This window comes from Megalobrama amblycephala, linkage group LG10, assembly GCF_018812025.1.
Source record: "Megalobrama amblycephala isolate DHTTF-2021 linkage group LG10, ASM1881202v1, whole genome shotgun sequence".
Taxonomy (NCBI): Eukaryota; Metazoa; Chordata; class Actinopteri; order Cypriniformes; family Xenocyprididae; genus Megalobrama; species Megalobrama amblycephala.
Window position 1 is genome coordinate 188,236 of NC_063053.1, and position 144,179 is coordinate 332,414.

At 39.9% G+C, this 144,179-nt stretch overlaps 3 protein-coding genes across 4 annotated transcripts in view; all 3 read left to right on the plus strand.

The window, feature by feature from the left end:
* The first annotated feature begins 3,528 nt into the window (after window positions 1-3,528).
* On the plus strand, window positions 3,529-4,539 carry LOC125277518 (paraneoplastic antigen Ma1 homolog). The gene has a single exon (XM_048205931.1). The coding sequence runs from the start codon at window positions 3,529-3,531 to the stop codon at window positions 4,537-4,539; it is 1,011 nt and encodes a 336-aa protein (XP_048061888.1).
* A 21,159-nt stretch (window positions 4,540-25,698) lies between these two features.
* LOC125276405 (collagen alpha-6(VI) chain-like) lies at window positions 25,699-85,892 on the plus strand. Of its 2 annotated transcripts, XM_048203833.1 has the most exons (42): window positions 25,699-25,731; window positions 29,852-29,945; window positions 30,038-30,646; window positions 32,457-33,029; window positions 33,239-33,808; window positions 37,726-37,836; window positions 37,995-38,609; window positions 38,721-39,293; window positions 39,475-40,026; window positions 40,438-41,013; window positions 42,008-42,592; window positions 43,300-43,640; window positions 44,076-44,154; window positions 44,663-44,799; window positions 53,769-53,861; window positions 54,105-54,158; window positions 60,467-60,538; window positions 61,301-61,327; window positions 61,733-61,777; window positions 68,796-68,849; window positions 68,971-69,033; window positions 69,127-69,192; window positions 69,704-69,757; window positions 72,292-72,327; window positions 77,444-77,509; window positions 77,619-77,681; window positions 77,808-77,870; window positions 78,326-78,388; window positions 78,502-78,552; window positions 79,162-79,197; window positions 79,309-79,371; window positions 79,567-79,629; window positions 79,733-79,768; window positions 79,875-79,911; window positions 80,089-80,100; window positions 80,232-80,728; window positions 81,079-81,154; window positions 81,954-82,595; window positions 83,364-83,454; window positions 84,419-84,600; window positions 84,779-84,952; window positions 85,544-85,892. In XM_048203833.1, exons 2-42 carry the CDS (start codon window positions 29,870-29,872, stop codon window positions 85,741-85,743), a joined length of 8,376 nt encoding a protein of 2,791 aa, XP_048059790.1. In that variant the 5' UTR covers window positions 25,699-25,731; window positions 29,852-29,869; the 3' UTR covers window positions 85,744-85,892. The 2 variants fall into 2 exon arrangements, with proteins under 2 accessions (XP_048059790.1, XP_048059791.1); XM_048203834.1 differs by lacking the exon at window positions 25,699-25,731 and having other exon boundaries at window positions 29,705-29,945; window positions 84,782-84,952.
* A 51,211-nt stretch (window positions 85,893-137,103) lies between these two features.
* The window catches only part of LOC125277595 (collagen alpha-4(VI) chain-like), an 18,777-nt gene continuing 11,701 nt past the window's right edge, over window positions 137,104-144,179 (plus strand). Inside the window, exons 1-4 of the mRNA XM_048206082.1 lie at window positions 137,104-137,275; window positions 137,367-137,455; window positions 138,792-138,885; window positions 138,980-139,588. Of these exons, the coding sequence (XP_048062039.1) occupies window positions 137,104-137,275; window positions 137,367-137,455; window positions 138,792-138,885; window positions 138,980-139,588 (964 nt within the window). The remainder of the gene's footprint in view (window positions 137,276-137,366; window positions 137,456-138,791; window positions 138,886-138,979; window positions 139,589-144,179) is intronic.

Genomic DNA, 144,179 nt, shown 5'->3' on the forward strand with positions numbered 1-144,179 from the left:
AAAATAGGACAGAACATGCAACAAAAACTAACAAAAACTCCCAGCAGGCCGTTAGGTCCATTGGCAGCACACACAGTACATCAATGAATGACATTCACCATGATTATAAAACACAAATACTGTACATACGTCCTGGGATGTAACACTCTGTTGTGTTATTGCTGATGAGAAGCATGTTCAGGCCTTGTTTAGAGAGGAGGATAGTCTCCATCAGAGACGACGTTGAGAAAGCACAGGGAATGTGCTTTAGAGAAACATCATATTAGCACAAAACAGAAGTTCTCTGGCGCTCCACAGAAAATGTTCTGTCATTCATCAAAGGGGCCATTCACACAGAACACATTTTTACATTCCACTGTGCTATTTTTTTCCATAGTTTTTCAATGTAAACGTGCTAGACAGATGTCATTAACCTTTGCGCTTGTGTCTTTTACAGTGTCACGTGATGCTCGTTTTCAACTTTTAAAAAAAAATGTGTCTAGACTTTCTTTTGTTGCACTGATCTCTGTCTTTAGTTTCAAAAATGCGTTCTGTGTGGAACCGGCCCTTTGGAATGTTTAAATTACGTTTATGTCTTTTATTAAAGAATAAACACTAGATATAGCCTAAAGAAATATACAGAACCAAACTAAAGGATGAGCATAGCATTGTAATATTAAGCAGTAAAGGGGTACTTTTTTGTCAAATCATCTTTTTTTCAGTACCAGCTCATCTGGTTTCAATAGTGTAGTTTTTCCAAACACAAGTTATTTGTACAACAAGTAGCAAGCCAGTGTAACAACCCCCCCCACTCTGTTTTTTATGCCACATTATATCACCCATAATAAAACACACTCTCCTAACATTTGAGTGTATTTAGTGAATTAATTTACTGAATTATTTCAGATTAAAATAAGCAACCCACTCATTTGAGTCCCGGCATCTGCATGGTGCATTGGTTATGTAAATTAGGTTATTCTAGTTTGTTGTTGTATTTAGTGTAAATTTATCTATCCATGTTTAGTTTAGACACTCTAATTGAGACTGTTTATTAATTTTAATCCCTTTATTTTGTGCCAGAACAAAAGCAGATCTTAATTAATTATTTTATGCTTAAGAAGCTTAAAATAACCTATTTTAAATTGAGTGGCTTATGTGCTTATGCTTTCGTCCTTATTTGTTTATTGATTAAATTCCATGTTCTCCAGCATGATTTGAGAATATTGTGTTATTTTAGTATTATATATAGTATTAATATTTTGAACTAGCTTTTATTTATATATACAGTGGCATGAAAAAGTATGTGATCCCCTAGCAGAATCTGTGAAAATGAGAATTATTTGAATAAAATAAGAGGGATAATAAAAAATGCATGTTATTTTTTGTTTAGTACTGTCCTGAGTAAGATATTTTACATAAAAGATGTTTGCATTTAGTTCACAAGACAAAACAATAGCTGAATTTATTAAAATAACTCTGTTTATAAGTATGTGAACCATTGATTCTCAATACTGTGTGTGGTTACCTGATGATCCACGACTGTTTGTGTGTTTTGTGATGGTTGTTCATGAGTCTCTTGTTTGTCCTGAGCATTTAAACTGAGCTCTGTTCTTAAGAAAAATCCTCCAGCTCCTGCAGATCATCAGTTTTCAAGCATTTTTGCATATTTGAACCCTTTCCAGCAGTGGCTGTATGATTTTGAGATCCATCTTTTCACACTGAGGACAACTGAGGGACTCAAACTCAACTATTAAAAAAGGTTCAAACATTCACTGATGCTCCAGAAGGAAACACGATGCATTAAGAGCCGAGGGGTGAAAACTTATGAATTCAAATATCAAGGTAAATTGTACTTAATTTTTCTGCCGGGAAACATGCAAGTATCTTCTGTTGCTTCCGAAGGGCAGTACTAAATGAAAAACAATGATATTTAAACAAAATAAGAAAAATTGTGACATCTTCATCCTTTTCAAAAGTTTTCACCCCCCGACTCTTAATGCGTCGTGTTTCCTTCTGGAGCATCAGTGAATGTTTGAACCTTTTTTAATGTAGCCCAGCTAAGGTTATTTATAATCTCCTAAATGCATATTTCTGAATATGTAAATGTTTCTGATATTCTTGGGTCAAAATCATATAAATGCCATGGGCTCATATAATGGTATATCATTTCACTTGTACGAGTGTTACATTGATTATGGTAAAAGTTTATGTGAGATGTACTGGTTAAAAACGTGGGTTTGACAAGCATGCATGTTCTTTTATTTGTGATTGGTCTTTATTTTATTTAGTCCCACCCTTGTTCGGGCACTGAGAGTTCTGATTGGAAGCAGGGCTAGTGCGAGAGGAGAGAGATGATGGAGGCAGATTGGAAAGTGATGTCGCATTTTATTTTTCTCCTGATTTAGAGAAAAATAGTAACATAACCGCTAAATAAGTGGTCAAAGATTATAATCAGTGAATGTAGGAAGTGTTAAAGAACATTTCTTTAATTTGTTTACTTTGTTTTACCCTGATTAAGAGTTTAAACGGACTCTTAATTGGTAACTGCAGCTGTGCGCGCTGTACTCTCCCTTTCTCTTACGGAGAGTTAGAGACTATTATATGACGACTGGCCAAAGATTATTAATCGTTCCGACGAAGACGACTACTAAGATGGAGGAACCAGATAGCGTTCTAAATCCCCACGCGGTTTAGAATTCTCTGGCATCGCAGGATTCATTGTCATTCGGCGGACAGCTGGTGAGACTGCAGACGCATATGTAATTCATAACGCGATTCGGTGGACAGCGCGAGTCTCATCCCACGGAGACACAGGTACATTCGTTTGTTTATTTAGCTCTCTGGAGCGAAGAGGCCATTTGTTGGTTTTAACGGCCACACCGTTCTCAAGCGACGTCACAGGCCTGCAACAGGTTGGGGATTTTGAAACTGTGAGAGTGTGTGTGGGCCCACATTACATATTTGGTTTATTCACGTGATTTATACCGTGTATATCACACCTTGATTTTGTTGTTATATTACTATATCTCAAAAGAGAATTGTATTATTTTTTCTTACTGGTAAATTTTGAACATTGATATTTGAGTACCAGATTTTGGATTTTCTGAGCTGAAAAGTTCAAACAGTGATTTTATGGGAAAGAAAATACACAACAGACGTTTGAAATTTATTTGAATTCATTTCATTCTTGATTTACAGTATTTCATTCTTATTTTCTGTTAAATAAAATTACTTGGTAATTGATAAGAACTTACCTTTTTGTGATTTACATTAACAGTACATCAGACAGACTATCATATAACATTTTAGTTTATGTAAAGTGATCAGAAGGGAGAAAGGGTAAAGAAGTAGATTAATTAAGTCGAGAGACACATCATTAGAACCCGGTGCTCCACCCATTACAAGAAGAGGGTAGGGGGCGCTACACATTTATGGGGGCTCGTCCGGGATTTCTTCTTTCCTGTCATTAGCTGACCCTAGTAAACAAGAGTTGAATTAAATATTGAGATTATTTGAGTGAACTGACAATAATTTTCCAGAACTCCAAGCATGGCTTTTGCACGGGATCCAATTCTGCTTGCTGAGTTGTCCAAATGGTGTAAGGAAGTGGACATTGAGGAGAATCATGGCATACTGTTAATAGGAGTGCCTGCTAAAACTGATGTGGCGTTTATAGAAGAGACAGTGCAGACTGTAAAAGCTTTTGGCAGGGTTCGTGTGAAAGACTCAAGATCAGGACCAAGTCCTAATACTACCTTGGTGCTCTGTGAATGCAAAGAAGTCATTGATCCAGCTCGCATCCCACCAGAATTACTGCCCGCTGAAGGAGAGGAAGCTTGGAAGGTAGTAGTGGCTTTAGCTGAGGTGCCCATTTCAGAATTCTCACAGAAACTATCCAAGTTCTTAAGTGAAGAGGGAAAATCTATGTCTGACTTGCAAGCTCTATTCACTCAGTCTACCTCTACTGCTAGTTCTCCTGAATCTATCATACGTGCCGTGGGTGAACTATTGGAGAAAACCTCCAAACCATCGACTGATGCTAGTGCTTATCGCAGATTACGTACCTTTTCGGGTACTGTTCCCACGCCAACAGGAGAGGAAAGTTTGGAAAACTGGATGGAACAAGCCAGATTGATGACTGTAGAGTGTGAATGTTCCGAAAAGGAGAAAAGAAGAAGAATAATGGAGTGTTTAAAAGGCCCAGCACTGGATATTGTTAAGGCTTTGAGATTTTCAAGTCCAGATGCTAGTGCTTTGCAGTATCTGGATGCCTTGGAGAATACTTTTGGAACATTTGAATCTGGAGAGGATCTCTACTTTGCTTTCCGTCTTCTTCGACAATCACCAGGAGAGGCATTGTCTGATTTTCTGAGGCGAATAGAGAAATCTTTAACTAAAGTGGTTCAGAGAGGAGGATTGGCACCACAGTTAATGGACAGAGTGAGGATTGAACAACTGATCCGAGGAGCTGTTGAAGCAGATCTTATGCTGCTGCAGTTGAGACTAAGGGCAAAGGAAAGCAAACCCTCCCAATTTCCTAGCATTATTGAACGAAATTAAGGAAGCAGAGGAAAATGAGTCTGCCCGTCATAAGATCAAAACATCGGTAAAGCCCATACATTCTGAAACATGATGACAAAATGAACTCTTCTGAGGCGAAACAACTACGAGAGGAAATGCAGGAGTTAAGATTGAGATTGGGAGATGATTCTGGGAAAAATCCGGTTGCATCATTGAGAGTGGAGTCTAGAGACCAACAAGTTAAGAAAAAGGCTGAAACTCAGGAAGAGTCGGAGGTGCAACTGTTAAAAAAACAGGTTCAGAAGTTACAAGAGCAATTGTCAGTGATGAATGTGAGCTCTACTAAGCAATCACCACAGGACATTTTGAATCCAAAGCCAGTTCAGTCTCAAACTCAGAGAAGATCATCAAGGAATCGAGAAGATTTCTTTTGCTACCGTTGCGGAGAGGATGGGCACATTGCCACTAAGTGTAAAGCTCCAGAAAATACCACGCTAGTGATACAGAAACTAGTGCGCTCTCTTCGACAAGCCAAATCTGAGAGAAGCAGATCAGCTGGAGACAATGCTTCTGCTAATAGTCTTAATTGTTCCTTTGATCAGAGTCAAATGGCAAACAATAAAGCTAATTCTCTCCCCAGTGGACTAGTGGGTCCTGTTTCTACCATTCCTGTGGAGGTGAATGGATGTCCATGTACAGCCCTTCTTGATAGCGGATCGCAGGTGACTATTGTCTTTGAACAATGGTATTCCAAATACTTGTCCCACGTTCCTATTCAACCACTTGCTGGATTGTCCATTTGGGGACTGAGTGAATCAAGTTATCCGTACAAGGGCTACATAGTGGTTAGACATCTCCTTTCCTTCTATACTCACTGGTGAAGCTGAGACTGTTTCTATCCTGGCATTGGTTTGCCCAGAACCGCAAAGTACTCAGCAGGTTCCGGTTATTATTGGAACTAATGCAAACTTCTTCCAGCGACTGACCACATTCAGCTTAGACTCTAGTGCCTCTAATCAAGCCTACTCATTGAGAATCCAATCAGAAGTGCTGAAACTTCATGTGCCACAGATCAAAGGGAAAGTGGAGGTCTCTGATTCAGAGGAGGGACAAATTTTGTGGATGGGACCAGGAGGGTTAACCATATCATCGAGAGGTGAGAGGTATGCAATGTGCAAAGTAGAAATGAAGAAACAACTGAGGAAAGACATTTTTCTTCTTGAAGCATTTGAGGATAACCCACTTCCAGCAGGAATTCTTGTTCCACCTATGGTTCTCCATTCTTCTAACCTGAATGTGGATAGTTTCAAATTGCTAGTGTGCAATGACACCTCCCGAGACATCACTATACCTGTAGGGACGGTCATTGCTAAAGTATCCCCCACTGACACTGTCACAGTAGCACAGGGAGTTCAGGCTGCTTCCAAAAGATTAGATCCACAAATCTTTAAGTTTGGTGACTCCCCTATTCCAGCCAATTGGAAAGCAAGGTTGAGAGAAAAGCTGTCGGAGCGAGGAGTCGTGTTTTCTGTGACCGAATGGGATGTGGGGAAAGCTAAAGACGTGAAACATACCATCAGACTAAATGATTCCAGACCCTTTCGTGAGCGATCTAGAAGAATTGCACCTGCAGACATCGATGATGTCTGGCGACATTTGAAAGATCTACTGGCGGCAGGTATCATAACTGAGTCTAAAAGTCCATATGCTTCACCAATAGTCATTGCCAGGAAAAAGAATGGAGCCATTCGAATGTGTATTGATTATCGGACTCTAAATGCCAGAACCATCCCAGACCAATATACCACCCCTAAGATAGAGGACGCTTTAGACTGTTTGTCGGGGAGTAAGTGGTTTTCTGTTTTAGATTTACGCAGTGGATATTACCAAATTGAAATGGCTGATGAGGATAAAGAAAAGACTGCGTTCATTTGCCCTCTCGGCTTCTACCAATTTGAACGTATGCCACAGGGTGTGACTGGGGCTCCAGCCACTTTTCAACGATTAATGGAGAAGGCTGTTGGAGACATGCATCTCCTCCAAGTTATCGTGTACTTGGATGATATTATTGTCTTTGAACGGACATTAGAAGAACATGAGGAGAGGTTGTTGAAAGTGCTGGATAGACTACAAGAGTATGGTCTAAAAGTCTCTATTGACAAGTGCCAGTTCTGTCAGCCGAAGGTTAATTATGTGGGGCATGTGGTATCTGCAGCAGGAGTATCTCCAGATCCTGAAAAGGTGAAGGCTGTCATCAACTGGAAAATGCCCACTGATTTGAAGTCTTTGAGATCTTTTCTTGGATTTTGCGGATTTTACCGCAGATTTATCAAGAACTATTCCGCGATTGTAAGACCATTGACCGAATTAACTAAAGGGTATCCTCCTGCAAAGGGTCAATGCAAAGCTGTGCTAAAGGGGAAATACTACCAGGAATCTGAGCCGTTTGGTGAGAGATGGGACAAGGCATGCACAGATGCTTTCCATCACATCATTCATTGCCTTACACATGCTCCAGTGCTTGCGTATGCTGATCCAGCTAAGCCCTACATATTACATGTGGATGCAAGCTTGAGTGGACTGGGGGCGGTGCTGAACCAGGAATATCCAGAAGGGTTAAGGCCAGTTGCCTGTGCAAGCCGCAAATTGAGTACAGCTGAACAGCGTTACCCAATACATCAATTGGACTTCCTAGCATTAAAATGGGCCATAGTTGACAAATTTCATGATTATTTGTATGGCGCAAAATTCACAGTTAAGACTGACAACAACCCCTTGACTTACGTGTTAACAAGTGCAAAACTGAATGCCACAGGTCATAGGTGGTTGGCTGCCCTAGCCACTTACGATTTTGATCTCCAGTACAAACCTGGTCATCACAACATTGATGCTGACATGTTGTCAAGATATCCTATGTCCAGTGACGTGCCAGTTGAATGGATTGACATCCCTAGGTCAGGTGTGAAGGCGATCTGTAAGCTTGCAGATACTAATCCTTCTGAAGAATCTAGTGGTAGGTTAGTAGATCAGTTAGGAATTCCTCCAGAAAGTATCCCCTCTGCATACGTTTGCCCCATACAGTTGGAGCTGGAACATAAGGCGCAGTTGTCCAACTTAGACTTGAGACTAGCTCAAGAGCAGGACTCCATCATTGGACCTGTGAGACTAGAAGTCAAAAAAGGGAAAGTTCTTTCAGCTTCAAAGAACTCAATTCTTTCTGAATCTCTACTGAGACAACAGAGAGACAAGTTAGTCATTCACCACAATCTTTTGTACAGAGTTACTAAGAGCCCTTGTGGAAAGGAGATTCAACAGCTAGTCCTTCCAAAAGAATTCAGATCTCAAGTATTGTATTCGCTTCATGATGAGTCTGGCCATCTTGGGATTGAGAAGACTACAGAACTGTGTAGAAACCGTTTCTACTGGCCATGTATGAGCACAGAAGTGGAGCGGTATGTCAAAAATTGTGGCCGATGCATTGCAAGAAAAACCTTACCCCAAAGATCTGCTTATCTGAGTCATATCACAAGTAGTGGGCCGATGGACCTGGTTTGCATTGACTTCCTTTCCATTGAACCTGACTCTAAGGGGATTTGCAATGTTCTGGTTATTACAGATCATTTCACTCGCTATGCCCAAGCATATCCAGCAAAAGACCAGAAGGCATTGACTGTAGCCAAAATCCTAGTTGAGAAGTTTTTCGTGCATTATGGCCTTCCTGCCCGCATTCATTCCGACCAAGGTTGGGATTTTGAAGGCAAACTTATCAAGGAGTTGTTGGGAATCTTGAGAATTCGTAAGTCCCGAACGTCACCTTACCATCCTCAGGGATATCCACAGCCTGAGCGGTTTAACCGCACTCTTCTTTCCATGCTGGGAACACTAGATCCGGCCAAGAAAAGCAAATGGAGTCAAAGTATCAGTCAATTAGTACACGTGTATAACTGCACTAAGAATGAGACAACTGGGTACTCGCCATATTATCTGCTTTTTGGAAGAGAGGCTCGTCTTCCTATAGACGTACAGTTTGGAACTTCATCAGAAGGTGAAAGTGGTCTGAAACATCACCAGTATGTTGAAGGTGTGAAAAAAGACTTACAACATGCATACCAGTTAGCAGTGGAGAATTCTCTGAAGACGCAGAAAAGAAACAAAAGGCTCTATGATCGGAGAGTAAAACATCAGATTCTGGAAAAGGGAGATCGAGTACTTATCAAGAATCTTGCTTTAACTGGGAAGCATAAATTAAAAGATCGCTGGAACTCCCTCCCTTATATAGTCCAGGAGAAATTGTCAAACTTGCCAGTTTACAGACTGAAACCAGAAACTGGTACTGGAGGAATAAGAACACTACACAGGGATCATTTGCTACCAATAGGAGAGAGTGTGAGAATAAACGTACCTGATCCAAGACGCGAAGTTTCGCCAAAACGGGTAACAAGGTCCAAAGCTGTGAAACAGGCACAGAAACAACAGATGAAAGACAAAGACCAAGAACCTGTAGAAATGGAGTCTGACAGTGAAAGCAATAGCGTTGATGAATATTATCCAGTTCAGCAAAAGACATCATTTGACAGACAGCTCATTTCTTCATTGGCATCAGAGAGAGCCAAAGTACCTTTCGGAGCAACTCAAAACCCTCCTCGATTGGAAATGACAGAAGACCTTACAGAACATGAAGTGGGAAGTACTGTTTCACCAACTCCTGATTGTATTGAAGGTCTAGAATTAGAAGGGGGAGACTATCCATCCTTTAGTACACCAAGAGTGGAGGAAAATGAGAGAAGGGAACTTCGTCCTAGGAGAGAATTGAAGCCTGTAAAGAAACTAAGTTATGATGAACTGGGGAAATCCACAGATAAGCCCTTAACACTAGTCTATAGGGGTATGGTGGTGAATTGTTCAAAATTCTACCAGGACAAAAAAGGTCATGTAAGACATTATGGTGTCATCCTTTAGCTAAGTGTGATTCATGTGCTAGTTGGGAAACTGACTACAAACCCAAAGCTCTAATACAAATGTAGGAAGGAGAAAAAACTCATGAGGACATGAGAATATCAGAAGGGGGAGAGTGTAGCCCAGCTAAGGTTATTTATAATCTCCTAAATGCATATTTTTGAATATGTAAATGTTTCTGATATTCTTGGGTCAAAATCATATAAATGCCATGGGCTCATATAATGGTATATCATTTCACTTGTACGAGTGTTACATTGATTATGGTAAAAGTTTATGTGAGATGTACTGGTTAAAAACGTGGGTTTGACAAGCATGCATGTTCTTTTATTTGTGATTGGTCTTTATTTTATTTAGTCCCGCCCTTGTTCGGGCACTGAGAGTTCTGATTGGAAGCAGGGCTAGTGCGAGAGGAGAGAGATGATGGAGGCAGATCGGAAAGTGATGTCGCATTTTATTTTTCTCCTGATTTAGAGAAAAATAGTAACATAACCGCTAAATAAGTGGTCAAAGATTATAATCAGTGAATGTAGGAAGTGTTAAAGAACATTTCTTTAATTTGTTTACTTTGTTTTACCCTGATTAAGAGTTTAAACGGACTCTTAATTGGTAACTGCAGCTGTGCGCGCTGTACTCTCCCTTTCTCTTACGGAGAGTTAGAGACTATTATATGACGACTGGCCAAAGATTATTAATCGTTCCGACGAAGACGACTACTAAGATGGAGGAACCAGATAGCGTTCTAAATCCCCACGCGGTTTAGAATTCTCTGGCATCGCAGGATTCATTGTCATTCGGCGGACAGCTGGTGAGACTGCAGACGCATATGTAATTCATAACGTGATTCGGTGGACAGTGCGAGTCTCATCCCACGGAGACACAGGTACATTCGTTTGTTTATTTAGCTCTCTGGAGCGAAGAGGCCATTTGTTAGTTTTAACGGCCACACCGTTCTCAAGCGACGTCACAGGCCTGCAACAGGTTGGGGATTTTGAAACTGTGAGAGTGTGTGTGGGCCCACATTACATATTTGGTTTATTCACGTGATTTATACCGTGTATATCACACCTTGATTTTGTTGTTATATTACTATATCTCAAAAGAGAATTGTATTATTTTTTCTTACTGGTAAATTTTGAACATTGATATTTGAGTACCAGATTTTGGATTTTCTGAGCTGAAAAGTTCAAACAGTGATTTTATGGGAAAGAAAATACACAACAGACGTTTGAAATTTATTTGAATCATTTCATTCTTGATTTACAGTATTTCATTCTTATTTTCTGTTAAATAAAATTACTTGGTAATTGATAAGAACTGTGACCTTTTTGTGATTTACATTAACAGTACATCAGACAGACTATCATATAACATTTTAGTTTATGTAAAGTGATCAGAAGGGAGATGTTATGGTATGCTGGTGTAGAGAAGAGGCAGATACGGATTTCCACAATTACACGTAGTATTTAATACACAGAAGGCAAGGAGAACCAAACATACACGTTATACAACATTCAGAACGGACCAGGAGTGAAGGGAGTGAGTGTCATATAAAGGGAGTGCTAACAATAGAGTCCAGGTGCAGGTGATGAGTGTTGATGAGGAACTGACGAGGGAAGTGAGTGCAGGTGACGAAACAGGAGGATCATGGGATATGGAGTCCAGGGAAACAAGGGATCCGTAACAGTACCTCCCCTCCCGGTAGGCGCGTCCTCGCGCCGTAGATGTAACAACCGGGAGGGGGGCGGGCGCCCTGGAGACCTCAAACCGAAGCAGGGGGAGGAGTAGACTGGAGTGGAGGTCTCCAGGGCAGGCTCAAAAGCCATGGCGGGTCAGGAGCCGTGGGCAGCCATGGCGGGTCAGGAGCCGTGGGCAGCCATGGCGGGTCAGGAGCCGTGGGCAGCCATGGCGGGTCAGGAGCCGTGGGCAGCCATTGCGGGTCAGGAGCCGAAGCCGAATTGTCGCCGAGCCCAGGCGGCGGTGAAGGACCGGCGGGAGATGGCGGAACCAGCGGCTCCGCCGACCGAAGCGCAGCCGGGGCTCCAGAAGGCCGCAGTTGAACACAGACGACAGACAACAGAGTGAACACCAGGGGGAGTGAGGAAGCCAACTGGAAACGAGGGACGGAGGGACGGAGCGGAGCCGGAGGAGTGCAGTCCAGAGGGGAAGGCAGGCTGACGAGGGACCAAGGTGTGAGCGGAGGCAGGAAGGAGACTTGTGAAGCTGGTGGACTGATGGGCAACGGTGGAGACGAGGGAGGTTGGAGCCAGGGTGTAGGTAATCGCCCAGAGGTCCGAGGTGGAGATCTGGGCGAGGGGGCTTGAGGTGGAGGTGCAGTGAGTACATACATGGGAGGCGGGAGAGGGAGGCAGGGAGGGAAAACAGTCTTATCAAAGTTCATAGCTGGAGCGGCTGGCTCGGCGGCGGCTGGAGCGGCAGGCTCGGCGGCGGCTGGAGCGGCTGGCTCGGCGGCGGCTGGAGCGGCTGGCTCGGCGGCGGCTGGAGCTGAGGGCTCGTAGGCGGCGGCTGGAGCTGAGGGCTCGTAGGCGGCGGCTGGAGCTGAGGGCTCGTAGGCGGCGGCTGGAGCTGAGGGCTCGTAGGCGGCGGCTGGAGCTGAGGGCTCGTAGGCGGCGGCTGGAGCTGAGGGCTCGTAGGCGGCGGCTGGAGCTGAGGGCTCGTAGGCGGCGGCTGGAGCTGAGGGCTCGTAGGCGGCGGCTGGAGCTGAGGGCTCGTAGGCGGCGGCTGGAGCTGAGGGCTCGTAGGCGGCGGCTGGAGCAGAGGGCTCGTAGGCGACGGCTGGAGCAGAGGGCTCGTAGGCGGCGGCTGGAGCAGAGGGCTCGTAGGCGGCGGCTGGAGCGGCTGGCTCGGCGGCGGCTGGAGCGGCTGGCTCGTAGGCGGCGGCTGGAGCAGAGGGCTCGTTCATCCCCTCAAATACAATTAAAATCCCCACAGGCACTGGAGCTGGCTCTGTGGGGACTGGAGCGGGCTCTGGAGAGACTGGAGAGGGCTCTGGAGAGACTGGAGAGGGCTCTGGAGAGACTGGAGAGGGCTCTGGAAAGACTGGAGAGGGCTCGTTCATCCCCTCAAATACAATTAAAATCCCCACAGGCACTGGAGCTGGCACTGTGGGGACTGGAGCGGGCTCTGGAGACACTGGAGCGGGCTCTGGAGATACTGGAGCGGGCTCTGGAGATACTGGAGCGGGCTCTGGAGACACTGGAGCGGGCTCTGGAGACACTGGAGCGGGCTCTGGAGATACTGGAGCGGGCTCTGGAGACACTGGAGCGGGCTCTGGAGATACTGGAGCGGGCTTTGGAGAGACTGGAGCGGGCTTTGGAGACACTGGAGCGGGCTCTGGAGATACTGGAGCGGGCTCTGGAGATACTGGAGCGGGCTCTGGAGACACTGGAGCGGGCTCTGGAGACACTGGAGCGGCTTTCTTCCTCCTCCTCCGCTTACTGGGCCCAGTAGAGGAATGTGGGTCCAGCATGGGGCAGGCAGGGAGTTTGCTGGAGGGGTATGCGGAGGAAGCCGGAGGTTGACTGACTGGCCCGGCCAACCATGTTTCTGGATGGACTGGACGACAACACTTATCCTGAACCATGTCCACGAAGAATTTGGAACCATTTAAACACAAAATTAAATTGATAGTTTCGCTTAAGGAGAAACGAAAAACAGGTTCATCAAAACGGATAGTGTCATCATCCAATCCATCCAAAAACAGGGAGATCAAAACTGCTTCAGGCCAGTCAGACAAATAAGCGAGCTCAACGAACTCCTCCACATACCTCTCCAGCGAACGACCTACCTGCAGGAGCCCGATAAGGCGATCGCTGGCGGTCAGAGTGAGAGGCGTTGGAGGAGCTGAATCCAGGGACCCGGTGAAAGGCTCCATTTTTTTTTTTCCCGTGGAAAATCCGGTCGTTTTTCGGTCCGTTCTTCTGTTATGGTATGCTGGTGTAGAGAAGAGGCAGATACGGATTTCCACAATTACACGTAGTATTTAATACACAGAAGGCAAGGAGAACCAAACATACACGTTATACAACATTCAGAACGGACCAGGAGTGAAGGGAGTGAGTGTCATATAAAGGGAGTGCTAACAATAGAGTCCAGGTGCAGGTGATGAGTGTTGATGAGGAACTGACGAGGGAAGTGAGTGCAGGTGACGAAACAGGAGGATCATGGGATATGGAGTCCAGGGAAACAAGGGATCCGTAACAGGAGAAAGGGAAAGAAGTAGATTAATTAAGTCGAGAGACACATCATTAGAACCCGGTGCTCCACCCATTACAAGAAGAGGGTAGGGGGCGCTGCATTAATAGTTGAGTTTGAGTCCCTCAGTTGTCCTCAGTGTGAAAAGATGGATCTCAAAATCATTCAGTCACTGCTGGAAAGGGTTCAAATATGCAAAAATGCTTGATGATCTGCAGGGGCTGGAGGATTTTTCTGATGACAGAGCTCAGTTTAACTGCTCAGAACAAACAAGAGACTCATGAACAACCATCACAAAACACACAAACAGTCGTGGATCATCAGGTAACCACACACAGTATTGAGAATCAATGGTTCACATACTTATGAATGGGGTTATTTTAATAAATTCAGCTATTTTTTTGTCTTGTGAACTAAATGAAAACATCTTTTATGTAAAATATCTTACTCAGAACAGTACTAAACAAAAAATAACATGCATTTTTTTATTATCTCTCTTATTTTATTCAAATAATTCTCATTTTCACAGATTCTGCAAGTGGTTCACATACTTTTTCATGCTACTGTATATATTTTTTTTAATTTATTTTAAGTTCTGTTTAGAAATGTATGTGCTTTTGTTATTTTCATTAGTTTATTTTTATGTTTTATTTTTATTTCAGTTTTTTAGTTTCAGTTTTAGTCCATTTTAGAACTTATTTTGTTTATTTTTTTTTCTTTATTTTTTTTTTTTTAAGTATGCATTTAATATTTATATTTTATTTAATTTTTTTCTCAGTTACCAGAAATAATTTAATAGTTTTAGTGTTAGCAGCCAGACGGAGACAACACAGGTAACTTCCACACGCAGACTTTTATTCACAGGTTCAGAAAAACAGGCTATAGCAGCAGGTAAGGATGTGTACTTAGAGATAATTCGAGATAACTTAACTTGAACTGAATATTCCTTCTTATTTTGCAGGTTGAATCGGGATCACTGGACGGGGAAGACAGAAGATGGATGGATATCACAGAATAGGTGAACAGGTGCATGCTAGATAGTCAGGTATGTGTAACGCCAACAAGAAGACCAGACAAAGGTGAACTGAAGAGTGACTGCTTAAGTAGTGTGCTGTGATGAGCTGGTGCAGGAGTGCAGGTGAATTCCAGCGATTGGGATCGTGTGGGTGGAGCTGAGAGATCTGGTGTTGAGGGTGTGACAGGCTCCGTGACATTTAGTTAACATTTAGTGAAAGACATATACTAATTCCATTAACATATAGATTGTGACAAATCACTCTCCATTAATTATCTTCTCGAAGTCTGCAAACAGAGCTCCTTGAAAATCAAAATCATATAGACTATGAGAAAATTATATATGTCCACCTTTCTACGTTCTCAAACACCGTAAATAAGATGGAAAAACTGTGAACATCCGACCCACGAACCAACAACAAACAGATCTCACACGCAAGTAAATGTCACAAAACCGGTCAGGAACATATTTCACCCCAAAATCAACAGAAGTCATATTTTGAAAATAGAAAAAGGATGCCCAGACTGTCAAGAATTTGCTTTGTTTGTTCCTGTCTTGACCTAGTTTGTAGTCTGTGTTTCATTCAGTTCACCTGTTCTTTGTTAATTAACTCATTAGTTCCTTCAGTTGTACTGTAAGCACTTCCTGTTTTGTTCAGTTCCTTGTCCTGTCTCGTCCGTGTTACTTCACGTAAAGTGTTTGGTTTCCCGTGATTTATCCTGCGTGTTTGTTTTGCTTTATTATAAAGTGTTTCTTTGGACTCTCTATCGTTGTGCGCATTATATATCACAGCCATCCGTGACACAAACCTTGGAGAATAAATAAAAAATTAATAATAAAAAAATGTAAAAAATGTAATAATAAAAAAATAAATAAAGTAATAATTGTTTTAATTACATTTAGTCCTAAATTAATTGTATTACTATTGTTTATTATTTTCTGTATTAGTATAACTTTTTTATTCTTTCATGTTTCTTAATTTTTTGAAATATCTATTTTTATATTTCTTTATTCCCACGTTTCTTTATTTATTTAAACATTAATTTTAACTTTTAGACTCATTGTCAATGATTTGCATTGACTTTTTTTCATGACAGTTAAGCACATTTTACACCCAATTATTATTATAATCATGCTGTGTCTAGAAGTTTTATGACTGGGTAAATAATACAAGTGTAACCAAATATAGATTCACATTCTATATTCACAAATGTAGAAGGTACATAAACTTGACTTTAATGTGACTTGGTTTGAATATTAAGTATTGCATGTTTAGCTTCTTGATTTAGTCTTTGTAACCAGATTTTTGATGATCATTTCTTATAAAGTCTGGCTCACTTACAAACATGTTCTTGCCAAGAAGTGCACACTTAGACAGGAAGAGACCATCTGAAATACAAAGTGACCAGCCTCAGTTTATGTCTATTAATGGAGCTCCTCCACTAGAGGGAGACTTCATACTCTGCTAAAAAATGTGCAACACCACATGATCCCGTCAGAGGCTGTTCTATTTGAATGGAAGTCACTAGACTTTAGTCAGGGTAGAGGCATATTTCATTTTTGACAGAACTGTAAATGCGGCTGTGAGAAGTTGTGAAAATGACGTGATCTCATTTTCATTTGTGTTGAATTCAATATGCCATCTAACCTGACCAAGGTCTATGGAGGAGTTCCTCAGAACGCAGAATAAATCGCTTTTCTGTGGAGAACGTTTGTCTGAGTGTCTGCTAGCCTTAAACACGTTTGGCATGATGTTTTCATTTGGGAGTGAGCTATTTTTGGAAACAGCTCAGAAAAAAACTAAAATAATAAAGTGTTATTAGAGAAGTTAAGAAAGGGATTATGGAAATGTGTGTAAACTTTGTGATCAGAATTTCTATCCATCCAAGGCCAATAAGTAGGCCTAATATCTCACAGAAAGAAAACTAAGCAGCATACAGTTTTGTTCATGAATATTTAGCAGAAACCTGTAGTTTCCCAATTCTACAGTCTTCTTTCAGCCATTGTGTTGTGTACTTTTTTTCTTCTCTGTGTGTTTGTCACGTCTCAAAGGTCCATCATTCTTCCCTACTGTGACCTATTCTTAATCTGGTCATAACTCTTTCTTCTTTTCGGCGTGTCGCGTCTTGGACGGTGAGAGCTTTGAGGAGAGTTGAAGTCAGGTCAACTTTATGGTAATGAGCTATAACACAGTTCAGCGGCAACCAATTGGAATGTAGAGGTCCTCCCTTGAGAGGATTCCGATTGGTTGCCACAACTTTGAGGATCATTTACTTTGACCCTCCAGCCGGTGGCGGTGTGAACGCACAGTAAAAACATTATTTAATTACTTTTTACACTTATTCGCCACATTCCTAATATGTTCTCCCCATGTTAACCTTGAGTCATAGTGCACTCCTAAAAAGCAGAATTTACTCTCTCCAAGTTACTACTTTTTAGATTAATACCTTCCTTGTTTTTTTTTCTACAGAAAATTTTAAACCCCACTTTATCCCCCACATTTCGACCTGCTGTATCCCCTTTTCTTAACTATGTGTTCTACATTTCTTCCTCTTTTGGTAACACAGGATTGAAAGGAAGGTTCAATTTGTACGTCCATCCTGAAGCTCACTTGACCTGCTCACCTTTTCCATAAATGCATGATCCTCTCTTGACATTTCTCTGTTCTCAGAAGCAATCTCATTAAAGTTGTGATTGTACTGTTTATTGAGCATCTCCTCCAGCTTGCCTACAGAAATACTATTAACAGTAACATCTGTCCATTCGATCTTGTTCCTGTTGTCCTTGCTTCCTTGGAGTGGTCCATTCACAACCGGCATAAGGTCCTTTTCCCTCACGGTTTATAACCTCCCAGAGCTCCATTACCTTGTAAGCATTTCCTCCAATTAGCAGATCTACATCAGCAGGAATTTAAGGGATCTTAACACCTTTCAGGTATGGCCATTTATCCAAATCCCCTTGAGAGACAATGTTTTCTTTGGACACTGGCATTTTCTCCTGAGTTAAGACATCTGGAAGACTGTAAAAGATGTCATTATGAGTGTGGCGACCAGGGCGGGCGAGAGCCGTGAGGGAACGGCGCGAGTGTTAATGAGCTTCACCTGGGAGGCGCACCGGCCTTGAGTCCCTCATGGCTCTCGCCCGCCCTGGTCGCCACAATGAGGGCTAGACACAGACCGTTGATTTTCCATTGTTTTCAAAAGAATATTAGTTTTCTTTTAATTTCAAATTATGCATTAAGTGTTCTGAACTAAATGTGGCAGAACTACCAGGATCCAAGAATGCATATGTTTGAATTACCTTTTGTCCTTTACTGGATTTGACTTGAACATGTACAATTGATAATGCACATTCTCCATCGCCGGACCCCATTTGACCACATGCTTGAAGGGCAACAAGCGCACAATTTAGGAATAAAATCATCCATCACTGAGTACACTTTCTCTCCTTTTGTTGAATATGCAGAATGCTGGGATCCATTTGTCCACACACTGTGCAAGTCAAGCACGTATCACAATCTTTGCTCATGTGTCCCACACAAAGACAGCCAAAGCAAATACATTTCTCCTTTAGAAAGTTCAGTTTTTCCTTATGCATCTTTTTTTTTGCATTTGTTTACTCTGCTTCAACAAGTGATCAAGTTTGCAGCACAAACATACAACTTGAGATTTTGATCAGAGTCACAACACTGAATTGGTTTACTGTTAGTAACAACTGTTGCTGCAAAGCTGTTTCTAATTTTATTCTGTTCTGTTTTTTTTTTTTTTTTCACAATTCAGGTTTCCTAGTTATGCTACCTAGGGACTTCCCTTTTTTTCTGTGCTTCTAATATGTAAAGCTGCTTTGAAACAATTACCAATTGTAAAAGCGCTATATAAATAAATTTGACTTGACTTGACTTGACTAAATTAAGTCACCCAGTCTCACAAGGACCAGACTATGAACCTACAGTCTGGAGGAGTATCAGAACCAAACATCTCTTTCCAAATGAACCCTGTGATATAAGCATACAATTGGTTCAACATTGTCTGTTTTTTTGTAGTTATATTAAACATAAAAATGCATAATAAAAGTACATTTTGCAATGTAGACATCTTCAACCCAGACACTTTGGCCAGTCTTAACATATACTTTAGTTGCCCTTTAAAATTACTTTTTCATCATCTTGACATCTTAGCATTTCCATTTGCTTTACTGTAGCTTTAATAACTAGTGATGCAAGATGGCACCTGTTTAATTGGCATGCCGTCTGCCGCTCCTTTTTTTGTGTTAAAGGATGTCAGTTTTCGAAATGCGGCACACTTTATCTATGACCGACAATCTCTACTGGATATTTGCGCCTCATTTATGGACAGTTTTAAGCCAGACGTGGAGCACGTTTTTAATCAAACGCACAGGAACCTTTTAACGGATATTCCGGCGTGTATCCACCGGTGGCTTCTCAGCACTTCGCGGAGAAAGCGTAGGAGGAAACGCGGTTATCGGGGAGCACTTACCATCAGACTGAAGGCACACCTTTCCTGCGAGTCGTTACAGGTGGCTTTGACCTGTTCTCCCCCGTCTCTGCCCCCTGTCTCCTTGGATGGACTTCCTCGGATCGCCTCTGTCGCCGGCATAACGGAGTGACTCCCAGTAACCTGCGCTCTCTGAGCAGAGCATTGCTTTCTCCGGAGGTGATTCCCCAACCAAAAATGGCTCTAATCAATGCTCGATCTTTGGTGAATAAGACTTTTCTGCTAAACGATTTCTTCACTACTCAGAGTCTGGATTTTATGTTCATCACTGAATCCTGGACCAAGGTTGGTGATTTAACTCCTTTTTCTGAATTGGTTCCCGCTGACTGCACCTTTTTTAATTCTCCCCGCCCAAACAGGAAAGGGGGTGGACTAGTAACTATTTTAAAAGACTCTTTTCTTGAGCGCTGTTTCAGTGGATGTGTTTCAGTTTCTCCATCTCGACTAGAATGGTCCTGATTTATTGGGGGTGATTTACCATCCCCCTCACTCAGCAAAGGACTTCATACAGCAATTTACTGAATTTATCGGCAATATTGCCATAAAGTACAACCGCTTTTTATTAGTGGGCCATTTTAACATCCATGTATGCCTGTCAGTCAAACCTGTTATCGAAGGAGTTTCTCAATCTTATTGATTCTTTTAGTTTGGTTCAATGGATAAATGGATTCAGACCTTTACTGATTGACAACAAAGTGGTATCATAGATAAATCCTGTTCATTCAGACCTCGAACAGAGTGTTATTCATGAACTAAACGCCAAGCAAGACTTTTGCACTAAACATCTGTTAAACATCTGTTAAACATCTGTTAAACCAAGCGGTAACCGTGAACTGTACTTCCGTGTGCATGCATTACTTGCCATTGTCTAGACACTTTTGACAGTGTAAACAGATCAATTCCTGATATCCTTATCAATAAATACAAATCATTATACATGAACTGTGCCCTCTGATTGTGCCTTTCCAATAGCTCACATGCAACAGTTCTCCACTTTTCTCTTAATATGTTAGGCAGCTTTCTGATGACTGTTTTCAAACTGCTCGGCATCTCCAGCTCCTCCATGTACTTAATTTCTTCCATGCATTACAACATCCACACAAAATCAGAGCATAATTCTGCAGTGAACTAACATCCTCTGATTTTACTGAAGGCCATCCAAGTTCTTTCTCTATATATGCAGCAGCTATTTTAAACTCAATGCCAAAATGTTCCTTTAAAGGTGCTACAGGGGATGTTTTGATTTATACATTTTTGCAATATTACTTGAAACTGTCTTTACTAACTGATAAAAGACTATTTATTAGGTGCACTGAAAGTAATAATATTTATATGCATCATCTGCGCACGAGGTAGGGCCTTAAAAACATCAGCCATGATCGCGTAAACGATTGGCCCTCTGGCTTGTCAATCACTGCCGTGACGTTCCTTGTGAGAGACGAGCGCGGCTGCGCGCTCCAGTAACTTTCCACACTCCACAGGCGCCGCATGCAATGTTTTTGTCAGGAGACAGGAGTAACAACTGCAGATTATGAGTTACCTGCGGTGAGTCCGACATAATGAATCCACTAACACGACACAGCGAATGCCGGTGGTAAACACTCGTGTTCCAGTACTCATGCACGAGTTTTCGGAGGCGTTCCCTCGAAATGAGCTGTGAAGGAGGGGGCTGTTCTTATGCATGAGCTCATTTCAAAAACTCACTAACAGTCTTTGGTTTCTCAGTCGACGAAAAGATCATCTTTAGCACCTTTAACAATGCTTTAGCTTGCACATATCCTCTTTGTGCATCCATGTGCTGGCGACTGCGCACGAGTTCCTTAAGTTGATACACACACGTATTGTTCCAAAAATTACAAACCATCTCGATTATTGTTGGTCCTCTATTCCATGTTAAAATGCTCTGATGAAAGCTCTATGTAGTTCAAGTTGTAACTCAGAGTTGGTTGAACCTTCATATTGTAACGGGCTCCAGAAAAACACTTAGAATGACATTTTGTTGTTGTTGATGTTGTTTCTTTCACACTGACCCACTCAGAATGGCCTTGTGACCCAGCAGTTGAGAAACACAGCTCTAGTATGTAAATCGAGCTGTCCGATGAATCACACAGTGATCTTCCTCTGCAACCCAGGATATTGCCCTTTGACTATAGTTTGTTTGTTGAGCGATGTACTGAAAGTCACATAGACACAAACAAGTCTGGTCAGCTACTGAAACGGTCTTACACAGGAACAAAACCTGTGATCAGCACAGAGTATTCAAACTCGAATGGAGTGACAAAGAGCAACAAAATATTTTACACTCTGAATGAAAAATAGTCTTTGTGTGCTTTTCGTCCTGATTTTCATTTGAATCATTTGAATGTGTAAATTGGCAATACAAAACACGTCCAAATGATAAACTTTCACTCTATGATGGTTAAACTTAGCAGTTAAAAATAATTAATTACCTTATAAACATAATGAATTTACATTTACTTAAACCTGTACTTGCCAGATTTCTCTAAGGAAGCTACACTCCTACCTACATCTGAATTAAGATTTTTAATTGTGAATTGCTGACCCTTTTCCATTTGTTTTATCAATCAAGTAATTCCTTTCAGAATTATAATTCCTACAGTACATTATAACATGCTCAACTGTTTCTTTAACACCACATACTTCACAAAACTAGGTTTATTCAGTTCAAAAGATAACTAGTCCTAGGGCAGAAAGGATGATGTTGGATGCAGAACTGGAACTTATCTCAGGAAGACTCGGCTTGGTAACTCAGGAAAGTCTCGTCACAGACAGCGTAGCAACGTGAACTCGCAGCAGACAGGTAGAAGCGAGCGAACATCCCCAGCCGAGACGCACAGCATCACGGTCAGCGTCCAGAAGGAAACACACGCCGGTAGCAGGGTACTGGACAGGGAAAAGGTGAGACACACACGACAAGACAAGACAAGACAAACAAGACTCAACATAACTGATAGACTTGAACTGCAATACATCAGAAATAATCCCATAAGCATAACGCATCCGACAATAAACAGGCAATGAAGCCAGAAACAGGGCGACATTAAATAGCATTGGAGAGGAGAACAAAGAGAAACGGGTGCAATAGCAATCAGCGAGTGCATGATTGCAATGTAAAACAGGTGGACCAAGGAAGGAAGCAGGGAGAGAGAGCGAGAGAGCAAGAGAGAGAAAGAGAAAAACAAACCTAACTCATGACAAATGTGTGCCAGAACCAACAAAAAATATGAATATAACTCCTGAATAAATTATATTATCATGTCTTGTTTTACTTCTGATTTCTTCTCACTTAAACTCACTAATGCTGCCCTAGAATCTGAACATATTATAGCCTTTGAAATTTTAATCTCACTTATCCATCTTTGCATTTTCTTTATATTAGAATATATTTTTCCCTTTACACCAAAAAAAGCCCCATTATCAGAAAATAGTAATTTACCCACAGATTCATGTTCTAGAGAAAACATTTTCCCCCACATGCTTTATTACACAGATAAAAACATAGAACAATACAATGAAGGGAACATTGTCTGCGCTTTCTTTTATCTTATCCCTATATTTAACTCTGAATGATAATCAAAACACTACAGTATAATAGATGACCCCCCCCCCCCCATCTATAAACCCCTGAGGACGATTAAGAAGAAACTACAATATCTATAGTAATAGTAATATATGAATGTATATAATAATCTCTAAAATGTATATAATAATAATAAAAAAGGGAAAATGCATACATGCAAAACATATAAATATACATACATAAGTATACCTACATTCATGCAAACACAACCATAATGTACTGTACATAAATACAAACATGCTCACACACTGAACAAACTGAATCAGAATCTAGTGAGGTCAGAGAATCAAAGAAATTTAGAATGGAGAACCAAGTTTTGCAGAATTTCAATTGAGCCCCAGATAGCGTACTTCAGTTTCACCAGAAAAAGGAACGACATAAGATCTTTTAATCAAGAGGTAGTTGGGGTAGACACTTCCAATGTAGCAAAATGCATTTTCAAGCAACCAGGGAGGTGAAGGCAATAACATCTGCTTGTTTTCTGAGAAGAGAAGAGAAAGCAGACACACCGAAGATGGCAACCATAGGACATGGAGAGAGAGACATATGTAAAGCCCCTGAAAGAAAGTCAACAAAAGGAAGCCCAGTATGAGGCCAGTTTATGGTAACTAAAAAAATGTATGTACATGGTCAGCTGGAGAAAAGTAGCATTACAGGAATCATTTCTCTGTTTCTTTGTGAAGTCAAGCTCTGATAAAGCGAGTTCGGTGCAAGACTTTATCAAACTTAATAGGGCACGTGCAGAGGTCAGCTTCAGAAAGCTGAGCTCTAACTCTTTCTTTCATGTTGACTTCAATCAGGAGAGAGATTAGGTTCTAGATGAAAGCGACATTTACCATCTGGTTACCATTTGTTGGTGCTGACAGTGATTTTTCTGGCAACTGGGGGAAACTAGGGAAATGAGTTCTTGCAAAATTAGGAAGTTGCAAATGCCCGAATAAGCCTATAGTATGTAAATATTTGGATATAAGGTTGTTGAAAGTTGCAAAAGAATTATCAATGAAAAGATCTGAGGAACATACAATGCCTTTATCAGTCCATGTTTTAAAAGTGTGATCAACAGCAGATGGCAAAAACAAGTCATTGTTGCAAATAGGGCAACCAAGTTAGTGAAATTATTCTTAAAAAGAGATTTAAAAGAGTGAGAAATGTTTCCCCCTAAATAACAAAACCCAGTAGAAGAAAAATGAAAGGGTAGGGAATTCTTTTAGGAATTGGACAAGAGTTGTCCAGAATGAGTTGTGGATGGGATGAAGAAATCCCTGCAGTCTTTGCACAAAACTGAGACAAGTTGCTAGAGCAGAGGTCTCCAAACTCCAAACTGTCCTGCAGAGTTTAGCTCCAACCAGCTCCAACAAACCTGCCTGGAAGTTTCTTGTATGGCAAGTGAGGCACCTGGTTCAGGTGTCTTTTAATTGGGGTTGGAGCTAAACTTTGCAGGACAGCAGCCCTCCAGGATCATGTTTGGAGACCTCTAGGCTAGATGAACTCAAGCTACTTTTGAATCTGAGTTTCAGCAGATGCTTCGTACCCAACAATTTCAGGGAAATATGCAGTGCTCAATTACACCACTTCAGTGATGCTAGCGAAATCAGCTATGGCACAGCTAGCGACCTACTGTACACTAGTGGTTCTGTCCATGTTGTTTTTGTGATGGGTAAGGCAAGGGTAGCCCCACTGAAGGTGATGACTATCCCTAAACTGGAATTGGCATCCGCAGTTATTGCTGCAAAAGTCAGAAAAGAATGTTGAGAGAAGAACTAGAGTTAACTTTGGATAGATCGCGAGAGATCACTTCCGGCATTAGTGTGTTTTTAGACCTCACACACCGGATGCTCAAGGCAGTTGGACATAATGGTGAATTAGACGTAAAAATTATATAAATACTGTTCGGTTTCTTGCACAAACCAAACGTTTCGTGTCTTAGGACATCGATGTGTCGTCACGATCCGCAGGGTTTAATTTGGATTTGTCCGTGCATGTTTGTTTTTTTTACTCTTATAGTTGGAGTTCCCATTGACATGCATTATATGACTGAGACCGCAACGGTTGGAGTTAAAAATCATCATTGGTGTTCTTCTGAAGAAACAAAGTCACCTACATCTTGGATGCCCTGGGTTAAGCAGATAAACATCACATTTTCATTTCTGGGTGAACTATCCCTTTAATGTTTAATTATTAATTCAGGTCATAGCATAGGTTGCAGTTGACAGGAACATTGAATGTGTTGTAGGAATGAATATTGTTTACATGTGGTCACTTATAATTGCTTTCAAATGAGGCTTCTCTGATATGAACTGATTGTGAGAAGCCTTTTTACTCCTGATTTTCAGTCTTTAATCAGTCCTTGGTGGGGGAAGATTGCAAAGTCACATTCTCCTTTTTTCTGTGTCTAGATTCCTAGTACTCCATTACTTGCTTTTTCAATGTTTGTCTATTATAATTTCTGCTATAGTTTATTTTCCAATCATCTATTGTAAGGACAACAGATTTGATGTCATTGATGCCAAATGCCACTGGTTCTCACATGTCTCCTAACTAAATTCAGTGCCACTTTGTGAATGATATTTGATTTTCAGTAAATAGTGACAAATGAGTTTAGAGAAATTAGAATAGAGCACACAATCATTTGGATTACTTTAATGGTGACTACATTTTTGAGCTTATTCCATAGCATGAGTAAATGATGAAACAAATTCTTTTTTGGTGAATTTTTCCTTTAGCATTATTATAAATGCACTGATAGAAATATTAAATTAAATGAACTAAGAGCTTAAGAAAGCAACAAACATGAAGCTGTAAAGATTTCCTAAAATGGAATTCATGGTGTTGAGGAGTGGCTTGATAAGTTTCTACAAACGGTTTCAGATTTTTAGTTTCTCATTCAGAGTCTTCAGGTTGGACTCGTCCCTTCGGTGACTGGGTTCTGTGTAAGTTCACCTCTTTACTCTCTTCCTTTATTATACTTAGAGCACAGAGCTGTTTGCACTGAGGTAGTCTGAGTATAATCCATGAAAGGGCATTATGATGATACTATGATTTAGGCCCAGTTTCACAGACAGGGCTTAAATTAAGCCGGGATTAGACTTTAGTTCATTTAGGGCATTTAAGGGCTTTTACAAATGTACCTTAGAAAAATAACATTTTTGGTGTGCATCTTGATATATTGTAAGATATATCAGTGTAAGTTGGTTTCAGTTAAAACAGCTCAAACATGCATTTTAGTCTTGGACTAGACTTAAGCCTTGTCTGTGAAACCAGGGGTTAGAGTATTTTTAAAAAATTAGCTTGTACAGATGTTTTATTCAAGCCTATTTTTGTGGGTTCAGATCTCTCATGACTTTCATGTCCACTAGACAGTATTTTGGCTTGGTCCTAAATGCAATAGGAAAGTAGCATAGAGCTGGCACACACTATCCTTGCAAAAACTGGAAACACATTTGTTGCTTATTCCTATTGGCTTGGGATGAATATGAAACATTAGAAATGTTTTTGTTTGTATCCTGATGTGTATAAATGTGACTCTTGCCTGTTAAATAGCATTTGAAAATGTTTGGTTATTTAAAGAAAAGGTATCAAGACAAGGTTTACAGACAGTACAGGGAGTGCAGAATTATTAGGCAAGTTGATTTTCTGATCATATTTTTTTCCCAAGCACATTTTACCAATTCCAATCCACATCAATCTTAATAACTACTATTAATATTGTTTTTAATCATTTATAAGTGATATATAATTGTTCATGAAGGCTGGAAATGAAAAATGCCTTATATTCAGGTGTGCAGAATTATTAGGCAAGTTTTCTTTTACAGGCAAAATGAGCCAAAAAAGAGATTTAACTCAGACTGAGAAGTCAAAAATTATTAAATACTCATGAGAAGGACGCAATACTAATGCAATACTAGAAATTGCAAAGTTAAAGCATGACCAAGGGACAGCAAAATGCTCATTGGATCAGCGGGGTCAGACAAAAACAGGTGGAAAAGAAAAGACACATGTTAACTGCAAAATAATTAAGAATTAAGGTGAAGAATTAAGTGTGAAACCATCAGGAACCCTTTAGTCTCCAGCGCCACCATTTTCCAGAGCTGCAACCTACCTGGAGTCTCCAGAAGTGCAAGGTGTTAGGATCTCAGAGACTTAGGTTAGCTAAAGAATCCTAAAAAATGACCCGCACTTGATAAGAATTACAAGCTGAAGTGTTATAAAATACATGAAGACTGGGTTTTAATAGGGCTTATAGACAGACAGCTTGAGAATGACTCCTGATGGACCAGCACCACATCCTCTTGTACCACTGTTTGAAGAATTTATCCAGAATCTGGCAGTAAGGTGTTTGAGTTCACTTTTAGTCCATCTCTTATCCTGAAATGTCTGTCTTGCAGAGATGGACTAAAAATGATCTTCCAAAACTTACTGCCAGATTCTGGAAGATAAATTCTTCAAACAGTGGTACAAGAGGATGTGGTGCTGGTCCTTCAGGAGTCACTCTCAAGCTGTCTGTTTATAAGGCCTATAAAAACCCAGTCTTCATGTATTTTATAACACTTCAGCTTGTGATTCTTATCAAGTGCGGGTCATTTTTTAGGATTCTTTAGCTAACCTAAGTCTCTGAGATCCTGAGACCTTGCACTTCTGGAGACTCCAGGTAGGTTGCAGTTCTGGAAAATGGTGGCGCTGGAGACTAAAGGGTTCCTGATGGTTTCACACATAATTCTTAATTATTTTGCAGTTAACGTGTCTTTTCTTTTCCACCTGTTTTTGTCTGACCCCGCTGACCCAATGAGCATTTTGCTGTCCCTTGGTCATGCTTTAACTTTGCAATTTCTAGTATTGCATTAGTATTGCGTCCTTCTCATGAGTATTTAATAATTTTTGGCTTTTCAGTCTGAGTTAAATCTCTTTTTTGGCTCATTTTGCCTGTAAAAGAAAACTTGCCTAATAATTCTGCACACCTGAATATAAGGCATTTTTCATTTCCAGCCTTCATGAACAATTATATATCACTTATAAATGATTAAAAACAATATTAATAGTAGTTATTAAGATTGATGTGGATTGGAATTGGTAAAATGTGCTTGGGAAAAAAATATGATCAGAAAATCAACTTGCCTAATAATTCTGCACTCCCTGTATTTTGTCATAAAAATATTGGTGCTGTCTATGAAAGGCTATGCAGTATACTAAGTCTGCTTTTGTAAAATGTGATATTGAATTAAAAAATTCTTATAAATGGTCATAATTGCCAAAACAACTCTGAGGCTGTATCTCTGCAATGCTTTGGCACCAAACATTGCATGTGTCATTATCACATTACTCTGACCACACCATATAAAATTTGGTCACAGTGCCACCTATTGGTCGAAAATTAATAAACCATTAAATCATATTGTTAGTAACTGTATTTTTCAGCCAAGAGGAGAACCCCTAATGGTGTCCCACATAATCAATTAGACAACAATGGATGTGTTTTAGATAATCTTTGATATGTTTGTCTAAGAAACATGACATGCATACATTTACATGTTTTTGTATCTGAAAAATGTGTTAAATCAGTTAATAGATGTCTAGTCTTGGCCTTCTAGGCTTCCTTTGTTACTACACTAATATATTTTGCTGTGCAGCGCAATTTCTGCAAATGCTGCTGCATTGGCACTTGATGAAGTTTGATCTAACTTGTACTAGTGGTTTTGAGGTAGGTCTCTCGACATTTCGTCACTAGCTGCGTAATTCCTTTCATGGAAAATACTGATGCCTGATTTTCTATTGCAACTGCAATAACCAATGGTGCTCAAGTGAAGGGTGGGGCCAAACGCTATATAGCTCAGCACCGAGCACTATTGCCCTCAGAATCTTTCTCCTTCAATTCGAAGCCTACATCGCCAAGGACCTTCCGGTAAAGAAGAAGACAATAAGTAGTTGCTGCAAGGAATGGGTGTCTGATTGCCATTTCTGCGATGATCTGCCAATCAAGACTCTCCGTGCGAGGCTTGCTGTTGTCCTCAACAGCGACCCTCCTGCTTTTGTCAAGCACAGGGAGGGTGCGATGTGTTCACTCGGGAGGCTTACTCGATTAGATGATGCCGGCCCAGCATCATGAGGCGCACACCCCTTCAGTAGTCCACCTGGAAAATATGGAGCTGCTGAATATCCTCACTGAGGCTGTCAGTGATCTGGGCCTCGAAATTGTCAGCCCTGGAGCAGCCACGAGAAAGTGGATGGATGGTGCCTATCTGCACGCTGGCTGCCAGCCAGATGCCCCTCAGAGATGGTGCCATTTTTCCCTGAGTTTCATGAGGAGATCACACAGGCGTGGCCCTAAGTGAGTTCCCTGGGCCTCTTTGGTGATGCTGTCGGTGCTTTCCAGAAAGGTTTAAGGAGTCTCAGAAGCAGAAGCTGACAGTCCCCCTCGGGCACGAACCAAATCGCCATGAGTCATCCTCCTGTTCCAAACACGGGGGCGTGACATGATCCGGAGCCGCCTATGTGCCGAAAATGCAGGGACAGGAAGCCCTGTTTCTCCACGAAGCAAGGTCTTCATCCCTCCTCCTAGCTCACTCACACGAGTGCAATCAGGCTGCAGTATTTTCGGTGAAAGGAGTTTCCCCAAAGCGTCAGCTAGTGACGCAATGTCTCGTTCCCTACTCTCAGGGAACCATGGTTACATTCAACCCAAGACGTTTTGCTGACCTGTGATGGCCATCGCTTACACAAGTTAACTTAAAGTGTACCATTTGGGACAAGGCCGCTGTGTGGTAAGAACATAAGTATTAGTGGTTGTAGGTCCATTAACACAGAAAATCGCTAGAATTCAAATCTCAACCTGACAGTCTTTACAAACAGAATGTGAGTTAGTTTCATTTAAAAAAAAAAAAAAAAAGAGAAAGAAAGATAGGTGGGAAAGTGGGAAGATCTCAGTGTCTTTCACTATAAAAACATTAGCCTAATATATCTGTTCATTCTTTCTTAAAGCTAACATCATATTATATTTACAATTCTGTATGATGCGAGTGTTTCAGAAACTTTAACCTCATTGGTTGCTTTTTTCAGGGAACAAGGAACTCAAGCATGGAGAAGGAGTGGAGATTACTTGGCTTCCTTGTTCTGTCATTATGTTTTCTTGTCAGCAATGGCCAAAAACATGGTAGGGACAGAATTTGCTAGATAATTCTAGATGATTATATTCAGTTTTGTCTGATTGTTGCTCAAATGAAAAGTTTGTTTTCTTTCTTTCAGTCTGTACACAGGAGACTGTGGCTGACATTGTATTCCTGGTGGACGGCTCTGCCAGTATTGGGCTGGAAAACTTCCAACAAATCCGTGACTTCCTCTATTTTCTCGTACAGAACTTTGAAGTTGCTCATGACAAGATCAGGATCGGTCTGGTTCAGTACAGTGACACACCGCATACTGAGTTTTCACTCAACACTTATCAGAAAAAAGAGGAAATTCTCAACTACATCCAAAATCTGCATTATAAAACCGGCGGGACAAATACCGGCCTGGGTTTGGAGTTCATGCTGGAACAGCATTTTGTTGAAAAGGCCGGAAGTCGAGCACAACAGAATGTTCCTCAGATTGCCGTTGTTATCACAGATGGTGATTCTCAAGATGAGGTTGAGTCACATGCTCAGGAGCTGAGGGACAGGGGGATCAAAATATTCGCCATAGGGATCAAAGATGCAAACGAAGCGTTACTGAGACAGATCGCAAATGAGCCATATGATCAGCACGTCTACAGCGTATCAGACTTTGCAGCTCTGCAGGGAATCTCTCAGAGTGTAATCCAGGAGCTGTGTAACACTGTAGAGAAAAAACACAAAGAGGTCATCCTGATGTTAAAAGGTAACACATTACATTGAAAAACTTCCAATCAAAAACTCTTGAGTCACAGCTTTAATAGAAATCTCTCTGAGATAACAAACCGCTTAAGCTTTTTATTGATATTTATTCAAAGTATTTTTTTAAACTTTGAATGTGAGCTTCACAAAGCCTTAATTGAGAGTTTAAAACAGTTTGAGGGTTAGCTTGTCCTGAGCCCTAAAGATATATTGGGAGTTTTTAGTTTGAATGTGACTAGCCAAGTTTCCATCCAGTTGTTAAAAACAAAGCAAATATGTGCAAAAAAAATATTCATGAAATTTACTGTCTCCAGGATGTTTCCATCCAGTTGTCCTTTTACCGATAAAATGGTGTGCGAAATGACGTCATCCCTAAAAAAAAAAAATGCACTGTCGCATAAGTTTTGTTAAATCGCTAAAAAAAATGTCCATGAGCCGTTTCCATACATAATTTTGCGTATATCGCAAATTCGTATTTTTTGCATCCCATTTATAAAATGTACGGAGTTATGAGACAATTGAAATTTGCCAGTACTTTGTACTGGCAAACGAGAACAGCTCGTCTGACAGGATTTAACTCCCTTTATTTGGCAATAAAGACACAGAGCAGCTTAGTTGTCCGGTATGCAAACATTTTTTGGGTGCATGACAAGACGAGCACAGTGAAATATTCAGTCTTTGCAACAGTCTTTAACGCCTTGAACATGCACCCGGTTTGACGTGGCCAAGAATGCTTTCAAAGCATCATCTAAAGCAAAAAAAAGTTATTTGTTCTGGTTTCATAGCTTAGAGCTTTTTTGGAGTCAACTACTTTATTTTCCTAATTTATTTTAGATAAAATTCTACATGAATAAATTGCACATATAAAATTATTTTTTAAATGTAATGTTTGTGATTTTCATTTGTCATGTAGCCTAGAACCGTTTCTGATCATTAAATCAAAACAGACTCAAGATTTTATGACATTACTTTTATTTATTCAGATGCAGAAGTTCTGTAGGCTATTTTATTTTACCTTTCTTTTTGTCAGCATTAAAAACTCCATCGTTTTTCCTTAACTTAACAGACACTCCGCTTATTTTTGTTGAGCTGCAAAGATTTTCAAGACAGTATTTTCCTCATCCTTGTGATGCACCTTTGAACTATGATCTACGGTGAAACGGTGCTTTAACGGGAGCAACACATGAACGTGCTTCATGTAGACTATAGGCTAATTCTGTCATGTGACACCACATTTATTTGTGTTAAAGCTCCTTTTCTTGACAAAAAGTGTTGAACTATCGATTAAGATTTTATGCGCTAAAAATAAATGGAAAAAGATTGTGAGAAATTTGATCAACAAATGGCTTTTCCATCAGCTATATTGCTAAGCATTTTTTCGCAAAAAAATCTTTGGATTTGGAAATGTGGCTACTGTAATTACAGTTTTTGGGGAATTTTTGATAATGATAATGTCATATGTGGAAGTCTGATCATTTAGAAAAAATAAAGCATTCTAAGTCAGATTTTGATGCACGTAGCTTGAACGCTGTCAAAGCCATCATGGATCAGAAAATTTTCATTGACATATTTTATGGGAAAATCGTAAGTGATTACTTAAAAAAAAAAAAGACTGAGCATCTTTAGGTAGAATAGGCTGGCATTTATAAATGTTGTGGAATCTCAAGTTAAAGCAACAAAGCAACATAATGACATTGGCACGTTTGCAGCAAATACTGACTACATCCTTAAAATTACATTTTTATTCTGTTTGAACAAACACATGAATAAAAATCAGATCAAAGTTCTTACTAAAACTCTTCCCTTTGCTCTAGGCTGCAACGAGACTGCACAGGCAGACATTGTGCTCCTTGTGGACTCGTCTGGTAGCATTGGAGACAGTGATTTTAAAGAAGTGAGGAAGTTCCTCCATGCTTTTGTGGAACAATTTAACCTTAGACCTGACAAGGTGAGAGTGGGACTTGCCCAGTTCAGTGACAGACCATACCAAGAGTTCCTACTTGGTGACTATTTAGATAAAAAAGACCTGCACCAAAAGTTGGATGAACTCATCTATCGTAGAGGAGGCACCAACACCGGTCAGGCCCTGACTTTCATCTGTGAGAATTACTTTAGCCTGGCCAGAAAGAATGTCCCTGGCATTGCTATAGTCATCACAGATGGGGAATCACGGGACGCTGTCGAGGAATCTGCCCAGAGACTACGAAATATGGGAGTTGCCATCTTTGTCATCAGGGTGGGAATGGGCAACATGGAAAAGCTGCGCACCATGGCTAATGTCCCACATGAAGAGTTCTTATTCAATATTGACAGTTATCAAGAACTGCAAGGTCTAAAAGTGGATCTGCGCAACAAAGTGTGCTTTACTGTGGAGGTCCAGTCACAAGGTAACATTACTCAGTGTGCTTTCCCATTTGTGTCTATACTGTTGAATATGAAAACTCTTAAAATTAATACAAACAAAACAAACGGTTTCCGTAAGTGTACAAGCTTTGAATCATACAGTGAACTACAATATACTGTTTTCTGAACCCTAGTGTTGGACAATTTATTGATGTATTTTTTAGATACAAATAATTCTATTACTTCTCTTCAGCTCTTATGCAAAAATTTGCTGATCTCTTCATACTGGTTGATAGTTCAGCATCTAATCAAGAGCAGAAAACAATAAGGAATTTCCTCGAAAAACTGGTCAACCAGCTGGAAGTGGGGAAGAATGCTAATCGTGTCGGCCTTGCTCAGTTTAGCAAAAATGTCCAAGAGGAATTCCTGCTCAATACTGACAAGAACAAGAATGAGATGGTGTCATTTATTCGCAAACTGCAGCTGAGGCCTACAGGGAAGCGTAGAATTGGCCATGCCATTCAATATGCACACACAAATTTCTTAAATAGCGCTGCTGGAAGCCGTGTCTCTGAAGGGTTTAAGCAGTTCCTGTTAGTTATCTCTGCTGGAGAATCCGCTGATGGTGTCGTCCAAGCATCCCGAACAATCAAAGAAGATGCAGTGACAGTTTTTGCTGTTGGCTTAAACAAAGCTGATCCGTTTGAGATGAAGGACATCTCTAGTCCACAGCACAACTACAAGTTAGTAGGTAATGTTCCACAAGTGCAACAGAAACTTAAGTCTGCCATTGACACATGGGAAGATGCTGCCGTCACAGAGGGTGAGTGCTTGCATAATCTTCTACTCTTTCAATAAAATTCATAAAGTGTTATTGAACTTTTTTCTCCTTGGTTAAAGTTTTAATTATGACTGGATTTGAAAAACTATTACATATTACATTATCCAAAAATCTTTGGTTCCCTTTCGAAAGGGAACTCGACACTGCGTTTGAAATGCATATGGGGAACGGCTCCGTGTGAACCGGTGACTGAAAACAATATCAACTCAAGACAATCCTATTGGCCGCCGACAACCTATGACATCATCATAGCGCAACCTGGAAGTATATAAGGAGCGCCTAGAGAACCAGTCAGTACCTTATTGTCTGAAGGGACTGTTCAGCAGGCAGCCCCGATGCATGGCTTGGAAACGCAGTGTCTTGTTCCCTTTTCTCAGGGAACCATGGTTACATACGTAACCTGAGATGTTCCCTTTCGAAATGGAACTCTACACTGCGTTTGAAACGCATTTGGGGAATGATATACCCACACCGCCATGCTTGAGGGGAGTGCATGCCAAAATGGCTAGACAAACGTCAGAGCTAGCAGCTTCAACTGAAATGCCAGAGCCACTCCCCCTATGGGTCATACATAAGCTGTCAGTGACTACATTCCCTATGGCTAACAGCCCAAGCTATAAGCCTCAAAGAGGCCTTCCACAAAAGGCCTGCCAAGGCTGCTCAAAGGCTTCTGAAACCAAGTTTCTTTTCAAAGAAAAGAGGGTACCTTTAAAGGAATGTGGCCAGGGGGCCCGAGGGAACCCTAGCCAGTCACTTGTCAGGGGAACTTACTCGACCCTGATTGCCACCAGGGAGGCCGACCTGGTATACTTTTACAGAAACCTAGTCTTGGCCAACAACCTGTCTGATCACAGAGTCTCAAATCACATTCTTCAGAGAAGATATCCAGTAAGAGTGACTGCAATGAGGCAGTAACGCACTCAGACCAGAGCATAGAAATGGGCATTCCGGAGAGCAGGACTCAGCATAGTGCTTTTTACCCTTACCAATGAGGGGAGTGACACTCTGCTCAATCCTAGGATCTACTCAGCGCGTGATTATTTGCACTGAGGAGGCTGTGCACTCTAAAGGAACCCATCAAGGGGAGTACATTTACCAGCCTGGGGGCTGATCCTCAATAGGGAGGCCTCAGAGAGGCCTTCAACCACTGACCATCTTAGGGAGCTAAGTACTATGCATGACTTGACATTTGATATTCAACAGTGTTCTGATCTGCCTGCACTGACATCATTGTATGTGAACTGAACTGAGCTGGATGATGACATCACTCTTTACTCCAGTGCTGATATAGATAAATTAACTAAATTAATAACTATTGTTTTTTACATCGGAATGAATCAATACTGAATTTACTTTAAGATGGATACTGACACCATTTTCTTTAAGAGATGCTGTGCAGCCAAAATTATATTCCAGTTATCACTGTAAAGCTGCTTTGACACAATCTGCATTGTAAAAAGCGCTATATAAATAAAGGTGACTTGACTTGACAACCCTCAAACAAGGGAATTACATAGCTCAACCTCACAGATAAACCAAACTGTAGGCACAGAATCATGGACATGACGCAAATTCTACATTGTGTAGAAATACCTCACAGCAGCCTTGCAAAAGGCCAACATGTGAAACTACATGCTCAATCTACTTAAAGAATCTACTTAAGGACCACACACACCCAGAACAGCTTGCTTGCTGATAAGCAAGATCCCACAAACATGGAACTCGCTCAGAATGAACCGAGTTTAACTAGCAGATAAGACTGTAGAGTGCCCACATATTACAGTCTACCTCAACACATTTCAACAAGCAGTGTACTCAGTAAAAAACACCTTTTACTCTTTAAGCAAGAGGAGTACAACTTACACCATCGTGCTCTAGAGGAGGTCCAAACAGGACCTGCGACTTCAGAATGACACGGCCGTCAGCTAGTGGCAGTGTCTATGCTCTAAGTGAGCCAAATTTGAGAACCAAACTATCCAATGAGGTTAACTAGTTTAACTCAACCTGAGCTAATTTTATCCACACTTTCCAACAAGCAGCGTGCTTAGTAAAAAAAACTTTTTACTCTTTAACCCTCAGGGGTCTGAAGATTTTTGGGGTCCTGGAGAAGTTTTGACATGCCCTGACATTTGTGCTTTTTTCAGTTGTTCATAAACATATTAATAGAAAAAGTGTCATTACACTGTATTCAGCACAAACTAGGCTACAATAATATGTGAGGAACATGTATGTACATGTTTGTGTTTTTGAAGGAATAACGTTTATGCGTGGTTATCGAAAAAACTAAAAACTTAAGTCACTGAAATAAAGTCAAAAAATATATATTAAATCTGTGTTCACAAGACTATTGGGTATTAGAAATTGCAGACTAGAGTTTTTGCTTCAGAATGATACAAAAATTATGCTGCCTACTTGTTCATGCAAAACAATATAGAGATTTAAATTTTATAAGACACTTTTTTTCAAGAAACACAGTATGCATGGAGGCGTGAATCATCATGAATAATGGGTGATTCTCACCTGAGAAGACAAAAGAATCACATAATAATGACCTGAAATGACTTGCATAATAATGAGCTCTTTCAGTCAGGTAGGCTGTGAAAAAACCCCTCTGTGATCATGTCTCAAGCTCATCATGGTGTATATCAAACATACAGAAAAAACAGCAATACTGTGAAATATTATTACAATTTAAAATAATGGTATTCTATTATACACTTTAAAATATAATGTATTTCTGTGTTGCAAAGTGTCTGAACAATTATGTTACCTCTATGGCATTTCATATAGGCGTTTAGCTTAAAAGCTTGCACATTTGGAGAAATATTGATGGATTCTCATATGTTTATGTCAATTTTCTGTACAGAGGAGTAATATTTATTCAATATTTATTGTCATCACTATGAGTGCTGGATTCTGTGTTTTCAATTCATACTTGCAGCCGGAGGGCGCTCTGTACACCTTTTGTCCACAAATTAATCTAAAGAAGAACAACCATGTGACTCTCCAGGAACTGAACTAACAGAGGCCAGAGATCGCTAAATATGGCTATTCAAGACACTTTTCAAGACAATAAATACACGATTGAGATGATGTATACATGTATTGACTGAATTTGCATCTGAATAGCGCTGGCTCCGTGGGCGTGGCCGCATTAGCGGATAATGAGCTGAATCACAGACTTCTGACATGGCTCTCTTTTCATACAGATTACATAAACACAGAATTTTTGTTTTCGATTTGACTTACACGATTTAAAACCTGACATTTCAACATTTCTTTAGACACTATCAGATTGGACTTCGTTCAGAGGGAGACGAGAGATCACGCATCACGTTAGTTTTCTTTATTTTGCAAAAAGCACAACATTTTGTTTTTACTCTAAGTGTACACAAATAAAAGAAGATATTCCACAGATTAAAATGGTGTACAGCTCTTAATTGTATGTGCAACACTGACAGAGTATTTTGAGTCTCTTTCACACTGGTAAGAAAAAAAACTGCGGTGGTATCGCTGACGTGACCGCCGACCCGAGGGAGTTAAGCAAGAGGAGTACAAACTTAAACCATCATGCTCTGAAGGAGGTCAAAACAGGACCTACGACTTCAGAATGACACGGGTGTCAACCTGTGGCAGTGCTAGTTTCCAAATAAGCAAAATCTAACTGAAACATCTACCAACAAGCTTTGTAATATAACAAGCTATTGTGCTCTGAAGGAGGCCCAAACGGAGCCTTTTACTTCAAACAACATGAGTGTCAGCTTGTGGCAATGTTCAAGCTCTAAGGGAGCCATATATGAAAACCAAACTATATAGTGAGGTTAGCTTATTAAACTGAACCCGAGCTTATACATTCCAACAGGCAGCATACTCAGTAAAAACATTTTTTACCCTTTCAGCAAGGGGAATACAAATTATGCCAACATACTCTAAAGGAGGTAACGTTCCACAAGTGCAACAGAAACTTAAGTCTGCCATTGACACATGGGAAGATGCTGCCGTCACAGAGGGTGAGTGCTTGCATAATCTTCTACTGTTTCGATAAAATTCATAAAGTGTTATTAAACTTTTTCCCCCTTGTTTAAAGTTTTAATTATTTGAAAAACTATTACATATTACAATATCCAAATGTCTCTGGTTTTGTAAAGTTCTTATGTCTTTTTGACAGAGTGCAAGTTTGATGTGGTGGCAGATATTGCTTTTATTGTTGATCAGTCCAGCAGTATCAGATCCAAAAAATTCCAACTTGTGCGTGACTTTCTCAAGAACACCATCGGAGGTCTCGACGTGGGAGAGGGAAAAATAAAGGTAGCTGTGATCCTCTATAGCGACTTCCCTCGAGCTGATGTGTACTTGGACACCTTCAATAATAAGGCTGACATCCTGCGCTACATCAGTAGCATGGCATATGGTCGTGGTAAAACAAACACTGGAGCTGCTCTCAGGTTTGCCAAAGAGCATGTGTTCACCAAAGCAAGAGGCAGCAGAAGAGATGAGCATGTTCAGCAGGTTGCTGTTGTTATCACGGATGGAAAGTCCACAGATGACGCGCCCAGCGCTGCGGCAGATTTGCGGCGATCAGGCGTCACTGTATTTGTGCTTGGCATCAAAGACGCAAAAGAGGATGACTTGAGAGAGATCGCATCCTACCCACCCAAGAAGTTTGTGTTAAATGTGGAACGCTTTGATCAACTAAATTCACTTGCGAAGATTTTAACCAAAACACTTTGCAATGAAATCACAGATGCCATCATACCTCAAAGCTTACTCTCTACAGTATTAGGTTTGCACAATATTTTTACTTTTTTTTTTTTTATTACTAGCATGTTCATTATGTTAAAATGCATTTCACAATTCCTATTTCATGATGGATTACTCTTTCACTTCTTTGTAGGTTGCAAGCAAACAGTCAAAGCTGACATATACTTCCTTGTGGATGAATCAGGAAGTATAGACTATGCAGACTTTGAAGATATGAAGAAATTCATTATTGAATTGCTTGATGTGTTCAAGATTGGAAATGACCATGTGCGTATTGGGGTGGTGAAGTTTGCAAGCCGTGCAACCACAGTTTTCCGATTACACGACTATAGCACAAAAGCTGGTGTTGAAAAGGCAGTGAAGGGTCTTGTTATGAATGGAGGGGGCACCAGGACTGATCTGGGGTTAAGAGAAATGATACCGCTATTCAAAGAAGCTGTACAAACACGTGGGGAAAAGGTTCGTGAGCTGCTGATTTTAATCACAGATGGAGAATCAATAGGGACAGAAGAGCCAGTAGAAGTTCCTGCTAAAGAACTGAGAACAGAACAGAATGTCACCATTTATGCTATTGGTGTGAAAACCGCATCTGTGCCCGAGCTGGAATTAATATCTGGCAGCCCACAAAGGACGTTTTATGTCAAAAACTATGATTTTCTCAAGGATATTAAGAAAGACATCCTTACAGAAATATGTTCCTTTGAAGGTGAGAAGTTCAGTTTATGACATACAGTATGTTTACATTACTTGATTTGCACAGTTTCTTATTGAATTTGGTAAATTAATATAACAAACCCATGCAAATAAATTACTGTCAGTGTCCGATTGTTGTTTCAAGGTTCTTTTCACAGAAGGGGTGTTCACTTTATAAATTTCTTATTTTTTAGGTTGTGAAGGTCTTTTTGCAGATGTTGTCTTCCTGATCGATGGATCAGAAAGTGTTAGCGCTGATGACTTTAAAAACATTAAGCACATAATGGAGAATGTGATAGAAAAGTTTGTAATTGGACCAGAGAAGGAACGTGTTGGAGTTGTTCAGTATGGAACAAACACAAAAGAGGAGTTTTCCTTAAATGCATTTGATGATAAAGTTCAATTATTAGAGGCAATCAGAAATATCAGACAGATGAATGGAAAAACTAACACTGGAAAAGCACTCACAGAAGTATTGCAATCTTTTGACGAGTCTAAAGGAGGACGCTCCAGAGCCTTGGATTTTTTGATAGTTCTTACAGATGGAGATAGTAGGGATGATGTAGCCCAACCAGCGAAAGTCCTGAGAGACAATTCCATCAACATCAATGCCATTGGTATGAGACATGCAAACAGATCTCAGATTCTTGCCATTGCTGGATCCCATGGAGGTGTGTTCTATGAAGACGCAGTTGCTTCCCTGAAAGAATTAAGCAGTGAGGTTCTTCTCAAGATCTGTAACACGGGTAAGTAAACAAAATCTGAGATTTTTTACAAGAGATCACATTATGCCTCTTTCAGTTGATGTTAAGTCCCTTGAAAAAAAGTTTTGTGGTTTTTAGTCAATGTCTGTTATCTTTGAGGGCATCTACTTCTAGTGTGCTCTGAAAAGTAAAAACATTTACAACAAATAGTCTTTCTTTCTCTTGAAATTGGACCAAAATTTATTGACAATTCATCTTACCCTCCATTTATAAAGTCCATCTGAATCTGACCGGTAAATAGCATGTAGCCATTTACGGCACATGGCTGTTTTGCCATTTTTAATGTGTACATATCCTAAAAGATTGTCAGCTTTCATTTGTATTATAGTAAAAACCAAAGCCAGAGTGACTTTATCAAATGACTTATCATATTATAATCGTATATCTTTCCAGAATGCAAGACACCTGAACTGACTGACATAATCTTCCTTGTGGATGCCTCTGGTAATCCCAATAAAGATGGTTTCCAGGAATTTATAAGCTTAATGGCATATGTGGTGAACAAATCTGTAGTTGGAGAAAGACGGGTACGATTTGGCGTCATCACCTACTCTGACAGCCCTCAATCTGAGTTTACCCTGAAACAGTTCAAAAGTCAGGCTGATGTTCTGAGGGTTATCTCAAACCTCAAACCTTCAGGGGGAAGAAGAAACACAGCCCAGGCCCTTCAATATACACTCTCCTACTTTGGCGAAACACATGGTGGACGACGGGCGAAGAATGTACCCCAAGTGCTGTTTCTGATTACAGATGGCAAGGTTAATGACGTGAGTGGACTGGAAACATGGCCTGAATCCCTGGCAAATTCAGAAGTCAACTTTTTTGTTATTGGTACTGAAGATGCCGATGAGGTCCAGCTAAGGGAGATGGTGGGAGAGAAAGGAAGAGTGCACTATGCAAGCACTTACCAGGATCTGCGTGGACGACAAAAAACAATCACCCAAGAGCTCTGCAATCTTAACAAACCAAGTAAATTTTATTATCACCTTCTATAAGTGCCTGAATAACTAGCTAAAATGGCAATGCTACAAATTTAAGTACATTTATCAGTAGCTCAGCTGTTTTTAATATTCTGTAGATTTTTTTATAACAAGCTTCCCTGTTATATTGATGTTCATTTCTTTGTTTTCAACTCCAGTTACATGTAAGTTGGATTTTGTTCTCTTTCTTATGTTGTATTTGTAACGATATGGGACTCATGGTAAGATCCATTTGCAGCTTTATTGAAGTTAGAGTGGTCGTACAGGCAGGGTCAGACAGGAGCAAACAGGAACCACAAGGAACACGCAGAATCGTGGTCAGAATACAGGCAATGGTCAAAGGCAGGCAGATATCAATCACGGAACAGGATAACAAGGCAAGGGTCAAAGACAGGAAAACAGGATAACGCTTGGAATCGACACACAGGGTAATCAAGACTTCGCGGTGAGGTGGTGTGTGTGACAGTCCTTTATAGTCCTGGTAATGAGCTGCAGCTGGGTGTGGTGATTAGTGTGGTGATTAGTGGAGTGAGTGCAGGTGATTGGCAGAGAGAATTATGGGGAATGTAGTCCGGGAAGTGACAGTAGCAGACGGTGATCGTGACAGTATTAAGCGTAAATGTATTTATATTTTATTTCTGCTTAATCACTTCACGCATCTGTACCATACTTGTTCGTAAACATTTGTGACTGCTTGGTGTTTGTGGTTTATGGTTGCTTCATCTATGTGTCTCAGCCACGATTGCTTGCTCACGTGTGGATTGTTTATATGTTCAAGTCGTGACTCATTTACATTTCATACCACCTTCTGAGCTATCTGTATCTATCGGTACAAATGCAAGATCTGAAGTGACCAAGTGTTAATAGTGCCTAAATTATGACTTGCCAGTCTGCAGTTACAAAGTTGCTTCACCTACACTGAGTCTTTGTTTTTGTCTCTATTAATGTTGTTTTTCTTTAATGTTTTTTGTTTCTCGTTCTAGTTTGTGAGATGGAGGTATCAGACCTTGTTTTTTTAATTGATGGATCAGAGTCTATTGAGGAACCAAGTTGGTATATTCTCAAACAAACCATGATTGACATCGTGAAAGAACTGGATATTGCTGAAGACAAGTGGCGAGTGGGTGTCGCCCAGTTCAGCGATAAACTCTTGCATGAATTTCACCTGAACGATTACACTAATCTTACAGAAGTGGAGCAAGCTATAAACAACACTAAGCAACGAAAGCAGGGCACAAATACTTGGGATGCTCTGAAATTAATTAGACACTATTTCACAGAAGAGAATGGATCCAGAATAGATGAAGGAATCCCTCAGAATCTCCTGCTGATCACAGATGGAAAAGCTAATGATCAAAAAGACTTGAATGCATTAGCTTATCTCAGAAACAAGAAAATAACAATATCTGTTATTGGGGTTGGCAATGATATAAAAAAATCTGAGCTGCTTTTAATAGCTGGATCACCTGACCGGATCCTCATTGAGACTTTCGACAGCCTTGAACGGAAGACCATAAGGAAAGTGTTACATTTCCTCTGTGGAGACCAAAAACGACCTCCCGAACATGGTAAGTAATTAATTTTTACAATATAATTCATAATTATTATTATATACTAAATACTCTACATATAAATAAGCTCTGTTCCTAAACTGGATGAGTTGCCGCTTATTTCCAAATATAACTACTAAAATGCTGCCTTACACTGTGTCCTAACCAAACACAATGCGATAAGATTCTAGTGGTAAGCGGTTAGTTTGTCCATACCAGATGTGATGCGATAAAGAGATGCGACAAAATCAATCAAAAACCACAGCCAATCAGAAGAGCGTCAAGGCGGGCTCTCTGCAGTCACAATGAAATGGATGAGTACATAATGAAATTCATAAATATTACACAATTTAAACATTATTCAAAGTACATCCTGAGTGACTGAAACAATCTGTCATAGAATACACTTGTTTGTTCTCAATGAGTTGACAGTTTGAACGTCCTTCTGCCCATTTATTTATTTTCACGATCTGAGGTGAATTATCCATGGTTACTTTCAGTACGGCTACAAAGATGAGAACACAAAATGATATTCAAACGGACATTAGTTGCTTTTAACAGTAAATAAAGCACATAAACAGTACTTATGATTATAATTGCCATACTTTGTGTTGTTGTTCCAGCCGTGCATATATTAATACATATATGCATATGTATTAATGATAATGATGTATACAATTTTGTTTGTTTGTCTGTTTTGCCTGTTCTGTCATCTGTTTGAACAGATTGCGATATTGACATTGCATTTGGGTTTGACGTGTCCAGACAATCAACGCAACCTCTGTTGAGACCTCCAGTGGAACCGTTGGTTACTGCAGCCATCCACAGTATCTCCATGATGAGTGATCTGTGCTGTGTCAAAGTGGACAACATTAAAACTAGATTTGGCTATAGGCTAGTGTCTGCACGAGATGGCAGACTTCTGGGTAATTTTAGTTTTGAGAAGTACAACAAGGATGTGGTCAGGAAAGTGATGTTACTGAGACCTACGGAGCCCCTGGCCTTCAACGAGATTCTGTTAGATTCCTTCAAAGAAATGTTTATCAACTCCAACGCCAAGGCAAAGGTGGGAATGTTTCTGAGATATACAATTGACCATCAAAAGATTATCAGCTATATATTAAATGCTTTATGTTAATGTGCGCTCAATTAAACGAGCACTTCTGCTGATGTTATTTGCTAATGATTATACATTTGTTATGTTTTACTGACATACTGTACTCTCATTAAAACAAAGTTGAACAATCATTTACACAACCAAAAAAACACTATGCACTTGGTATTTGGTATGATATTTTTTTCCAAAATGATGATTTAAATTGAAAAAGAATCTGTAACAGGACTATGAATTCTAAAAATGCAATCATGATTGGGATATAAGATTCAGCATCTTTTTGTTTACTTAGATCCATAAGGGGCACCTAGATTGCATTTCATTTTTATTGCTCTATTTATTGCTACAATTAATTTTGCTGACATTTAATTGTATGTTTGTGTCTAGGTTTTAATAATCTTTACAGACGGTTTAGATGATAGCATTCAGCGTTTAATGGCAAGTTCAGAGAGACTTAAGCAAAGTGGTAAGTGGCTATGTCTTTGGCTATGTCCACATTATTCTGGGTATGTTTGAAAACAGTGCTTTTTTCTAAGCAGTCTCTGTTCATATTAGCTTTTTCAAGCATTTTCCAAAAGTTGATTGCTCACTGAAACATCTAAAAAAGCTTAAATCACCTTACTGGACATGCATTAAACATAATAAAAGCTCACTGAGATGAGACCGAGTGACAAGACATAATAAAGTTCTCACACCATTCTTTTGGCACAATCATTTTATTAGCGAAACGTCCCACAACTCACTGGTTCATCTAGGTCACATTTAAAATTGCCTTTGCATATACTCTGAGCAATTGTAGTGTTTTGCCACAGGAAATTTTCTGTCATATTTGCAGGAATATAATATGAAGATTTTACAAAGAAATATTTATCTTTTAATATTTAAAACTTCAAGTGTAGAGACTGTGACCTTGACCTTAAACCATTTCAAAGACCATTTCAAAGCTATTTGTTTATTTCTGATGTGTAAACTAGGGGTTGATGCACTGCTGATTGTGTCTTTGGAGGGAATAATGGATGTTCACCAGCTGGAATTCGGCAGAGGTTTCGGCTACATGCAGCCACTGACCATCAACGTGCTGAATTTAGGCAATGCTCTTATGAAACAGATTGTAAGTATCAAAGCAATTCTTAACCCTCTGGAGTCTGAGGCTGATTTGGGGGCCTGGAGTAGTTTTGACATGCCCTGACATTTGTGCTTTTTTCAGTTTTTTATAAACATATTAATGACAAAAGTCTCATTACACTGTATTCAGCACAAACTGGGCTACTATAATATGTGAGCAACAAGTATGTGCATGTTTGTATTTTTGAGAGTATTACGTATATGTGTTGTTTTTTAAAAAAAAACAAAAAAAGTCAATGAAATAAGGCCTCAAAATGCATACTAAATGTTTTTTTCACAAGTCTTTTGGGAATTGTATATTTTAGTCGAGTTTTTGCTTCAAAATGATGTGGAAATTATCCTGCCTACTCGGACACAAAAAACAATGTATTGATTTTAAATTTCGAAGACACTTTTTGTTTAAGGAGCCCGTATGCAAAGAGGCATGAATCTTCATGAATAATGCTGTGATTCACTCCTGAGGAGATTAAGACCCCGCCCCTACTGAGCCGCATATTGAGCCATTAGGTCAGGAATGTGACTGTCAACTAAGAAAGAATGCAATGACAAAAGACATATCATTTTTTGTTTGAAGTTTATTTAAAATATAGTTATCTATATAAATGAGAGTCAAAGACACATTTTGAGAAATAAATCCTGTTCAAAGATATATGTGAACATTACATACCTGGCATTTAGTGTTTCTGCAATGGAGGCAAAAAAAAAAAAGAAAAAAAAAAGTGATCTCAGTATCATATGTGCACAGTCCAGTGTGGACCAATATCTGGTCACTGTGATTCTCAAATCTGTGAGATAAAAGAAAAAAACCCTCTGTGAGCATGCTGATAACAGGATCATATCAGCTATTGTATTAACATTAATATAATGTCCACTCTTAACAGAAAACATGATTTTTGTGATCTTATGATTGCACATATTATTGCACATCATGTGAAGAAAATTTTGTAAAGGCCTATATTTTAAATTACAGTACCAGTCAAAAGATTGGACACATTACTATTTTTAATGTTTTGAAAGAAGTCTCATGCTCACCAAGCCTGCATTTGATCAAAATACAGAAAAAAACAGCAATACTGTGAAATATTATTAAAATTTAAAATAATGGTTTTCTATTTTAATATACTTTAAAATATAATCTATTTCTGTGATGCAAAGCGTCTAAACATTAATATTACCTCTATGGCATTTTATATATTATATTTGTTATATTATAGAGCCAAAATGTTAATGTGCAGTTTAATAAATTGCTAACACATTTTATTTCAGTATTTATTACGTATTTCAGTTGATTTCACTCATCTCAGTATAGCAGTATAGTTTGGGAATAGCCATGGCAATTTACTAACGTAAGTCGATCTGCCCCATTAATTCACACTGAGACACACAAAACTTGCAGGATTCATATTTAAACAGTCTTTTTGTGGCTTAATATTCACACACACTATATCGCAATTAGAATAAAGAACTAAAGAATAAAAAAATCTTACCATTCACTGTCATTGGCTTGAGTTGATCCTCGAAATGGTTCTTCTACTGACGTAAATTCTTTTAGAATTATTCTTCACCACATCTTAAAACGATGAAAAGTAGCATACATGAAACTGACCAAGCTTGATGCATTTTTCCGAGCTGACATGGACATTCACTTTGATGAATGTATCGCCTCAGACTTTGCGTCTGAACAGGCGCGCGCTCAGTGAGTGTGGCCGCATTCGCGGATAATGAACTGACTCGCAAGCGTCTGACAACCTTCTCTTTCCAAACAGATTACGTAAACAGAGAATATCTGTTTTCGATTTGACTTGCAAGATTTAAAACCTGACCTTTCACTGTTTCTTTAGACATATGTCTCATTGTTTTGTGATTGGTATTCACTAAGTTACAGTTCATTTTCTGAGGACTATCAGAATGGACTTCCTTCAGAGGGAGACGACAGATCACGCATCATGTTAGTTTTCTTTATTTTGCAAAAAGCACAACATTTTGTTTTTACTCTTTTTGAGTGTACACAAATAAAAGAAGACATTCTATAGTTTCAATTGATATATTACTTCTGTCTCTATAACAAAAAATGCAGAGTATTTTAAGTTGATTTTGCTGCTATGTGAATAAAATCCAGCAAAACGCGCTTGCGTGTTTTCCAACTCTGAGGTTAAAGGGCACCTATTATGCAAAATTCACTTTTACATGGTGTTTGAACATTAATGTGTGTCGGCAGTGTGTGTACACAACCACCTAATGATAAAAATCCACCCACTCTTTTTTAATCCCCATAAATCAAGAGCAGTGTCTCAAAACAAACCATTTGAAAATTCTGGGACATCACTACTGATAGTGGATAAAAGAAAGATGACAACATGAGTTATAACCATAATTAAAATAAACTATACCTGTTCTATCTCCATGCAGCATTCTCTGGCTCTGTAGGCATCATTGTCCCACTCCGGTTTAAACTGAACACTACTGCCAACAATTTCGGATAGTTTCAGTGCACGAGATTGTCCTGTTTATTGCATGAGCTCTTGAAGCCCGCCCTTTTCTTGAAAGGGGGCCAGGAGCAGCAACTCATTTACAATTAAAGGGACACACACAAAAATGGTGTTTCCCTTTTGAAAGGGAACTTCTACTCTGAGCTGACTGCGCTAGGGGAACGTCCTCCGTGACCCGTGCTCGAAATGCCAAAAATCACCACACTCCAATCCTATTGGCCGGCGACAGCCTATCACGTCAAACGGCGTGAACCGTGACGTATAAAGGGAGCGCCTGGGGAAACAGCCGACTTCCTTTTGTCTTTTCGCGACTGCTTTTGCTCGTGCCTTTTTCACTCTGCCAAAAGAAAATATGTCTGCTAAATCGTTCAGGAAGTGTGCTGATCCTTGTCCCAGGTTTTCTGACACCGGAGGACACACACAACTTGTGCGTTTTCTGTCTGGGCGAGGAGCACGCACGGTCAGTACTCGAGGGTGCTGCCTTTGCTAACTGTGAGCGTTTTTCTATGAAAACGCTCCGTTCTCGTTTGGCCCTCTTCTCGAGGGGAGAAGTGCCACCACCGCTGCCTGGTGGTTCCGGCCCCGCTCGTGCTGAGGCTCAGCGGCGATTGAAATCATGGGGCTCGCAGGTGGAACTCGCTGAAGAATTTGAGAGGGGTGTTTGTCTTTCTCAAGCTGAAGCGACTGACGAGGACGTGCTTCTGGCGGATGACGACGATGTTTATCTTTAACATCCTCGGACCCAGGAGCGAGTGCTCTCTTGGTCCAAAGCCCTGGAGAGCAGAAGATGGCCGAGGTGGGAGAAGCGGGCGAGCCCGCGGCTCCCGCTCGGCCTCCCTGCGCGGCGTTTTTTGGAGTTGCTGGAGGTTATGGAACGCGCCTCAAGCAGACTGCAGCTGCCCTGGGAGCGCGTGAGGAGGGAACCCGCTCGCAGCAGTTTAGACGATTGTTTTCTCTCTACCCATGGCCCGGCAACTCCGGCGAGGGCCCTGCCATCCAAAGCGTTGAAGGTGACGTCATGTTTGAATGGCAGGGCTTACGCCGCTGCAGGTCAGGCTGGTGCGGTGTTGCACACTATGACGGTGCTTCTGGCGTACCAGCCTGATCTGCTTACGGATCTTGATCAGGGAGGCGAAGACGCGCTAGATCTTGCATCCCGCTCAGATCCAGCTCTGGGCCCAGACAGCCGGGAGATCCCGGGCCGTCTCGAGCCGAGGCTCAGAGGCAGGCTCAGAGGGAAAGTGTCGCCACTCATGCGCCTCCTCCTCCTCGGAGTAAGTCGCAGAGACGGCGAGACGCTAGAAGGAAGAAGCAACACCTGAGGGAGGTGATCGAGGAGCGGCGCCAGCAGCGCCGGTAATCGATCCCCTCTCTCGCGAGGGCTTTTTCTCGCCCTCGCTCCTCCTTCGCCTCCCGGTAGCGTTTGTGACATCTATATGCTACGGGCTTTACAGTCGGGCTGATGTTGCGGGCCTATGATGAATATATTCCTGACGGCCCACCGTCTGGCTTGATAGTGAAAGTGCTTTTGGGCTTATGGGACTTTGGATTTTCCCCTCCGTGTGATGAATCGGGGAGGAATCTGCGTTCTACGAGCCGCAGGAGGTAAGCCAGGTCCATTTTTCATTCTTAATATAGACCTTGCTTTTCCTGTATAGCTTCCCGTGCATATAGTTGTCATCTGTTCATGTTTTTAAGGGGTTATTTGGGCAAATAACTGTATGTTAGGCTGACTGTTACAGGCAGGCTCTTTATGGCCGCTTTGTTGTTTAGCGTTGGTGTAGTTTCTCGGCTGATACTGTGTATAGCTAGAACTAGCTTTCGCTATTGTCAGTTATGTGTTGGCCGGTTTTTCGGCCACCTAATGCTGTCGCTCGCGCTGCTTTCTCCGTGTGTTTGGGAATTTGTAGCCCGAGTGTAGCTTGGCCTACATACAGTCCTTAGCTAGCGGCTAGGCTAGAACTAGGTTAGGTGTGTGTTTGTTTACATCCCCCTGTTATGACTATCCCCTGCGGTTGTATAGTTCCTAGTTCTGGCCTCCTTCTGAGGAAGTTGCTGGCCGTTTTTTGCCCATATTTCCCCTTCATATGTTTATGCAGGCGTGTTATGTGAGCATGCTTGTGCTGCCACAGGTTACACCTGTTTTTTATGATAGCAGGCTTTATCCGGCCTCTATATATGAATACGGTGTTTTTGTTGTACTCCCCGGTTAGGGTTTGTGTTTCACTGAGTGCATCACCTGTTGGATCGCACACTCAGGATGAGTGTAGGGAATTTTGTTTACCCGACCTCTCCTGGTCATTTGCACCACAGCATCTGGGGTTCATTGCTGTTTGATTGTTGGCTATTTGTTTTTAGCCTCTCTGTATGCAGCTTGTTTGGATACAGCGCTGTTGGTCTACGATGCTGGTTACGCTCACACTGTTTAGCATGATTTACATTGCCTGCTGGAATGTGTATGCCTAGGCTCAGGTTGTGTAGCTAGTTCCCTTAAATTTGTCATTTTAGGTTATACTGGCCCTTCCTTGTAGCTAGGGCCCTGTCATGACCACGGGCTGGTGCCACATGGTTCTTTAAGCAGCAGGCCTCTCCAGGCTTCTCTTATAGCTTCCTGTTGGCCCAGCTACGCTGGTCGTGTACGGGCATCATTCCATGATTGAATAAATGCACTAGCTATCGCCGCACGCTTTTAAGGTTACAGGCCGCTTTCAGGCTTTTCTTTGCTAGCATGTCGGAGTTTAGCTTGATACTCCTCTCGCTGAGAGTAAAAGATGTTTTTACTGAGTATTTTGTGCGTTTATTCCCTTTAGCTCTAGTCGAGGTAAATTTTTTTCCTGTCTAATTAACGGGTTCTATTTTTGCTCCTAGAACTTTAGTGGCCGCTGGCTGATGTTGCGTGTGACGGGTAGGCCGTAAAGGCCTCCTGTGAAGCGTGCTGACCTTCGACAGCAAAAGGGATGGTTTCGCCGGCTGGCCGGGTCTCGGGTTGACTATGACCTCCTGTGTAGTCGGTCTGTTTAGCCTGAACCCTGATAACACTGCCACAAGCTGATGCCACGTGCCTGCTGGGATTATAGGCCCGCGGGGCCTTTCCTTAGCGCATGATGGCGTATGTTGTACTCCTCTTGCTTAAAGAGTAGAAAGGTACTTCACCGAGTGCACTGCTCGTTGGTTTGTGTTGGACGGGCTGTCTCGTGGGCACTTGCAGCTGTTATGTCTTGGTGTTTGCTCCACCTTGATATGCAATAGGGTGTGGCCCTACAGGCCATCCTGGGCTACCGCCGTCTGCATTCAGTTCTCTGGTGAACTCTGGTTATGTTGCAGGCCCTTTTTCCCGGCCTCCATGACTATGTGCCCGCTTTACGGTCTGTCTGTTAGGTTGAGCTTTGTACTTCCCTTCGGGGTTAACTGCGTAATTGTGCTTAGCTCCCTAAGCTGGTTTGGTTGTAGACTTCTATGAAGTCTCCCGTTAGACCGGCCCCCAGGCTGGTTTGTGCTCCCCTGGGTCAGGGGTCTTTAGCGCACAGCCTCCTCAGCACCTTGTTAACGGCTGAGTAGATCCTTGGATGAGTGGTTGTACTCCCCTCATACGAGGGTCCATAGCGTTTAGCTGAGTTCCGCTCTCCAGGCTGCCGTCTCTGCGTGTGGGTTTGAGTTGCTTACTGCCTTTCGCAGTCGCTCTTTCCTGCTCTCCTCTTTGGAGTTTGCGCTTGGAGATTCTGTATATCAGACAAGGTTGGCTAGGCCAGATTTAGCTTCGCTGGATCTGGCTAGGCCTCCTTGGTGGCAGCGGGATGGATTTCCCCCCCGAGTGTCTGGCCGAGGTTCCTTTGGTTCCTTGGCCACATTCCTTTAAAGGGACCACCCCCTCTCGGGGTGTTGGTTCCAGATGCTCGAGCAGCCTTGGTAGGCTTTTTTCGGATGGCCTCTTTTAGGCTCAGCTTGGGCTGTTGGCCGTAGGGAATGCTGTCACTGACAGCCTTGGAGTTCTGCCCCCGGTTTTTCCCTGGAACTGCCGGATGTGTGTCCAGACATTTGGACTGGCATTCTCCTCTAGCATGGCGGCGTGGGTATATCGTTCCCCTAGTGCAGTCAGCGCAGAGTAGAAGTTCCCTTTCGAAAGGGAACGTCTCAGGTTACGTATGTAACCATGGTTCCCTGAGAACAGGGAACGAGACTCTGCACTTTCATGCCATGCTGCGGGATGCCTGCTACAGTCGCTCAAAGACAAAAAGATGTCGGCTGTTTCCCCAGGCGCTTCCTTTATACGTCACGGTTCACGCCGTTTGACGTGATAGGCTGTCGCCGGCCAATAGGATTGGAGTGTGGTGATTTTTGGCATTTCGAGCACGGGTCACGGAGGACGTTCCCCTAGCGCAGTCAGCTCAGAGTCTCGTTCCCTGTTCTCAGGGAACCATGGTTACATACGTAACCTGAGACGGTTTTTGCTTACACCCAAAAAGTTGGAAAAGTGGTTTGCCCTGGAACAAGTGTCCAGGCATGCTGTGGTCTCCACAGATGCCTCTGCCACCAGCTAGGGAGCCACGTACAACGGGCATACAGTTTCGGGTCTGTGGACAGGACCCCAACTGCAATGGCACATCAACCGGCTCGAGTTGTCGTCAGTACGTCTTGTGCTGGGCCATTTCATATTGCTGCTACTAGGCAAGCACATACTGGTCCATACGGACAGCACTGTGACCATTGCGTACATCAACCATCAGGGTGGTCTACGCTCCCGTCGCATGTCACAACTCGCCCACCAACTCCTCCTATGGAGTCAGAAGCATCTGAGGTCACTTTGTGCCATTCACATTCCAGGCGTGCTCAACCGTGCAGCTGATGACCTCTCACAGCAGTCTCCATCCCCAGGTGGTTCAGCTGATCAGGATATGCTTTGAGACTGCACAGGTGGACCAGTTTGCCACCCCGGACATGTTTTATTGCCAGTTGTTTTGCTCCCAGATGAGGGGACCCTCGGCACGGATACGCTGGCACACAGCTGGCCCCAGGGGCCTACGCAAGTATGAGTTTCCCCCAGTGAGCCTTCTTGCACAGACATTGTGCAAAGTCACGGAGGACAAGGAGCAGGTCTTGTTGGTTGTGCATTATTGTGTCGCCACTGTTGCTGCGCATTTGCATGCATTTGAAAGTAAGTCTTTGGGAAAGCAACACCTGATAGTCAGGTTCCTGAGGGGGGTGAGGGGATTGAATCCTCCTTGTCTACACTCTTTACCTTCTTGGGACTTGTCCCTGGTGCTTACGGCATTTTGGAGACTGACCTTTGAGCCCTTGCAGGCAGCTGAGTTAAAAACCCTGTCCCTTAAGACAGTTCTCTGGTCGCATTGGCTTCTATCAAGAGGGTAGGGGACCTGCATGCTTTTTCAGTCAAAATTGTGCCTATAATTCAGCCCGGGTGATTCTCATGTTATCTTGAGACCCTGGCCCGGATATGGGCCCAAAGTGTCTACCACTCCCTTTTGGGATCAGGTGGTGAACCTGCAAGTACTGCCCTTAGAGGAGGCAGACCCAGCCCTGGCTCTGCTCTGTCCTGTTCATGCTTTGCACACTTAAGTGGACAGACACAGAGCTTCAGGACCCCAGATCAGCTCTTCGTCTGTTACGGAGGCCAGCAGAAGGGAAAGGCTGTCTCTAAGCAGAGGATGGCTCACTGGATAGTGGATACCATTGCACTGGCATCAGGGGTGTTGCTTCTTCCTGACTAGGGCATGTGGCGACTCGCTGACAGATATATGTAGAGCTGTGAGCTGGGTGACATTTAACACGTTCGCTAAGTTCTATAGCCTTGGTGTAGAACCAGTAGCCTCCCGCATAGTCACCCCTAGTGGCCAGTAAACGCCAGAGCCCCCCTTCTAGTGTTGGCTTGCTGTGCCATTCCCCTCTCTTCGGACCGGATAAGTGTGCTCATTGCTCCAGTAAGTTCCCCAGTTGGAGAACCCTGTAGAGTGTCTTTCCCTGGGCAGAGGCTGCTCTGCCATCCCTGCCAAGTGTTGTCTTCCCCTTGTTGTCTGGAGCCACCTCAGGAACATTCCATATGTTGCACTGCCCTTGGTTGGCCAGTCCATATGTATGTTCTCCACATGTCACCTCCCTTCGAGCAGGATGTGGATTCCACAGTGTTCCATAGAAGGGCACGCTTTTCCAGTGTTATCCAATAGTCTCACTGAGTGGGTCATGCGGAACAACAGTGATACTTCTTGGCGTAAGCCCGGTTCCTCTTCCGCTCCGAGGTGTGGGGGGATTCTGAGGCTTACGAGGGGCACTAGAAGGGCAAGTAACTGTGGCATTTTATTAGGGATACCAATTCATCGGTTCACAGATAAGTCTCAGTTACGTTTGTAAATGAATTTGTGGTAAAATACCCTAAAATTTGACAAGTCACATGGCCTGTGACTTCAACAACAGTAAACGGTTTCACATATTGTGCACCTTTCTCTCCCCTCAGGAAACAGTGGTGCTGAGGAAATGCTGCGATGTGTTTTGTTCATGCACTGGTGTACCTGGACCACGAGGACCCTCTGGAAGACTGGGTCAAAAGGTCAGAGATCCTGGTTATGTGGATTTAATGGATTTTTCTCACTTTCGCATTATGTCATTATGCAAAGGATAAATGCATTGCTGCTTTAGATTTTGACATAAATTAGTTATCCTTGAAAGCAGCATGATTTTAAACAACCTTTGCATAGGGAATATGCTTATAATACCTTTAAGAATTCTACGTATGTAGGGAGCTCACTCAGTTTTGTGTGTCAGCATCTCTTTTTTTGTTTTTATTATTTAGGGCTCTACTGGTCAGAACGGTCATCCTGGATTTCCAGGAGATGATGGTAGTGTGGTAAGTGAAAGTGTAAAGGCCCATTCACACCAAGATTGATAACTATATAGTTCTAAAAATCGTTCTAAATATAAAAGAATAGCAGTGTCCACACCACAGCTATAACGATAACAATATAGAGAAACTATATCGTTGGGATCACTTTCAGATATTTTTTCAGCTGTTGAACGAAGTCAAGCCCCCTTTTCAAGGATACTTTGTCCCCTTGAAATCATTGTTTAAAATCAGTGTTTCATTTCTGAATATGTGTTTTGAAGGAACCAAGTAAAATCAATCTAATGTTGGTAGCATACAACATTTAGATGTGGTGCTTTACATGTTGATGTGGTGTTTTATGTTGTCGATGTATGTTTTCCATTCTTCTATATGATTTGTAAAGCGCTTTGGTGCAACCTTTAAATTGTGCTATATAAATAAACAAGACAAGACAAGACAAATTAATGATTCAGCGGACCATTCATAAGACTTGTTGAACTTGAAGCGGCGCTAGTCAAGTCAAGTCACCTTTATTTTAGAGCTTTTTACAATGCAGATTGTTTCAAAGCAGCTTTACATTGATAACTGGTACATAAATTTTGGCTGCACAGCAGCTCTTAAAGAATAGTGTCAATGCAGGCAGATCAGAAGCACTGTTGAATAAATGTCAAGAATACTGTTGAATATCAAATGTCAAGTCAAATGTCAAGTGTCCCCAACTACACAAGCCAAAGGCGACAGCGGCAAGGAACCCAAACTCCATCAGGTTACATCAGGTGGCAAACAAGTGGCAAATAGGTGTTAAAATGGAGAAAAAACCTTGGGAGAAACCAGGCTTAGTCGGGGGGCCAGTTCTCCTCTGGCGAACAGTGCTTTGTTACGATTCAGGTTGCTATCATAAGTCTGATAGGATCGCAACAATCAAAGTATTTATTTCAGTTCCATCCAGTTGAGGATCGTATTCATCACGCCGGTATGGACGGTCTGTTGAGGAACTGTGCTACTGGCTGTCATGTCGATGAGGCCTTCACAATGGATGATCTAGTTGACTCGATCTCTGCTGATACTTCAGGGCTGCGTTGTGGTCGTGTCCAGTTGAGGATCGTATTCATCACGCCGGTATGGATGGTTTGTTGAGGAACTGTGGCACTGGCTGTCGTGTTGATGATGTCTTCACAATGGATGATCTAGTCGACTGGATCTCTGCTGATACTTCAGGGCTGCGTTGTGGTCGTGTCATGGCGCCGGTCCTTGGTCTCAGCTGGATACGGCCCGGATCCGGTTGACTACGGTAAACCTCCGGATAAACAGAAAGACTAATATTAGCGTAGATGCCATTCTTCTTCTGATGTAACGAGTACATCTGGTGTTTTAGGAAGTTTTCCTGGTTCCGGCTGACCTAATTTATGCAGCCTAATAGTCCTTTAACAGATTTGAAAATATAAATTGATAATGTGTTATGTGTATGCCAGGTTAAAGAGATTTGTTTTTAGTCTAGATTTAAACTGACAGAGTGTGTCTGCTTCCCGAACAATGCTAGGAAGATTGTTCCAGAGTTTAGGTGCCAAATAGGAGAAGGATGGGCTAATATGGTCATACTTCCTAGTTCTAGTAAGAACTCTAGCTGCTGAATTTTGTACGAGCTGTAGTTTATTTACAGCTCGTACAACAGATGGATTGGTGTATGATATCAAAGTACATCAAGAGCGATTCAAAAGCATACAGAGCTGTCTGCTCTCTATTCGCTCTTGTGCTACTGTACTACTTTGATGTCATGTCATTGGTCTGTGTAGCACCGCTTCAAGTTCAAGATGCCTGAAGAGAACCATTTATTTACTTTACTCCTGAACAAATACAGCAATTTGAATGAATCAAATTGGAAACAACATTGTCTTTGAAGCTTCCTTTGAAGTTGCAGTGAAAAAGACTAGGTGTTGTTTTGATTCCACAATATTGACTTTGTCAACTAAATTCACTGTTTGATTAGATGGATTACACTAGCTATTCACTTGAAACATAGCATGCTGAGGACATTCCGGGACTTCCGGGCAAGATGGCATGTTGAAAAATCGCTCGCATCAGAGACGGAGGCAAAATTGTCCCAAATCTTTATCCGATTGTAAAGGCACTCCAAATAATTGTATAAATCTACTCTTTTTTTTTTAGCTTAAGTTATATATCAGAGTAAAAGCAGAAGGCTTAAAACTATCTTAGGTATTAAAAAAATGAATGTTGACCTCCTTTGGTTTACCCAACGTGAAGTAACAAACATAAAACTTGCAGTGAATTGCATGTATATTATATTCATTTACCCAATCAATCATCATTTACATTGCTCAAAAAAAAAAAAAAAAAAAAAAAAAAAAAAACCAACAACAAATAAACCAAGTAGAAAATATTAAATGAAATGATCAAAAATATTCAAGAAATATTCGATAAATGTTCAATGTTTTGATGATATGGACCAGAAAAAAAATAGTTCACACTTTGATAAATAAGCCTGAGGTTCCAGAAAAAGATTTAATATTATTGATACTTAATGGAATTTGACTTTGGTCTTTAAGAAATACAGTAGTATCATCAGCTAGTTATATTTTCAATTCTTTACCAAATATAGAGATACCTTTTAAACTGGGATTTTGTCAAATATTAATTGATAACAATTCAACAGCTAGAAGAAAAAGAAATGGGGCAACCTTGTCGCACTCCTCTATCACAATTAAAGCGTTTAGTAATTTGAAAGCCAACCAAAACTGAGGAGTTAATGACATTATAAAGCATTCTCACCATGTTGATAAAAGTAAATACAAAACGCTAAGAAATTTAAAGGATTAGTTCACTTTCAAATGAAAATTTCCTGATAATTTACTCACCGCCATGTCATCCAAGATGTTCATGTCTTTCTTTCTTCAGTCGAAAAGAAATTAAGGTTTTTGATGAAATCATTTGAGGATTTTTTTTCATATAGTGGACTTCAATGGAGTCCAAACGGTTGAAGGTCAAAATTACAGTTTACAGTGATCCCAGATGAGAAATAAGGATCTTATGTAGAGAAACCATCGCTCATTTTCTAAAAAATAAATAAATAAAAATTGTATACATTTTAACCATAAATGCTCATCTTGAACTAGCTCTCTTCTTCTCTATTAAAATTCCAGCAGTGTAGACACTGCTAAGTATATTACTGCCCTCCACAGGTCAAAGTTAAAACTAAATTGTCATATACAATATTCTAGTGCAAGTATATAACCATTAGTTCAAACTTTGACCTGTGGAGGGCAGTAATACACTTAGCAGTGTCTACACTGCTGGAATTCTAATAGAGAAGAAGAGAGCTAGTTCAAGATGAGCATTTATTGTTAAAACATATATATATATATATATATATATATAATTTTTGTTTTGTTTTGTTTTTGTTTTTTTTTTGTGAAAATGAGCAATGATTTCTCTAGATAAGACTGGGTTCCTCGTCTGGGATTGTGTAGAACGCTTTGAAGCTGCAAAGAAACTGTAATTTTTACCTTCAACCATTAGTCCAATATATGGAGAAAAATCCTGGAATGTTTTCATCAAAAACCTTAATTTCTTTTCAACTGAAGAAAGAAAGACATGAACATCTTGGATGACATGGGGGTGAGTAAATTATCAGGAAATTTTAATTTGAATGTGAACTAATCCTTTAAATCTCTAAATCTCTTAAACTAATCCGTTAAGCAAAAATTGGTGTTCTAAAGAGTCATCCATCAATGAATCTTGATTCTCTCTCCAACAATTCTGAGAATTTCACCACTCGAACCATCTATAAAATAATCTTTCATACAGTTTCATACAGGAAGGCCTATTTTCCTTACAAATGCATGATTTATGTTGTTTGAAATGCTGTGGGCTTATATTTTATAAATACGAAACTCACTGACAGAAGGCTGCTTTCAGTTTTACAGTAAATGCCCATGTGCTGTTTGTGAAGAGCGCTCGTGCAAGTGGCTGTGTGCGATTCCGTGTAAGTGGTTAAATGTACTCAAAATGCTTTTATGATGCGAAATTAACATAAACACAGTCAATTAGATGTCTTAAGGGAGTAAACAGACAGGACAAAAACGTCTTATATTTCAAAAGAGATCTGTGCATTAGTGTGAATGCAGCTTATTAGATCTTCCGCTGTCTATGATGACATCAGTAATAATCAAACAACCGTAGGGCTGAGAAAGAGAAAAATCCATCACAGCTTTTGAATGGAAAACGTTCAAATACTCTTAATTACTGAAAGCTATTCTTTGTTTATTGCTTTTAATATTTCATTGTTCCTCCCTATTATTATTGATTAGGCTACTTGCTTTTATGTTTTGAAGCTGTTTATAGCCTAGATATAAAAATCTTAACATACAGTTATATTTTTTAACTAGTAATTATTTAAAAAGTACTTATAATTACAGAGACTATGTATTACATTAAAAAAAAAGAATAATAAGGTTACAAAACTAATTAATAAAAAAAAAAAAAAAGTTGATCAAGAATCATTTTGGAATCGGATAGTGACTCCCAGAATCAGAATCGGATCAGATTGTGAGGTGCCTAAAGATTCCCACCCCTAGTCTTCATCAGTTTTAGGGATCAGAGAAATAAGACCCTGCTTCATTGTGGGAATCATCTCTTCTTTTTTAATACACTTCTCTTTTAACAAACTATGTAGATGTTGTTTTAAGTTTTTGCATCATTAATACCTGAAAACTTATCATGAATACTCAAAAGAAGATTTTGTAAAAGGAGTATACAAAGGTTGAGATCTGAGACCTGAATCTGTACATAAAACAACATTAATATTTAAGTCAGAGAGAGAGATGTCTTTGTACGATGTCTATTCTCTAGAGCAAAAAAGTAATTAGTGTTTCTTTCACACTTCTCAATCCATTTTGCTGTAGAGTGTATAAAAGCTCCTTTTACAGTTTCTGTGTACGTATTTTCAATCTGCAATTGACATGCTCAATTCTGCCTCATCATCTTTACTGGGATTTTCCTTCTACATTAACACACCTAATCTATGAATGAGTTCTGATTCGTGTTTTATTCTCTTTTAATTTGTTTACTTCTATTAACAGCAAGGTTTCTAACTTTAAATTTAAAGAACTCCCAACTAGAGCCAAGGTCGCCTTCAGTATTACTAAACATAGAATTAGCCCGCTGAATTACACTATCATTAAAATTGGTGTTTTCCAAAAGACAATTGTTAAATTTCCAATAACTCCTTGTTCTATTTAACTTTCTATATTGTGCAAGATCCAAAGAAATTAACATGTGGTCAGTAAACGGGCCAAATTGACGATTAACAGCATGGACATCTTTCAAAATGTTCTTAACAATCGAACGCAGATCCTCATTCTTGGTTTCAGGAACCCCATGCACCTTTAAAAACAAACTGTACCGCTCAAGCGGCTCAATCTGAGATTTGACATCTTTGTCTGAAGATTGAAGTTCCGTAATGTCTCTTGCAATTCTGCATCTTCTCCAAGTGCTTATTAACGTCAGAAACAAACTTCTGCACTACCACAGACAGGTTGTCATTGGCTTTTGTTGTAGCATCAGTTGAGTCCTCGATGGAGATTGGCTTTTGGAAAGTAGCATCTTGTTTTAGAAACAGTGCTTGAATGGCATTTCAAAATGTCTGTGATATCCCTGCTTGTTTCAGACTTCTTTTTAGATTTTTTAGAAGGAGGACTTTTTGCAAGAGTCGCTGGAAAAGGCATCACTAAACAAAGATTGAGATCTTGTTTCGTATCACCTGATGCAGGAGGATCAGCAAGCACAGCGAACCTGTTCAGGCAAGCGTCAGAGATTAGTTCAACTTCGGCGCCAATCTTGACATCCATAGCTTTTGAAAAACCAAGTCTCTTTCTACCCATTTAGCAAAATTCGATGCAAATCAACGCATAATTTTTACATAGAAGACCGTATAGTTTATATGAAGAATTAAAATAAAATGATTGATCACATTACTACCACAACTGTCAGGGCTAAAAATTACACGTCCGTCCTCCATGACACCATCTTGGCCCATCTTTCTGGAGGAACTGGAGCTTCTAACAATAGCTGCAGTTACCCATCGGCCATTGGCTCTTTTATTAAGAAGGGGGGACTTATTCAGAAGTATTGCACGTTGTACTTTCTCCCATTCATAGAATACATTTACACCATATATATAAAGTCTTTGCTTCAACATTGAAATCATACAATAGTTTTAGCGATTTTATGTTTCAAATGCAGTTTCGCCCTAAGGTGAATATATAGAACGTATATGTCATGGATAAATAGTCTCTCTCCCGTCATGTTTCTGGCAGGGAGAGCGAGGACCACCAGGGCTGAATGGAACTCAGGGACACAAAGGTTGCCTTGGAAACAGAGGAATCAAGGTAATGTAACGTGACTATCATGTGAATTAATGTGAATTAGTACAGTATGTCTTCAGTAAGTCATCAAAATGAATACAAATAAGATTGCATACATACTGTAGAGACCATGAATCAAATTGTTAAAGTAAAATTAAAATGTAGATGTAAAAATAAGATTTTGAAAGTTTTAAAATGTAAAAATAAGATTTTCCTATGGTGTGAGGCAGGGGCGATTCTAGGGTCAGAGCTTTAGGGGTGCTGAGCACCCAATGAGCCACACTGCCACCACCCACCCTCTTTTCACACAAAAACAAAAAATATGTCTATTGAAAAATAACTTTATCATTTTAACATTGATTCAACTAACTCCAAAAGCACCCCTAAAAAGGGGCTAGCCTCGCCCATGGTGTGAGGTGTGTTAAGAGTGACTGAATCTGCCGTCCCGATCACGAATTGTACATATTCAACATGTTGAATATCAGAAATCCTGATGTGTGGGGAGAACCCAGAGGGGGTTTTCCATGAATTTTCTGTCAAAATCCTTCCAAACACTATCATCGCAATTTCTTCCTGCCTATCGTCCGCCATGTTTATTCTGAAGTCTCAAGAGATTTTGCGAGACTTCCTGTGTTCACAGTTGGGACCCTGGTGTCTGGTGTGTTGTCTTTGTCACATCACGGCACACCACACACTATTGGAGCAAAAGTTAAATCTAAGTTAATTGAGATTGTGTTTTACAGCTGTGATGAATAAAGGAAATGTTTTAAAATCTCATTTCTATAGGGCCAGCAAGGCTACAATGGAAATAAAGTGAGTAATAAGTTGTTTACTGCCTGTTGGGTCTATTATTGCTCCCAGTTAAACAATTACTGTTTGGACAAAAATATAAGCAGAAAAAGATAAAAATAATTTTCTAAAGTGCTTTCTGAGTATCTTTGGCTTGTTTTTGAGTAAAAAAAAAAAAAAAAAAACAGCTTACAAGATATTTTCATGAGAAGCAAAAATTGCATGAGATATTAAGAGTTTTTATAGAATGTTTGCAGTGCAGTTAACGTTTGTTAAAGCAGTTTTTGGTATGATTTTTTCAAACTTCTGATGTTATGTTAAGGGTCATTAATAAGTACAGACTCTAAGATTTATTTTTTTTAAAGGTTGTTGATTACTTCCCTAAACATGAATGTAAGTGTGTGTGACCCTTTGACCTCTGTCTGACAGGGAGAAGATGGGGAGGACGGGCTGGATGAAGTGGATGGAGAACAGGTTATTTCTCTCCTCTGCATTCACAGTACCTTTGTAAGGCCCGCCCAATCGGCCCAACAGCTGTTTCCCACAGGACGGGGAAGGTTTCTTGCGCGTTCGGTCTTTTCAGCATGGGAAAGTAGTTTAATTCCAAATAATCTTTTATCTGACTCCATGTTATTATGACCTCGAATTTAGTTTAAAATGTCAATTGATTATTGGTCATTTGTATAATAATTTGGCTTTACATTTGAATATTCTATTTAACTCTTTACTCTTTTTATACTCGTTCATTCGGTTCTCAGTGTCGCACAGGGTCCTCGCACTGGCCATTCATTAATTATGCGGGCCCACGATCACAAACTCGCCAGTCTTGGTCACTAGAAAGAGGTAATTGACTATACTAATAGAGTGCCGCTCTCATGCTTGCTTTCTCTAAAAGTATTTCCTTAGTCCCCATAAATCTGTATACACTTGAATTAAAGTAACACTAACTCTAGTCAGAGGTCACAACCACTACTACAGATAAGCTGACCAATATTACTTCTCTTATAGCAGCTTTGGTTTGGTTATGCCATGGTTTCCCATGTACACTTAGCTAGAGTAACATTACAATAAACAGAGGTAAGGCTCACCCTAATTAGGTTGGTTGACCAACATTTTGTTGTCCTAAATGGAAATTCCATTTTAGCCTTTACAGTCTAAGTACACTTGAACTAATGCCAAGCGTTAGTCGGAGCTCTAAAATCACAGGTGGTGTGCCCTATGCTCCACTCAACTGGACTTTAGTCCATTACTAACCTGACGCAGATTTGCGGTAACAATGGATACATCGTAATCTACTGAAGACAATAATTTCAGAGTAAGTCAGAATAAATCAAATGTGACAATTTATTAGTCAGGTAAATGTATCATGCCAATTACATAATCAATTCAAAGGTGGTCAATACAAAACATCAAATGCTCAGAAATAGAGTAAGATGCATAGCTGACATGAAAAATACACATTGCTGAGTGTCCTGGACACTCAGCAATGTGGGCTTCATCTGAATACAGAGTCGCCCCGAGCCTTTTGCAACATTTCCTTAAATACTCAGACCAAGACAAAACATCCCCCAATGTGGGGCATGAACTTACAATCAGAATTTGCATTGACTAGGGTCACAGACCTCGGGGGTTCACACCTTGCTGTGGAACAGGAGGTAATTTAGATAAAAGACCCTGGAAAAGATGCACACCCATGGTTGCAACCAAAATATCCCTAAACTCTTAAAACCTTTAATACCTTTGGTTTACTTCCATGTAGACGAGGCCATTGTACCAGTTGCACTGAGACATTTCAAACAATACCAAACATGACTGTTAATTCATTTGCATTGACAGAACATTATAATTTGTATATGATCTTTTTAAGTGAACTGAGTGATGGGAAGAATGTGTAAAGGGAAGGAAGTGGGGGAGAAGGAGCAAATGTGAAGGAAGGACAGGATGGAAAGAAGCTTTCCCGCAACTTCACTCTGTGGGGTGTGGAGACAAATGGCTGTATGTGTTTGCGCTGTCCATATCTCAGAAGATCAAAGTATCTGAGTATCTGTTGATCTTACTCCTTAAATGAATATGATGAATGTTCCATTAATGAATCTATATTAAAACACTGCCTGAATGTATTCCATTCAAACTGTGAAATTGTTTTTAAAAAATTTAATTACAGAATTAAGTTAGAAAAATTCTAGGTTGTAAACTCTAGAGCAATAAAAAGGGATGCAAGAAAGATCACAATACACAAATGTAATTAATCAGGGTTCCTAGACAGTTTGGAAAAGTATGGAATTTGATTTGAGTAATTTCAAGGTCTGTAAAGGTATGGAAAAAAAAAAGCGTATGAAAAAATCTTTGTGTTTCCCCTAATTGGTTTTCTAAAATCTAAAATTAAGAATTTCTACAAAAAAAAAAGAAAGAAAGAAAGAAAGAAAGAAATGTATCATACAAGCAGAGTGATTTTATAGCAAAAGTTTAGCCATAGCTTAGTGATTTTCGAACACGACTGAACGAATTCAATGTGCAAATTTTAATTATGCAAAAAGTTGTGGTTACTAATGTAACCTTGGTTCCCTGAGATAACGTGAACAAGCATTGTGGCAGTTACTGAGGAAAACTTAGTTTTTCGAAGAATACTGAAGTCTAATTGGTTCTCATCTGTGCACCTGCACAGACAATTGGCATTTTAGCCAGCCAAAATGGCCGGGGCCGACTGCCTATTTAAGTCGTCCTGAATGACATATCATCAGAATCTTTTGACCCAAGTCAAGGCAAGGCAATTTTATTTGTATAGCACATTTCATACACAATGGTAATTCAAAGTGCTTTACATAAAGAAGAATAATACAAATAGAACATAAGGAATATAAATAACAGTAAAGACAGAGAATTTTGCAATCTGGATGGATGAGCTAGGAAGTCTTAGGGAGTTTTTGTTGTTGTTGTTGTTGTTGTTGTTGTTGTCCGTAAGAGTGGACCTAAACGGTTCTATCCATCAGAGCAGATCTAAATGGATCTTCCTCACACGACAGGACTGCTACCTGTTAAGGCACTTCAAACTGATAAACAGTTTCAATCTCCCCTTTTGCCAAGACACCTCAAACTGCGCCACACAGCCCTAATCCCCCTTCCGGAGATATCTATGCAATGCAGTTCAAATTTCCCCTTTGGAAATTTTCCCCTTTGGAAAGTGTCCTGACTGTAATCCAGAGATATCTTAACCATGCACCACAGCTCAAATTTCCCCATGGTCTGTCCCCTTATCCAAATTTACCAAATTTTAACCTAATCACAAATGCTTTCTTTCTAATTCTCCCAGCTCTGTCAACCAGACAGCAATATTTAAAATGCATCAAAAGTCAAAAATAACAAGATGATACATAAAAGATATAAAATACATTAAAAATGAAATAAAAACAGGAAAAGGAATTAAAAGAATAAAAAAAGAATCAAATAAAATGCAAACAGTTCGGACATAGCACAGTGCTCAATCAGCAAATGCATTGATAAAAAGATATGTTTTGAGTCTGGATTTGAATGTAGCTACTGTTGGAGCACACCTGATCTCTTCTGGAAGCTGGTTCCTGCTGCGGCTGGCATAACAGCTAAAAGCAGACTCTCCTTGCCTTGAGTGAACCCTTGGTATTTCTAAATGACTTGATCCTGATGATCTGAGTGATCTGTTAGGTTTATATTCTATGAGCATATCTGCAATGTATTGAGGTCCTAGGCCATTGAGTGATTTATAAACAAGTAACAGTACTTTAAAATGAATTCTAAATGCAACTGGAAGCCAGTGCAAGGACCTGAGGACAGGCGTGATGTGTTCATATTTTCTGGATCTGCTCAGAATCCTGGCAGCAGCGTTTTGTACGAGCTGCAGCTGTCTTATGGTCTTTTTGGGAAGACCAGTGAGGAGCCCATTACAATAATCCACCCTGCTGGTGATGAAAGCATGAACAAGTTTATCTAAGTCTTGACTGGAGACAAAGCATCTAATTCATGTAATATTTTTGAGATGATAACATGCTGATTTAGTTACTGTCTTTACATGGCTACTGAAACTCAGGTCTGACTCCAAAATCACACCAAGATTCCTGTCTTGATTTTTAGTTTTTTGACCCCTAGAGTGAAAGTATGTGTTCACTTTGAGAACTTCATCTTTGTTTCCAAACACAATGACTTCAGTTTTGTCTTTGTTTAACTGAAGGAAGTTTAGGCACATCCAATTTTTTAATTTCATCAATGCACTGGCACAGGGAGTCAATGGGGCTGTAGTCGTTAGGTGATAGGGCTAGGTAAATCTGGGTGTCATCTGCATAGCTGTGATATGCAATTTGGTTCTTTCTCATTATTTGGCTCAGTGGCAGCATATATAGGTTGAACAGGAGGGGTGCAAGTATTGAACCTTGAGGGACTCCGCATGTCATGGATGTCCACTCAGACTTATGGTCACCGATACTCACATAATAACCTCTCCCTTCTAAGTATGAACCATTTAAGGACCATCCCAGAAAGCCCAACCCAGTTTTCCAGCCTGTCAAGAAATATGTTGTGATCGACAGTGTCAAATGCAGCACTGAGGTCGAGTAGAACCAGCACTGATAATTTACCTGTATCTGTGTTTAGGCGAATATCATTTATTATCTTTATGAGCGCTGTCTCTGTGCTGTGATGTGGTCGGAAACCAGATTGAAAGTTGTCAAAGAATCCATTCAAGCTTAAGAACTTGTTCAGCTGATTGAAAACAACGATGATCTTGCCTATGAAAGGAAGATTTGAGATTGGTCTGTAGTTGCTCAATATGGTGTTATCCAGATTGCTCTTTTTCAGGAGGGGCTTAACAACTGCAGTTTTCAGGGATTTTGGAAAAGTCCCAGAGAGAAGTGAGGCGTTTACCACTTCTAGGAGATCTGCTTCTAAACAGTTAAACATGCTTTTGAAAAAAGATGTGGGAAGTGTGTCAAGGGCGCAGGTCGATGTTTTAAGGTGCTGTACTGTTTCTTCCAAAATTTTACCATCAATTGCTTCGAAAACAGACCCAATTCAATAGCGCTGTGCTACTAGCGCAGAACGGACGGCCATCTTGCTATCATGTAGCCCAGGGGCGCTTGGTGACAAGGGCCCCATAGCAGGCTACATAAGTGATAGGGAGACTTTTAAAGTTTGTCCAGTAAGATGGGCTCAGGTCTAGGGGCCGAAAAAAGGCAAGAAAAACTCCAGAGGATGGGGACTGGTTAGGCAACAATATCTATACCTGATAAGCAGGGATGGTTAGTTGTAAAAACTGGCAACGGTGAAAGGCGAGGACCAGCCGGTTGCTACACAGATGTCACCAATAAACACTCCACTAGATCAGGAGTCAGCAACCTATGGCACCCGTGCCAGTGTTGGAGGGGTAATCGCTGGCACGTGAGCAAATGCAAGAGAGGTGTATGTATTTCATTCAGATAAAGTACCTCGTACCTGTATACAGATCTGCATTTTGAGGTAATAATTCCTCATAGTAACACAACTTGTTTTATTAAGTTATGAGTTATAAATACTATTAAAATGTGAGAATTATCTGCGCAAGTCAATGAAAGCGCACAGCTCTAATTAACGCGAGCACTGTGCATCATGCACACACCCTGACTGACAATTTACAGCTTGTCCACTGTGCTTGTTCACCAGGACGCCCACCACACACCAGCTTATTGGTGGAGAGGAGACAGAGTGATGAAGCCAGTCAGTATATGGGGATGATTAGAAGGCCATGGTGGACAGAGGCCAATGGACAAATTTAGCCAGGTTGCCGGGGTTACTCCCCTACTCTTTTTGAAAGACATCCTGGGATTTTTAATTACCACAGAGAGTCAGGACCTCAGTTTAATGTCTCATCTGAAGGATGCTGCTTTTTGACAGTATAGTGTCCCCATCACTATACTGGGGTGTTAGGACCCACACAGACCACAGGGTGAGCACCCCCTGCTGGCCTCACTAACACCTCTTCCAGCAGCAACCTACATTTCCCAGGAGGTCTCCCATCCAGGTACTGACCAGGCTCAACCCTGCTTAGCTTAGGTGGGCAATCAGCCTTGGGCTACAGGGTGATATGGCTGCTGGCAATGACCAAGTCGTCCCTTCTCAACGGGATTGGCCATAGAGCTGCTGATAGTAGTTGCACCATCCCCGAAAACTACGGCTGATTCTGCCAGAATGGTGCCACGAGTAAAATCAAGCTTCTATCCTCCCTGACTCAGTTGATGACCTGAAGGAGCAGAGCTACCGGGGGGAAGGAATAAATGTACAGAGGGTGTCACCTGTGGGCTAATGTGTCTTTTTCCTTTGAGAAGAACATTGGGCAGTGGGAGTTCTGTTTCGATGCAAAGAGATCCACATCTGCTCGCCCGAAGATGCTCCAGTTCATGTGAATGGTCTGGGAGTGGAGCCTCCACTCCCCCGGGGATGGTCTGTTTCAGGACAGCATATCTGCTCCTGTGTTCATGGAGCCCAGCATGTGCACTTCTATCCAGAGGACCAGGGCTTTGACGCAGCCATGGGTCACCCTGATAATTTAGGTGACCCTCGTGCCATGCTCATGATGGGATGCGGGTGTTCATCCAGTCGTGTAGTGGCTGCGTATGTATTAGGCCCAAAAGAACTACTGAGGAGGCTGCTATGAGGCCCAATAGCTTTTGAAATGTTTTGAGGGGAAGGATGTTCCCAATCCTGAATGATGCCACTAACCTCTGAATCTTCTGAGAGAGCTCCTGCAAGATCCAAGCCCCCATTTGGGCCGAGTCAAGGACTGCCCCCAGGAACAAGATTCGTTGGCTGGGGGACAGTGAGCTTATGCTTAGATTGTGATGAGGGGCTATCTGGATGTAAAAGTATTCATCCTTCAGATCCACTGATAAAAACCAATCCACTGATGGCACCCCGGTTGCAGGAACCATTTGTCGAGGTGACTGTGGGCAGACTCTTCCGGGCATCACCTGGCTCCTTAGGCATGCGGGATATGTGCCAACATGAGCTCACTTACTCCCATCCGCTCAGCCCCACAACTCCACAGTTTCTTCCTCTCAGGCTCCTGAGAGGGAGAGAATGGTGAAGCAGGAGGCACTGCATGAAAAGAGATGTATGTGGTCCCGTAAACCCGTACAAAATTACAAAATTGTCATTGGGAGATTTTTCAAACTGTAATACTAAATTTTAGTATTTTTATAAGTACAACATTCCCTCTTTCAATGTAAGTCTATCAGTATTTTTTGACTTTTATATCATTCAACCAAGTGAAATTCATAGTTTGACTGCCTTTCCTCAGCAAACTGCATGATTTGATGAAGCCATAAGTATAAGAAAATATTAACAGTATAAATAAATGTGTTTGAGGAATATCAATAAAGTGCTTCCTTGTAAACACTGCAATTAATTAAACCCAATATAAGTGACCGATGAAACTGCAAGCACTGCATTGTCACTGAATGAGTTATTGAGTCTCTATTTCTGTTGTGTGCAGGGCGATGCTGGTCTACCTGGGCTTCCAGGACCTAAAGGAGACCCGGGCAGTGCTGTAACTACACAACCATGCACTGTTTTGTTTGATCACAGATGTCTGCTTATTACTGTTAATATAAGCAGGAATAAAATGTAAAAATAACTCCTCACTAGCTCATGTTATTTTTGTCTTTCAGGGTGTGAAGGGTTTCAAAGGGAGTCCTGGAACTAAGGGATACAGCGGTCTAAGAGGAGATCCTGTAAGGTGTTCCTGTGTGTTTATGTAGTTATTTTTTTAATGTCTAAACAACCTGACTTGATTTTTTCTGTATATTATTCTGTTTACATTACAGGGCACACCAGGAATAGACAACAATACTCCAGGTCCAAAAGGCGAGAGAGGAGATACTGGGCTCCCGGTGAGGGTCCTTTTTTCACTCCTTCTGGAAGATGTTAGCACGATTTGTTTGTGTGAGAGCGACAGATTGTTTCTGTTTCAGTAGTGATCTGCTTCAAGTCAGATGTTGTGTAATTACGTTCGTCCTGTGTGATTATATAAACACACTACTGTAAAATCCTCCTTTATAGGCTCCTTTTATAGGCTGCCAAAGTTAACATGTTCACTTTTGTGATTATATGTGTTTAGTGTTGTTAATTTTAACACCACTAACACATTTCAGCAATTTGAAATGGACACACTTGTACTGATCCTCTGAAATGTCTTACATTCTTGGCTGATGTCACCAATAATCCTCACTTGACTGTTTTCAATGAAAAATTTCAAATTAAGAACTTTAATAAAAGAGGAGGATCAGGTGATCAAGTATCAGAAACATATCAGATTTAGAACCACATTATTCAGCATGTTACAAGAATATGATGTCTAACTGATATCAGTAAAAGTGTGTTATGACTGTGTTTTCTTGTCAGGGTGAACAGGGGCCTCTTGGACCCCCAGGCAGACCTGGAGATAAGGGTGATCCTGTGAGTATTACCTGTACTGGTATACTAGTACTGTGGTAACTTCTAATCTATACCTACAGCTTTTGTACTATTCAAGTGTCACTCATTCCTTGTGTGATTGGTTGATAATCATGCTAATACATTTGCACACAATATTACATAGCATTTACACATGTTACAGGAAGATTTAGGTAGTAGATACTAAGGTTCAAAAGATCACCTTTCTAAAAATTTTATACTTTTATTCAACAAAGTATACAAAATGATTAAATTGATGAAAAATGATAGTGAGCATGTTTGTTATTTTACAAAAGATATTAAAGGATCCTGAGAAAAGATCCTATAATGCAGTTTCATGCACTTTTATTAAGCAGTACAACCATTTTGGCTGAAAATGGAGCTTTGGCATTACTTATACAATTACATTTTAAAATACAGTATCTCACAGAAGTGAGTACACCCCTCACATTTTTGTAAATATTTTATTATATCTTTTCATGTGACAACACTAAAGAAATGACACTTTGCTACAATGTATAGTAGTGAGTGTACAGCTTGTATAACAGTGTAAATTTGCTGTTCCTTCAAAATAACTCAACACACAGCCATTAATGTCTAAACTGCTGGCCACAAAAGTGAGTACACCCCTAAGTGAAAATGTCCAAATTGGGCCCAAAGTGTCAATATTTTGTGTGACCACCATTATTTTCCAGCACTGCCTTAACCCTCTTGGGCATGGAGTTCACCAGAGCTTCACAGGTTGCCACTGGAGTCCTCTTCCACTCCTCCATGAAGACATGACGGAGCTGGTGGATGTTAGAGACCTTCTGTTTGAGGATGCCCCACAGATGCTCAATAGGGTTTAGGTCTGGAGACATGCTTGGCCAGTCCATCACCTTTACCCTCAGCTTCTTTAGCAAGGCAGTGGTCATCTTGGAGGTGTGTTTGTGGTCATTATCATGTTGGAATACTGCCCTGCGGCCCAGTCTCTGAAGGGAGGGGATCATGCTCTGCTCATTCATGGTTCCCTCAATGAACTGTAGCTCCCCAGTGCCGGCAGCACTCATGCAGCCCCAGACCATGACACTCCCACCACCATGCTTGACTGTAGGCAAGACACACTTGTCTTTGTACTCCTCACCTGGTTGCCAGCACACATGCTTGACACCTTCTGAAACAAATAAGTTTATCTTGGTCTCATCAGACCACAGGACATGGTTCTGGTAATCCATGTCCTTAGTCTGCTTGTCTTCAGCAAACTGTTTGCAGGCTTTCTTGTGCATCGTCTTTAGAACAGGCTTGCTTCTAGGATGACTGCCATGCAGTCCAATTTGATGCAGTGTGCGGCGTATGGTCTGAGCACTGACAGGCTGACCCCCAACCCCTTCAACCTCTGCAGCAATGCTATCAGCTCTCATACGTCTATTTCCTAAACAAAACCTCTGGATATGACGCTGAGCACGTGCACTCAACTTCAGCACTCAACCATGGCGAGGCTTGTTCTGAGTGGAACCTGTCCTGTTAAACTGCTGTATGGTCTTGGCCCTGTGCTTTAGCTCAGTTTCAGGGTCTTGGCAATCTTCTTATAGCCTACACCATCTTTATGTAGAGCAACAATTCTTTTTTCAGATCCTCAGAGGGTTCTTTGCCATGAGGTGCCATGTTGAACTTCCAGTGACCAGTATGAGAGAGTGAGAGCGATAACACCAAATTTAACACACCTGCTCCCCATTCATGCCTGAAACCTTGTAACACTAACGAGTCACATGACACCGGGGAGAGAAAATGGCTAACTGGGCCCAATTTGGACATTTTCACTTAGGGGTGTACTCACTTTTGTGGCCAGTGGTTTACACATGAATGGCTTTGTGTTGAGTTATTTTGAGGGGACAGCAAATTTACCCTGTTATACAAACTGTTCACTCACTACATTGTAGCAAAGTGTCATTTCTTCAGTATTGTCACATGAAAAGATCCAAATTAAATAATACAATGCCCTACCTGCCTGTCAGCATGTGTTTTTACATACTCTTGCACACCCTGTTCGCACAGACATCACACGTCATCAACACGTTTCAGGCTAAGCAGTTTATACAGACAGACCTCAGTCACGGAGCACTGAGCTATCTGCTGCAGTCAGATACAAGCGCTCTAAGTTGTTTACATTCATTATTATTGTTATGTTATGTGCTTTGACACAAGAGGTAGTTTAACGCTGTCTCTTGTGAGCAGCTGTGTGTGTGTGCCTTCATGTGTTTTGGAGGAGGCATAGCCTTGGACTGCAATTTGCAGAGGGATCGTATGCTTTCAGTGCTAGCAGACTAATGTTAGCATTTCCCAGCTCACCTACTGCACCTTTAGTGATCAGAAACTTTTGAATGCTACCTGTGTTTTGTACCACGATGGTCATGATTTGTACATCTGACATGTGGCGTGAGATATTTAATATTTTCTGCCTCAATATCCTTCATCAGAAGAGAAAATGAGTTAAATAAGTGTAAATAATGTGTAAATAAATGTAATCCTTCAGATAACTTCTCAATGTATTTTGGCAGGGTGCTCCAGGAAGAAAAGGTTCACAAGGATCCCTGGTAATGTAGCATAAAGCATATACATAGAATTTTGTTCTATTCCATTCTAATTTTTATTTTTTATTTTTTTTTTTTTTTTTTTTTTTTTTTTTTAAATCTGTTCTATTCTACTTGGTTATGTTTTAATTTAATCTATTTCATTATTCATTATTTTTCTTTCTTTTTGATTATTTTTTTATTCTAATCTACTCTTAATTATAATTGGTTATTATAACATGATTCTGGTGTTTATTATATATATTCTTGTATCTGGCATGGAATCAACGCCATCATTAACACCAGACCCTTCAGCTCCACCCACCTGATCAGCCTCACCAGAATTCTAACTCCTGCTTGCTATCTGCATCCTGCAAATAAATACTTGTTTGACTGAGTTACCTGGTGTGTCTCATTTTGTATGCTGACAGAAGACCAGACCTACCAACATGCAGCAAGACGCTGAAGCAAGCGAAAAAATTCCAGCCAGATCTGTTTACTAAAATGCTGTCCATCAGTCATTGTTACCATCCAACTGTGACTTTTTCATTTGCCTCTGCAAGTCTCATGGCCCGTCCAGTGAGCTTCTCAGGTGAGGAGGAGGATTGCAACGGGTTCCTTCTACAGTGCTCCTTATTCTTCGAGATGCAACCTCAGATGTTCCCTACAGAGAAAGGAAAGATCACACATCACCTCTCTGCTCACCGGCCGTACATTGCAGTGGGCACGATCGATTTGGGAATCCAACGGACCAGCAACCAGTTTGTTGACAGCCTTCACCAGTAATTTTAAGGAGGTATTTAGTCCAACAGCATCCTCATTAACTGTGCATGATGAACTTTTCGGTGTATAGCAAGGTAAATCCTCTGTGAGTGATTATGCCCTTAGATTATGCACGCTGTCAGCTGTCAAAAAATGGAATGAAACAGGTCTACTCACAGCATATCGGAGAGATATTAATGCTGATATTTGTCAACAAATGGCAATCTATGATGATATAATTGGACTTGAAAATTTCATCCAACTATCGATCCACATCTCCCAGCACCTCACTGCATGTATGCTGGACTCATCCGTTGCTGGATTCATCACCCTAACCCTTCCAACACCAGAACCGATGCAAAGAATCAATTCCTTCCACTTTTCCCATGTGAAGTGTCAGTGTCGGATTCGTAATTAACTCTATCTCTATTTTGGGTCAGAAGGACACTTAATTCCTAACTGTCCAGTTTGACCACCAGGCCAAGCGGTGAGTACCATTCATCTCCCTCCCATAATTGCATCTTTGCATTTTCATTTCACTCATTCTCCTCCACAAACTTCAACTGAAAAAGAAACCCTGGGCACACAAGATGAATCTACACTCCATCCTGGGAACACAGCTGGACCGTAACTACATCCATTACTGCACCCACAATGTGATGCTCCACATCGGGTGTTTGCATCAGGAGCCAATGGGACTGTGCAATAGACCTGCTGTCTGGGGCAACCTTACCCAAAGGGGAAATTTACCCCTTGTCCATCCCGGAGCAGAAGGCCATGGTGAAATGCATCAATTAGGCACTCAAGCTGAAGTTCATAAGACCATCAATCTTTTTTGTTGGCAAGAAGAACAGAGGCTTGAGGCTGTGTATTGGTTACCACACTCTGAATGCCCAAACCATCTGCTACCCACTTCGTCTGGTCTCAGTCTCCCTGGAACCATTGCGGGGAGCTTGCATCTTCACCAAACTGGACCTGCGGAGTGTATACAACCTCATTCGAATATATGATGGTGATGAGTGGAAAACCGCCTTCATAGCACCAGCAGGCCACTATGAATATCTATACCTATGGCCTATCCAACTCACCCTCCGTATTCTAGGCATTCATGAATGAGCTGTTCCTGGAGTTCCTCCATTGCTTCGTCATCTACATCAACGAAATCCTCATCTACTCCTGGAACCTGGCCGAACATTGCCAATACATGACGCAGGTCCTCCAGAAGCTGAGAAAAACACCACCTTTTTCTCAAGCTGGAGTTCCACCGTGACACCATCCATTTCCTTGGGTATGTCATCACTGAACAAGGTATGCAAATGGACCAGAGGAAGGTAGATGCCGTCTGGAACTGGCCACAACCCACCACAATCAAGCATTTCTCATTATCGCAGCGGCAGGGTGATCCACCAGTCCTCCATCCATGTGTCTTCTTCTCGAGAACACAGTCCCTGGCGGAGCGGAACTATGACATCAGTAACTGTTAGCTATTGGCAATTAAACTGGAAGAGTTGAGACACTGGCTGGAGGGAGCTAAACATCAGTTCGAGGTGATAACCGTTCATCACAATATTGAATACCTCAAAGAAGCCAAGAGGTTGAACCCATGTCAAGCACGCTGGGTGCTGTTCTTCACACGGTTCAATTTCGTTGTTACTCAACACCTAAGGATTAAGAACATCAAGGTAAATGCCCTCTCACTTGCATCATCCCGAACCAGATCTTTCACCACCCGATCCAATACTCCCTCCAGCCATCATCGTGAGTCACATCCAGTGGTCAATAGACGATGGACGACAAATTGCCGAAACCACACTCTCTGAAACTTCTCCGCTGAGGGACAGCTACATACCATCAGCCTTATGCCTCTCCCTCATGGACACCCAGGCAGCCAGCGAACCCTCTCGCTCCTCCATAACAAGTACTGGTGGTCTGAAACCCAGGATGTCTCCCGATATATCAAAGCATGTTCAGTCTGTGCCATCTCACAAACTCCCTGTCATTTTCCTGCAGGCAAGTTGGTACCTCTGCTCATTCCTAATCATCCATGGTTACATATTGGTATAGACTTTGCCACGGGTTTAGCATCTTCAGAATCCTACACATGCATTCTGGTTATCGTAGACCAATTTTCAAAAGCCTGCAAACTCATCCCCTTAAGAGGTCTACACACAGCACTTATACAGCACTGCTGAATCACTATTTCACCTAGTCTTTTGTCACTTCAGATTGACAGAAAACATGGTATACAACCGTGGACCCCAATTTATCTCCTGAGTCTGCTGCTGGGTATCTCCGTCAGCCTCTCATCTGGATACCACCCTCAAACCAACAGCCAGACTGAACGTAAGATCCAGGAAATCGGACGATACCTGCAGTCCTACTGCCACCAACACTAGCACAAATGAGGTTGTTTCCTTCCCTGGGCCGAGTATGCACAGAACTCTCTCTGTCAAACCACCACTGGACTAACACTGTTTCAGTGCATGCTCAGCTACCAGCCTCCCCGGTTTCCTTGGTCAGGGGAGCCATTGGACCTCCCTGCAGTTAACTACTGGTTTCAGGAAAGCGGGAAGTATTGGACTCAACTCACGTCCATCTCCAGCGAGCAGTATGAAAACACAAGAGCCAGGCCGATGCACAATGATCTGCCACTCCAGCTTAATACCCTTGAAAAAAGGTCTGGCTCTCATCCAGGGATATCCATTTTCATCTGCTCTGTGGATACCATCCTGGACTCCTGACGACGGGGCGGTTGGCTCGAGTACATGGTTGAATGGGAAGGTTATGGCCCAAAGGAAAGATTGTGGTCGTAATGACATCCTAGATCCCTCACTACTAGAGGACTTACCAGGGGTGCAGGAGACATTTTCAAAGTGAGGGGGACCAAACTGCATTCCGGGGGGGGTGTCTTTCCCATGGTCTTTCCGCCCTCATGGGCAAAGGAGTTTCTCTGAAAGGCTTGCGCGAGACTGAACGGAACGCGTGAAATGAAGTATACCCGGGCCTTAACCGCTCTGAATTTTAATGGACTGGGGCTCACGTTCACATTGGGAACATGGGAGCACCACGATGCGACCGCAAAAGGCACTTTCACTTTCACGATCAAAGTGCATGCATTGTAAATGCAGTATTACAGTATACACATACCAATTAAACGCACAGATCTCCTCTCGTGCGTCCTCCACTGGATGAGGCAATATCACTTTCGTTTCTATTTCAGATATCTCTTTTATAGATGCCATCAATGCTTTTGCCTTTCAAGATGTAATACCAAAATCAAAACAGTCCATAAACTATAAATCCTCACGAAAACTTCAGTCAAGCCAGCTCGAGCGTCAACCTGAGAGATCAGCCTCCTTACCTTAAAGTGTCAAATTCTCGGTTTCTGAATGGACGTTTTGGCTTGATTGACAGACGCTAACGTTCGGGCATGTTTATATACCATTGACCTGTCCTAAAACGTTAGCACGCTTTGATTGATGGTTTGGAGATCGTTTGTTTCTCCGTTCGAGAGCGCATTTCCTGTTCACATCCGCAACAAAACATCTGATTATTTACGAACGGATTGCTTACAGAAACGTGAAAATGGTCTCATTTGAAAGAAAATATCCTAAGCTAAAAGATGATATAGTGTGACTAATTGAAGCAAACCTTATCAAAAGTGCAGGGGTTGACTTCTATCTTTTCAAAACTGCGGGGTTCCTGACCCCCCTGTCCCCCGTGCCAACGGCGCCCCTGGGACTTACATACCAGTCACCAGAATTGTCCTGCTTTTAGAGGTCGAGGCCCCAGTCTTCGAGAGCCACCGTAGAGGTGGAGGGTACTTTCATGGAATCAACGCCATCATTAACACCAGACCCTTCAGCTCCACCCACTCGCTCAGCCTCACCAGAAGTTAAGTAATGTTCAACTTATCTGCCTACTCACCTGAGTTACTTACCTGTATGGACTCCTGTTATCTTCAACCTTCATCATCCGTCATATTCCGTAAAGCCTCAAGCACCTGCAAAGACAAAGAGACAATTACTGTTGAAGCTAAGTCTGCTTATATTATTGAATGAACACTCACCTGTTTCTCCTGCTTGCTGTCTGCATCCTGCAAATAAATACCTGTTACCGGTGTTGTCTCCTTCGTTATGCTGACAGTATCTTGATTCGATTTTGTGTTGTTATTATTATTATTATTAATATTAACTGTGTAATTATGTAATCTATTCCATTTTTAAATTGTATTCTGTTCTTCTCAGTTCTGTACTAATATACTATTCAATTATGTTTTTAAATAAGTCTATTATTTTCTGATATTCTATTCTCTATTCTGTTCTGTTTTTTTCCAGTATAATATGTCTGTTCATTTCTGCTGTGGTAATGTGTATAGGGTGAATCTTTAAATAAAAAAGGAGAAGCTGGACAGCCAGGGCCTCCTGGTTACCCTGGACAAGTGGTGAGAACTGGGACCGTTCACCCTCATTTAAAAAGAAACAACAGATTTCAGATGTTAGTGATTCAATTTATGTGTTGTGTTATGCCTCTCTGATCTTTTTTTTCCCCAGGGACCACCAGGTGGAAATGGGTTTCCAGGAGAAAGTGGTCATTCAGGTGTACCTGGAATTCCAGTGTGTATTCGAATGTTAAAACTAGATGCATGTTCATGTATTACCCTTAGAGCATAAAAATATTTGATACAGAACACAGAGAGAAGAATACAATGAATATTAAGAGAATTGTCTGTGTTTTCATAGGGTCCCTTTGGCCCTCCTGGAGCTAAAGGCTCAAAGGGAGGTCGAGGACCTAGAGGGCCCAGGGTATGTAAAACTGATGCATAAATGTTCTTCCTTCTTTCTCTTTTCCTGACTCTGGGAAAGTGTGTAATATAGCTGTTTGTGAATATAAAATGTCTGCAAAGTTTTAAAGATCAAAGTGCACGCACAATTAAGTTATTGTCTTCTAAAAGAAAGAATAGATTCTGAACTGCTAAAACAAGTCATCTGTGATTCCATTCATCCAAAACAAAATTAAGAACCTTTAAAATAGCATAATAGGGCCGCTTCAAACTTTTACTTTAAACACAAATAGCCAGAAATGTAAGTGTTCATTTCAGATCTGAATACCAAAAGCATTACAAAGTTTGACTGGCTTTTATTTAGCCAAATTAATAGCTGGTTAGTGTACAGTGTATTATGTAATACTGCCATAACCATATGATGTTGTAGAGCAAATTTGTGCTCCTCTTTTCTCAAGTGTGCCTGCCTGTGTTTAGGGTCTACCGGGTAACACAGGGATCAAGGGAGCGCTGGGGCCAGAGGGATTCGAAGGGCCTCCGGTCAGTTGGTGCATTGGTGCATTTTTTACTTGAAAATATTAAAATGTCCATCAAAATCATATGGAATAATTTGGTGTGACTTTCCAATGTAATGTATGACTCCATGTAAACAGGGACAAGATGGAAGAGATGGGTATGGACCTGCTGGGCCCAAAGGACACAAGGTACCTGTGATAAATTGTAAATTGACTGGAAAATCTCCTAAAATCGAATATTAATTTTTCTATTTTCCGGTGTAGTCATCTGAAACATGTTGCGACTTGCTGCGAGTGCATTCCAAAGCAACTTATGTGATGCAATCAATGTCAAACATACATGACATTAACCAAGCACACATTTGGACTCTCATTGGACTCTCTCATTGGCTCTTTGTGAACCCAAGTTTATTCACATTTCCCACATGCCATTAGTTTCAGTTTTGCTTTAAATAAATTTGTTTAGGCTTGGCGTCTGTAATGCATGTTGTTTAAAATGAAAGCCACTATAATTTGTTTGTTTTATGCTTTTTTCATTTTTTTTTCTTCTTAATACCTTTAAATTGAACTGATTTGTTGTAGAGTGAGGTAAACTAAAAGACATGTTCATAGTGTTTATAATGTTTGTAAACATTTTATTTATTTTATTTCTGAATGTAGTAATAAAATGTGACTTACACAACAATGCAACTTATAGTCAAGTGTGATTTATTTTCATGGAGATAAAAGTAATTTGTTTTCTCTCTCAATTTCCTTTGTGTGCTTTTATGGATATTCATTTAATAAATTTGTTTTTAGGGAAACAAAGGATACTTTGGCCTCCCTGGTTTGCAGGTGCGTTAAAGCTCATCACTGGGAATTTTATGTACTTGTGTAAATGATGATAATAATAATAATTTTAAATTACTATAACATAACATTATGTTATTAACATATTAATAATAGGGTGAGGATGGTACCAAAGGATCCAGTGGAAGTAAAGGACACAAAGGTTATCGAGGAACACGGGTACAACTTCATTTAATTTTCTTTTTGCTCATTTATTAACCTTTTGAAAAGTTAATGTCCAACAAAGCAGTCATGTTATTTGAGCTTGTCTTTTTCAAAGTACTTGCATAATAACATTATAGAGAAGGTTCTGTATGTATGCAATATGCTATAAAGTTTATGCAGTTATGCTGTGTTATGTATTGATGTGATCAGGGGAACAGTGGTTGTCTGGGTATGCCAGGTGCTCCAGGAGAAAACGGAATGGACGGACACAGGGTCAATCATTTGCAAACATATATTCAATAAAAATGTATTTAATTCACAAAATGATGTAAATCGGGTGTACTGATTTTTTACTTTAACTCAATTTTATTTTTAGGGTGAGAAAGGACTTCCTGGGATCAATCCGATGCCTGTAAGTTCCTATAACTATAAATGAACTTTAAACAGTATTCAAGAACTAGGTTCAAAAAACTTCATTGTTTTCTTTCTGACCTCCTTTTCTGCTTCTCAACATTAAGGAATGTGACCTGGTCAAATACATACGCAAGACTTGTGGTAAGTTCAGAACACCTAATATCCGACGAATACCAAGCAGAATGACTAGTGATTTTTAGGCATTAAGATAATTTCATTGAAATATTTTATTTGTCTCTCCATGATCTCTTAGACTTGCCATTTAACTTGTTAAACCTTGAAATCATCAATTCTATCTTTCATTTTGTGTCTCCACAGCTTGCTGCGCTGGTATGCTTTGCCTTATATTTTAACTACATTTTAATGTCTCATTTATCAATAACTTTTATAATCTTTTACAACTGCAAACTTTTTACAAATAGCGAATTTATACATTATTTTTTCCCCAACAATGCTTTCAGGAAAGCGTTTCCAGTGTCCAGTTTACCCCACAGACCTGGTGATAGCCTTGGACATGTCTATAGGTGTATCTTCTGATGTGTTCGAGCGGATGCGTTCTGCTGCTCTCTCCTTACTGGAAGACATTTCCATTGCTGAAACAAATTGTCCATGGGGAGCTCGGGTGTCTGTGATCTCCTACAACAGCGAGTCCAGGAACCTGATCCGCTTTGCGGACCACCATAAGAAGAAGACCCTTCTGGAAGCTCTAAGATCAATCGCTAAAGAAAGAACCACAAAAAACAGGGACATAGGACAAGCCATGCTCTTTGTGGCACGGAACGTCTTCAAACGAGTCAGAAAGGGCAGACTTATGAGGAAGGTGGCTGTGTTCCTCACAAACGGGCCAACAAATGATGAATCAACACTCGCCACAGCAATGCTGGAGTTCAAGGCGGCAGACATTGGCCTCGGAGTGATCGCTTTGCGACCTGCTGATGATGTGAGCCGAGCAATGCAGGTAGATATGAAAACCATCAGATTTGAATATGCCAATATATTTAGTGACTGTGAAGACAAACAATGAGCATCAATAAATGAGCTCAAATATAAAATAATCTAATAAATAATATAATAAATGAACATATAAGATCCAGAATGTTAAATTCTGTGGATGTTTGAAATCCATAGTAAAATGTGGACCTTTCTGCTGTTTTCTGTTCCTCTTAGATTCCCATAAAATTGGAATGCCCTTCATTTACATATTCTATACATCCACATGCAAGTTTGTTTATTGGGTCACTGGGAAAGAAAAGCATGAACTATATCTGTGTACAGCAGTTATTAATTCACCTCAAATGTCTGTCTCAGGTTGACGACACGAGAAGCTACATTATTGTTGATGGCAGAGAAGTGAATCGCATTAAAAAGTGCCTCATTTGTTTTGGTAAGCTCCAGTGCAGACACATACACTACTGTTCAGTGTCACATGATCCTTCAGAAATCATTTTAGTATTTTTTAGTCAATTTTAGTATTCTTTAATAAATAGAAAGTTCAAAACAGCAGCATTTGTTTGAAATAGAAATTTTTGTAAAATTTTAAATGTCTTTACTGTCACTTTTGATCAATTGATTAAATGAATGAAAGTGACAGTGGCTCTGTCAAACAGAGCAGGAATAAAGAAACCGCTCGGTAAGGCAGATGAACTGGCAATACTTTGCAAAGAGCAAGTACACAGCCACACCCTAAAATACTGAATCAAACAGGAAATGCAAGTAGAAGCAGAGGGAGTGAGACACAGTCAATACTCAGGCGAGGGCTCCCTCTGCTGGTGTGGAGTTACACTCTGTCTGCATGCTCCTTGTGTGAAGTCTGTTTCAACATGTAAGAAGTGTAATTATGCTACTTTCTAAAATATATAATTTTATTCAAATTCTAAGGAAGCAACAAGTATCCATTGCAGAGAAGTCAATCCTATAATGTAATATTGATTTTAAAAATGATTATTTTGTCCAATATTTCTGTGCATTATTTATTTGTATGCTTACTAGAGTGTCGTGCCATTATCTTCCCAATGAGGAGCTGTTTTTGTGTGATGCTCAGAGTTGCTGCCTATGTAGAGTGTTCCAAATCAGTCATTTATGAAGTTCTGCTTCAGTTAGGCTGCAGTCTTACAAGGCATCTGCTTATATAGGCAGGTTTTGTAACATGGGTGTCTTTGATTACTGTGTTTATTCTCCTCCAGATCGCTGTAACCCAGACCCAGAGTGTGGTATAATTCTGCAGCCGCAACCTCTACAGATGGACTTGGACCTGTCTTTGCTGCTGGATGGGTCTAATAACCTGAACACTCAACAGTATTCAGATGCGAAGGAGCTTCTTCTGTCTCTGTTGGACCGGATCGGCGTGAGCAACGAGCCAAGCAGAGCGGACGAGAAAACCAGATTGGCCGTCTATCAGCAGAGCTCTGTTTACGGCTCCTCTTACATCAACGAGGAGTTCAGCTTCACCAAGTTTAAAGATCGCAGTATCATGAAGCGGCATATTACTAGTACAGTGAAGCAAGTGGGCGGGACATCCCATCCTGAGTTTGCTTTGGAGTGGCTGATTACTAACATTATCCTTAAAGCAGAAAGACCACGAAGCAAACGAATGGTTGTGGCTGTTTTTGGTGAAAACTCTGAGCACAGCAAAACTCAGCTGGATTATTTGTCTAGATTATGTAAGTGTCAGAATGTTGTTATGTTTGTCCTCATGGCGGGACACAGATTCGACTGGACCCGGATGCAGGAGCTCACCAACTCTCCTCTGGAGCAACACCTGGTATTCCTGGATGACAGAGAGTACGCCACACGCTTTGTTTACGCCTTCCTGCAGATGTTCCACAGTAAGGAATATTCATGGACATGTTAGCATGAGACCGGTGTGATAGAACTGCTTACTAACCTGAGCTGTGTTTCCCTAAAGCATTGTAAGCTTACGATGATTTTGGTTTGCTTAGTTGGGGACACTTGACATTTGACTTGACATTTATTCAACAGTGCTTTGATCTGCCTGCATTGACACTATTCTTTAAGAGCTGCTGTGCAGCCAAAATTATATACCAGTTATCACTGTAAAGCTGCTTTGACACAATCTGCATTGTAAAAAGCGCTATATAAATAAGGGTGACTTGACTTGACTTGATTTTTGGGAAACACAGCCCTGGTCTGGTGTGTAAACTTGCGTACTCTTTTAGCATTTTCTGTGAAAAATATATGAAAATCTCTCTATATGATCTGCTTTCTTCTTTCTCTGGAATTGAACAGATGATAGCAGCCTCTTTCATCCATTGCAACACAAATATTTACATCTTAAAAAACATGCTGTAGTGTTTCATCACCCTTTGAGTAGTATTATTATTTATTATATTATTGTTTTTATTAATATTTTGAATGTTTTTTTTTATATTTTGTTTTCAATTTTAGATTTAGTATTTTTTTTTTTTTTTATAATTTTATTTCAGTTTTAGTTGTAGTTATTTTAGTGCTACAAAAAATGTGTTAACTGTTAGTAAATGTTAACAAAAAATTTAGTTAACGCTTATTTTATTTCAAGTAATGAAAATGTTTTTTATGATTTTAATTTTAGTTAAACAACTGCTGTTGTTTTGTAGGAGAAATCTTGCCCCGGTCTCTGATAGATACCCGTGATTGTCGTGGTTTTGTGCCGAGGCCTGTTGGATTTGGACAAGGAACCACAGAGAGGTAAATCTTTGAACATAAACTCAAAAGCAGCATCAGTGTTATGTAGGCTGAACTCAAAAGCAAAGGACAGCTGGATCCAAATGCAGTGAGTTTAATAATAAAAATAAACATCATAAATCCACCACAGTGAACAGAATGAGTGCACCAATCCATGAAGGACAAGACTGGACAAGGAGCACAAGAAACACTGGGGTTTAAATACACAAGGGGTAATTGGCCACACCTGGGAAAAATAAAAGAACTAATCAACTAGAAAAAGGACTACAAAGCATGGCACAGAACAGGAAATAACATAAAAGTCCACTCAAGACCAGAGGAACAAAGGCTGGGATCGTGACAAGCAGAAGCATTTTCTTAGCATGTGTTTGTGTAAACGCTGTAGATGGCTGTAGCTCTGGGCTCAATAATCCAGAGGTTGTAGGTAGTGATGGGCAAATGAAGCCTCAAGAAGCACCGAGGCTTTCCCCTCATGGTTCCAGGAAAAGATTCAAAGCTTTGTCAAAAACAGCACCATCTTGTGTTTAGTAAAAATCAAAACAGCCAAAAACACGTGAAAGAAGCGAGACAGCAGCCACCACACATTCTGTAGATAGTCACATCACTAGTTGTAGGTTTGAACCCTGCCTAGGGTGGTCTAAATATTTGATTTTTGAGTCTTTGCATTGTGTCAAAAGTGCAGGCCGTGCTTGCCTTGGCCCCGTCCGTAGCCACTTGCTGCTTTATTTACCTGAATAATCACAATAGCAAGGTGTGAAAGTATTTCTATGAATAAAACAAGAAAACATAAAAATTAACTCCAGAGATATTATTGTCGATGCAATAAACCTTTGCTACACTGGGCTGTTTTTTTTTTTTTTCTTGTAAGGTGAAATACAAACATATGTTGGAATGTTGTACACTGATTAGATATACAAGACACAGTCTGTGCTTTTTAATGAAATCAATCCTTCTGAATGTGTTTCAGAGATATTCTGCAGACTTATGCGCCCATCGAAGGGTCCACTGAAGGGCCCATCACAACAGAAGAACCTCTGGAGGAATATGATGATTATGATGAACAAAACGCAGAACCAATTGCTGAAGCTTATCAACTTCAGTTCACTAAACGTTTTACAGAAGATCACACCGAGCCTCCAAAGACTAAAGGTGCTGAATCCAGATCTTCCTGCCTCATATTGCTGCTCTTCCTTTGAAATTGTTTATATCTTTGGCACAGTAGTGTGCATGTATCCTCACGCACATTAAAAATGCACAAGCTGTTTCTCTGACATAGTTCAGTATTCAGTGCCATAGGGAATCAGTGGAGTGTACTGTTTGTTTCCAGCAGCACGGTGTTTCCTTGAGAGAGATTCTGGCCGTGTGTGTGCATCGTATGTGTCCAGATGGTACTACAGCCAGAAGACTAAGAAATGCATGCACTTTTGGTACGGTGGTTGTGACGGAAATGAAAACCGATTCTTGACAGAGGAAGAGTGCTTTAGGGAGTGTGGGTCCTCGGGTAAATTCACCACAACTTTTATTATTACATTTGAATGTGTTAATATACATGTATATATACTATATATGAATATATAAATATTTCATGTTAACTAATATATTAAGTAGGGTTTTAAGTATTTATAACAATTCATTTCTAATATATAAATTATATGCTTTCTTTTATGTACCTGTACAGAGTTTTAAGATTGTTCAAATTTCTCCCACATAATCTGAAAATCTTTCACAGGATGATCCCAGTATATTTAAGGGTAAAAGAGACATTCACTTGGCAGATATGCCATAGACTACCACTGTTTTTAAATCATTATAATGGCTATAACCCAAACCATAAAATAAAACATGTGGCATTTTTTAGAATAAAAAACATTGTTTGCTTTATGAATGTTTTATGAGGGTCATCCTTGATTCACTAAAACAGTTATGCAAATAAAGTAACAAAATTAACCCTAACTCAATATGCATGCAAAAGAATAACTCAAATACTCACGGCACAACTGTAGCACCCAGTTCAGTTAGACTGTGGGCTGTCTGTGAATAAGATGCACTAAAATACTACGTTAAAACTAAATTTTGTTTTGTTTTTGCCCAGGTATTTGCCAGCTTGAGTATGACGCAGGAACTTGCTCAAACTTTGCAGTGAAATGGCACTTCAACGCCAGCAGTGGTGAATGTGCCGCGTTCTGGTATGGAGGCTGTGAAGGGAACAGCAACCGGTTCAACACGCAGGAGGACTGTGAGAATCGCTGTCTCAGGGCCAAAAAAGCGTCTCTTAACATATCTAAACTGTGATATCTAATGAATTTCCAATGAATGCTGAATCCATTTATCTATGTTTAGCAGCTTCTGTATTCATGACCATATTCTCATCATTGACTGGCAGCCCTAGAGTCAGTCTTGAAGTTTTAGCTAAATGTATTTGTACAGATGTAGTTAATAAAGGCCCAAAGATTTTTTTGATTTTTTTTAAGGATTTTCAAATAATACAAACAAGGAAGACAAAAACAATCAAACAAACAAACAAACAAACAAACAAACAAACAAACAAACCCCCAGCACTGCAAGATAAATAAAATGTACAAATGTATCTGTTTACAAAAAAACATAAGTCAAAACAAGAGAAGCCAGAACTTAAAATAAAAATAAAAATATATATATTTTTTTTATAAAATAAAAATTTTACTCTCTTAAAATAAAAATTCAAAATTTGTGTAGGAATGATTGGAGAGGTTCCCAAAGACTCCTGAATTTGTCCTGTTTATGGTTGAGGTCACAAGTCAATTTCTCCAAAGGCAGAAAAGCTGACAGCTGAGAAATCCACATGGAGATAGTTGGGACCTGAGATGTAGACCATTTTAATAGTATACATTTCTTAGCCAGGAATATAAGGGTTGTAAACAGAGGTCTGAAGTCTGAGTCAAAAAGGTCTTCAGGAATGTCATTCAATAAAAGTGAGAGGGATAAGATAAAACGTTTTCCTATTATCTCCTGGATTGCAGAGTGAACCCCTCTCCAAAATGGTTGGATGTGAGCACAGGACCAAAATACATGAAAAAATGTGCCCTTACAAGTTTTGCATTTAAAACAGAGATCGGAACAACCTAGGAACATTTTATGCAGACGAACAGGTGTAAAATAAATCCTGTGAAAGAAGTTAAAATTTTGTTTGCGTATGGAAATCGAGGTGCATTTTGAAAAAATACCATCACAGATCTTGGTCCAATCATCTGAATTAAACAAAACTCCTAGGTCCCGTTCCCACAGTGGTTTTAAAGAAAGCTAGTAATGCATAAAATAAGCCCTTTGAAAGAATTGACTGACAATATGGTTTCTTCCAATTCTGATAATTTGAATAGAAATTTGTTTTGCTTTAAAAGAGACTCTATAAAAGGCCTAATTTGAAGATATCTGAAAAAGTCTTCGAAGGGAATATCAAACTCTATTCTAATTTGTTCAGATGACCTCAAAATTTCAGAGTTAAATATTCCAGAGAAGTCAGACAAACCTTTAAAACTCCAGTCCAGCAATCCAATGCTCCTAATCTGAATGGGAAAGTCCGGGTTCAAAACCAGAGGGGAGTGAATGGATATTTTGAGGGATATTCAAATGTTTTTTTCACATCATTGCAGACCAGTAATGTGTTATAGACAATCACACTGTCAGTAAGAGAGTTTATCTGGGATATATTGTTAATAAACCACAGGGAATCTAATCATCTTGGGTGGCAAAATAAAGATTCAAAGTCAATCAACAGAGCATCCTGCCTATTCATAACCCAGCTTGTTATCATTTTGATTTGGGCAGCCCAGTAATAAAGCTGGAAATTGGGTAAGGACAGACCCCCAAGATCTTTCGGTTTACAAAGTTTAGAAAGACCAACTCTCTGTTGCTTATTATTCCATATAAGACAAGATATGTAAGAATTCAAAGATTTAAAGAACGGTGTAGCTAAGTAACATGGGAGATTCTGAAAAAGATAGCTTAGTCGAGGAAGTATGTTCATTTTAATGACACCGACTCTCCCAAGAAGGGAAATTGGCAAAGAGGTCCACTTTTCTAAATCTTTTTTTTAACTTTTTGAATTAAAGGAGAATAATTTGTTTCAAACAAATTATTCAAGTCAGGAGTGAGGAAAATGCCCAAATATTTAAAAACTTTTTTAGAAACCTCAAAAGGAAATTGTATCGGAGAATTATAGGAGTAATTGAAAGACATAGAAACAGACTTTTCGATATGAACTTTATAACCCGACACAGTACTAAACGAAGCTAAGGAATTCAGAACTGCAGAAGTAGAGGTCTCTAAATATAAGTAAATTCTCTAAATATAAAAGAACGTCATCTGCATACAGAGAGATGATGTGTTTTTTCCCATTAATTCTAATTCCGGATATATCAGGATTAGTCCTGATAGACTCTGCCAGAGGTTCAATAAATAATGTAAACAATAAGGGTGATAGGGGACATCCCTGTCTGCAACCTCTACGAATTGGAAAACCTTCAGACATCAAACCATTTGTATTGACGGAGGCAATAGAGTCTGTGTAAAGATACTTAATAACATTAATAAAATTAGAATTTAATCCAAATTTTTCCAAAACCAAAAATAAGAAGGGCCACTCCTCGTGGTCAAAAGCAAAAGCCTTTTCTGTGTCCAAAGATAATATCATTGATGCCTTTTTCTTAGTATGAAAATAATGTATAGCATTAAGAGCACGACGTACATTATCTGAACTATGCCTGGATTTCACAAAGCCTGCTTGATTGGGATTTATCACCTTAGGAAGAATAGATTCCAATCTACGGGCCAAAACTTTTGCCACTATCTTATAGTCCACATTAAGAAGACTAATAGGCCTGTAAGACGAGCAATCTAGAGGATTTTTATATTTTTTTAGGAGTAAACTAATTGAAGTGTGCCTCCATGACGGGGGGATTTCACCTTTCCAAATACCATTGATCGCAGGCATAAAAATCGGATGGATATTAGGCCAGAATTTTTTGAAAAATTCCAATGGGAAACCATCTGGGCCAGGACATTTCCCATTCAGCATGGACTGAATTGCTGCCCAAACTTCCTCTACTGAAAATGGATAGAGGAACTGAAATCTTCCTCAGAACATAACGGTAATGTGATTTTACTTAAAAAGGCAGCAATGTCAGAGTCCGTTGCTTTTGATTCAGAACTATATAGAGATTTATAAAATTCCTTGAAAGTACTGTTTATGGCTAAAGGGTCACTCGAAGTGACACCATTTATATTTCATATCATATTAATTGACCCGGTCGTTATTATGATTCTTTAGTTGGTATGCCAGTAACCGGCTAGATTTATTGCCAAATTTGTAATATTTTTGTTTAGTAAAGAGCAGAAGCTTCTGAATATGGGAGGTGTGATCCATATTTAGCTTAGTTCTTGCATTCACCAAAGCTTTTAAGTTTGAAACTGTAGGGAATTGCTTATGTATTTGTTCCAATCTGGTTACCTCCTTTTCAAGATTTTTCCTATTACTATCTTTGACTCTTTTAAGATGGGAAGTATAAGAAATAAGATGACCGCATAGATTGGCTTTGGCTGCATCCCAAATCATGGCAGAAGACACTTTAGAATCTCTGTTGTCGAGCCAAAATTGAGACAAACTTTCTGAAACAAAATATTTATTTAAACCTCCAATTTGAAGTTCTAGGGATACTGAAAGCGGGATCAATTTGCAAATGTACTGCTGCGTGATCTGCGTCATTTGCGTGGACGATAGAATCAATATGACAAGACTGAACTGCATGCAAGAATTGATTAGGAAGAAAGAAATAGTCAAGCCTGAAATATGAATTGTGGGGGTGAGAATAAAATGTATAATCTCTCACTTTAGGATTTAGTTGACGCCATACGTCGATCAAGCCAGAATCTGAACATAAATTTGCCCTTTGAGCATCTTAGATGATTTAGGGTTTGATACATTTGCAGATGAAGATTTGTCTAGGGAAGAATTCATTATACAATTAAAGTCTCCGGCTAGAAAACCTAAGCCTTTACAGTGGTAAGTGAACAGTAAGATCATCTGGGATATAAAGTTAGGGGAATCATAATTTATATTAAGAAATAAACATTAAGAATTGCTATATGATGTTTGAAGATTGATCCTGTTATCATAATAAATCTCCCTTCAGGATCTGATTCTTTATGTTCTAAAATAAAAGGTAGATTTGTATTAATAAGAATGACTTCCCCTCTTTTGTTCTGTGAGTAGGAGGGAAAGTAAACTTGACCCACCCAGTCTTTCCCCAGCTTTGAATGTTCAGTGTTGGATAACACAGTACAATGTCGGGTTTTTGTTTTTTCAAATGAGTAAATTTTTTTCCCCTTTTAATTACATGTCCAATCCCTTGAACATTCCAAGTGATAAGTTTAAGTGAACCAGCCATAAAGGACGCGGATTAATCGCATAGATAAAACGAAATTTTTTGGCAAAGTAAGACGGCAGAGAGTTGACTTACAACACATAAAACATAAAAAAACTCCACCACCCCGACTCTGTCCCCAAACGACAGAGTAACACCCCCCAAAATGAAGTCAATGAGCGTAATAATCAAGTACAAATCCCAACTCAATTTAGAGACCACAATAACAATTCAGTCGCCAGAGACAACGGCCAAACCAAGAGATGAGTAAAAACATAAGAACCCATCGGAGAAAGGAGAGTCCATTAGGAATAAAATGAGAACTGTATTATAAATGGGGAGCTATACTTAAAATTAAATCAAACCTCATGTTAATATCACTTTGAAACAGGTATAAATCAGAAAGAAGAAGAAGGGGGAAAAAAATATGTATTTAAAATGTTTATAAATACATAAATGATAATGACATTATCAATAAGGTTAGCTCCGTTAAATAGTCAAAAGAAAATAAAAGATGATGACAGGGACTCGCTGTAAATCAAGTCAATATTCCTCCCATACAAATGAGAGTAAGAACAGAAATACCTCAAGTAAGAGTTTCCAAAAAGGCAGCGGCTGATTCAGGGGTATCAAAAAGACGAATTTGCCCGTTGTGAAGACAGAGAAGCCACGCTGGGTAAGCGAAGCCACGATACATATTACGACGGGCCATCAATTTCCCCACGGAATCAAACTCATGATGTTCGCGCAGGACCTCCGCCGAAAGGTCAGAATAGAACCTTAATTTGGATTCATTGTAGACGGTTCTCCAGGTCGTCAACCTTCAGCTGTAGCATATCCACTATCTTTTGCATAGCTGATATTTGGGCTTCGTGGTTATCGCAACAATCCTCAGTAGTTGAGATCCGAGTTTCGGATTCATCCATTCGCCTTTCCAAATCTGTTGTCCGATTAGATAAATTGGAGAGAGAAAGCTCGACTGATGCGATGGATGTTTTATGTCACCCAAAGTACTGTCTATCGTATCCAAACGAGCTTCGACAGATTCGTCCATGTTATTAACGCGTGAGGCTACAGATTGGATTTCAGTCAAAATCTGATCCATGGTTACCGTGCAGGTGGCCTCCGGTGTGCTAGTTTCGCCATGCTGATCCTCAGTTGTGGAGCACGCGGTCGGCTGAGTTGTCACTTTCTTCCTCCCAGTGGACGGGCCAGACGTCGAAAATATAGGAAAATCTTTGTTACGAGGAGGTGTAGGCATACTTGAGATAAAAATGAACTGATTAAGTGATGTTTGTTTGGAGAAAAAAAGACTTTAAGCCGTGGTTTGGCAAGGAGCGAAGTCTCAAGCGTCCATCTTGCTACGGGTCACATGACCTCTCTCAGGCCCAAAGATTTAACAGCTGATGTGAAGGACATTAATTTGGAAAAGGAACAACTGTTTATTCGACTACAAGAGCAGAATTGGTTTAAAGGTGAAGTATGTAAGTTATGCATAATTAGCAAACCAAAAATAATTGTTTAGTTTCAATCACTTCAGCCATTGCTTGGATAAACAAGCAGCCCCGCCCCAAACTCAGGTCATTGGCTGAGACAATGTTGTTGGACAGCTTAAATGAACAGATTGCAATTTGGTGCCATTAGTGGTGCAGAACAGGCATTCTTCACCTCTTTTTTAAGATTTTAGTTTTTTATCACATTTATAAAACCTGAATTTCACAAAATTGCTAGAGATTGACTGGCCATGCTTTTTTAAAGGCACACTGTCATCAAGACAGCTGTTAAGAGGAATAAAAATACTATGAAATTAAGAATCTGTTTTACATCATTTCTATTTTCGGAGCCACTACCTTTTGATAATCATAACCGAAGTAGTCTTTAATGCATGTTTGAGGCTATATTATGTTTAATAAGCACTAAACAACAAACTGTTTAACCCTCAGAGACTCAACATTTACATTGCATTCAAGGTTTATCAGTTCTTCCTTGGCCTGGGAATTGAACCCATGACCTTGGTGTTGCTCGTGATATGCTCTAATTTTAGGCTGAAGCTCAAAACCCAAGTATTGATATTATTTATTTTTCCTCCTAAAAATTGTTTATAGAAAGCCACTGGAGATAAAACCAGAAATCTGTCTAAATTGTTTACATTTTTTAGGTGTTATTGGTGTATTTTTACATCACTAAACATTGGGATTTGAGAAAAAAAAAAACAGTAAGTAGGGTAAGGGTTAGTATGCGTGCTGGGAAACCCAAATATTCCTGCTAAAACTAAAACACTTGATATTCTGATCTGCTATTGCATGTTGCATCTTAACCATATGTAGTCATTATTTTATTGCTTCAGTGGGTCTCTGTGGGTTTAGATGCATGACAGAAGTGGGCGCTGTCCGATGTTAAAGCTGAAGTGTGTTTTTTAGATGTTCAAATAAATTCTCCTATCCCAGTTTAATATGCAGAGACAACTAAAAGTATCCCATTTACAGCTAATAGGTTTGTACAATCAATGGAAGACAGTGGGAGTGCTCAGAAAACTTGTTTGGAAAACTGTCATTAAGTTTGCCTTTCCATATTCAGCTTTATGAGGTGTGACAGTAACAGCATAAAATACTTTTCAATTCCATTTATCAGATTTAATGACAATTAACTGGTTCAGGTTAGTGTGGTAAAAGCACACAGTAAAACTGAGAACATAGTACAATGATTTCTGTCCGTTAATTCCCATAATGTTATCGACCATCACTGACAGTCCTGTCGGTTTAAGTGCAATCCTGGAGGCCGGTCAGAATCCCCGTGGTATTATTTCTGATGTGAAGCATGTTCAGCCCTTGTTTAGAGAGGAGGATAGTCTCCTTCAGAGACGACGTTGAGAATGTCCTTTAGAGAAACATCATATTAGCACAAAACAGGAGTTTTCCGATTGGCAATCCACAGAAAATATTCTGTCATTCATCACAACAAAATTCTTTCTCACGCCATTTAAAATTACCGAAACCAGGACTGACATCATAATGAGAAAATGTAAAGAGGGCATTCACACAGAACACGCTTTTACATTCCACTGCACTATTTTTCCATAGTTTTTCAATGTAACCTTTGTACTTGCCCCTTTTACAGTGTCACATGGTACTCGTTAAAAGAATTTCAACTTTTAAAAAATGTGTGTCTAGACTTTCTTGTATTACACTGATCTCCATCTTTAGTTTTAAAAATGTGGTCTGTGTGGAACCGGCCCTTTTAGAATGTTTAAATTTCGTAGCCCTACTACAATATCTTTTATTAAAGAATAAACCATATGTAGCCTAAGGAAATATACAGAACCAAACTAAAGTATGTATTTAATACATACTAAAGTACAATAGTCAATTGCGATATTTATATTTAATTTAGTATTTTCTGTGAGAATTAAGAATGACAATGTATACTTACAGGATATGATGTTAATCATGTTTTTGAAATTTTAAAGCGTTGTATAACATTGATGAGTATATCTATTGACCTTTATGGTATTAGTATTCGAGGTCCAGCTTTCTATAATGATTACGGTAATAAGCTTATTAAATGGATACAGGTGAATGCTTGGAATCATGGCACTGATGAAGGGTTGATCCTGAAAACGTTTTGCACTTTGTACTTTTTGTGGACTCTGGAAAATAAATTAGTTTAAGCTTTTTTGACTTTATTCTCGTGTGCGGATCTTTCATGTTCTTTGATCAAAGATATAAGTGAACATCACATACCTGGCATTTGGTGTTTCTGCACTGGAGAGAAAAAAGAAGAAGAAGAAAAAAAAAACTTTCCTGCTTCCAGTCGGTGATCTCAGTATCATATTCATGCTGTCAAATGTGTGCCAATATCTGGTCACTATGATTCTCAAATCTGAGAGATAAAAGAAAAGGAAAAAACTGTCTGTGAGCATGCTGATAACATGATCATATCAGCTATTGTATTAACGTTAATATAATGTTCACTCAGACCAATATGACCTAAAATCAAAATTTTACCTTGATTATGATTACTGAATTGAAATGTCTTTGTTGTTGTTTTGCCCTCATAGTTCACTGACAAGGTTGGTACTGTAAATCTAATTTTCTACTTCAACTTCAAACTTCAAACTCGTCCGATACGTTGTTTTGCCTTTTTTTTTGGTAAAGGTCGTTTGACTTAGTCTTTGCACGTTCGCTTTGTAAACACGTACAATTGACAAAGTTTAGTGAAGACACAAGTGAAAGTGATCTGGCTTCAGGGCTCGAGCATTGTCAGAGATGACACGATTCGGCTCTGTGTGTTTTCCATATTGTTCTTGAATGGTGTAAAATCACTTGCATGTTCAAAGTGATCTCACTTCGAGGCTTCCGCGCTGTCTGTGTGTTTTGACTCTGCGTTTGAGTTCCTCCGTGTTGCTTCCATGTGGCTGACTGGAAGGGGCAGAGACACATGTGGTAGTATGTTTTTAAGGGGAAAGTATTAACAGGATTAAAAAAAATGAAATAACCAGCATGGGAAAATTCCATTGATTAGAGGTTCTGAATTTCGGTTTCGATTACTTTGCGATTAGTCATCCAGCCCTACTCCCAAGTCTCTAGCTGCTGCATCTCCTATCCACCCAAAACTTAACTTTTGTGCTCTAGTTAGCTTACAGAATTCTTTTGGTTGGATGACTATCTCCATGTCCCTTTAGATTTGTCCAATAATTTACTAATTAACTGTTTGCGTTGAATGTTACACACACCGGGGTGATGTTTTTACTGTTCCTAAGCATACTCTCAGTGCTTTAGCCTGTATTACATAATCTCGCAAGCACAGGTTTGGCTGCTGACCCATACTCCATACTCCCATAATCCAACCTTGATCTTTTTAAACTTACATATAAATACTTCTGTGACTTAAAATCTGCTCCCCATTGTAATCCTGTTAAAAATTATATTTATTACTTTTTTACACTTATGTAAAATATTCTCCCTGTGTTAACCTTGAATCAAAGTGCACTCCTAAAAAGCATTTTTTAAATCTCCAAGTTACTTCTATATAGTTTTAGATTATGTGAACATTTTCCTTATTGACATAGCATTCTAGAACGTGGGGCCTAGCAAAAACCTTCATGACTTATCTGCCTCAACAAGATAAGGGCCTAATCCACCTGAGATAACAGAACAGGAAGTACCACGATAGTTTTACAACCTATCTGTTAACTCAACCCATGCACCTACATAAATAGGGGATAGTGGGCATGCGGCCTAACAACTCCCTCGGGAGGAGGCCAAAACTAGGAATATATATCCAATGAGGAAAATATAAATAAGGTTATATGGTAAATAACACTCCTAGCTCTAGCCTAGCTGCTAAGCTATAGGCAAAGAAAAAATAGCAAACAAAGCCTGTTTTAACATCGCTTTCAATCCCATGGAAAGAGAGGAAAGCAACATACCCAAACATAAACTGAAGCAGTGAGTGCAACTCAAACCATACTAAACAATAGCTGAGAAGCTTAGAAAGAACCGAACAGCGGCCATTTTGTGGCCCGCTCAGCCCTTCTAAAAAACTCCTTCAGTTTTGCCCACAAAAAACCCCTTACATATTTTACTGCTACATGTTCAGAAAAATACATTTAGGAATAGAAAAACAAGGTCAACATTAGTAATAAGCTGAACACTGCTTACCTTCCCATGGCTCATAGACCCATGAATCTTCCTCCTGACCGTAGCGGGAGGATAACTCTGCGGGAGGTTTATGCCAAAAAACCCCTTTCACTATCAAGAGTGGGCCATCAGAGAAAAAAATCATCATGGGCCCAACCTTCAGTCCTGACTGTTCAAGGGTGTCATCTGAACATGTATCAGTCAATAAGGTTCCCGGGGAGGCCGAGAAATAGAGGCAAGGGCAGATGTAATATGCCCCCGCCAGAGAGGAGATTGACTACCGGCGAGGTTTGTTCTGATGCTGGTTTTCAATCACCTCCCTTAGATCCTGTTTCCTATTCCTCGTATCCCGCCGCTTTTGCGACTTATTCCGAGGTGGAGGAGGCGCTCGAGCGGCGACACTGGATCGCTGGACCTGCCTCTGAGCCTCGGCTCAAGACGGTCCAGGGCCTCCCGGGTGTCTGGGCCCAGAATCGGATCTGAGCGGTATGCAGTTCTTATATGCTGCTGAGCGTGCCCTCGCCTCTCTGAACTTCCCAACAACCGTCTCAACGGAACCGCCAAAAAGTTCAGAGGGCGAGACTGGGGCATCGAGGAGAAATCCCTTTTCTTTCTCCCCGATGTCCGCCATGTTCAACCACAGATGTCTCTCCATGGCCACCATTGCCACCAAAGATCTGGCGATCAAGGCGGCCGTCTGCTAGGTGGCCTGGAGAGCGAGATCTGTGGTGCGGCGCAGCTCAGCCACCGCATCAGGGGACAGACCCTGCCTCTGATCCAGATCCTTCAGTAGGTCAGCCTGGTAGGCTTGCAACACTGCCATTGTGTGCAAAGCCGCGCCAGCCTGACCTGCTGCAGCGTACGCCCTGCCGTTCAAACGTGACGTCATCTTAAGGGGTTTGGACGGCAGGACCGGAGCTTTTAGTGACGGTGCGCTGCCTGTGATGAGATAGTTCGCAAACGTCTCGTCAATAGGCGGCATCGCCACATACCCATGCTAATGTAATCCCTCCACATCAGCAAAGTTCCCCCACTGATGTGTATGAATTCTTGCCGAGTATGGGCTCTTCCATGCCTTCTCAATCTCTACATGGAGATCCGGAAGGAATGGAAGGCTCACCGGAGTTACAGGGTTATGGTCAGAAAGAAAACGTTCGTCCAGTGTGCCGCGAACGGTTTCTTTCTTCTCGCGCTCCCACGGCAGCTGCAGCCTGCCGGCAGCGCGCTCCATAACCTCCAGTAACTCAGCGTACGCTGAACAGGGAGGTCTGGAAAAAGAAGCTGCTTCACTCGCTTCTTCCTCCACTGCCATCACCTGCTCTTGGGGGCTGGCAGCCAGAAGAACACTCGCTCCTGGATCTGACGATGTCAGAGATAAGACATCATCATCATCCAGGATCGCATCCTCACCAGCCGCCGCCTGAGGCTGAGAGACAGTCACACCTCTCTCAAACTCGGCGGCGAGCTCCCCATGAATGCAGTCTTCACTCCACCTCAACGCGAGCGGGACCAGATCCACCGGGCACAGATGTTGACGCCCCTTCTCTCGAGAAGAGGGCCAGGCGAGAACGGAGCGTTCTGATAGGGAACCGCTCACAATTGACACAGACGGCGCCCTCAAGCACTGTCCGCGCGTGTTTTTCCCCCAGACGATGAACACATAGGGTGTGTGTATCCTCCGGTGTCAGAAATCTCGACACGGATCAGCACACTTCCTAAAGTTCTTACCTTTCTCAGACATACTGGATTGGGATGGATTCTTTAAAGACAAAGAATACACAATGGAGGTCGACACAACAGTCCCGAAAAGACGATGCATACTGACTGCTTCCATAGGCGTGCCTTTATACTTCCGGTTCGCGCCATATGACTGTCGCTGGTCAATAGTATTGGAGTTTTTGGTAGTGAGGTTTCGAAACACCAGGTCACGTGGACATTCCCCATTGCGTCATTGAACGCAGAGTAGAAGTTCCCTCCGAAAGGGAAATTGATTTTTACACATTACTGGATAATGATCACTTCCTACTGCTCCTTTGCTATAAACACTCCAATTGCATATCGCTGTCATACTATTGGTCAAGTGCAGATTCTTTTCTAATACTAACCTTTACTTCTATTATTTTAACACACTAAGTTTTTCTCATCCATTAGCTCTTCTACTTGTCCATTAATATCCATCTTTTCACTCCCCCACAGTGTATCATTCGCCCCACACCATACAATATTACTTCTATCTTGCCCCTCTATTTCCTCAAGTTTGTTTATATCTAGTCTTTTACATGGGTTGTAATAATTTGACTACAAATTCTTTCCCCTCACCCCATCTTGCTTATTCCCTATACCTAACACCCTGTGCGGGATCCCCTGACAAACAAATGTGACAAATCCCACTCCATCACCATCTTTTATATCTTGTCTAATTGCTACATATCCATAGGTGACAAATTAGGCTTTAACCAGGATTCTTGAATGCAGATTATGTCTGGTTTTTCTCTTCTACTCACAATAAACTGTTTAAACCCTAGTGAAAAAAAAAGTATACTTTATTGTATTTTAACACTCTGAGGTCTGAAAACGCGCCGGCGCGTTTTGCAGGTTTTTTTTCACATTGCAGCAAAACAGACTTAAAATACTCCGTCATTTTTTGTCATAGAGACATAAGTAATATATCAATTGAAACTATAGAATATCTTCTTTTATTTGTGTACACTCAGAGTAAAAACACAATGTTGTGCTTTTTGTAAAATAAAGAAAACTAACATGATGCGTGATTTCTCCTCTCCCTCTGAACGAAGTCCAATCTGATAGTTCTCAGAAAATGAACTGTAACTTAGTGAATACTAATCACAGAAAAGTTAAACTTATGTCTAAAAAAACGTTAAGATGTCAGGTTTTAAATCATTTAAGTCAAATCGAAAACAAACCTTCTGTGTTTATGTAATCTGTATGAAAAGAGAGCCATGTCAGAAGTCCGTGATTCAGCTCATTATCTGCTAATGCGGCCACGCCCACGGAGCCAGCGCTATTCAGACGCAAATTCAGAGGCAATACATGCATTCATCGTCTCAATCGTGTATTTATTGTCTTGAAAAGTGTTTATCTGGATGTAAAAGTCATGGTTAGGGAGCTCTAGAAGACATGCAGTTAGTTCCTGTTTTCTTTTCTTCTACAGATGAATTTTAGATGAGTTTTTGTTTCTTTAGCGCCCTCCGGCTGCAGTATGAATTGGAAACTCCATTCATGGAATAGCCTCTTCTTCTTTTAGATGAATTTGTGGACTAAAAATGCACAGAGAGCGCCCTCCGACTTCAAGGATGAATTGAAAACACCAGCGCTCATAGTAATGACAATGAATATTAAATAAATATAACTTCTCTGTATAGAAAATTGACATAAGCATATGAGAATCCAATATTTCTCCAAATGTGCATGCTTTTAAACTAAAAGCCTATATTCAGACTCTTTGCATCACAGAAATACATTCTATTTTAAAGTATAATATAAAACCATTACTTTATATTGTAATAATATTTTTCTGTATGTTTCATATATCATGATGAGCTTGAGACATCACAGAAGGTTTTTTTCACAGCCTACCTGACTGAAATGCCTCATTAATATGCAAGTCATTTCAGCTCATTACTATCCAATTCTTTTGTTTCTCAGGTGAGAATGGCCCATTTTTCAGTGGTGATTCACGCCTCCACGCATACTGTGTTTCTTGGCAAAAAGTGTCTTACAAAAACTAAATCAATATATTGTTTTATATGAAGGAGCAGGCAGCATAATTTTTACATAATTTTGAAGCAAAAACTCTAGTCTACAACGTCCAATACCCAAAAGTCTTGTGAACACAGATTTAATATACTTATTTTGGCCTTATTTCAGTGACTTAAGTTTTTTGTTTTTTCAGTAACCACGCATAAACATTATTCCTTCAAAAACACAAACATGTACATACATGTTCCTCACATATTATTGTAGCCTAGTTTGTGCTGAATACAGTGTAATGACACTTTTGTCATTTATATTCTCCAGGCCCCAAATCAGCCTCAGACTCCAGAGGGTTAAATATATTCCCTTTTTCTATAGTACACTGCAAATAGACTAACAAAAAATGTACTATCATTAAATATATAAAAAGTATATTAGTATCATATTTTCACAATACAACTTTTAACACACTTTAAAATAATTGTACTTTAGTATATTTTCTAAAAAAATATATTTTAGAAAAATATATTTGAAGTGTAAGTTCAGTTTATTTTTTAAAAGTGTATTTATTTGCACTTTATAAAAATATATTTGAGGTATATTTTAACAGTGTGCTGAAAATGATCATTGTAACAATGCACTGAAAGTATATTTAAAAAATACATTATTTAATATCCTGAAGTTGTAGTGTATCTAAAGTTAAATTTGAGTATATGTTTTAAGTTTACTTCTTCATCCTTGGAATTCATTATATTACTTGTGCTTATTTATTTCAGTATAAATGCATTACAAGCCCATTTAGTATATGCAGTGTAGCCTATACATTTTCCAAATATGTATAAATGTTTATTAAGTTTACACTGGCAGAATAATTTTACAATCGTACACACAAATCTATATTAAACAACACACCAGCAGCACAAGTAACGTTACATGCGAAAACATATGTTGAGTGGTTAAACTTATCTGAATTCAAATGTCTCTTCAACTTGGTCTGTGACCAATCAGATTTTGTTGCTCACTGCCTTCAGCCAATCAGAGCTGCTGACGTCACGGTCGTCATCTGAATCCACTCGCTCAGTCACTCAGGTGAAGTATAATGTCGCAATGTATAATTTATTTAATAAAACACTGAAAGCGCAATACATCGCTCAGTCTTGGGGATTCTGACCAGTTCAATCAAGTGACATCGCAGACTGACCGTGATGGCGACGACAAACGGCTAATCTAATGGCCTACGCGATCCTGAAAGAACCGGAGAAAAGTGCTGCTATTGGGAGGTGAGTTGTAGTCTACCAGTTAACAAACTTTATTTTATTTTCTTTAACAAACGGAGAGCGATATTTCGGCTTGATATCTCCTTTTTGAGTTTTTGTGTGGTGTTTTATGGCACATGTTTGTATGCAGCACCAAAACATTCATATGATTGGTCAAATCGGCCCGTATTCTGTACGATATTAATTCATAAAGTGTTTTATGCTTGACTATGTACCGAAAATAATATCGACATGCCATTCTGATACAGTTCCCTGCTGCTAATCCTCATTTACTGTTCAAAAATAGTATTGGTTCAATGTAGGATTCAGACAGACTATTGTAAACGTGAATAAAGAGTTGAACATGCTGTCTTACATCTTTGGTACATTCTGTCAACAGATGCTGTTCTTCACGAGTCTCTGCGGTCATCATTGTGCCATCAGACACAATGAGAAGCTCATCAGAAAATGGAATATAATGTGTCATTTGTATTTGTGTATAGAGGGTCACCATGGTCCAATATTTTTTTTCTTTAATGAAAAACATGGTAAGTTTTGCTGAATCTATATTAAGTTTAAATAAAAACCATTGGATTTGTCAATTAAATATGTCTCTTCATTAGTGATGTTCTTACATTTTATTTGTTTTAATGGCCTTGAAAACAAATGCATTCAACTTTGGGAAAATGTGTTAAACTGTATTTAAATAGTAGCACAACTGTATTGTGTGAGATTATGTAATTCAAAGTACAGTAGTCAACATTTGAAGTGGATCAAAAAAGTTAGGATAACTTTGATTAAAGGTTTTGATCTGCTTTAATCAGATGACTATATTGTTGACTATATTATACAAAGTATAATTAATAACAAAGTGTATTGTTATTGACTGCAAAGTGTGTAATGTTTAATATTTGGAATAAGCCAAAGGTACTGAGCATACAGTATATACTATAATATATTCAGTGTATATTGCTTGTGTTTTCTGAAGACACTCGTAATTATTTTGTAATGTACTTAAATCACAAATAAAGTGTACTTATAACACAAAGTGTACTCATAACACAAATAAAAGTATACTTATAACAGAAATAAAGTATACTTATAATACAACATATATTATAACAAAAAATATACTTTTAACACAAAGTATACTTATAACACAAATTAAGTACACTTTAATATCACTAATCAAGCATGTAATTAGTCCCTACACAGGCATATACTTAAAGTGTACTAAGTATACTTGAAGTTGTTCCAATTTAGCACACATAATTATACTAAATATACTTAAAGTTGTATTTTAATACTACTTAATTTCAACTTAAATATACTTAGTACAAAATTAGTTGTTTCAAAATAGCACACTTTAAATGAACTAATCATTAACACACTTGAAATATACTAATAATTAGTCTTGCTGCAAGTATACTTTTTTTCACTAGGGAAGTCTTGACCATTTGTGATTAGGCTTCTTACATTCCATTGAAGGAGTAGCATTACTAAAAGTATTAACCCACACATGTTGTCTCTTGACTTGAATGTACGCTGAGCTCATTCCTCACTTCTTCCCATTTTAATCCTGCCATATCCAGGTGATGTATTGCCGCTTTAACAATAATCTGAATTCTTTCCGTTTTAGATCTAATTTCAGATGTAGCGTTTATCACCCCTGCTATAAATGTCACCATTTTCTTCTCCTCCTGTCCTTTCTTCTATTCTTGCTGGTCTTCCCTTCCCCCCTTTTCTTAATATATATTCTCTGTTTTGATTCTCTTTTTCCTCTTCAGTTCTTTGAACAGCCTCAACATAAGAATATTTTCCTTCACTCTTGTCTGTTGTACTTTTGAAAAGTGGGGGATGTTGTACTTTTTCTGTCTTTCCTCATCACTTCACATTTCCAAAAGGCAACACTATGATTCCCTCCACAATTACAGCACTTTGGTCTCACTTCCTCCCCACACTTTCCATACTCATGATCCCCACTGCACCCAGCACACTTTCTTTTTCCTTTACATACCTTATCCATGTGCCCAAATTCCTGGCAATTATAGCATCTCACTGGATTAGGTGTGTATTCCCTTATGCTGTATCTCTTGTATCCATAATATAACTCTTTTGTACATCCTTTGTTTCAAATTCAACCAAAACGGTTTCGGTTTCTACTTTTCCAATTCCCACATTTTTCTCAGGCTGTCTTTACTTAAACTGCATCTGACAAAAGAGTCAACAAATAAAAGTCTTGCATCAGAAAAAGGATATTGCCCTTTGACTATAGTTTGTTTGTTGAGCGATGTGCTGAACGTCAAGTAGACAGTTGTGTCAAAGCAGCTTCACAGTGATAACTGGCATATAATTTTGGCTGCACAGCAGCTCTTAAAGAAAATGGTGTCATTGTCCAGCTTAAGTAAATTCAGTTTTGATTCATTCCGTTGTAAGAATCAATAATTATTAATTTAGTTAATTTATCTATATCAGCACTGGAGTAAACAGTGATGTCATCATCCAGCTCAGTTTACTTCGCATACAAGGGTGTCGATGCAAGCAGATTAAAAACATTGTTAAATATCAGATGTCAAGTATCCCCAACTAAGCAAGCCAAAGGCAACGGCGGCAAGGAACCCAAACTTCAACAGGTGACGTCAGGAGGCAAACAGGTGTTAAAATGGAGAAAAAAACCTTGGGAGAAACCAGGCTCAGTCGGGGGGCCAGTTCTCCTCAGGCCAACAACGAATAGTGCATGATTACAATTCAGGCAGCTTTCATAAGTTCAACTGGGATCACAACAGTCAAAGTATTTATTCCAGTTCCATCTAGTTGAGGATAGTATTCATCACACTGGTATGAGACATTTTGTTGGGAATCTGTGCTACTGGCTGTCGTGTCTATGAGGCCTTCACAGGGGATGATCTAGTTGACACTAGGGCTGGGCGATAAAACGATAACGATATGTATCGCGATAGACACATGATCGATATCAATAAAAAATGTGTTCGATAAAACGTTCGATATTTTTTATTCTTCGTCGGAAGAAAACAAAGGGTGCGAAGCAAGTTTGTTTGCAATAACAAAGGCACTCGTTTCTGCCGGTGGGTGCCCACACTATAATGTTGCGCTTATGGCAACATTAAATCCTGGAGAGAAGACAATTCTAGATTCACAGCTGCACATGCAGGAGGACAAAAGTTTGAGCGTGCAGATGTGATATCTGAGCGAGAGCGTGCGCGCGTCCAGTTTTGTGCAAGGATATCTGCCTGTGAGTGGAGAGATTGCTCGCGCATTTGATGCGCACTCGACGTTTTTCAATATAATAACGCCATAGAACCCGCATTAAATGAAATATTAACGTGAGAAGAAAGTTGTGTCTGAATTTCGCAATTTTGTATTGGTTGAAACAAATGAAGAATATCTCGTTTTTCTGTAGGTGCTCGACCATTTCCGTGTGTGGCGCTTGATCGCCGCCGTTCGTTGGAAATATTTAACATCAGGATGGATGATTACATGGTTTAAATCATCGATTTGGGCAGCTTTGAGCAGCTCTTGAGGTTCTTATCCAGTATGGAGGATGAAATCCTTGCTGGTGTAGTTGTGTTTACCGACTTTGATGAGGCCTGCTCTTTGCGCCGTCCACTCAGTTGTCATCAGACAAAACCTCTCTCTATGATTGTGCTGGTTGGTTATTTTCACAGCTAGAATATGACGGCTGCACAAATAGATTTTTAAATGCTCACAGTTTTTATTATATTTCTTACTGTGGTATTGTAATTTCAGGGATGAAAAAAATTACAGACATAAATGAAACGCGGGACAAAGCTCCTAATTGCGGGACGGGTGGTCACCCTACTTTAGACTTATGTTTACATTTTAACTATTTGAGTTTTCCATGGTTGTTGACATTTCTGTCTTAATAACTGAGGGGGTTATGATCAGAGGAAGGTTAAGTTTAAAATCAAAAATGTTTAAATGTAATATATTTTTCTCCTGGTCCTTATTTTAAATGGGTCATAAAAAATATCAATATTTATCGATATCGACCGATATGAAACACTGATATCGTGATACAGTTTTCAGCCATATCGCCCAGCCCTAGTTTACACAATATCTGCTGACACTTCAGAGCAGCGTTGTCGTCTTTTCTAGGTGCAGGTCCTCAATCTCACCTGGATACGGCCCACAGGAACAAATTTGGTCAGCTAGAAAGTTAATTGAAACAATCTTACACATCAACAAAACTTGTGATCAGCACACAGTATGCAAACTCGAAAAGAATGAAAAAGAGCAAAAGAAATATTCTACACTTTGAATGAAAAATAAACTGAGGCTTTATGCATAATGAATAAAAAGATGGATATGTAAACCATTAAATGAGCTTAAAAATAAAAAGATACTAAACAACATATAAAGAATAAATGTTGGTTTATATGGGTGTCACGGAACAAAGGTAGACGAGTGCAGATTCACAATAATAAACAGTGTTTAATTCAATAAGCAGGCAGAAACAGTGTGCTCACACACAGTCAATAACCGACAATGAACATAGAACTGGCAGGAACTTAAATACACAGATAATGATTACTAAACGGAAACAGGACTTGACTAATTAGAAACCATAGTGACTAATGAGGACTAATGTAGACAAGACAGGACTGAACTAAACTGAACATGTGACATTGGGTCTGTGAGAGACACATTGCGGCCACCACAATAATAAATTATAACGTTTTGAAATATTTTCCAGGTTTCCATAATTAAACACATACAAATCTGTTTTCCTGACACTATTTTAGAATGCTGATTTCGCAACACCACCAAACTATGTTCGGTCAGATTCCCCTGTGTAATGTCTGCCAGTCATAACATCCATTAAATCAAATTCATTAGAACGAAACTTAAAGAGAAGAAAGCTTCGTCCTTAATTCATGGGATCCAGGCTTTAAAGCTATTTTGTTAAATTATCCTTTGTAGTTGAAATTTGCTATAGTTCTTGCATAGAATACAGAGCTTCAAATTGTAACTTTAGACCTTAGATGTTGGTCACAAGTAAAACCATGCTCCTCATTACCATAATGAAAGCAATAATAAACTATGGAATTTGTAATTTAAAAAATACCCTAAATATGCAGAAACTACAAAAACAACCTCTATCCTCCTCAGACCCAGCAATGGAGTTTTTTCTTCTGTAGAGGACATTATATTTTAGCAAATTTCTCTGACAACATACATGTCACAGTTTAAGTCTTTGCAGAGATACCAAATATTTGGAGGTGTAACCACTTACATCATGGCACATCAGTGTCATATTGTAAGGAACCCTGCATCGGCCCAAAAACGGAATCCGACGGCCTGGCCGAAGGTTAACACGTGTATGCCCTTTCAGCGCCTCTGTGAAGTTCACTTAATTTCACTCGTTTAATCTGACTCCAATTTCAAATGATTATTACTCTTAGGTTGTGTTTCCAATTAGAAATTAATCATTTGTTATGTATTAATTTAGATATTTGATTATTCTGGGTTTCTCATATTTTCAATTATTCGTTCATTACAGACCCATATCACTTAGAAAAGTCACTTCGGCCGATGAGTGCCTTTAAACTCGCCAGTTCTGGTCTTAGTGAGAGGGTGCAGAGTTTACTAATGCATTTGAGTCGAACCGCCACATGCTTGTTCATACAAAAACACAGTTTTCTTAGTCACAGCACTGCAACTTGCTAAGCCAGTTGATAGACAAAAATCAAAAAGTCCCATGATGTGCCCACATGCTCCTTTCATTGAGCCTTTAGTTTTAATTGATCCGCAGATTTGCGGAAATATGCATCCTGTGTTGTCCAGCTCCTTGGCTCTCATTTATTTAAACCTGTACTTGCTCCTACCTATAATTAATGGTTCCTTCCAGCTGTGTGGCAATGTATCTTTCATCCATATTCTATTATAAAATGCTAAAATCATCTTCAAAGAAATATAACTTAAATGCTTCATCATACTATATTAGCTAACTCCATCGAATCCTGGAGTAGATTGATTTATTCTTCTCTGTCCCTGTCTCCAAAAATGTTTGTACTCTAAAGCGCTTCCCTCCACGTTTTCTGGTACGCATCATTTATTTTTACCACGCATGTGCATGTGTGCACCAGTCATATCCACAGTGGGCTACAGCGAACTAAATAGTGTGCACTTTATTACAATGCACTGATGTTAAATTAAAAAAATATGAAAGAAAATGCAAAAAAAATAAATAAATAAATAAGTCAATGCATAATGAATAAGGAGATGGATAAACCATTATAAGCTCAAATAAAAATATGCTAAACAATATATAAAGAATAAATGTTGATGTATGTGGATGTGTGAGAAGACTTTACTTCTCAGAGATGTGTGGCCACATTGCGGGCCACCAAATTATAAATTATAGTGTTTTGAAATGTTTTCCAGATTGCCAGTATGAAACACATGCAAAACTCTTTTTTTCTTTGTTAATTTCTGACACTGTTTTAAAATGCTAATTTCGCAACACCACCAAATTGTGGTCTGACAGATGTCTCTGTGTAGTGTCTGCCAGCCATAACATCAGCGTTTGCAGAGATTTTAATTTCTTCCCCAGAAAAACCACATGCCACACGCAGAAATTGTGTTTCATCAAGATTTCTCAGTGTGGTGTGTGTTTGCACTGTGTGTTTCATGGTGTTGAGTGTCCTGTAAAAATATCTCTGCATAAATATTTTAATGTATGTGTGTGTGAATTTTCATGATCTGTATTGACTTTAGTCTTTTACCCCAATCAGCGCTTATTCACCTCGGTATTTACAGCTAGTTTTAGTTTCAATTGCTAGACAAATTTGTCTAATTTACTTAAGTTGAATATTTGATTTGTTTCCTTTTTCCCTTGTACAGTACGTTGTTATATTGTTATATTTTAGTCTTTTTTTAAGATTTACAAATTTCAACTGTATAGTAAAATTCCATCAAAGTGAATTGAATCCTTACATATTATTCATATTTTGAAATGAGAATTTTAAATGAGTAAAAAAAAATATATATATAAATCTTAATGGAACAAGGGAATGGACCATTTCAGTTAATGTGATTCATATTTATACATTTTTTTTAAAAAATGAAAATGTTTAAATTTATATATATATATATATATATATATATATATATATATATAAAATATGCTGTGCATGCTTAAACAAGCCACAACTTTTCTCACAGATGACAATCTTTGACTCTGACTCATGATGCGGTGTAGACACAGAGTTTGCAGGGAAACACAGAAAGTAAGTGTTTACCTCATTTAATGTTTGTATTTTATAACATTATATTTCTTTATAATGATATTTGTGTCACATGTCTACTGTTGTATGCCTTAAGCCGCGGTCACACTAGACTTTGAACGTGCAAATTTTTTTCGGATGCTGTAACGGTCGTGATATGACGTCACAGTCTACAGCGTCTTTTTTATAAACACGAATTCAACACATAACTTAAAGTAATACATTTAAAATGTAAAAATATAGAACCTACTCGACTTTACTGCAAAAATATAATTCTTTTCATTCAGCCAAGAGGTCATGCCGTGAGGAATCAATCTTCTACTGGTCGCACATCTTCACGTGATGCGAATTCGCAGGTCAGAGTTCACCAAACTTGAACTTTGGAACGCAGCGAAATGCGAAATTTTTCACACGAGCTTGCGTTTCCGGTCTGACGCATTCGCATGCGTTTGAATGGAAGTCAATGGAACGAAAAGTGCAGTGTGACCGCACCTTTAGTTTGACCTAGTTTCTGTCTGTCAGTCTGTTGTAATTAGTTTCCACCTGTGTTCATTATCTCCCTCATTAGTTCCTTTGTTTGAGACTTGTATTTATTCCCTGAGTTCTCCTTCAGTCCTCGTCCGTTCTCATTTATGTTAAGCTGTGTAAAGTGAGTTCCTGCCTGTTTTTGTTATTAAACATTTCTCTTCGTATTCTCCTTCAACCTTTTGCCTTTTTACACACAAGTCACGTAACAATTTGTGTGAAATTTGTGTCATTTACAATATGCATTTTGATGTCTCTGATGAGGACCACAATTCATCTCCCGAGTCTGGCAAGCCTTCTTCAAACTACTTGGCATCTCCATCAGTTTATCCTCTGGCTACCATCCCCAGAACAACGGCCAGACTGAGTGCAAGATCCAAGAAATTGGGAGATACCTGAGGTCCTACTGCCACTAGAACCAGAACAGCTGGAGCCAGTTCCTTCCCTGGGTGGATTACACCCAGAATTCCCTCCGACAGTCCACCACTGGCCTCACTCCATTCCAGTGTGTGCTGGGATTCCAACCACCCTTGTTCCCATGGTCCGGCAAGCCATCGGAGGTTCCAGCTGTTAACCACTGGTTCTAGCAGAGCGAGAGGTTGTGGGACTAAGCTTATGTACTTCTTCAGAGGTCAGTGTGAAGACGTAAAACCTCAGGCTGATGCCCGCAGGTCCGATGCTCCCTGTTATCTACCAGGACAGAAGGTATGGCTGTCCAGCCGGAACATGTCGCAAGCTGAGTCCCCGCTACATAGGTCCCTTCACTGTGCAGAGGCAGCTCAATGAGGTCACCTATCGTCTCAACTTTTCCTCGCAGTATCATATCTCACCTTCATTCCATGTATCACTATTAAAACCCTTCAATGAACCTCTGTCTCCCCTCACAGGATCTGGTGACAATGGCATACCTCCTCCTCCCGACATCGCAGATGAAGATTCCATCTACCAGGTCCAGGCCATCCTCAACTCGCCACGACGGGGAAACATCCTGGAATACCTGGTCGACTGGGAGGGATACGGCTCTGAGGAATGCTCCTGGGTAACTTGAAATGACATCCTCGACCCATTGCTCCTTACCCAGTTCCACCGTGACCACCCAAATCATCCTGCTCCCAGAGGCCGTTGTCATCTCCGTCATCGCTACTTACGGTTGTAAGGATCCGCCCATGGAGGACGGGGTACTGTCACGGATTCAGTCACCACACCAGTCACACCATCTACACCAGATCCACCCATTCGTTCACAATCACCAGAATACTGATCACCTGCACGCCATCATCAAGCCACACTTTATAAGCTCACCTTTCCCTCACTTCCATGTCTGGTCTCGTCTATGTCAAGACTATGCAGACTCACCTGAAACTCCTTACCTGCCACTTACCTGCCATCCAGTTCCTATCCTGTCATCATCTTCTGCCCGTATTCCTGTTTGTTGTTCTCCTGTTCATCCCAGTGGTGTAGCCACATTAACATGCGGGCCCCCCCAGATTTCTGATCGATTTGTTATTCTCACATTGATTTGTTACACTGACGCATGCTGCGCGGTAAAATGCAACAGCTGTTTTTAGACTTATTGGTTTGATTATTTCACGTGTTGTGCGTAGCCTCTGCTGTTATTATCTTTGCGCGTGAGCGTTCATTATTATGCGGTGAGTGGCAATGAGAAGAGGCACCCGAGGCTTCCCGTTTCCAGGACGCACATTTCAATGCACTGAAATCCGGTGGGCACTCGGGCTCAGATACTCTCCATTAATTTTTTACCAATTAACCCTGTAAAGCTCACTGTTGCAGAATTACAACTACACTTTCAACAATTTTTAAAAAAAAAGCTTGCAAATGTTTTTTTCTCTCAAGACCACATTTACATAGTTAATTCTATTGTTTGTCCTCACAATGCTATTGGATAGAATAAGTGTTTATAGGTCTGGTCATCTGGCCATGAAGTTACTCTACCTGTAGATTTCACGTCAAGCTCATCTCCTTTTTTTACATGACTGGATTTGTCAAGATTCAAGTAAGTAAATTTCCTTACATATTTTTTTTGTGTTTATTACAATGTCTAGAACACAGATATATTTAGTTATTTTGGAAAACATTAATCAAATTTGATTTAGAGCTTGTTAAGTCCATGTTGTAATTCTACAATGTTGGGCTAGAGTGGTAGTCAAAATAACCTGTGTTCCCTTTCAGTCGGTCACGTTCGACGTACGTCAGTAGTGACCGACAAATTGGGATATCGCTAGAGAGCCCTATCAGCTTTGAGTGAACTAAAACAAGCCAATGGAATTGGCGTGCGATATTTGCATAATGCGCACCGCCTTCGACAGGTGTATATAAATAGGAAGCAGATGCAATCGCACTCTGTCTTTCGCTTCGGAGCCAACAGTTGGTGTCCAGCTTTCAGAGTTCACAAGAGTGAAATTAAACAGCCTTCTCGAAGATTCAGCGTCTGTTTGTGTTGGTGTTAAGGCACAACAGCGAGGTCGCGAGCTTCCCGGGGAGCCTGAGCTTAAGCTCTCAACTACTGTTTTAACAGCAACTGAATTCCCATATAAAACGCAGTTGTCTGTTGCGATTTGGGCCGGTTCCTCCCGGTGTGTTCGGGGAGTGGTGTACCCGAACACATCGCGTCACTCCCTGTGTGCTTCAGCACGAGAGAGCTGACTCTTCCCCTTCTAAAAGAGCTTCACAGACAGACACAGCGTCTTTTTCAAGACGTCATTCTGTCTGTGCATTTCTGGAGGCGGTCGTTTCCTATCCTCACTGACGGCCACAATCACTTTCTCTCATGTCTGCTTAGCGTGCTGAGACTGTGTTTGTGGGTGGTTCATATTCTCTTATGAGAATATGCCCACGTCGGCGCGTTGTTTGTCTCGCCTTTCTCGTAAGGGCTTGAGCGTTCAGCGCGCCGTGTGCCGTCGAGCTGCCGGCTGACAGCGCGCGTTGCCATGGCAACCCTGCGCGTCGTCTGGTGCTCTAGATGCACGGTCAAGACTCGAGCGCCTTTAATGAGGTGGAGTCCCCTCACTTATTCCCCGATCTAGTTTATTTTTCTGAATCAGAAAAATACTACTTTGGTTAATAAGCCTGGGTGACCAGAGGATCACAGTGGGGCAATACCCATCGAGCCATTCTCTGTGGGCCCCCCACTCCTCTAGTGCATCGCAAACATGTTGTGACTATGTCCTTGGATGGTTCATGTTTAGTACAACATGGCCACGTCGGCGCCCAGTGCGCCGTGTGTCGTCCAGTTGGACGGCCACGTTCACTGTCCAACATGGCTGGTAGCTTCTGCATGGATTGCTGGTCCTCCTCATTAAGGACCTAGCGTCTTAGTCAGGGCTCCTGCAGAGGATCAGATGTCGACTGCTACATTGGAGAGAGTATTGTTGGGCTCTGAACATGAAGATGATGCTGAGCGTCCCACAGTTGTGATGTGCTCATGCTGAATCAGATTCAGACTTGACAACCATGCTTTCCCGGGCTCCTGGGAGCGTCGTGCGTCGCGTACTCGCCTTGCCCCGCCCCCTGTTTTTAGCCCGGATGTGCATGGAAAAACTTGGCAGTTTGTAGCCTCTTTTGGTGTCAAATATGGAATGCCAAAAGGGCCATAATCTGCATTACATGTTTTTTCTCTCTCACTACCCTTTAGAGTGTGGTGGCAGTGCTACAGGCACACCACCTCTGCCCTGCATGGGTCTTGGCCCCCGGCAAGTCCGTGGTAGGCCAAAGCACTCATTGCATGTGGGTAGTTCTGAGTCAGGGTTGAGCTACGCATGATGCAAGTCATAGCGCAGACCAGACAATGTCCACCGTGGTGGTCTGGAAACACCCCTGGCTAGTCTTGCTGGGATGTGTCATCGTCAAAGTACACTTTCTCGATGCGCTCATCTCACAATCTGGCCTAGAACCCAGCCCGCTTCACCCACAGCCAACCCAGTTGGTTAGCGGGAGGCGGTCCTGGGGATATGGCGACCTGAAGCTGAAGTAAACAGTTCTTTCCCCGGAGGAGGGCCGGGTGGAGAATTCTGGTCTGTTCCGCTGCTGGCTCTCTGGAGTCCAGAGGTACCCACGAAATAGAACTGTTATCTGATCCTCCAGGTCCCAAGAGGGTATGGCTGGTAGTGTGCAAGGCCCCACCTTGCCACTCACAGCCCTCTCTCACTTCTCCAGCAGGTTCCAGTGTGATGGTTCAGGCCGCACCCCATTTGCCGTCTCCCATTCACACTGCTACCTCGTAGAGTCTGACCACACTCTGGGTCGCAACCATGCCATCCGAGTCGGGTCCCCATACTCTGCTTGCGGCTGTCAGCGTGCGAGGCCCTGCCTTGCCATGCACAGCCCCCCTCACATCGCCAGCTGGTGGTAGTGTGATGGTGCAGGCCACGCCCCGTGCGCCGTCTCCCATACGCACTGCTGCCTCGCAGAGTCTAACCACACTCCGGGCCGCTTCCATGCCATCCAGGTCGGGTCCCCGTACTCTGCCTTGCTGCCCCACCCCCGGTGCGTCTGTGGTGCCTTTGGTCCCGCTGGCTCGGTGTCTGGAAGCGTGGATAGTGCTCCCCAGCCTGTCCCGCTGGCTCATTTGTACCATCAGACTCGGCTATGCGATTCAGTTCGCCCGGCGTCCCTCGGTTTCCAGGGGTGTCCACTACACTCAGGTGTCACTGGACAACGCACCTGTTCTCCGGGCGGAGATTGCTGTCCTCCTGGCGAAGGATGCAATCGAGCCGGTCCCTCCAGCCGATATGAAGTCAGGGTTTTATAGCCCCTACTTCATTGTACCAAAAAAGGTCGGTGGGCTACGGCCAATCCTGGATCTGCGCGTCTTGAACCGGTACCTTCACAAGTTGCCGGTCAAGATGCTATCGCAGAAGCGCATTTTCGAATGCGTCCGTCCCCAGGATTGGTTTGCAGCGATCGACCTGAAGGACGCGTACTTTCATGTCTCGATTCTGCCTCGCCACAGACCCTTCCTAAGGTTTGCGTTCGAGGGTCGAGCATATCAGTACAAAGTCCTACCCTTCGGGCTGGCTTTGTCACCCCGCGTCTTCACGAAGGTTGCGGAGGCGGCCATTGTTCCCCTCAAGTAGCAAGGTGTTCATATTCTCAACTATCTTGACGACTGGTTGATCCTGGCCAGCTCGCGAGAGCAGTTGTGCGAACACAGGGACATGGTTCTAGCGAGGCTAACAAGGCTGTCTCCAAGCAGAGGATGGCCCACTGGATAGTGGATGCCATCGCCTTGGCGTACGAATCCCAAGGCGTGCCTTGTCCGCTTGGGTTGAGAGCCCACTCCACCAGAGGAGTGACCTCTTCCTGGACATTGGCTCATGTCGCCTCGCTGACAGATATCTGTAGAGCTGCGGGCTGGGCGACACCTAACACGTTCGCTAGATTCTATAGCCTACGTGTAGAGCCGGTACCTTCCCGTATACTCGCTTCCACTAGCTGGTAGACGCGTTGAACCCGCTCTAAGTGTCGGCTTGCAATGCCATTCCCGCCCCCTGGGCCGGATACGTGCATCTATTGACTCCAGTCGTGTTCCCCACTTGGCGAACCCTGTCGAATTCCTCAGCCTCCCCCTTCGGCTCAGACATTGCGGAGTGTGCGCTGCGTTGCGCTGGGCACTGGAAGGGGTTTCATAACTGTGGCGCTTTATTTGGGATCCCAATTCGTCTAATAATTGTTATTATTATTATTAATTTAAAGAATTCATCATGTAAAAAAAAAATGAAATTAATGAAATACATTTTAAGTCACTGGTCGCCACCTACTGGCATAACAATATAACAGATACAATGTTTATTTCAAGCTTAGTTTCAAAGGTTGTTTACTCATTTTGATCGCAAACCTGCAACATACCAAGACCTCTGTTACCTTCAGTTAAGTTCACCTGCAAGTTTCCACTGTTGTCTATGCTATACTGCTACCTGCAGTATAGCATAAACTTGTTAAGTTGTTACTTACCTTGTCTGCCCTCGTCAGATACAATGATGTTCGACGAAATGTTGTGATCTTTCAATTTGTTTTGTTCATTTTGTTACATTGCTTACTTAAAACAGTTTTATACATAAAAAATGCTGTATTTGGCTGTCTCTGATCATCCTATTTCTTTCTCATATTGCTGCCCATTACAGACATGAAATTTGGAAGGCATTCAACATTTTACATCCTGTCCTCATGCTGGAAGCACTAAGATTCAAAAGCCTGTGACACAACTTCTTAGTGTCCATCATTTTAAACATTACAAAATATAAATGGCTGCACCTTTACACAGTTCAAATCTGTCAACACTGTATATACAGTAAAGGTAAAATATAAATAATATCTATAAATCAGTGCTTCCGACAGTCATTAAACACAATGGTTTGTGTTTAAATTTAATGAGATTTCATTCATTTTTACAAATTCAAATAGTCATGCAAACTATTCATCAATAACACTGTAAGCTATACAAGCTTACCTTTTTCGTTCTTTTTTTGTTTGTTTGTTTTGTTGTTGTTGTTGTTGTTGTTGTTGCATTTGTTGGTTTATATTCAGAAATACTCATGTTTTGTCCAACTCATGTTTTGAAACTTTGGCCATGTTTAGCATGAAAATGCAACTCTTTAAAAGTGTAAATAAGTCAGAATGCATGAAATAGCATTACACCCCCCTTTAAATTGTTCATATTTGTTTTCAATCTACGTTTATAAACAAGGTGAATTTATAGATGCCATAACTACAGCATTCATTGGGAAAAAGGCAAGTTTTTTCTTTTGACGGTTGTTCAAAAGTAGCCATGTATTCTAATAAAATGCATATTAACAATTCACACATTTCAAATGATTGCAAATTGTAGTGTTTTAAAATGTTTTCCGAGTTGCTATTGAGCGCATGTAAAACTTTTTTTACGTTTTTTTTTTTTTTCTGACTTCATTTCATCAAACTGTGTTTGGCCAGATGTCTCTGTGTAGTGTCTGCCATAACAAGATTGAAGATGTTAGACAGAAAATATTTCGCTCCCTTCAACTTTTTCATCCATTTCCACTGAGTGCTCTGCTGTTTTTGATCAGTTTGAGTTGGTGTCCCTTGATTTACTGAAAGAGACCTTTGTTAAAATGAAACCATCCTCATGTGGTATGGATGTTGTTCCTCTCCGTCTTCTTAAAGATTTATTTGAAATCACTGGTCCTAAAATTCTTGCAATTATCAATAGCAGCCTGGCTTTGGGAATTGTACCTAAGTCTTTTAAACATGCAGCCATGGAACCAGTAATCAAGAAATCTACTTTGGATCCATCAGTTTTTGCTCATTATAGACCTATCTCAAAACTCCCATTTCTATCCAAACTATTGGAGAAGGTTGTATTTGGACAATTGAATTCATTTTTAGATTTACATGGTATTCATGAAGTGTTTCAGTCTGGTTTTAAAGCACTTCACAGTACAGAAACTGCACTGTTGAAGGTTTTTAATGACTTGCTACTTGTCACCGACTCTGGTGACTGCGTTATCTTACTTTTACTGGATCTTTTGGCTGCATTTGATACAGTTGACCATAATATCTTGATTTCAAGGCTAGAACAATGTGTTGGTATTAAGGGTACTGCATTGGAATGGTTTAAATCCTATTTGGCTGAAAGAACTTTTTCGGTTCATCTTGGAGAGTACGTCTCCTCAACTGCTTCACTCACTTGTGGGGTCCCCCAGGGCTCCATTTTGGGGCCTGTTCTGTTCTCCCTGTATATACTTCCATTGGGTCATATTTTTAGGAAATTTGGTATTTCTTTTCATTGTTATGCAGATGACCTGCAAATTTATCTGCCCTTGAAACGTAAAGATACCTGCTCTTTAGTGCCTCTTTTGCAGTGTTTTGAAGAAATTAGGACTTGGATGGCACTAAATTTCCTTAATTTTAATGAAAAGAAAACAGAAGTGGTGTTGTTTATGCCAGGGGGAACCCGTGAGCTGAATCCATATGTGAAGCCCTATGTAAAAAATTTGGGTGTTGTTATGAATTGTGATTTTAAATTGGATAAACAGATTAATTTAGTAGTTAAATCATGTTTTTTTTTCCAATTGAGACAACTCACCAAGGTGAAACCTTTCTTGCCTTCTAAAGACTTTCAAAGAATTATGCATATATTCATTTCAAGTCGCCTTGATTATTGTAACAGCCTTTATTTAGGTATTAGTCAGGCCTCTCTCTCCAGACTGCAAATGGTCCAGAATGCGGCAGCTCGCCTATTGACGGGCACACGAAAGCAGGAACATATCACTCCCATTCTTGCGTCTCTTCACTGGCTACCTGTCCATTATAGGATTCATTTTAAAATTTTGGTGTTTGTTTTTAAATCTCTTAATGGATCGGCGCCAAGTTATTTGTCGGATTTGATTAATCTGTATGCTCCGTCAAGAGCACTAAGGTCTGCTGACCATTTGCTTTTAGCCGTTCCAAGGGTAAAACTGAAGAGCAGGGGGGACCGAGCCTTTGCAGGGGCGGCCCCGGAGCTCTGGAACAGTTTGCCTCTCAGACAGGCTCAAACACTTGAGGTCTTCAAATCTGGCCTAAAAACTTATTTTTACAGTCTGGCGTTCGATGCCATGTGAGAGCTGCTTTCTTTTACTGTTTTAATGTGTCCTAAGTGTTTTTCTTTTATGGTGCTGACTGCTTGTATTAATGAATATTTTTTCTTTTTGTATGTACAGCACTTTGATAAACACTTGTTTTAAAAAAGTGCTTTATAAATAAACTTTGACTTTGATAACATCAGCATTTGCAGAAAGATTCAACAGTTCTTCCCCTTAAAAACCGCATGCAAACATGCCACAGGCAAGAATTGTCTCCATAAATAAGGCAAGACGTTGTTGCCTGGGCACTAAAAGTGAAAAAAAGTATACAAAATTACACACAATATTTTTTCACAATTTTCTAAATCTTTAAATAATCTTGAGAAGTGCAGTCTGTGGACAATTTGTGGCTGCGTCAGAAAGCTGAAAAATGCTGCCTTCCTGTCTCCTGAGATAACTTCATCTGATTTCATTTTTAAGGCAGAATAGATGCAGCTTTTAATTTTCTCACAGTTTTAAAACATTTGGCCAATGTTTTCATCTTCTGATGTCATTTCTAGAGATAAATTACTATTTTATTGTAGATCATTCAACCGTTATGCTGCCTCAAAAGTCTGTTTGAAATCAATTACCTGAGGTACCTTCGAGCAAAAATGCTGTCTGCTGCATAGTCATTTAATGTTTAATTATTAATTCAGGTCATAGCATAGGTTGCAGTTGACAGTAACATTGAATGTGTTGTAGGAATGAATATGAATATGAATATATGAATATTTACATGTGGTCACTTATAATTGCTTTCAAATGAGGCTTCTCTCATAAACTGATTTTTAAGCATTTTTGAAGCATTTTTATTCTGATTTTCAGACTTTAATCAGAATAAAATGGTGAGTTTTTAATCATGTTACTACATAATTTAATAAGAAAAATGATAGATTAAAGGTGGGTGTGGGGATCTTCTCCTAAAATGGAATTCATGGTGTTGAGGAGTGGCTTGATTAGTTTCTATGAACAGTTTCAGATTTTTAGTTTCTCATTCAGAGTCTTCAGGTTGGACTCGTCCCTTCGGTGACTGGGTTCTTTGTAAGTTCACCTCTTTAATCTCTTCCTTTATTATACTTAGAGCACAGAGCTGTTTGCACTGAGGTAGTCTGAGTATAATCCATGAAAAGGCATTATGATGATACTATGATTTAGGCCCAGTTTCACAGACAGGGCTTAAATTAAGCCGGGATTAGACTTTAGTTCATTTAGGGCATTTAAGTAGCTTTTATAAATGTGCCTTATAAAAATAATATTATTGGTGTGCATCTTAATATATATTGTAAGATATGTCAGTGCAAGTTGCTTTCTGTTAAAACAGCTCAAATATGCATTTTACTCTGGAACTAGACTTAAGCCTTGTCTGTGAAACCAGGGGTTAGAGTATTTAAAAACCATGAGCTTGTAGAGATGCCTGAAATGCTTATAAGAAATTCTTCGCAGATAAGATGACTGAGTCTTTCATGTTTGTTTTAAACCTTTTTTTGTGGGTTCAGATCTCTCATGACTGTCATGTCCACATTGGTCCTAAATGCAATAGGAAAGTAACACAGAGCTGCCCTAGTGAAAAAAAGTATGCTAAGTATACTTGCAGCAAGACTAATTATTAGTATATTTCAAGTGTGTTAATGATTAGTTAACTTAAAGTGTGCTATTTTGAAACAACTAATTTTGAACTAAGTATATTTTAGTTGTAATTAAGTTGTATAAAAACACAACTTTAAGTATATTTAGTGTACTTTTGTGTGATAAACTTCAAGTATACTTAGTACACTTTAAGTATATGCCTGTGTAGGGACTAATTACATGCTTGATTAGTGATATTAAAGTGTACTTAATTTGTGTTATAAATATACTTTATTTGTGTTATAAGTACACTTTATTTGTATTATAAGTACATTACAAAATAATTAGGAGTGTGTTCCGCACACACAAGCAATATACAATGAATATATTATTTTACAGGTAATAGTAGTATATACTGTATGCTCAGTACCTTTGGCTTATTCCAAATACTAAAAATTACACACTTTGCAGTCAATAACAATACACTTTATTACTTATACTTTGTATAATATAGTCAACATTTGAAGCGGATCAAAACCTTTAATCAAAGTTGTCCTAAAACCTTCTTCTTAGGACAACTTTGCTGAACTTTTTTGATCCACTTCAAATGTTGACTACTGTACTTTGAATTGTATAACACAATACAGTATTATAATTTTGCTACTATTCAAATACAGTTTAACAAATTACTTAGGTGACATTTTCCCAAAGTTAAATGCATTTGTTTTCAAGGCCATTAAAGTAAATAAAATGTAACAACATCACTAATGAAGAGACATGTTTCATTGACAAATCCAATGGTTTTTATTTAAACTTAATATAGATTCAGCAAAACTTACCATGTTTTTCATTAAAGAAAAAAAAATATATATATATTGGACCAATGGTGACCCTCTATACACAAATACAAATGACACATTATATTCCATGTTCTGATGATATTCTCATTATTGTGTCTGATGGCCACTTACAAAACTGTACAGTGGCGCCTCTCTCTCCATTCCACCAGACAATCTTGGATGAGCCTGACAGACATGCAATGTTAACAATGTATCATCAGATGTACCATTGTGTCACTGACGTTGACCGTTTTGCCATGACATGCAAACGGGTAACATATCTAAATGTAACTTAACTTACTCAATCGATGGATCTAGAGCAGAAAGGTCAGCATATGTATATGCTAAGTGGTGTGGAAACACTAACAGTTTTGAGGAACCCATCCTTGACCCTCTAGCAGAACTGCGACCAGCCATTATAAAGCAGTTTATAGTTGTTAATGTTGTGTCAAAAGGTACTGCATTTAAACATGTTATTGCGCAAGTTTCCTGGCTTCATCCCCATCCGGACAGACATTTTTATGGAAAGCCAATAGAAGTTTGGAGCTTGCAGGGAACAGACATGTCATACCCAGCATCATTTCTGCCTGTTGAGCGCATTGCTGGGAGATGTGTGGTTAATACATCCACTGTGCATTTAAGCAAGACCAAAGATAAGGTCACTGTAGTCATGTCACTATGCACAGTGGTTGAGCTCTAGGAGACTGTGATGTTGTTTGCATGGAATGCACATTTTACCTTTGTGGCAAAGCCTGATTAAAACTAACTGTTTAAATAAATTGTTTTGTGTATCTTTTTTTACATAACATTGGTCATTGCTAATGACACACAATAAATAATCTAGCATACTTTAATTAAATATATACATTCAAGCTAAAATGTAAGATTTTATAATTAGGCTATACTGAGCCTGATCTATTTATACCAGAGATTTTCTTAGAATGAAGTTAATACCTGATTATGTCACTTGGGGTAAAACTCCTGCTACCCTGATTTGCATTTGTATAGCTCACAGCATTTTCATTTACATGTTAAAGCCTCCCCTGGAATTAGAGGAAGGGGACTCATGGGGGGACAACTGCCAAGCAAGGCCCACATCAATTTCTGACAATTCACGGCAGTTTTCAGTGTAAACCTGAACTTCCACGACAATCTACAGTGCCGCTTACTGACGCTTAGTGCCGCTTTTCATGCAGTGACAGAGGCAGTGACTGCAGAAACTCGTGAAGAACAGCATCTGTTAACAGAATATACCAGAGCATGTTCAACTCTTTATTCACGTTTACAATAGTCTGTCTGAATCCTACATTGAACCAATACTATTTCTGAACAGTAAATGAGGATTAGCAGCAGGGAACTGTATCAGTATGGCATGTCGATATTGTTTTCGGTACCTAGTCAAGCATACAACACTTTATGAATTAATATCGTACAGAATATGGGCCGATTTGACCAATAATACAAACATGTGCCATAAACCAACACACACAAACTCAAAAAGGAGACATCAAGCCGAAATCTCGCTCTCCGTTTGTTAAAGCAAAAAAAAAAAACAAAAAAAAAAACGGTAGACTACAACTTACCTTCAGATAGCAGCACTCTTCTCTGGTTCTTTCAGGATCGTGTAGGCCATTAAATTCCTAGCCGGTTGTCGTCGCCATCTGTCAGTCTGCGATGTCACTTGATTGAACTGGTCAGAATTCCCAAGATTGAGCGATGTAATGCGCTTTCAGTGTAAATAAATTATACAGTGCAACAATATAATTCACATGTGTGACTGAGCGAGGGATTCAGACGAGGACCGTGACGTCAGCAGCTCTGATTGGCTGAAGGCAGTGAGCAACAAAATCTGACTGGTCACAGACCAAGTTGAAGAGACATTTGAATTCCGACAAAGGCTATCCACCTTATTCCTAACGAGCCTACTGTGTTTCAAATTTTGGGTTGCACTTCCGGTTTGGGGAACTTCCATTTAAAAAGACTGAAACTAATTGTTTCAGATCATAAGGTTGCCCTACAAGTAAAGCTTATCCGTCAGTTTGACTGAATGAGCTGTCAATTTTTCTTTCATGTTTTATTTTATAGACATCATGAGAATAACGTTTGGTATTTTAATGTAACATGTTATAACAAGACTATATGGCAAGGGCTCTTTTCAGTCTCTGCTTTCTATCCTCATGATTATTTTCTTTTGTCTCTTTGCATCATGCTGTAATAGTATGAAAAATAACAACATCTACTGCACATTTGTGGTCTGTTCTCCCAAAATAATTTCTGATATATCCCATTAATAATACACTGGAATGCACAAAGAATCTCTCGTTTTTCCTCCTCAAAGCCTCACGTCTCTTTCCAGGTTTGATTTCACAGGTAAATACAAATTATTATCTGTAAAAATGATGGAAATCACTTTGAAATGGTATCACGCAATGCTGAAGTCCATGAACATTTTTTATTAAGGCAATGTATATTACATAATACAGATATATATGTTTAACCCGTCCGTTATTGCTGTGGAAAAAATCGCGCTTTTTCATGGTCTGTTGAAAGTACTTTGCTGATGCTTTTACACTTTTAAATGTCCTTTTAATGTTCGTTGGTTGAAGGGTGAGTAGAATAATGTCATCTCATTGTACCCAGTTTTAAATAAAAATTTATTATTGCGTTCATAGAGTGAGCCTTTCACTAATTGTTTACATCTTAACGGAAGTTACACCCATAATTCGCGCAAAGCGTCATGGGGTGTAGGAATTAATTAATTAATTAATTAATTAATTTATTTATTTATTTATTTTTGGGATTGGCCACTGACCTTTTTTTTTTTTTTTTTTTTAATGCTTTATTCAGTAACAAAAAAATAACAGCAGCAAGAAATTCAGTAAAAACATATACATTACAAAACAAAATAACAATAGTACAAAAAAAACTATATATATATATATATATATATATATATATATATATATATATATATATATATATATAAAAGATTAAAAAATAATAATAAATTGAAGACAGATAATACAAGGATAAATAACTATATACACAGGGGTATTGAAATCAAATGCATATCTCTAATAACAAAATAAATACAAAAATTCTTAAAAAGGATAGAATTTCAAGGCCTTACAGCAGCTTTGGTGTTCCTTACACCCTCCAATGATTTAAGATAATGACAAAGCTGAAATTTAAACTGTATTAAACTAGGTGTATTTTTTGCCCACCGACATTTATGAATATGATATTTCCCTAAAATAATAAACAAATTAAGAACAAAACAAATTTTCTTTTCTTAAGGCTTATCATAAAAAAATAAAATATTTTTGTCCTCCAGATTAATGTCAGTTCCAGAGATCTCCTCAAAAAAGGCCTCAAAATCACACTAGAACAATTTAGTGCAAATACACTCAAGAAAAAGATGATAAATAGTCTCATCATACAAATTACAAACAGACATTTCAAATCAATATCTTTCTTAAATCTTTTTATAACCTGATTAACTGGGTAAATGCAATGAATAATTTTAAATGAAACCTCATGAATCTTATTGGTGACACAGTATCTCCTGGAAACTAAAAAAGCCTTCTCCCACGGAATGTCCCGGAATCGTGAATTCCAAAAGCTTTTAGCTGGGGGTATCCAACATGAATGACAAATCTGTCTAAGGAAATTAATGTTGCATTTTTTAGGTAAATTTGAATTTATCTAGAAATTCTCCATATGAAAGTAAGTGACCATCCTGGCGAAACAACTGTGTCACCAATAAAATGTTGTTTCTAAACCAATATTAAAAAAAGTGTTTTATTCTTATATTTAATATCTTTATTATTCCATATCAAACATCTGTGGGGAGAGAAATTGTGTTTATACGCCAATAACCAGGATAACAGAGCTTGCCTATGAAAGTTAGACAGCTTAATGGGGATTATATTAATATCAAAGTTACAACTGAGGAGAAATTTAAAACCGCCAAATTTGTTAAAAACTAAATTTGGAATATAATACCACAATTTGTCATTAGATTTAATACAATTCTGAATCCATTTAATTTTAAAGATAGTATTAGAAACTTCAAAGTCAATAGCATTTAGACCACCTTGATGAAATAAATTCCCTAATATACCTCTATTTAAGTAATGTGGCCTATTGTTCCAAATAAAATTATAAATTTTTCTTATTAACCTGTGTAATAATTGACTTTGGAGCATCTAAAACCATTGCTGTATAGGCTAGTCTTGACAATCCTTCAGCCTTTGATAGCAATATTCTACCAGTCAAAGATAGATATCTAATTAACCAAGCATTACATTTCTTCTGTACTTTATTAATTAATGGAATATAATTTAAATCAATTCTTTCCATCTGATTTTTACATATTTTGATCCCCAGATAAGAGACTTGGTTTTTAACTGGTATACCACACAATTCCACCACACCATCAGGTATGTCTTTCAAAGGGAACAATTCACATTTATTAATATTTATAATTAAGCCAGAGACTGATGAAAACATATCTAAACACTTAAGTGCTGCATCTATTTCTCTGTCACTTCTCAAAAATATGGTTGTGTCATCTGCTAGCTGTGAACATTTTATTTCTTTGTCAAATAAACAAATACCCTGAAATGGGTTCTTTTTAACATGAAGACACAACACTTGCATAACTAATAAAAACAAGAAAGGAGCTGCAGGGTCTCCTTGTTTTACACCTCAAGAAATATTAAATCTGGGAGTTGTTCCAAAAGGTATCTTAACAGAAGTATTACAGTCACTATACATTGTACGAATTGCTTTGATAAAATTATTACCAAAGCCAAAAAAGTCAAGAGTATCCATCAAGAATGCATGATCCACAGAGTCAAAGGCTTTATAATAATCAATGAATAATATATAACTTTCATCCTTAACTAATTAATTATAATCGATTAGGTCCAAAACTAAACAAATATTATTTCCAATATATCTGCCACGCATAAATCCAGACTGGCAGTCATCAATGATTTTATCCAAACAAAGTTTTAGTCTCTCTGCAAATATAGTTGACAACAATTTAGCATCATTATTAATTAATGATATAGGCCTCCAATTTTCAATATTAAGTGGATCTTTACCCGACTTTGGAATAAGGGTTATTAAACTCTGATTCATTGTAGGCAGGCAGCATTTTCTCAGCTTCCAATATTTCCTGAAAAACAGCAGCCGTTAGAAGCTCCGGTTCCTATAGAAACAGTCAGGCGCGCGCCTCCGAAACGAGACACAAGAGCCGCGCGCTTAGGACTGCGCATGCGCATCAGCTTGATCCAGCCTGAAAAATACAGTTTTTTTGTCATGATTCGAGCATTTGGGAAAAAAATTATGAGACAGTTGTTGTCAGATTTCATTGGTGATTACAAATATGAAATTTAATCAAAAGCTTGGCAAACAGCTTTGGAGAAGTTGATATTTCCCCATTCAAAGAGATAAGAGCTGAACTTGCATGCCCGAGAGGCGTTTCAAAGATGGCCGCCGAGTGAAATGACTCGTCTTATTCTTCCAGTGTAAACTTAACAAACATATTTACTCATATTATGGAAATTGTAGGCTACACTGCATATATTAAAAAATTGGTTTTAATGCATTATTCATACTGAAATAAATAAGCACAAGTAATAAAATGAATTCCAAGGATGAAGTAACTTAAAAAAAATAACTTATGAAATAACTTAAATAAAATATACTAAAATTTAACTTTAGATACACTACTACTTCAGGATATTAAATAATGTATTTTTTAAATATACTTTCAGTGCATTGTTACAATGATCATTTTCAGCACACAGTTAAAATATACCTCAAATATATTTTTATAAAGTGCAAATAAATAGACTTTTAAAAAATAAACTGAACTTACACTTCAAGAATACTTACACTTCAAAATACTTTTTTTTTTTTTTAGAAAATATACTAAAGTACAATTATCTTAAAGTGTGTTAAAAGTTATATTGTGAAAATATGATGCTAATATACTTTTTATATATTTAAAGATAGTAATTTTTTGTTAGTATATTTGCAATGTACTATAGAAAAAGGGAATATATTTAAAATACAATAAAGTATACTTTTTTTCACTAGGGTGGCACACATTATCCTTGCAAAATCTGGAAACACATTTGTTGCTTATTCCTATTGGCTTGAGATGAATATGAAATATTAGAAATGTTTTTTTTTTTGTATGTGTTCAGATGTGTATAATTGTGACTATTGCCTTTGAAACTGTTTGGTTATTTCAAGACAAGATATCAAGACAAGGTTTACAGTATGTTGACATAAAAATATTGATGCTGTTTATGAAAGGCTATGCAGTATACTAAGTTCGCTTTTATAAAATGTACTGTAATTTTGAATTAAATAATTCCTATAATTGGTCATAATTATTATTTAAATATGTCCGTCATGACATTTAGCTGTCAAATTTTCAGGGTGTGTATGTGTGTGCGTGTGAATATACACCAGTCAGGCATGACATTATGAGCACTGACAGGTGAAGTGAATAACACTGATCATCTCTCCATCACGGCACCTGTTAGTGGGTGAATATATTAGGCAGCAAGTGAACATTTTGTTCTCAAAGTTGATGTGTTAGAAGCAGGAAAAATGGGCAAGCGTAAGAATTTGAGCAAGTTTGACAAGAACCAAACTGTGATGCTAGAGACTGGGTCAGAGCATCTCCAAAACTGCAGCAGCTCTTGTGGGGTGTTCCTGGTCTGCAGTGGTCCGTATTAGGGCTGGGCGATATATCACATGTGATTGTCACGCGCATTTCAACAGTAAAGCCGGTTCCCTGATTAATGCTAAATCGCCATCACCTGCTTTCAAATGGAGCGCCATTTAATAGACAGAGCCATAGATCACTCTCATGTGATATATCGCCCAGCCCTAGTCCGTATCTATCAAAAGTGCTCCAAAGAAGGAATAGTGGTGAACTGGCGACAGGGTCATGGGCGGCCGTTGAAGGCTGGTCCGTGTGGTCTGATCCAACAGACGAGCTCCTGTAGCTCAAATTGCAAAAAGCGATTAAAAAACGCAAAACTGCTAATAACTCCTAGCCCGTTTGTCATAGACTCTAGTGCCAAATTAGCTAACCTAATAACCTAAAGATTATATGGGCAAACAAACTTGTTAAATCTAATTATAAAATTATGTTTTTACTTCAATTCGCTGTCAAAATATAATCATTTATACACAGTGGCTGTCATTTTCATGACAGATTTATTTAAACATACATTAAAAAAATCAAGACATCACTAAAATATAATGAATATAAAAGCTAATACAGTACATACTGTCATGATCATTACTGGGAGTGCCCTTGTCTGCCTCTAGAGGGCACTCCACCCAGACTGTTCTCACCCCTTTTTCACCTGTCAGAACTACATTACCCATACACACTTCCCGGACTCATTATCCCATTTCATTGCACTCAGCTGTTTTGTGTTTCCTCATTTTTGTCTGTCTATTTATACTCAGTTGTTTCTATCCTTGGTTGTGGTTTGTTAAATTTTGTTACGTTCACTTCTGTTCTCTGGCTTTCTGTTTATGTGGACTGTTTTCTTGGATTTTGACCCTTGCCTGTTCTGGATTACGACTTTGGATTACCCTTTAATAAACAACGCTGCGCTTGGATCCTCAACATCTTGTGTCTGTGTGCTTACGTGACACATACATTAAGTGAAAGAGTTCATTTCTCAGGTGAACTAACATACTGTGGACACTGAATGGCTGTTCTGAGGTAAATGGTACGTGACATATAGTTTACAAGAGCCTATGGTTTACTAGCCGTTTTATTGACTCCGTTGAAACACTGAGTGAATACACAAGATAGATGTTTCAGTAAGTTGTATTGTATCTTTCAACATACCTTCAGATGTTCATTCATGTTTATTTGATAACTAGTATTAATGAGCAAGAGATGATCGCGTTCACTCGCGCTTCGCTACTGCTTGAACTGAGGCACCTATACAGAGATCTGTCACGCCACATTAAAGAGCGTCAAGACGCCATTTTCTGTTTGAATTTCGTGATAAAATAGAACGAAATTGAAAGATGACACTTTGTTTCTTATCAAAAGTAACAAATTGCAGAGCTTTTCAATTAATGGTGGTTAGGCTTCCACTGTCACGGTGCTCTGAGACTTGAAAGAAAGATCTAATTGCAGCTTTTAGTTAGGGATAACCAAAGAGTAGTACAATGCCAGGCAAAGGGTCAAAATCCATGAAAAACAGTCCACAAGAAAACAAACCAGAGAAAGTGCTCAGACGTGCAGGTAACATTACACAAAACCTTGATGAAGATGACTGAAAACAAGCAGGTATAAATAGACAGACACTAATAACAAGAGTGATAACAGCTGTGTGCAATGAACAGTGATGACTGGATCAAAGGATAATGGGAGATGGAGTCCGTGATGTGAGACAGTAGTCCGAGGTGGGGTGCCCTCTAGTGGCTAACCAGGGCACTCCAGCAGGTGATCATGACAACAATGTTGTATTCGTTGTATACTGCTTTCGTCTTATCCACCTGTCTTTGTCCGTTGTCGTAATTCACTGGGAAACCGAAGTGTTCCCAAACAGGAGACCTTAATGTTGCAATGTAATTCATTCGGCACACGTGTGCACCATACCGGAAGTTCTGTAATGAAATGGTTTGGTACAAATATGTGTACCGTTACACCCCATATATATAATATAAAATGTCTGGTCTGTTATGTTGTGTGCACAAAGTAGAACAGGTCATTTTGAAGAAACGTTTAATTTCATGAATTTCTGATGCTCAGGGATGCTCAGCCATTTTACCACCATTTCAATTGAAAGATGAAGTCTGTAAAACTACTCGTCCACTAGAGGGACCCACAGGATAAGAAGTGGAAAACTTCTTATCCTGTAACATGGAAAATGTGCCTTTAGTGGAGATTACTGCTGGTAAACTTTTTAAAATGAAAGTGAGCCAATGAGAAGTCCTCTGCTGCCATCTACTAGTTTAATGTTATATTATTCATTCTATTCACTAACATAGTTTTCTTCACAGCTTTAGCTTTTGTATTAATTTTTCTACATTATAAAATCACTATTATAATATTTACAATTACATTTTGTCCCTTTATTCTTTGGGCATCAGTTTTGACAATTGTGCCACATTGATTAATTTGAAACATGAAAATGGTGTAATTCAAAAGAAACTTTCAGTAAGTATTCTGCTACCTATCACTTATTTCAAATACCTATTTCTACAACAACATGTGTGTGTGTGTGTATGTTAGCATGCTTAGTGTGTATTAAGCATAACTGTGTTTTTGCATATTCTCCATCATGGATATTTTATGGTGTCAGCCCTATATTTCAGGTCACCTAAACCTTAAAGTCAAGTCAAGTCACCTTTATTTATATAGCGCTTTTACAATGCAGATTGTGTCAAAGCAGCTTTACAGAGATAACTGGTTTATACTTTTGGCTGCACAGCAGCTCTTAAAGGGAACCCCTGGTATTAAGACTTTCATGGCTTAATGCAATGTAAATTATGTCTCTTACTGAAATGTGTAGTAGGAAACCCATGAAAGATTTACGTTATTTAAAAAATCCATAACATATTTGGACCGATTTGGACAATGGGGGGACAATGTTACTGCAACACAACTCGGAATATAATATACGATGCCACATTGAGCAGCTTTTTGTTGTAATTTTCAGTTAAAGGGTAACGAGAAGCAATGCAATTCTTCACTGCTTTACCAGCGATAAGAAAAGGAGAAAAGAATGGGAAGGTGAATGAATGAAGCTTCCTAAAGAACCGCATCTTTGTTCTCTTCACTTTAGCCCTGATGCCTTTGAGGCTTTTAGTAGACCACAGCTACTGAAATAGCTAACATTTGCCAATGGATATAAGCGTATGCTTTAACCAAATGCCGTAACGTTACCTGTTGTGAAGACTGACGAGAGCAGCCTATAACATCTCAGACTGCATCAAAGCTTGTGTGTGCTGTGATGCAGGGGATATCTGTGATAGTGTAAAACAGCAGCATCTTCTCAGCACATTAACTGTGTGTAATGCATTCAGGTGACATATCAGACTATTTTTACACGTCAGTCATACAACAGTAGTTCGAATAGCCAAAGAGACATTGCACGTCTTCGATGTTTTCATCCTCATTAATTCTGCGCTCTGGCTCAAATTGAAAAGGCTGATCGGGTTCTAAAAGGAACCCCACGGATATTAAGACTAGTGTCACTAGATTACCATTGCCCCAAAGATGAAAAATAATCAAAGTCATCAGTGCTAAAATGGATAGAATAAAGACATGGTTCTTTAGGAAGTTTTATTCGTCCACATTCTTCACAACTTCCCATTCTTTTCTCTTCTACTTATCGCTAGGAAAGCAGTGAAGACTTGCATCGCTTCTTTTGTGGCTCATGGACTGAAAATTACAACAAAAAGCTGCACAATGTGGCATTGTATATTATATTCCCAGTTGTCTTGCGGTAAAAATAGCAATAGGACAGTGTCAGTTGCTGACAGAGTGCAACCATTTGACGTCATCGACATAGAACGCACTGTGCACCTAAACAAAATGGCGCTCCCCATTGTCCAAATCGGTGCAAATATGTCATGGATTTTTTAAATAACGTAAATCTTTCATGGGTTTTCTACTACATATTTTAGTAAGTGACATCATTTACATTATATTAAGCCATACAAGTCTTAATACCAGGGGTTCCCTTTAAAGAAAATGGTGTCTTTGTCCAGCTTAAGTAAATTCAGTATTGATTCATTCCGTTGAAAAATCAATAATTAGTTAATTTTTTTAATTTATCAGCGCTGGAGTAAACAGTGATGTCATTGTCCAGCTCAGTTCTGTTCGTATACAATGGTGTCAATGCAGGCAGATCAAAAAATATTGAATGTTGAATATCAAGTGTCCCCGACTAAGTAAGCCAAAGGCGACAGCGGCAAAGAACCCAAACTCCATCAGGTGACATCAGATGACAAACAGGAGAAAAAATGCAGGAAAAAAAAAAAAAAAAAAAACCTTGGGAGAAACCAGGCTCAGTCGGGGGGCCAGTTCTCCTCTGGCCGACAGCGTACAGTGCATAATTATGATTCAGGCAGCGTTACAGGTCATAAGTCTGACTGGGATCGCAACAGTCAAAGTCTTTATTCCAGTTCCATCTAGTTGAGGATCGTATTCATCACGCCGGTATGGACGGTTTGTTGAGGATCTGTGCCACTGGCTGTGTCGGTGAGGCCTTCACAGGGTATGATCTAGTTGACACAATCTCTGCTGACACTTCAGGGCTGCGTTGTTGTTGTGTCTAGGCACAGGTCCTCGATCTGACCTGGATACGGCCCATTGAATTACTAAATCGTAGGGATGTATTTTCTCACGATTTTTTTTAACGAAATGAAATTTAAGACAAATTATAAATGAAAAAGTATTATTTTATTATTTCTAAGACAAAATGCTGCATATTTCTTTGTAAAACTGAAATATTTTGGGTCAAATAACAAAACTAAGTTTAAATTTTAGAACTAATTTTAAAAAAGTGCCCCCAATTAGATCTTCCAATGCTGTTTTCTTAGGAGGAGGTTTGTTTCGGCTCAGCTCCTGCTGTGTCTGTCTGGTCAAGAGGCTGCAGATATAAAAAGTAAAATCTAAGTAACAGTGACAGAGGTTTCACATCGCTATAAAGGCAAGATTTTAATATGTGCTATAATTCGTATATTTACACTTTCAAGAATTAATTTTAAACACATTTAGAAAAATATGCTATAATAATTTACGTTATTAACATGACAGTAATGTGTCATGTTAACATTATATTACATAACATGAACTAAAAATGAGCAATACATTTGCTGCAATATTTATTAATCTTTTCCTTAATGTTAATAAAAATCCAGCTGTTCATTGTTTGTTCATGTTAGTTCACAGTGAATTAACTAACGTTAACAAGATTTTAATAATGTATTAGTAAATGTTGAAATTAACAAAACAAAGATTAAAAAATGCTAAAGAAGAGTTGTTCATTCTTAGTTCATGTTAACTAATGTAGCAAATCAGCTCAAAATAAATATGAATAATTAAACATAACGAATTTTAATTAATTATAAATATTTACAGTTTCAGACTGTAGCAGAATTAATTTTATGATTATTTAATCAGCTCGTCCAAGCAATATAAAGTATGAGCAGGGTAATAGCATGGAGCTAGATCAAAACGTTTAAGAGACTTTGATTTGTGAGCATTAACACAGAGACAATAAGCGTGGATATAATGGTTTAATAAGCGAAACTATGTTAGGCTACACACACAACTAAACTAAGCAAAGATTATATACAGACTAAAGAAAGTGAAGGAAAGTAAAGAAAGAGAGAGAGAGAAGAGAATGGCAGGATTACAACAGTTAACCACAACCTGCAAGAAACATCAAAGAGTCAGGGTCACGTTAAAAGGGGCACAATCACTTAGAAGCACGTCTAAAGGCTGCAAACGGGTACTTGCATTGACTTTGGTTGCTGAATAAGTCCAGATGCGGTAGATTCTGGAGATTCTTGATGATTTTGTCAGGAGTGCACTGAAGCGTTTACTTGGGTCCTTCTGGGTGGTCAACGTTGAATCCAACAAACTTAACTTGAAGATAAAGTTGCCGGAAGGAGACGGGAAACAATGGTCTCAAAAGAGATTGAGGAAAGGTGTACCTGATCTGAGGACTCTTAAAGGCCCTATCAGTTCACACCCATTTCAGTGAGGTGACCAATCAAAACTGACCAAGAGAAAGTCTTTGTTACCCTATTTGCATGTTTATGTTGGTCTGGAGAATTTATGCAGTTTTACACAAAAGCATGGTAGCAATATTATAATGCATTTTATCATAGCATACTATACACCATTAATTATGAAATGAAAAGAGGATTCTTTGATACTAAGAAAGATGGGGATTCAAAGACATTCATGCAGCAATACATACACCTGGATATAGGCATTTGAAGTTACCCTGACATAACTAAAGAATCATAGTTAGGTCAATATAACATAAGGACATACATTGAAACACAGGTAAAATACTATATACAGTTAGGGAAGTTTAATTGTGGGTAAAAATGGAGTTAATGTCCTTTTTCCAAGTGTATTGGAAGTTTATCTGTAGTCTGTGGAGCAAATAGCTGGCACTGTCTTTTGATGGGGGATGCGGAGAGGGGATCACCTCCTGTCTCTGAAGCTTGCAGAGAGCTCCAGACACCGTCTCTACTAAGGTCGTTCATGGGAGCCTAGGTGATAACAAACCTTTTTTGAGAACTGGTTTTGAGAACTGGTTTTGTGACTATTTAGAGCTGATGACTTAGTTTGAACAACAGGGGAGAAAATGAAGGATTTTATGATGCCTAAAGCATTTTGATCACATCCATTCGTTACCTTAAATTAGTTAACTAATGAATCTTATTTTAAAGCATTACCAAAACAATTATGTTACCTCTATGGCATTTCATATAGGCTTTTAGCTTAAAAGCATGCACATTTGGAGAAATACTGATGGATTCTCATATGTTTGTCAATTTTCTATACAGAGGAGTAATATTTATTCAATATGTATTGTCATCACTATGAGCGCTGGATACTGTGTTTTCAATTCATACTTGCAGCCGGATGGCGCTCTGTACACCTTTAGTCCACAAATTAATCTAAAGAAGAACAACCATTTGACTCTCCAGGAACTAACAGAGGCCAGAGATCGCTAACTATGGCTATTCAAAACACTTTTCAAGACGATAAATACACGATTGAGACGATGTATGCATGTATTGTCTCAGAATTTGCGTCTGAATAGCGCTGGCTCCGTGGGCGTGGCCGCATTAGTGGATAATGAGCTGAATCATGGACTTCTGACATGGCTCACTTTTCATACAGATTATATAAACAGAGAATATTTGCTTTCGATTTGACTTAGACGATTTAAAACCTGAAATTTCAACGTTTTTTTAGACATAAGTCTCATTTTTTGTATCATTAATATTCACTAAGTTACAGTTCATTTTCTGAGAACTATCAGATTGGACTTTGTTCAGAGGGAGACGAGAGATCACGCATCATGTTAGTTTTCTTTATTTTACAAAAAGCACAACATTTTGTTTTTACTCTGAGTGTACACAAATAAAAGAAGACATTCTATAGTTTCAATTGATATATTACTTATGTCTCTATGACAAGAAATGACGAAGTATTTTAAGTTTGTTTTGCTGCAATGTGAAAAAAATCCTACAAAACACGCCGACACGTTTTCAGACCTCAGGGAGTTAACATCAGCACTTACCGCTGCTGCGCTTGATGCTCTACTTGCTCGCTGCTCTCGTGCCTGTAAAGCACGTCACAGTAATCAGCTTCAATGACAACGCCCCTGCGGTTTAAAATGTGTATTGTGATGTAGCATATGTACACGTATCAGACTGGTCAATAAACTTTGGAATCTTCAGAATGCTTTTAGCCTCCTGAACGGTCTATGTAAATCATGGATCGGCGCCAGCCGGTCTGGTAAAAGACTGGCATTTGATAATTTTGCTGCCCTGCCGAAATTGACCAGGAAGCCATGCTTCCAGCTCTTGGGACATCAGAGGGGCCCTCATGCAGATTAAGGGCCAGACTAGCCAAATTCCAGTTACCCAAACTCTTTCATTAATATTCTCGGTGATTTCAATAAAGCTAATCTCACCCGTGAACTGCCTAAATACAGACAGCACATCACATGCCCCACCAGGGACAGTAACATACTGGACCATTGCTACACTGCTTTAAAGGATGCATACCACTCTGTCCCCAGAGCGGCTTTGGGACTCTCTGATCACTGTTTGGTTCCTCTTCTACCAGCCCACAAGCAGAAATTGAAATCTGCTAAGCCTGTGGTAAGAACTGTGAAGAAATGGACCATCGAAACAGAGCGGGCTCTACAAGCCTGTTTTGACTGCACTGATTGGACTGTTTTTGAGGCTACAGCCACTGATCTGGATGAGCTCACTGACACTGTGACATCCTACATCAGTTTCTGTGAGGACATATGTGTTCCCACCAGGACTTATTTAACATATAACAACGACAAACCTTGGTTTACTGCAAAACTCAGACAGCTTTGCCAGGCCAAAGAGGATGCCTTCAGGAGCGGGGAAAAAGTCTTGTACAAACAGGCCAAATACACACTGAATAAGGAGATCAGTGTAGCAAAGAGAAGCTATGCTAAGAAGCTAGAACACCAGCTTTCAGCTACTGACACAGCATCAGTGTGGAAGGGCCTGAAAACCACCACCAGCTACAAGACCCCATCCCCCAGCACTGTGGAGAACCAACATTTGGCCAACGAGCTGAATACATTTTACTGCAGGTTTGAAAGACCTGGTCTCACACCCCACACCCGCTCTGACCGGCTCACCACACAGCCATCAACACCCTCACCCCCTCTCCCTCCCCCCTCCTGCTTCTCAACCTGCACTTCAGATCAGTGAGAGGGATGTATGCAGAGTCTTCAGGAAACAGAATATAAGGAAAGCCAAAGGCCCAGACGGTGTTTCACCAGCCTGTCTTAAAGCCTGTGCTGTCCAGCTGTCATCCATCTTCACACTGATCTTCAACAGATCACTGGAGCTCTGTGAAGTCCCCTCTTGCTTCAAATGCTCTACCATCATCCCTGTACCCAAGAAACCAAAAATCACAAGACTAAATGACTACAGACCTGTTGCTTTGACGTCTGTGGTCATGAAGTCATTTGAGAGAATGGTGCTGGCCTACCTGAAGGACATAACTGGACCCCTGCTGGACCCCCTGCAGTTTGCTTATTGTGCGAACAGGTCTGTGGACGATGCAGTCAATATGGGACTGCATTATATCCTACAACATCTAGACAAACCAGGAACTTATGCAAGGATTCTGTTTGTGGACTTCAGTTCGGCTTTCAACACCATAATCCTGGATACCCTCCTGAATAAACCGACCCACCTCTCTGTACCCACCTCCATCTGTCAGTAGATCATCAGCTTCCTGACAGACAGGCAGCAACTAGTGAGGCTGGGAAAACTCACATCCAGCACCCTCACCACCAGCACTGGAGCTCCTCAGGGTTGTGTTCTTTCCCCACTGCTCTTCTCCCTCTACACAAATGACTGCACCTCTAAAGACCCCTCTGTCAAGCTCCTAAAGTTCGCAGATGACACCACAGTCATCGGCATTATCCGGGATGGAGACGAGTCTGCCTACAGACTGGAGGTTGAAAAGCTGGCTGTCTGGTGCAGTCTTAACAACCTGGAGATCAACACGCTCAAGACAGTGGAGATGATCGTGGACTTCAGGAGAAACCCCCCTGCACTTCCCCCTCTCAGCATCATGAACAGCACTGTGGAGGCAGTGGAGTCATTCAGGTTCCTGGGCACCACCATCTCTCAGGACCTGAAGTGGGACAATCACATTGACTCCACTGTGAAAAAGGCTCAGCAGAGACTGTACTTCCTTCGCCAGGTGAGGAAGTTCAATCTGCCACAGGAACTGCTGAAACAGTTTTACTCAGCTGTTATTGAGTCAGTTCTATGCACTTCTATAACTGTTTGGTTTGGGTCAGCCAGCAAATCAGATATAAGAAGACTGCAACGGATTGTTAGGACAGCTGAAAGGATAATTGGTATACACCTGCCCAACCTTCAGGACTTCAGTACAACAACAGAGTGAAGAAACGTAACATCATCACAGACCCCTCTCACCCTGGACACACCCTGTTTGCACTTCTGCCCTCAGGCAGACGTTACAGATCTCTGTGCACTAGAACATCTAGGCATGAGAACAGTTTTTTTTCCCAACACTATCTCCAGCTTAAACAGCTAACATAGCAATTACCCCTGTTTTAGTATTCACTTTTAGTACTTGAGAGAGAGTAAAAATTAGTTGTGTAAATATATATATATATATTCTATTCATCCTGCTGTATATACAATACAAATCTGTATGTCTTCTGATCCAGATCTATACCGCTTTAGTATTATTATTTTATTTTACTTATTTATTATTTTTTCTTAGTTTACTTATTTAAATGTTTCTGTTCTCATGTCATATGTATGTGTGTACCAAGAGCTTCTGTAGAAAACCACAATAAATTCCTTGTGTGTTTGTGCACACTTGGCGAATAAAGCCCATTCTGATTCTGATTCTGATTTTGTATCTGAAAGATGTGTTAAATCAATTAATAGATATTGAGTCTTGGCCTTCTATGCTTCCTTTGTTGCTACACTTGTGTGCAGCGTAATTTCTGAAAATGCTGCTGCATGCATGCTGTATTGGTGTGCACTTGATAAAGTTTGATCTGACTTGTACTAGTGGTTTTGAGGTAGGTCACCTGACATTGCGTCACTAGCTGATACTTTGGGGAAATTCCTTTCACTGAAATACTGATGCCTGATTGAATTGTGCTATTGCAACTGCAATAGCCAATGGTGCTCAAGCGAGGGGCAAAGGCCAACCACTATATAGCTCAGTGCCGTGCGCTATTGCCTCAGAATCTTTCTCCTTCAATTTGAAGCCTACTTCACCATGGACCTTTGCACCCAAGCAGATGACACAGAAGAAGCGATCCCCTCCTGCAATTCGGCGAAGAAGAAGACAAGAAGATGTCACTGCAGGGAATGTGCCAAGGAATGGGATTGTGATAGCCATTTCTGTGAAGATCTGCCAATGAAGGCTCTCCGTGTCCTCAACAGTGGCCCTCTTGCCGTCGCACCTCGCCCTCCTGCCATCATCGAGCTGTGGCAGGGTAGCTGCGATGAGTTCACTCAGGAGGCTCCCTTGATGAGTTGATGCCGGCCCAGCGCCCGTGTCTTCATCGTTCCCAGCAGTCCCTAGTCTCCTATTCTGAGGCCAGCCTTTGCCCTTCACCTGAAGCATGGGACCTGGTCTCTTTTGATTATGGAGAGGATAATGCCATGTTGTCTTACACCTCTTGGACAGAAGCTCCATTGGATGACTGTGGTAAGACTCACGCTTAGATGTGGTTATACGCCTAAAATGCTCTCAACACTGTTCAGAGCTCAGGTGATAATGCTCCAAGGTATGATCACAGGCGAAGGATCTGACAAAGGTTTGCTGTGTCCTGTTCATGCACTGCGTGCTTGTGGACAGAACCAGTCATTTTTGCCTGTCAAAGCAGTTGTATGTCTGCTTCATTAATACTAAGAAAGGCTGCCCAGTGTCAAAGCAGAAGCTTTTGCACTGGATAGTGGAAGTTATTCACCTTATGCTTCCCAGGGAGCAGATTGCCCTATAGGTGTTCGTGCCCACTGCACTAGTGGTTTGGCTGTGTCTTGGGCTTGGTCTAAGGGTATGTCTATTCAGGACATCTGGCTAGCAGCGGGATGGCTTTCTTTGAACAAATATATTCATTGCATAACCTGCAGATTTCTGCACTGGTATTTTCATGAGGCTCCAGCTGGTGGCTGCCTGCCTCGCTGAATGTGTGACATTGTCGCTCTCACCCGCGTTGCGCTTTTGTATTATGTGCTTGGGCTGTGTTCAGTAATCCGCTTGTCTTAGCTGATTGTGTGTTATGAATGCACCAATGTGTTATTTTTGTGTATTCTCCTCTCATTGCATTATGCACCTGCTATGGCATGTGTTTATCTCTTCCCCCTTTCAACTCTTATTTTAGATTTGTGGATTGTGGTTTTTTTTACAACAGGGATTTTATACGTTCCCCAAAGCATCAACTAGTGACACAATGTCGAGAGACCTACCTCGAAAGGGAATGTCTCGAACATAATCATGGTTCCCTGAGAGAAGGGAACAAGACATTAAGTAAGTTGCCATGTAAATCCTTCTCAAAGTCTTTTGCATGTACTCTCTCACTCGTAGAAAGATTCTGAAGGAGTATCGCTCTGCGCTAAGCTATATAACTTTTGGCCCCGCTCCTCACTCACTCATACACCATTGGCTATTGCAGTTGCAATAGCGCAATTCAATAAGGCTTAAGTATTTTCAGTGAAAGGAGTTTCCCCAAAGCATCAGCTAGTGACGCAATGTCTCGTTCCCTACTCTCAGGGAACCATGGTTATGTTAAGTCACCCGAGACGTTTTGCTGCCCTAAAAAAATGTTAAAAAGAATGTTAGTTAGTTTCATTCAAAAAAGAAAAGATAAGTGGGAAAGTGGGAAGGTCTCAGTGTCCTTTGACTTATACAATGACATCCCTACTACCCTAATATCCCTGTTGAAAAAAACAAAACAACAACAACAAAAAAACAACAACAAAAAAAACAGCATATGCTGGTTAGGTTTAAGCTGGTCCTTGGTCCTTCGCTGGTCCTAAGCAACTAGTTCCAGCTCAGGACCAGCATAAACCAGCTGCCATGCTTCACAACATAGCATATGCTGTTTTCGTCAACAGGGATATCTGTTCATTCTTTCTTAAAGCTAACATTATATTATATTTACAATTCTGTTTAGTGATGCGAGTGTTGCTGAAACTTTAACCTCATTGGTTGCTTTTTTCAGGGAACAAGAAACTCAAACATGAAGAAGGAGTGGAGATTACTTGGCTTCCTTGTTCTGTCATTATGTTTTCTTGTCAGCAATGGCCAAAAACGTGGTAGGGACAGGATTTACTAGATAATTCTAGATGATTATATTCAGTTTTGTCTGATTGTTGCTCGAATTAAAAGTCTCTGTTTTCTTTCTCTCAGTCTGTACACAGGAGACTGTGGCTGACATTGTATTCCTGGTGGACGGCTCTAACAGTATTGGGCTGGAAAACTTCCAACAAATCCGTGGCTTCCTCTCTTTTCTCGTACAGAACTTTGAAGTTGCTCGTGACAGGATCAGGATCGGTCTGGTTCAGTATAGTGACACACCACGTACTGAGTTTTCACTCAACACTTATCAGAAAAAAGAGGAAATTCTCAACTACATCCAAAATCTGCGTTATAAAACCGGCGGGAAATATACTGGCCTGGGTTTGGAGTTCATTCTGGAACAGCATTTTGTTGAAAAGGCCGGAAGTCGAGCACAGCAGAATGTTCCTCAGATTGCCGTTGTTATCACAAATGGTGATTCTCAAGATGAGGTTGAGTCACATGCTCAGGAGCTGAGGGACAGGGGAATCAAAATATTCGCCATAGGGATCGAAGATGCAAACGAAGCGTTACTGAGACAGATCGCAAATGAGCCATATGATCAGCACGCCTACAGCGTATCAGACTTTGCAGCTCTGCAGGGAATCTCTCAGAGTGTAATCCGGGAGCTGTGTACAACTATAGAGAAAACACACAAAGAGGTCATCCTGATGTCAAAAGGTAACACATTACATTGAAAAACTTCCAATCAAAAACTCTTGAGTCACAGCTTTATTGGAAATCTCTCTGAGATAACAAACCCCTTGAGCCCTTTATTGATATTTATTCAAAGTATTTTTTAAACTTTAAGGGTTTTTCCTACATTTAAATTTTTTACGCACTTTAGCTGCTGAATGAAGGGAACGGTAGTTAACTCCATGCCTTTTAAACAGAAAGCTACTTTGGCCCTGGAGCAGTGAAAAGTCTCGCCTGTCATCTCCGACCATGGTCAGGGACAGAGCAGGAATGATTAACATTTGATTGTTAGCCTGAAAAAAATGCTAACATGTTAGTTAGCCCTCTGGGGTCTGAGGATTTTCGGGGCCATGGAGAAGTTTTGACATGCCCTGACATTTGTGCTTTTTTCAGTTGTTCATAAACATATTACTGGAAAAAGTGTCATTACACTGTATTCAGCACAAACTAGGCTACAATAATATGTGAGAAACATGTATGTACATGTTTGTATTTTTGAAGGAATAATGTTTATGCGTGGTTATTGAAAAAACAAAAAACTTAAGTCACTGAAATAAGGACAAAAAAATTTATATTAAATCTGTGTTCACAAGACTTCTGGGTATTGGAGGTTGTAGACTAGAGTTTTTGCTTCAGAATGATGTAAAAATTATGCTGCCTACTCGTTCATGTAAAACAATAGAGAGATTTAAATTTTGTAAGACACTTTTTGTCAAGAAACACAGTATGCGTGGAGGCGTGAATCATCATGAATAATAGGTGATTCTCGCATGAGAAGACAAAATAATCACATAATAATGACCTGAAATGACTTGCATAATAATGAGCTCTTTCAGTCAGGTAGGCTGTGAAAAAACCCTCTGTGATCATGTCTCAAGCTCATCATATGGTGTATATCAAACATACAGAAAAAACAGCAATACTGTGAAATATTATTACAATTTAAAATAATGGTATTCTATTATATTCTTTAAAATATAATGTATTTCTGTGATGCAAAGTGTCTGAACAATTATGTTACCTCTGTGGCATTTCATATAGGCTTTTAGCTTAAAAGCTTGCACATTTGGAGAAATATTGATGGATTCTCATATGTTTGTCAATTTTCTATACAGAGGAGTAATATTTATTCAATATTTATTGTCATCACTATGAGCACTTGATACTTTGTTTTCAATTCATACTTGCAGCCGGAGGGCGCTCTGTGCACCTTTAGTCCACAAATTTATCTAAAGAAGAACAGGTCATGTGACTCTCCAGGAACTGAACTAACAGAGGCCAGAGATTGCTAACTATGGCTATTCAAAACACTTTTCAAGACAATAAATACACAATTGAGACGATGTATGCATGTATTGACTGAATTTGCATCTGAATAGCGCTGGGCGTGGCCGCATTAGCAGATAATGAGCTGAATCACGGACTTCTGACATGGCTCTCTTTTCATACAGATTATATAAACAGAGAATATTTGTTTTCAATTTGACTTACACGATTTAAAACGTGACATTTCAGTGTTTTTTTAGACATAAGTCTCATTTTTGTGTCATTAGTATTCACTAAGTTACACTTCATTTTCTGAGAACTATCAGATTGGACTTTGTTCAGAGGGAGACGAGAGATCACGCATCATGTTAGTTTTCTTTATTTTACAAAAAGCACAACATTTTGTTTTTACTCTGAGTGTACACAAATAAAATAAGATATTCCACAGATTAAAATGGTGTCTAGCTCTTAATTGTATGTGCAACATTGACGGAGTATTTTGAGTCTCTTTCACACTGGTAAGAAAAAAACCGCGGTGGTATCACCGGTGGTACCTCAGACCTCAGAGTGTTAGCTTGTAAGTTGAATGTTAGCTTGGAAGTTAGTTTGGATAAACGTGTATGCTAAATGATTAATTGTAAATGTACAAAACCTTGCCTGGAAGTTTAAAACAGTTTGAGGTTTAGTTTGAAGTTTGAATGTCATATAATATAGTTTGAATACTTGGATCAAATCAAAAACATTTGACACGAGGGATGTGCATACACGACGAACGGTGATGGCTGCATGATATCGATGGTCCGCGTCAGATGTCCGTTTTTCTAAATAATTTTTCCCTACCAAGTTTTTAGCCGAGTTTCAAGTACTTCCCTTGTCCTAGAGACATTCCAAATGGCATCCAAACGGGAATTAATTTACTCACCTGCTAAGAAAAAGCTGAAAGACGATGAGCATCTTCATGACGAGATGCTAGACAAGAAACTGAGCGCCATAAAGTGAAGCATGATGGCGATTGTTTGTGAAGAGATATCAACGATTTCTACACGTCTGGACTCCTTGGAAATGGATGTAAAATCGCTCAACGACAGATTTGACTACATGCAGGCCACGGTCCGAGATGTCAAAAAGGAATCGATTGCTAGCAAGTCCCGCCTAGAAGAGTTTCAGAAGAAGCTATCTCTGTAAGAAGATAAGCCTAGACAAAATAATCTAAGGCTGGTGGGGCTGCGTGAAGGAACTGAAGGAGGGAATGCAATCCAGTTCTTGCAGACCCATATTCCGAAGTGGATACCGGCCTTTCAATGGAAGACGATTGAGATTGAACGTGCGCACCGTTTGTACGTGAATGAGGATTCTTCCAGGAAAAAAGCGTGCACTTTGATCTTTAAGCTCCTCCACTACAACGAACAACAAGTGATCCTGCAGGGAGCCAAAAACTCATCATCGCTGAGTTATGAATGGGAAAATTTACGGTTCTTTCCAGACTTCAGCAAGGGAACGTCTCAAAAAAGGAAAGCCATGGCTGAAGGAAGAAAACGTCTCTAACCACTAGGCATTGAGTCATTCCTGCTCTACCCTGCGCTAGTCAAAGTGTGAAATGGCCAGGACCAGTTGCTTTTCAAATCCCCTGGAGACCTTGAGAGGTTCGTCACTTCGCTAGGAGCCACTGGAGAGTAAAGAATGAGAACTGTAGGGACTATACATTTTACTCTGCGTGTCAATAATTATTTTCCAGGTTAGATTATATTTTAATTTCTAAATACCTTACTCAATGCATAAACCACACTGATATCCTACCCATTCTGATCTCAGATCACTCCTATGTAGTTTGTAATCTGTCTTCTCCGATTATACCTCAAAGTCCAAAAAGGTGGCTTTTTAATTCAACCCTTTTGCAAAACGAAGACTTTAAGCAGCTACGCTCGAATTTGACTTTGTTTCTTAAAGAAAACACATGCTCATTTATTAATCCACAAATACTATGGGAAACAACTACATGCATTTTGAGAGGAAACTGTATTTCTTTTGCTTCTTGTTTAAATAAATCCAGAGCAAAAGAACTATCTCACCTTGAGAGCCAGATTAAATTATTAGAGAAGGATCTTAAAAAAAACTTTTACGGAAAAGAAGAGTAGGATTTTAGGGAATTTAAGAACTGATTATAAAGCAATTTTACTAAAAAGGGCAGAATTTCTCGTACACAGAACTAAACAAAACTACTATTTTAATGGAGAATGGCCCAGTAAACTAATGGCTTTAAGGTTGAAGCACAACGAGGCTCTGTCCTCTATAACAGTCATTAAGGATAATGCAGGCAACTTTCATACAGCTCTGGAAGAGGTGAGCAGTATATTTAAAGAATTTTACGAGCATCTCTACAGATCAAAGGTGGGAATGGATGAACAACCTGGTATTGATTTTTTTTTTTTTTGTCAAAACTAAATCTCTCTCACCTAAACGATGAGCAACAGACTTTTCTTGATTCTCCAATAGAATTGAAAGAACTAAAGGAGGCTTTAGAGTCAATGAATAAGGGTAAGGCACCTGGTCTGGATGGTTTACCCCCGGAGCTGTATTTGGTGATATGGGATCTAATTGGACCACTGCTTCTCGACTCTATAAATTTTGCAATGGATACAGGTCATTTTCGCAGAGATCAGAATACTGCTCTTATCTCTTTAGTTCTGAAAAAAGGGAAGAACCCTTTGCTGTTCAAACTATTGGCCGATTTCATTAATTGGTACGGATGCTAAGGTATACACTAAAGTTCTAGCCCATCGTTTAGGAACAGCTGCCAGTTCCTTAATTTCCCACGATCAGACAGGATTTCTCACGGGATGTTTTGCTATGGATGATGTAAGACGCCTTTTGAATATTATTGACTCATCCGACCAGACAAACGAACAACGGCACGTCCTGATATTGCTGAGTTAGATGCGTTCCTGGGTCAACATATGTTGTTGATCCTGCAACAACATTCTAGTCTGAAAATTTAGTCTTAACCCTATCCCTACCCCTTAACCTAACCCTACCCATAAGTTATCCCAAAAATCAGAGGGAAATGATAGATGAATAACACTGATGTAGAAGCACCAATTCATGATATTAAGCCTAAACTTGACATAATCTGTAAACTTGTCCCTCAAATCTAATTGGTTGATTTGAATGTTGTTCCAGGATCAACAAAAATGTTGACCCAGGAACATGTTGAACTCAGCAATATCAGGTTATGCCGAACAATGCGCTATCCTCTCACTAGACGCTGAGAAAGCCTTTGACTGCGTTGAGTGGAGATACCTATGGTCTGTCT

What these genes read in the sequence shown, in the direction of transcription:
- LOC125277518 (XM_048205931.1), top strand. Translation starts at nt 3,529, where the DNA reads ATGGCTTTTGCACGGGATCCAATTCTGCTTGCTGAGTTGTCCAAATGG.
- LOC125276405 (XM_048203833.1), top strand. Translation starts at nt 29,870, where the DNA reads ATGGAGAAGGAGTGGAGATTACTTGGCTTCCTTGTTCTGTCATTATGT. An exon ending in AGATGCTGCCGTCACAGAGG is followed by an intron (nt 37,837 to 37,994) that starts GTGAGTGCTTGC and finishes TCTTTTTGACAG; the next exon opens with AGTGCAAGTTTGATGTGGTG. An exon ending in AGAGAGACTTAAGCAAAGTG is followed by an intron (nt 44,155 to 44,662) that starts GTAAGTGGCTAT and finishes TGTGTAAACTAG; the next exon opens with GGGTTGATGCACTGCTGATT.